Source organism: Pongo pygmaeus, chromosome X (assembly GCF_028885625.2).
Source record: "Pongo pygmaeus isolate AG05252 chromosome X, NHGRI_mPonPyg2-v2.0_pri, whole genome shotgun sequence".
In the NCBI taxonomy this organism is placed as follows: Eukaryota; Metazoa; Chordata; class Mammalia; order Primates; family Hominidae; genus Pongo; species Pongo pygmaeus.
The window spans coordinates 81,553,021-81,697,199 of NC_072396.2; the positions used below are offsets into that span (position 1 = coordinate 81,553,021).

Genomic DNA, 144,179 nt, shown 5'->3' on the forward strand with positions numbered 1-144,179 from the left:
AAGTTGGATTCCTAGGTATTTTATTCTCTTTGAAGCAATTGTGAATGGGAGTTCACTCATGATTTGGCTCTCTGTTTGTCTGTTATTGCTGTATAAGAATGCTTGTGATTTTTGCACATTGATTTTGTATCCTAAGATTTGCTGAAGTTGCCTATCTGCATAGGGCTGAGGTGATGGGGTTTTCTAGATATACAATCATGTCATCTGCAAACAGGGTCAATTTGACTTCCTCTTTTCCTAATTGAATACCCTTTATTTTCTTCTCCTGCCTGATTGCCCTGGCCAGAACTTCCAACACTATGTTGAATAGGAGTGGTGAGAGAGGGCATCCCTGTCCTGTGCCAGTTTTCAAAGGGAATGCTTCCAGTTTTTGCCCATTCAGTATGATATTGGCTGTGGGTTTGTCATAGATAGCTCTTATTATTTTGAGATACCCATCAATACATAATTTATTGAGAGTTTTTAGCATGAAGGGTTGTTGCATTTTGTCAGAGGCCTTTTCTGCATCTATTGAGATAATCATATGGTTTTTATCCTTGGTTCTGTTTATATGCTGGATTACGTTTATTGATTTTCATATGTTGAACCAGCCTTGCATCCCAGGGATGAAGCCCACTTGATCATGGTGGATAAGCTTTTTGATGTGCTGCTGGATTCGGTTTGCCAGTATTTTATTGAGGATTTTTGCATCAATGTTCATCAAGGATATTGGTCTAAAATTCTCTTTTTTTGTTGTGTCTCTGCCAGACTTTGGTATCAGGATGATGCTGGCCTCATAAAAGAGGATTCCCTCTTTTCTATTGATTGGAATAGTTTCAGAAGGAATAGTACCAGCTCCTCCTCGTACCTCAGGTAGAATTCGGCTATGAATCCATCTGGTCCTGGACTTTTTTTGGTTGGTAAGCTATTCATTGTTGCCTCAATTTCAGAGCCTGTTATTGGTCTATTCAGAGATTCAACTTCTTCCTGGTTTAGTCTTGGGAGGGTGTATGTGTCGAGGTATTTATCCATTTCTTCTAGATTTTCTAGTTTATTCGTGTAGAAATGTTTATAGTATTCTATGATGGTAGTTTGTATTTCTTTGGGATTGGTGGTGATATCTCCTTTATCATTTTTTATTGCATCTATTATATTCTTCTCTCTTTTCTTCTTTATTAGTGTTGCTAGCAGTCTGTCAATTTTGTTCGTCTTTTCAGAAAACCAGCTCCTGGATTCATTGATTTTTTGAAGGGCTTTCTGTGTCTCTATTTCTTCAGTTCTGCTCTGATCTTAGGTATGTCTTGCCTTCTGCTAGCTTTTGAATGTGTTTGCTGTTGCTTCTCTAGTTCTTTTAATTGTGATGTTAGGGTGTCGATTTTGGATTTTTCCTGCTTTCTCTTGTGGGCATTTAGTGCTATAAATTTCCCTCTACACACTGTTTTGAATGTGACCCAGAGATTCTGGTATGTTGTGTCTTTGTTCTCGTTGGTTTCAAAGAACATCTTTATTTCTCCCTTGGTAAATTTTTCTTTATCCCCTTATTTTGAGCCTCTGTGTGTCTTTGCATGTAAGATAGGTCTCCTGAAGACACCATATTGATGGATCTTGACTCTGTATACAGCTTACCCTTCTGTGTCTTTTAATTGGGGCATTTAGCCAATTTACATTTAAGGTTAATATGTTATGTGTGAATTTGATTCCATCATAATGGTTCTAGCTGGTTATTTTGCATATATATATATATATTTTTTGAGACACCTTCTTGCTCTGTTGCCCAGGCTGGGGTACAATGGCATGATATGAGATCACTGCAACCTCCGCCTCCCGGGCTCAAGCAATTCTTCTGCCTCAGCTTCCCACGTAACTGGGACTGCAGGCATGCACCACCACACCTGGCTAATTTTTTTGTATTTTTAGTAGAGACGGGTTTTCACCATGTTGGTCAGGCTGGTCTTGAACTCCTGACCTCATGTAATCTGCCCACCTCAGCGTCCCAAAGTGCTGGGATTACCAGTGTGAGCCACCATGCCCAGCCATGCAGACTTGTTGATGTAATTGCTTCATAGTGTCATAGGTCTTTGTACTTCAGTGTGTTCTTGAAGTGGCTCTTAACAATTTTTCCTTTCTCTATTTAATGCTTCCTCCAGGAGTTCTTGCAATGCAGGCTTAGTGGTGACAAACTCCCTTGGCATTTGCTTGTCTGAAAAAAAAAATATTTCTCCTTTGCTTATGAAGCTCAGCTTGGCCAGATGGGAAATTCTGGGTGGGAAATTCTTTTCTTTAAGAATGTTGAATATTTGCCCCCAATCTCTTCTGGCTTGTAGGGTTTCTGCTAAGAGGTCCACTGTTAGTCTGATGGGTTTCTTTTTGTAGGTGACCTAGCCTTTTTCTCTGCCTGCCCTTAGCATTTTTCCTCGTTTTGACCTTGGAGAATCTGACTATTATAAGTCTTTGGATTGATCTTCTCTTAGAGCATCTTACTGGGGTTCTCTGGATTTCCTTGATTTGAATGTTAGCTCTCTAGCTAGGTTGGAGTTCTCCTGGATGATATCCTGAAGTATGTTTTCCAACTTGGTTTTGTTCTTTCTGTCTCTTTTAGGTACCCCAATCAGTCATAGATTCAGTCTTTTTACATAATCCATAGTTCTCAGATGTTTTGTTAATTCTTTTTCATTCTGTTTTTTTTTTTCTATTCTTGTTTGCCTGTCTTATTTCAGCAAGATAGTCTTCAAGCTCTGAAATTCTTTGCTTGGTCTATTTGGCTATTGATACTTGTATTTGCATTGTGAAGTTCTTGTGTTTTGTTTTTCAGCTCCATCAGGTCATTAATGTTCCTTTCTAAACTGGTTATTCTGGTTAACAGCTTGTGTAATATTTTATAATGGTTCTTAGCTTCTTTGCATTGGGTTAGATCATGCTCCTTTACCTCAGGGAAGTTCATTATTAGTGGCCTTCTGAAGCCTACTTATGTCAATTTATCCACCTCAGCCTGTGCCCAGTTCTGTGCCCTTGCTAGGGAGGTGTTGTGATCATTTGGAAGAGAAGATACACTCTGACTTGTTGAGTTTTCAGTGTTTTTGCATTGATTCTTTCTCATTTTCATGAGTTTATCTAGCTTCAATCTTTGAGGCTGCTGACTTTCAGATGGGCTTTTTGTGGGGACTTTTTTGTGGATGCTGTTGTTGTTATTGGTTTCTGTTTGTTTTTCAACAGTCAGGCCCCTTTTCCATAGGGCTTCTATGGTTTGCTAGGGGTCCACTCCAGACCCTATTCACCTGGGTCCCTCCTGCACCTGTAGGTGTCACCACTGGAGGCTGCAGATAGCAAAGATTGCAGCCTGCTCCTTCTTCTGGGAGATCCGTCTTAGAGGGGCACCAACCTGATGCCAGTGGGAACTCTCCTATGTAAGCTGTCTGGCAACCCCTGCTGAGCGGCCTCACCCAGTCAGGAGGCATGTGATCAAGGTCCTGCTTAATGAAGCACTCTGGCTGTCCATTGGGGGAGGGGGTGCACTGTGCTGTAGAAAAATTCCACTCATTCAGACGGCCTGGATTCCTCAGTACCAGCAGGGGAAAGACTAAGTCTGCTGATCTGTGGAGATGGCGGCCACCCTCCCCTTCAGGGGGTCCACTCCAGGGAGATCAGAATTCTGTTCATAATCCCCTGGCTGGAGTTGCTGAAATTTCCACAGGGAGGCCCCACCTGATGAAGAGGGATGGGTCAGGGTCCAGCCTAAAGAGGCAGTTTGGCCACGATCTGCCATAGCTGCGGTGCTACATTGTGGGGAATTCCTCCTGGGTCCAAACTGCCCCATCTCCCTGGCTCTGGCAGGGGAAAAATGGCAGACTGGAGCTTTAGTGATGGCTGCTGCCTCTTCCCCTGGGAGCTCAGTCCTCTCAGGCAACAGGCAGCTGCAGTGATGGCTGCCGCCCCTCCCTTGAGGAGCTCAGTTGTCTTAGGAAGCAGGCAGCCACAGTGATGGTGGCCAACCCTCCCCATGGGAACTCCATAATCTTAGGCAGTCTCCAGCTGAATGGCTGCTGAGAATCTGCACAGTTCTGTGCTTGGAACCCAAGACCCTGGTGGCATGGGCTCATGAGGGGGACCTCCTGATCCACAGGTTGTACAGATACATGGAAAAAAGCCTGGTTTCATGGGTGGGGTAGCACAATCGCTCACTGCCTCCCTTGGCTAGGGGTGGAGCTCCCCTTGCCCCTTGTGGCTCCCAAGTGGACTGTCGCACCACCCTGCTTTTCCTCATTCTCCATGGGTTGTGCCAACTGCCTAGTTAGTCCCAGTGAGAGAACTTGAATATCTCAGTTGCTGGTGCAGGATTCACTTACTGTTTTCATTCTTCTTAGTGGGAGCCTCTGGCCACAGCTGTTTCTAGTTGGCCATCTTGGAAACCCCTGCCCCTTTTAATCCCTGATAATTTCCCTTCCTCTGAAGTCTCCTTTTCAGAATTGATATACGTATGTTCTTTCTTTTGATAAGTGCTATCATGGTATATTTTCTCCATTATTTTAATTTTAATCTATCTCTGTCTTTATATTTAAAGTGAGTATTGTGTAGAAAACATAGAGTTGGTCTTTCAAGAAATTCACTCTTACAGTCTCTGTCTTTTAGTTTGTGTATTTAGACTACTATTCAAATTTAAGGTGATTATCAATATAGTTGGATTAATAACTACCATATTTATAACTGTTGTCTATTCATTGCCCCAATTCCTTCTTTTCTTTTTTTTTTGATCTTTCACCCTTTTTTTCTCCTTTTCTGGTTTTGAGTTCCTGTCATTTTTAAGAATAGGTTAAGTAGCCACTTGGTAGAAAGCTCTAGAGGGTAATCAAACAATGTATGGGAGTCTGAACTACATAATCTTTGGGGTCTCTTTCAATTCCCGGATTGTAAGATTCTTAATTAGTCAAATTATTCAACAGTTATATGGAGACACAGTCAAGGTGATTATAGTATCTACTTTTTTTATAGTATCTACTTTTAAAGTACCATAACCATATTTGCAATATTGAGTAATAGCTTAATAAACAAGAGTTTGAGGTTGCAGTATTTCTCTATCCCAGAGTTGAGGCTTGCAATGCATTCATATTAGAAACTTCTATCTTTTGTCAATTTATTTTTTCAAGGATGGTTTGGAACTGAGAGGAAAGGGTATGGAGGTTGGGCCACAAGGAAACTAGCTCATGTTGCCCAAACTCACCAGAAAAGAATCTGTATCAGAAAACTAGTTGAATAATGTATAGTAAAAAGTGAAACAACCAAGCAGATGATATTCTAGTCAACTAGTCAATATTTTGTCTTTCTGGCAAGTAAGGAAAAAAATGGATATTCTAAAGTTTATTGATAAATAATGCACTTGACAAGAGAGAAGACTGTACAAACTAACCAGATCTCCTGTCATCCATTTGGGCACTCCCTTGAGTGCCCCTGTACATATATTGTCCTAATATCACCTCAACTGCTTCTTTCAAACATTCCATGGTGCTTCCTGGGGTTTTATAATGATATGAACACTCACCTTAAGGGTTCCTAATTATTTTAGCCTTGAGAAAGGCCCAATTTTTCTGTTAATACACTAGCTTCTCACTCCGTTGAATCAAGGAATTTTAGGCTTCTTCCAATACACTGACAATATTAGAATATAGATTGTCAACAGGACCTTCCCAAAACAGGGGAAGAAAGGGTTCATTCAAGATGCCAGTTATGCTGAGTACTAAATGTGGCATAGTGGGAAAAGACACAGAATCAGAAATCAAGCCCTGCAGGACTATAGGATCTGATTTGCAATGCTTTTATAATTAGACTTAAATTCAAAACCTGATATACATGAAGAGTTGTTGGTGCTGTTTTAGTGACAAAAACTCCTGTGGAGTGAATAAACAGCTAAATCTTATGCTGAGCTACTATAACTTTTATCCAGTAAAAGGGAAAACTATTTGGAAGAGTAAAAGGGGATAAACTTTCTTGGTTTCTTGTCAGTTGTTTGAACTTTTTTTTAAAAGGGAAACTAGAATTAGGTAGTAATTTGAATTATTCTTTGCCAAGTTGCAGAAAGAATAATCTGGTTTTTAATGGGATGTAAAACATTATTTTTCATTCTTTAATTTTCATAACTGTCTGGGTCTTCAAGAGATCATTACGCTTTCAAGTTAGGAAGGTGAAAAAACACCAAACCAAAAGCAGTTATGGGTATTCAGAAACAAATATGCTACTTTTTATTTACCCAGAGTGCAATGCAACGAGGCAAGGGCATACTTTTACTTTGTTTTGCCAGTAAATAACTTTACTTTGTTTTGCCAGTAAAACTTTGTTTTGCCAGTAAATAACTTTGTGCACCAAAAGGACAGTTTTCCATAAGGACAATTTAATTGGGTTAAAGTTCTAAGATAGTGCTAGTGACATGCAAAACATTTCTTAGATCAAGTGACTAGCTATCAAGAGACACTGTAAGGGTCAGCTTCTTGGGGATACAAATTTAAATGTCATTTGAGCATGTGTTCCATGTAAATCTGTTTGATAAAGTTTAAGTTATGCCTTTGTAATTTAGAAAAGAAATATATTTTTGGGATTTAGCAGAGTTACCATGGAGGGAATTATGTGAAGGGATTACATATAGTGCAGAGAAAAGGGAACTAATAAGCAGATGAATGAGGAGTTAGAAGTTGTCTTGTGATTTATCTGGAGTAACAGAGCTCTTGGTGGATCAAAGAAAATGTTTTGGATTTGGTTCTCAGAAGCATTTTGCTATTTTAGTATCATGCAAAGCCAATCTAACCTGGGTTGTATACATGAGGTAGAATATGATAAATGAGCTTCTTTTTCTACCTTCTGTGCAGTAGTGCTTACCAAAAAGAGCCCACAAATTTACATTGCTGAGATCTAATCTCACCTTTCAAGCTTCCAAATTTCTGCCTTTGGAGTCACTAAAGTGTTAGTAAGAAGTAGATATTGAAATATATATATATATAAATATTTAATTATCTTAAAAGGACAATTAAAATGCAAAATTATGTCACTAAGGTGAAAGGCTAGGAGGTTTTGACAACCAAGAAAACCAAAGTTTACAGTTAAGATGAGTACACAGAACTATTTATGTTTATTTTGTAGGTGAAAATGCAGAGTATTCTTTCAAGATTTGAAATTTTTTTGATATACATAAACCATATTCGCTGAGCAAAATAAAAAACTAAGTATATAATGAGAGTTTAGATAGCTGATAATATTTAAAAGGACCATTTACAACCAAAAGAATGAGTGTGAAGGCCATTAGGAATCTCAAATGTGAAGCTCCTTCTAATGTCAATGTTTTAGGATATAATTTATATATATATATATATATATATATTTTTTTTTGAGACAGAGCCTTGCTCTGTCACCTAGGCTGGAGTGCAGTGGCACAATCTTGGCTCACTGCAACCTCTACTTCCTGGGTTCAAGTAATTCTCCTGCCTCAGACTCCCTAGTAGCTGGAATTGCAGGTGCGTGCCACCATGCCTAGCTAATTTTTGTATTTTTAGTAGAGATGGGGTTTTCACCATGTTGGCCAGGCTGGTCTCGAACTCCTGACCTCGTGATCCACCTGCCTTGGTCTCCCAAAATGGTGGAATTACAGGCATAAGCCACTGCACCTGGCCAGGATATAATATTCTTAATATGTTCTTCCAACTAAAATAATAGGCTTTAGGTCATGGTTCATGTGTTTATATTATTAACAAATATAAGCATGTAATTTAATTAAACCTAGTTTTTAAAATAAATGAATAAGTCATTGAAACATCATTAAAAAATAAACTTTAATTTTCTATATTTCTCTTTCTCTCTGTATTTGTATACCTTTTACTGTGGTAAGAGCACCTTACATGAAATATATCCTCTTAACAAACTTTTAAATATACAATATTGTATTGTTAACTATAGGTACAATGTTGAAAAACAGATCTGTAGAACCTATTTCTCTCCTACAGCTGAACCTTTTTGCCTGAAAATGGTCCAGCAGGATATTATAGCAAATTAAGAACATGGGTTGTGAAATCAGACTGCCTGGGTTTGAACCTTGGTTCTGGTTCTTACTAGCTGACTGACTGAGCAAGTTCCATGACCTCACCTCAGTTTTTAATTCAGCAAAGCAGGCATAATAATGGTACATACCTTGCAGTGCAGTTGTAAGCATAAAATGCATTGATATGGGTAAAGCACTTAAAATAGAATATAGTATATAGTTAGAGTTTATTAAATGTTAGATACTACCACTTAAATACATAATTTTCAACCTCAAGGAATTTATAACTCCACAAAGTGATAACTCCACTTTGGGAGACAATATTAACACGTGGAAAAATTGGTGAAAACATTAAGTGCTATGCAGTGTGGTAGAGGCTATAAGTACATAAGACATGAAAAAAAGCAAATTTATGATGGGCTTGCAAGTAATTGAAGGTTTTATGGTATGTTGCTGTATGGGAGGAAGTGGGACTATGACTGGAAATGATAACATAGGCAAAAGCCTGGAAGAAATAAATAACCCACAAGATTCTTTGATGTGGAGTAGGATTTAACTGTGGCTATTTTTGTTCAAATACTTTCAAATCTGAGAATCCATGTAGTAAATATGACTCAGTAATTTTAAGTAACAGAACTACCTCTAAATACTTAAACATTATATCTTGTTACATATTTTTAAAAGCTTTAACATTCCTGATCTCATATGAGTTTCACAAATGCCCTATAAAAAATGCAGGTTAAGTATTATTATTACCATTTTACAAATAAGGAAGCTGAGGATTAGAGTTTATGTCATTTGCTTAAAGTTACATAACTAGTAAGCAATAGACACCAGGTTAGCATCCAGGTCTTCTGGATTCCAATCTAGTGCTCTTCTACCATACTATGCTGCTTGCTGAATAGCAGAAGGCCCAGTAAATGAGAAATGAGGATTGAATTTTGTGATAAATATTATGTTTGATCTTTGTCTCCAGCAAGGGAAAAATAGTATAGGGTAAGAGTATAGAAATGGCCAGGTCACAGGTATATTAAAAATAAATGGGCGAGGTGGAGCCAAGATGGCCGAATAGGAACAGCTCCAGTCTACATCTCCCAGGATGAGCGACTCAGAAGATGGGTGATTTCTGCATTTCCATCTGAGGTACCAGGTTCATCTCACTAGGGAGTGCCAGACAGTGGGTGCAGGACAGTGGGTGCAGTGCAATGTGCACGAGCTGAAGCAGGGTGAGGCATTGTCTCACTCGGGAAGTGCAAGGGGCCAGGGAGTTCCCTTTCCTAGTCAAAGAAAGGGGTGACAGATGGCACCTGGAAAATCCGGTCACTCCCACCCGAATACGGTGCTTTTCCAATGAGCTTAAAAAACGGCACACCAGGAGATTATATACCGCACCTGGCTCGGAGGAGCCTAGGCCCACGGAGTCTCCCTGATTCCTAGCACAGCAATCTGAGATCAAACCACAAGGCAGCAGCGAGGCTGGGGGAGGGGCGCCTGCCATTGCCCAGGCTTGACTAGGCAAACAAAGCAGTCGGGAAGCTCCAACTGGGTGGAGCCCACCACAACTCAAGGAGGCCTGCTTGCCTCTGTAGGCTCCACCTCTGGGGGCAGGGCACAGACAAACAAAAAGATAGCAGTAACCTCTGCAGACTTAAATGTCCCTGTCTGACAGCTTTGAAGAGAGTAGTGGTTCTCCCAGCACGCAGCTAGAGATCTGAGAACAGGCAGACTGCCTCCTCAAGCAGATCCTTGACCCCCGAACAGCCTAACTGGGAGGCACCCCCCAGTAGGGGCAGACTGACACCTCACATGGCCGGGTACTCCTCTGAGACAAAACTTCTAGAGGAACGATAAGGCAGCAGCACTTGTGGTTCACCAAGCTCTGGTGTTCTACAGCAACCGCTGTTCTGCAGCCACCGCTGCTGATACCCAGGCAAACAGGGTCTGGAGTGGACCTGTAGCAAACTCCAACAGACCTGCAGCTGAGGGTCCTGTCTGTTGGAAGGAAAACTAACAAACAGAAAGGACACCCACACCAAAAACCCTTCTGTACGTCACCATCATCAAAGACCAAAAGTAGATAAAACCACAAAGATGGGGAAAAAGCAGAGCAGAAAAACAGGAAACTCTAAAAAGCAGAGCGCCTCTCCTCCTCCAAAGGAACCCAGTTCCTCACCAGCAATGGAACAAAGCTGGACGGAGAATGACTTTGACGAGCTGAGAGAAGAAGGCTTCAGACAATCAAACTACTCTGAGCTACAGGAGGAAATTCAAACCAATGGCAAAGAAGTTAAAAACTTTGAAAAAAAATTAGACGAATGGATAACTAGTATAACCAATGCAGAAAAGTCCTTAAAGGACCTGATGGAGCTGAAAGCCAAGGCTCAAGAACTACGTGAAGAATGCAGAAGCCTGAGAAGCCGATGCTATCAACTGGAAGAAAGGGTATCAGTGATGGAAGAAGAAATGAATGAAATGAAGTGAGAAGGGAAGTTTAGAGAAAAAAAATAAAAAGAAACGAACAAAGCCTCCAAGAAATATGGGACTATGTGAAAAGACGAAATCTACATCTGATTGGTGTACCTGAAAGTGACGGGGAGAATGGAACTAAGTTGGAAAACACTCTGCAAGATATTCTCCAGGAGAACTTCCCCAATCTAGCAAGGCAGGCCAACATTCAGATTCAGGAAATACAGAGAATGCCACAAAGATACTCCTCGAGAAGAGCAACCCCAAGACACATAATTGTCAGATTCACCAAAGTTGAAATGAAGGAAAAAATGTTAAGGGCAGCCAGAGAGAAAGGTCGGGTTACCCACAAAGGGAAGCCCATCAGACTAACAGCGGATCTCTTGGCAGAAACTCTGCAAGCCAGAAGAGAGTGGGGGCCAATATTCAACATTCTTAAAGAAAAGAATTTTCAACTCAGAATTTCATAGCCAGCCAAATTAAGCTTCATAAGTGAAGGAGAAATAAAATACTTTACAGACAAGCAAATGCTGAGAGATTTTGTCACCACCAGGCCTGCCCTACAAGAGCTCCTGAAGGAAGCACTAAACATGGAAAGGAACAACCAGTACTAGCCACTGCAAAATCATGCCAAATTGTAAAGACCATCGAGGCTAGGAAGAAATTGCAACAACTAATGAGCAAAATAACCAGCTAACGTCAAAATGACAGGACCAAATACACACATAACAATATTAACCTTAAACGTAAATGAGCTAAATCCTCCAATTAAAAGACACAGACTGGCAAATTGGATAAGAGTCAAGACCCATCAGTGTGCTGTATTCAGGAAACCCATCTCACGTGCACAGACACACATAGGCTCAAAATAAAGGGATGGAGGAAGATCTACCAAGCAAATGGAAAACAAAAAAAAAGGCAGGGGTTGCAATCCTAGTCTCTGATAAAACTGACTTTAAACCAACAAAGATCAAAAGAGACAAAGAAGGCCATTACATAATGGTAAATGGATCAATTCAACAAGAAGAGCTAACTATCCTAAATATATATACACCCAATACAGGAGCACCCAGATTCATAAAGCAAGTCCTGAGTGACCTACAAAGAGACTTAGACTCCCACACAATACTAATGGGAGACTTTAACACCCCACTGTCAACATTAGGCAGATCAATGAGACAGAAAGTTAACAAGGATACCCAGGAATTGAACTCAGCTCTGCACCAAGCAGACCTAATAGACATCTAGAGTACTCTCCACCCCAAATCAACAGAATATACATTTTTTTGAGCACCACACCACACCTATTCCAAAATTGACCACATAGTTGGAAGTAAAGCACTCCTCAGCAAATGTAAAAGAGCAGATATTATAACAAACTGTCTCTCAGACCACAGTGCAATCAAACTAGAGCTCAGGACTAATAAACTCACCCAAAACCACTCAACTACATGGAAACTGAACAACCTGCTCCTGAATGACTACTGGGTACATAATGAAATGAAGGCAGAAATAAAGATGTTCTTTGAAACCAATGAAAACAAAGACACAACATACCAGAATCTCTGGGACACATTCAAAGCAGTGTGTAGAGGGAAATTTATAGCACTAAATGCCCACAAGAGAAAGCAGGAAAGATCCAAAATCGACACCCTAACATCACAATTATAAGAACTAGAGAAGCAAGAGCAAACACATTCAAAAGCTAGGAGAAGGCAAGAAATAACTAAAATCAGAGCAGAACTGAGGGAAATAGAGACACAAAAAACCCTTCAAAAAATTAATGAATCCAGGAGCTGGTTTTTTGAAAAGATCAACAAAATCGATAGACCGCTGGCAAGACTAATAAAGAAGAAAAGAGAGAAGAATCAAAAGATGCAATAAAAAATGGTACAGGGGATATCACCACCAATCCCACAGAAATACAAACTACCATCAGAGAATACTACAAACACCTCTACACAAATAAACTAGAAAATCTAGAAGAAATGGATAAATTCCTCGACACACACACCCTCCCAAGACTAAACCAGGAAGAAGTTGAATCTCTGAATAGACCAATAACAGGCTCTGAAATTGTGGCAATAATCAATAGTTTACCAAACAAAAAAAGTCCAGGACCAGATGGATTCACAGCCGAATTCTACCAGAGGTACAAGGAGGAGCTGGTACCATTTCTTCTGAAACTATTCCAATCAATAGAAAAAGAGGGAATCCTCCCTAACTCATTTTATGAGGCCAGCATCACCCTGATACCATAGCCTGGCAGAGACACAACCAAAAAAGAGAATTTTAGACCAATATCCTTGATGAACATTGATGCAAAAATCCTCAATAAAATACTGGCAAACAGAATCCAGCAGCACATCAAAAAGCTTATCCAACATGATCAAGTGGGCTTCATCCCTGGGATGGAAGGCTGGTTCAACATATGCAAATCAATAAATGTAATCCAGCATATAAACAGAACCAAAGACAAAAACCACATGATTATCTCAATAGATGCAGAAAAGGCCTTTGACAAAATTCAACAACCCTTCATGCTAAAAACTCTCAATAAATTAGGTATTGATGGGACATATCTCAAAATAATGAGAGCTATCTATGACAAACCCACAGCCAATATCATACTGAATGGGCAAAAACTGGAAGCATTCCCTTTGAAAACTGGCACAAGACAGGGATGCCCTCTCTCACCACTCCTATTCAACATAGTGTTGGAAGTTCTGGCCAGGGCAATTAGGCAGGAGAAGGAAATAAAGGGTATTCAATTAGGAAAAGAGGAAGTCAAATTGTCCCTGTTTGCAGATGATATGATTATATATCTAGAAAACCCCGTCGTCTCAGCCCAAAATCTCCTTAAGCTGATAAGCAACTTCAGCAAAGTCTCAGGATACAAAATCAATGTACAAAAATCACAAGCATTCTTATACACCAATAACAGACAGAGAGGCAAATTGTGAGTGAACTCCCATTCACAAATGCTTCAAATAGAATAAGATACCTAGGAATCCAACTTACAAGGGATGTGAAGGACCTCTTCAAGGAGAACTACAAACCACTGCTCAATGAAATCAAAGAGGATACAAACAAATGGATGATCATTCCATGCTCATGGGTAGGAAGAATCAGTATCATGAAAATGGCCATACTGCCCAAGGTAATTTATAGATTCAACAACATCCCCATCAAGCTACCAATGACTTTCTTCACAGAATTGGAAAAGACTACTTTAAAGTTCATATGGAACCAAAAAAGATCCTACATCGCCAAGTCAATACTAAGCCAAAAGAAGAAAGCTGGAGGCATCACACTACCTGACTTCAAACTATACTACAAGGCTACAGTAACCAAAACAGCATGGTACTGGTACCAAAACAGAGATATAGATCAATGGAACAGAATAGAGCCCTCAGAAATAATGCCACATACCTACAACCACCTGATCTTTGACAAACCTGACAAAAACAAGCAATGGGGAAAGGATTCCCTATTTAATAAATGATGCTGGGAAAACTGGCTGGACATATGTAGAAAGCTGAAACTGGATTCCTTCCTTACGCCTTATACAAAAATTAATTTAAGATGGATTAAAGACTTACATGTTAGACCTAAAACCATAAAAGCCCTAGAAGAAAACCTAGGTATTACCATTCAGGACAGTCATGGGCAAGGACTTCATGTCTAAAACACCAAAATCAATGCAACATAAGTCAAAATTGACAAATGGGATCTAATTAAACTAAAGAGCTTCTGCACAGCAAAAGAAACTACCATCAGAGTGAATAGGCAACCTACAAAATAGGAGAAAATTTTTGCAACCTACTCATCTGACAAAGGGCTAATATCCAGAATCTACAATGAACTCAAACAAATTTACAAGAAAAAACAAACAACCCCATCAAAAAGTGGGCAAAGGATATGAACTGACACTTCTCAAAAAAAGACATTTATGCATCCAAAAAGCACGTGAAAAAATGCTCATCATCACTGGCCATCAGAGAAATGCAAATCAAAACCACAGTGAGATACCATCTCACACCAGTTAGAATGGCAATCATTAAAAAGTCAGGAAACAACAGGTGCTGGAGAGGATGTGGAGAAATAGGAACACTTTGACACTGTTGGTGGGACTGTAAACTAGTTCAACCATTGTGGAAGTCAGTGTGGCGATTCCTCAGGGATCTAGAACTAGAAATACCATTTGACCCAGCCATCCCATTACTGGGTATATACCCAAGGGATTATAAATCATGCTGCTATAAAGACACATGCACACGTATGTTTATTGCGGCACTATTCACAATAGCAAAGACTTGGAACCAACCCAAATGTCCAGCAACAATAGACTGCATTAAGAAAATGTGGCACATATACACCATGGAATACTATGCAGCCATAAAAAATGATGAGTTCTTGTGCTTTGTAGGGACACGGATGAAACTGGAAGCCATCATTCTCAGCAAACTATCGCAAGGACAAAAACCAAACACCGCATGTTCTCACTCATAGGTGGGAACTGAACAATGAGAACACATGGACACAGGAAGGGGAACATCACATACCGGGGACTGTTGTGGGGTGGGGGGAGGGGGGAGGGATAGCATTAGGAGATATACCTAATGCTAAATGACGAGTTAATGGGTGCAGCACACCAACATGGCACATGTATATATATGTAACAAACCTGCACATTGTGCACATGTACCCTAAAACTTAAAGTATAATAATAATAAAAAAAAAATGGGCACAAGCTATTACTATGCCTTAGAGGTCCTTTCTGTTTATGATTTGTAATTTTTTCCCCAAAGGACTACAAGATTAGAAATGAAATAGAAATAATGTACACATGGCAGATTCAGATAGAAAATTTTCCCAAAGCTTTCTTTTTTCGTTATAGTTATCATTTATTTCCTCTGAGGTAATGTACCTTTTAAAAAACAAAGTTAAAAGACACACTACACTTCAGCAAAAGCTTGTCCACGAATATTATATTTCAGCCGTAGATGAGTTGTTGTGGCTGTTTTAAGATCAAAGCATCCACTGTAATATAAAAGTCACTGTAAACATATCCATGATATTCCTGTCAACATACCAATAAAAAGTAATAAAACAATAATAAAACTTATAGTGAACATTCACCCATAATGCATATCATACAGCAAAATCTCTTACATATAGTTGTATACATATTCATAAATGTATGCCCTTCTTAAAAGAATTTGTAACATGAACATTCACAATTTTCTTCATAAATCCTTTGTAGTTTATTTTGATCCCAGCAATTGGCATATAGAAAAGTAGATTCCTTTTCCTTTTCTCTTCTTCAGATAAATTTTTAATTACTTCTGTTTATATATAGGAGTGCCAGTTGTCTGGCTTCTTAAGGAAGAATTATATGTCATGGATGGAGAGAAATCTCTACAGGAACCTCACTGAGCAGCTAAAACTCCACTATTCAATTTTGGGAGCCTGAGGCAAAGGCAGAAGAAAATTGGAGACAAACTGGCTTTTGACCAGATTTCTCCTGTTTCCATATTGAACATTGTATGGTGCTTTTAGGACCCTTTAGCTGAATACTAGTCTGTTCTAGCCCTTTTACATTCTCTTTTGGAAGAAATGGCCCTAATTTGCCTAGTGAATCAGTACTACAAAGAAGGGTGACAGTATGTTTTATGTAGCTCCTGAGTCATCTCCTGTTCTCATCTGATGGCATGCATGAAAGGAATATGTTAGAATGATTCAGAACTATCTGCCAATTTTATATCTATTTTTATATTTTATAACTTTTAGCTTACATATATTTTATATTGACTAATTTTATATATTTTATCCTTTGTAAAGCTTTTATTTGAAGAGGAAAACTTTAATATAAGACATATTTTATAGTGCAAAGATACAAATATTCTCCAAATTCTGGTGAGTGGTCAAAATAATTTATAATTGAGTTCATAGTTGTGGACCGAATTTTTAGCACTTAAAATATCTATAAATATCTAATCATGTGGATGCATAAATGAGATCGATTTGTAGGCCCAAATAGTTAAGTATTTGTAAAATATTAATTAAAATTTTTATTTTTTTTGGTAAATGATTTGACAAAATAGTTATTTGGGAAACTATTTTCATTGGTTTGGACTGGAAATGGGTTTAAACTATACTTTAAATATTTCTTCTCCTTTTTCTTGCAAAGAGGCCTTCTTTCTGGGTACATAAGTCATGCTGGACAAAGAATGCTTTCTAAATGTAGACAGCCTTTTCCTAAAGTTACCCCCAGAAAAGAAATATAGGAGAGGGTCAAAGCAACAATTTGATGCAGCCAGAGACAAGGTTATGACCACGGACTTCTGCATTCTAAGGACAGAATCACAGGGTTTAGTTTCATTGTGTAAAAAGTGAAGGTGAATGGTACGTTGAATATGATACGGCATGAAACTGACTAAAAACACAGCAGTCACGACCATGATCATTCCTATTGCCTTTTTATGACTTGACAGATTTTTTTTCATTGATTTTTTTAGTAAGGTCAAAATGATCATTGTGTAACAGACAATTATAATAACAAAAGGGATGATAAAGCCAACAAATAATGACACATAATGCAAGACCAAAACATGATTTTTAGTTTGATTGTCTTGTGGGGGCTCAAAGCACTTGGTATTATTTTTCTCATCTTTTTGTGGTTTTGCCATTAGAAATGGAGAACTGGTCAAAATCACAAAAATCCAAATACCTACACACACAAATCTGGCTTTTTTCTGTGTAACCAAATTAATGTTCTGGACTGGAAAAACAATTGCAATGCACCGGAAAAAGCTCATGGCTGTCATAAAGAAGATGCTACAATAGAGGTTGACATACAAAGCATAGGTGCTGAGGCGGCACAAGAAGTCACCAAAGAGCCAAATGCCTTTGTGAACATAATAGACCACACGGAGAGGCAGTGTGCACACACAAAGTAGATCTGCTACTGCTAAATTAATCATGTATACTTGGAAGGCTGACTTCTCACGATAGGTTTTTATGAGGACATAGAGCACAAAGCCATTGCCAAAGAAGCCTACAACAGAGATCATAGAGTACAAGGTGGAATACACTTGATTGCGGAAGTCATCAATAGTGTCATGGCATGTGGCAGGAGATACTGTCAGATTTCCTGTTTCATCCATGTTTCTCTACGAATGTCTGCTTTGTGCCTATAATAAATAAAAAAAAATTGTCAATTTTAACTAGACCATAAATTACAGGAAGTACTAACGTTTCATTTCATAGTGTCACTATGTATACTTTTTGACCACAGCAGCAAGCAAGAGTAGTGAGGCATTGAGGAGGGATTCAGCTGTACCTTATCCTCTGGAGAAGAGTCTGTATCCTACAGGCATTGAGAAAACTTTTTTTGTCCTTTCCCACCCATGTTTTTCTGATGGACTTCCTCTAAATCTTCAAGACCTAGGTAAAACAGCCCTCCTGTATTTTAAATCATACTACTGTAGTACAATTCAGTAGGTTTTCCTTTCAAATGAACTTGTTTTTCTATTAGAGAAAAGCTTTAAGATAGCAGTTTCACATGTATGAATATATTTATAGCTATACCTATTTCTTGGAAAATCTCTGAATTATTTTAGATAATAAAATCTGGATGAAACTGCTTGGCTCCCAAAAAGAGCCCACATTACCAAATCAATCCTAAGCCAAAAGAACAAAGCTGGAGGCATCACGCTACCTGACTTCAAACTATACTACAAGGCTACAGTAACCAAAACAGCATGGTACTGGTACCAAAACAGAGATATAGACCAATGGAACAGAACAGAGCCCTCAGAAATAATACCACACATCTACAACCATCTGATCTTTGACAAACCTGACAAAAACAAGCAATGGGGAAAGGATTCCCTATTTAATAAATGGTGCTGAGAAAACTGGCTAGCCATATGTAGAAAGCTGAAACTGGATCCCTTCCTTACACCTTATACAAAAATTAATTCAAGATGGATTAAAGACTTAAATGTTAGACCTAAAACCATAAAAATCCTAGAAGAAAACCTAGGCAATACCATTCAGGAAATAGGCATGGGCAAGGACTTCATGTCTAAAACATCAAAAGCAATGGCAACAAAAGCCAAAATTGACAAATGGGATCTAATTAACTAAAGAGCTTCTGCACAGCAAAAGAAACTACCATCAGAGTGAACAGGCAACCTACAGAATGGGAGAAAATTTTTGCAGTCTACTCATCTGACAAAGGGCTAATATCCAGAATCTACAAATAAGTGAAACAAATTTACAAGAAAAAAAACAAACAACCCCATCAAAAAGTGGGCAAAGGATATGAACAGGCACTTCTCGAAAGAAGACATTTATGCAGCCAATAGACACATGAAAAAATGCTCATCATCACTGGCCATCAGAGAAATGCAAATCAAAACCACAGTGAGATACCATCTCACACCAGTTAGAATGGCAATCATTAAAAAGTCAGGAAACAACAGGTGCTGGAGAGGATGTGGAGAAATAGGAACACTTTGACACTGTTGGTGGGACTGTAAACTAGTTCAACCATTGTGGAAGACAGTGTGGCGATTCCTCAGGGATCTAGAACTAGAAATACCATTTGACCCAGCCATCCCATTACTGGGTATATACCCAAGGGATTATAAATCATGCTGCTATAAAGACACATGCACACATATGTTTATTGCGGCACTATTCACAATAGCAAAGACTTGGAACCAAGCCAAATGTCCAACAATGATAGACCAGATTTAGAAAATGTGGCACATATACACCATGGAATACTATGCAGCCATAAAAAATGATGAGTTCATGTCCTTTGTAGGAACATGGATGAAGCTGGAAACCATCATTCTGAACAAACCATCACAAGGACAGAAAACCAAACACTGCATGTTCTCACTCATAGGTGGGAATTGAACAATGAGAACACTTGGACACAGGAAGGGGAACATCACACATCGGGGCCTGTCGTGGGGTGGGGGAAGGGGGGAGGGATAGCATTAGGAGATATACCTAATGTAAATGACGAGTTAATGGGTGCAGCACACCAACATGGCACATGTATACATATGTAACAAACCTGCATGTTGTGCACATGTACCCTAGAACTTAAAGTATAATAATAATAATTAAAAAAGAAAATGTTTTGTTCCCTCAAGAAGAGGGCTTCCTTGGTAATATCTGTTGAGTGCCACCCATACCTATGGAAAATAATCTAATTTGCTGTTAATGAAACTCCCTCCCCTGGGGGAGAGTATTAATCTAGAACATGGTTGACTCTACCTATAACTGCAGAACTCCATGGTAAGAGAAACCTTAGAAGCCATATATTTATTTAATGATGAGAAAAATATTTCAGAGTGATAAAATACATTTCTAAAATCTGCACCATTATTTAAGGCTCTGAAGGAAGATGTAGTACAAATAGTTGGAATATACTTGTTTGGTGAGAAAAATGTTGCAGCCATTCATTCTTGTTCTCTTTCTAGACTTCCTAGACTTTACTGTTTAGCAATATACAGTTATTTCTCTTATAGGAAGGATTTCTCTTATAGTTGATACTTACTCCAGTCTTTTTCAGCTGTCACTGAGGGCAGTCAATAAGTTCTGATCAGAGAAGGCTTTAGATGAGATACTGTAGTGTAGAAGTAGTGATTTCTCTCATGTTTCTCTAGATTATCCTCTTTTATTCTTTACAAAGGTTGAAGGGACTCAATATGTAACATATCAGATAATCTTTGATTAAGTCTGTTGTTGGCCTTTTACACAACTCCTGCTCCCTTGTAAGAGAGGTGTTGGGGTTTGCAAGGTGGGAAGACTGCTTGATTATGCAAAAACTGCCAGCCATGAAGGGGACTGATCTTTACTAGGGATACAGAAACAGATAGCTATGGTAGTTGTTGCAGGTAGGATGTAACTTCCTAGGTTTACTACCGCTAACAATTATATTTGCTATTGAGGATGTAGCGTCCATCCATCTAGCCATCCCAGATAGTTGTTCAATTTTTTCCCTTTCATTAAAAAAGTCATTATTATTATTATTATTACCAAGAACTTTTGGTATAAGATAAAAATTGGATAGATTATCTGAGCCAAGATGGCCAGTTATATGCAGTCAGAAAGAGCTTCTTCCACCAAAAGACCAGACTGTGAAGAAGATTGGCACATTCCAAATTGATCCTTGGAAAAAAGGCATTGAAAGTGGACAGATGGAGGATGGAGACCCTGGGCTGAAAGGGGAGGAAGCTGAGAACACTGCACAGGGGTACCGAGTACTAGGACTCATTCCTGGCCCAGAGCAGCTCCTGGGGAAGAGATGAGTGAAATAGGCATGGAATGCCCCAAGGACATTTGGGCCATGGACATTTGGAATCTTAGCTGCAGGAGACCCCATGATCTCCACAGACATTTGAGCTAGCAGGGAGAACTGCTCAGAGAGTTGGCAGAGACAGAAATCCAGCCTTCACAGAGCCCAGAGTATTTGGCACCAGAATGACTATAGTGGAGCATGGCCATGGTTACACATACCCCAAGGATTGCCATACTCCTCTAAGTAGCTTCATCCTTTGTTGGCTGCCAGACCTGGACAGAGCAGGGCTATCTTGCTCATAGGACAGGGGTAGTCTGATCTGAGGACCCCCTTGTCTGCTGGACTCTCCCAGGGTCCCTGCCTGGCCACACCTGCTTGCAGCACAGCCTCAGCTGCCCAGCCAAAGAACTTGCTAGCAGCCACCACCATAGCTCTTTCACCAGATGACCCTGCATAACAGTCGGAGAGCTTTTGTAGATAGACTGCCACTAGCATGAAATTGCCTGCAGCCTCTCCCCACCACTTCACCAGTACATGTGCAAAGACCCCACTGCCAACTCCCCACCCCCCTGAAGTGCTTTTGCTGGAAGTCCCTGTTGACATGTTGTTGTCAGTAGACTGGGAACACCTTGGTTCCTCCAGCACAGCAGGTCCTTAATCTTGAGGGACCAGTGAAAAAATTGTGCGCCTGGTCCCAGCCCACCAAGGTTAAAACACACAGCTCAGGAGGAGTGGGCTGAACCTCGGACCCCTGAAAGTATCCAGAAACAAAGTCAATTGACTAAACTTAAGTTACACCACAGTCAAACCCTCAAGGGCATCAAATAATATAAAAGCAAAAAGCCATATGCAAAGAACAGCAACATCAAACCTTAAAGGGACATCAGCCCACACAAACAAGAAAGAATCAGTGGGAGAGCTCTGACAACTCTAAAATCCAGAGTATCTTCTTATCTCCAAATGACCACACTAGCTCCCCAGGAATGACTCTTAACCAGATTGAAATAGTTGAAATGACAGACATAGGATTAAAAAATATGTATGGCAACAAAGCTCATTGAAATTCAGGAGCAAGTTGAAACCCAATTCAAAGAAGCTCATGAATCCAATAAAATGATACAAGAGTTAAAGATAAAATAGCCCTTTTAAGAAAGAACCAAACTGATCTTCTAGAGCTGAAAAACTGTCTTCAAGAATTTCATAATACAAATGGAAATATTAATAGCAGAATAGACCAAGGTGAGGAAAGAATCTCAGAGCTCAAAGATCAGTTCTCAGAAATAACTCAGTCAGACAAAAATAAGGAAAAAAATAAAGAAAGAACAAAGCCTCCGAGAAATATGGGATTATGTAAATAGACTGAATCCATGATTCATTGGCATCCCAGAAAGACAGGGAGAGAGAGCAAGCAACATGGAAAACATCAAGAACACAAGCCCATTCACAATAGCCACAAAAAGAGTAAAATTCTTAGGAATACAGCTAGCAAGGGAGGTGGAAGATCTCTACACTGAGAATTACAAAACACTGCTCAAATAAACAAGATATGACATAAACAAATAGAAATACATTTTATGCTCCTGGAGGGGAAGAATCAATATTGTTAAAATGGCCATACTGCCCATTTACAGATTTAATGCTATTCCTATGAAACTACCAACATCACTTTTCACAGAATTAAGAAAATCACTTCTAAAATTCATATGGCACCAGAAAAGAGCCTGAACACCCAAAGCAAACTAAGAAATAAATCTGCCCACCTACAACCATCTGATATTCAACAAAGTCAACAGTAACAAGCCATGGAGAAGGGACTTCCTATGCAAAAAAATGGTGCCGAGATAACTGGCTAACGCCATATGCAGAAGATTGAATCTGGACCCCATCCTTTCACCATATACAAAAATAAACTCAAGATGAATGAAAGACGTAAACATAAGACCTAAAAGTATAAAAACCCTACAAGAAAACTTACGAAATACCATTCTCAACATAGTACCTAGCAAAGATTTCATGACAAAAACATCAAAAGCAATTGCAGCAAAGCAAAAATTAACAATTGGGATCTAATTATACTAAAGAGCTTCCACACAGCAAAAGAAGCTATCAACAGAGTAAACAGACAACCTATAGAATGGGAGAAAATATTTGCAAACTATACATCCAACAATGGTCTAATATCCAGAATCTATAAGAAACTTAAATCAACATGCAAAAAAAACAACCTGTTAAAAAAATGGGCAATGGACATGAACATACACTTCTCAAAACAAGACATAGATGCAGCCAACAAACATACGAAAAAATGCTCAACATCACTAATTAGAGAAATGCAAGTCAAAACTACAGTGACATACCATCTCACACCAGTGAAAATGGCTGTTATTCAAAAGTAACAAAAATAATAGATGTCGGAGTGGTTGCAAAAAGGGAACACTTATACCTTGCTGGTGGGAATGTTAGTTCAGCTACTATGGAAAGCAGTTTGGAAATTTCTGAGAAAACTTAAAACAGAACTACCATTTTACCCAAACAATCCCATTACTGGGTAAATACCCACAGGTGTATAAATTGTTCTTCTATAAAGACACATATACTCATATGTTCATTGCAGCACAATTCACAATAGCAAAAACATGGAATCAACTCAGATGCTCGTCCATGGTGGACTGATAAAGAAAACGTGGTATGTATACACTATTTGATACTAGGCAGCCATAAAAAAGCATTAAATAATGTCCTTGGCTGCAACATGTATGCAGTTGGAGGCCATTATCCTAAGAAAATTAATGCAGGACCAGAAAATTAAATACTGCATGTTCTCACTTGTAAGTGGGAGCTAAACATTGGGTATATATGGACATAAAGATGGGAACAGTATACATTGGAGACTACCATAGGAGGTAGGGTGGAAGGGAGAGGATTGTGGGCTGAAAAACTACCTATTGGGCACTATGCTCACTACCTCAGTGATGGAACCATTTGTACCCTAATCCTCAGCATCACACAATATACCCATGTAACAAACCTGCACATGTAGCCGCTGAATCCTCCCCACCCGCCAAAATTGAAGAAGAATCATTCTGAGGCCATAGAGAAAAATGTAACTCCTATTCCAAACTCCTGCATTATTTCTTAGTTTCCTTTCTAGTTACCTGGCTCATTCACCATTGGTTGTGAACTCAGGTGCAGTTGTGGAAGAAAAAAAACTGCCTAAAGTTAATCTTTTTCTTAGTTCCATGTCAAGTGTTTTTTCTAAACCGGGCAATATTATCTTGTAATGCACTAGATAGTGCTGTTGAAAATTTTGGTAATAGCCCTTTTCAGCTTTATTGAGATAAATTGACAAATAGAAATTGCGTATTCTAAGTTGTACAATGTGATGATTTCATGTGAGTATACACTGTGAAATCATTTCCCTAACAAAGTTAATCAACACATCCATTACCTCATATACCATTTGTGTGTGTGTGTGTGTGTTGGGGGTGGGGGTAAGAACGCTTAAGATCTACTTTCTTCTTTTTCACTTCTATTTTAGGTTCAGGGGTACATGGGTAGGTTTGTTATATAGGTAAACTTGTGTCATATTTTTTTTAATCTATACAATCATTTGTTGTATAGATTATTTCATCACCTAGGTATTAAGCCTAGTACACATTACTTATTTTTTCTTATCCTCTCCTGCCTCACAGCCTCCACCCTCAGGTAGGTCCCAGTGTCTGTTGTTCTCTTCTTTGTGTCCATGTGTTCTCATCATTTAATTCCCACTTATAAGTGAGAACATGCGGTATTTGGTTTTCTGTTTCTTTGTTAGTTTGCTAAGAATAAAGGCCTCCAGCTCCATCCATGTTCCTGCAAAGGACATAATGTCATTCTTTTTTATGGCTGCATAGTATTTCATGGTATATACATACTACATTTTCTTTATCCAGTCTTCTATTCAGGGACATTTAGGTTGATTCCATGTCTTTGCTATTGTGACTAGTGCTGCAATGAACACATGCATGCACATGTCTTTATGGTAGAATGATTTATATTCCTTTGGGTATATACCCAGTAATGGAATTGCTGGGTGGAATGATAGTTCTGTTTTTAGCTCTTTGAGGAATTGCCACACTGCTTTCTACAATGGCTGACCTAATTTACACTCCCACCAACAGTGTATAAGTGTTTTTTATTTATCCACAATCTCACCAGCACCTGCTATGTTTTATTATGGTTTTTTTTTTTTTTTTTAATTGAGACAGGATCTCACTCTGTCACCTGGGCTGGAGTGCAATGGCACAATCTCGGCTCACTGCAACCTCCACCTCCCGGGTTCAAGCTATTCTCCCACCTCAGCCTCCTGAGTAACGGATTACAGTTACAGGCGTGTGCCATCACGCCCGGCTAATTTTTGTATTTTTTTGGTAGAGACTGGATTTCACCATGTTGGCCAGGCTGGTCTTGAACTCCTGACCTCTGGTTATCTGCCTGCCTTGGCCTTCCAAAGTGCTGGGATTACAGGTGTGAGCCACCATGCCTGGTCTGCCTTATGTTTTGATTTTTAAATAATAGCCTTTCCAACTTGTGTGAGATGGTATTTCATTGTGGTTTTGAAATAAGATCTTCCATATCAAATTTCAAGTAAATAATATAATTTCAAGTAAATAATATAATGTTAACTACAGCCACCATACTGTACATTAACTCCTCAGAACTTGTTCATATTATAGATGAGCCACACTTGAAAAGTATTAGATAATTACCATCAGGCCTTCCCACCACTATCAACTCTCAATCTGTCTTGCTACAAACCCCTTCCGGAATAATTTTTTACACATTGTAGTTTTCAATTATGACATGTCTTCCTTAAAATCTTCAGTGATTTAGAATGCCTTCAGAATAACATCTAGACTTCTTGGCCTGATATTTAAGGCTCTCTATAGTCTGGGTGCAATTTACCTTTCCAAGTTTCTCTCTCACTTCTCTCTTTTGTGCACTGTATAGTTAGAAGAAACAACTATTTTAGTATACCAGTGACATGTGCCATAAGCTTTCCCACCTGGCTTTTTTCACTGTCTTTTTTTCTTCTTGAAATGGCCTTTCCTCCTTCCTGAAATGCCCTTTCCTCCTTCTTTGCATATGCAAAAACTACTCATCATTCAGCTCAAATTACACTTTCTTGACTAAGTCTTCCCTCAGCCTCTATCTGAAGTAATTTCTATCTTTGATGAACTTCTAGAGAAACTTAAATCTATCTTGCAAATCAATGATTTGTATAAATATCTTATCTGCCAGACTATCTGGTTGATATATAAAAAAGCATCCCACACAGAGCCTGGCACATGTGTAACTTGCCCATAAGTGCTCAGTAAGTGTTGAGTGAATACTAAATTAATGATAGGACAAGTTTAACATTTGAAGGTATTATTTGTCATTTAAAACTATTTGGAGTTATCTTCTCATTCCAATATAAATTAAAATCTTTCCAATGTCAGAGTCTGAAGTTGCTGTGTAAGTAAAGTTGCTTCCTAATATATCAAGGAAAGTACTAAGTCATAAGGCTAACCATAATGTTAAAAAACACAGATAATGTCAGTTGTGGTGGCACATGCCTGTAATCCTGGCTACTCAAGAGGCTGAGGCAGGAGGATTGCTTGAGCTCAGGAGTTTGAGACTAGCCTGGGCAAAACAGTGAGACCTTGTATCTAAAAAATAAAAAATCCCACCCATATCATTGATATAGACTAATCATTTGTCCATTACATTATAGTTAAATTTGAAATTCTCACATCTTTGAAAGATGCTAAATAAAACTGATAAATAACTATAAAAATATACAAAGAAACAGATGGTCTATAGTCTCATTAATAACTTCCCAGTCCTTGCAGACCAAAATAAACTTTTCTAAAATTTCAATATTTAGGTTCAGTTGTTTATTTATAATGAAGTCAACAATTTGTATTAAGCCATAAAAAGAAGATTGTAAAACTTTTAAGCAAGTAGTGAATCCTAGAGTGGTAGAGATCATTTAGTACAAGCCACTCATTTCACAGATTATGGCTTTACTTGTATGAAACAGCATTTAATTTGTTTTTTAGAATTTACCATGATCCCCCAATAATGTTACCCTCCACTAGATGAATACAGAGAGTTTCTTTGGAAATATAAGATAGTTAAGACCTCATCCCTGCCTTCGAGCAGCTCATTTTCTAGTGGGGGATAGGAATGATAGCTTAGAAGTGTGAAGAGGTTACAATACAGTATTGTAAAAGCCATCTTAGCAGAAAACAAATGGGTTAATAAAAGCTAGCAACAAACATAAATAGAATTGATTTTATTTTCATGAGAATAATGAAGTAAGTTACTTTGTTAAGATAATTGCAAGTTGAAAAAGCAAAGTTCATTTGGAAAATTCAGGTATACCTCTTTCTGGCACTGGAGTACCTTCACAAATGTTCCTTCTTATGGTGATCAATGCCTTTTACAGTGTAGTATCAGAGGAAGCCCACGCTGAAATCATAAGATTGAAAAGGAAGTTAACAACTGTAGAAGCAGTCCAGAAGGGTCATGAGAACTTAGCAGCCTTATGTACAGATCCAGAGTGTGTAATGGGTCATCAAATCTTTACTGACAGATTTAGGGCTAGTCACTGAATTCTGCGTCTCCTTTTTTCTCCATCTGTTTTTACATTCCCAGGGGGAAACTTGGCATACAGACAAGGGCTCATCACAGATGTTTGCTGCTGTGTGCATGTAGCATCTGTATCTAAAAATGAACACACTATTATAAAATATTCGTCTCTCTATGAAACCAGGATATTTCCTCTATCTTCTCTTCTAAACACTTGGTTATGAAGTTAAGAGGGGAAGTAATTTGGAACTTTACATCCAGGGATCTGTATTGCTAGGAATAGGTGTTAGAATATTACAAATATCAAGTATATTGTCTGGGATGGCTTAGAAATAGTTTTCCTTAAAGGACGAATGGCTTAAAGAACCTTGCACTCTTCTCCTTATAAACTATAATAGCATATAATATTTATATCACTAATTTGTCATATATACTTTTGGAGATTAACTGTTTGTAGTTAACTTTTCATAAGCATATATCTCTTCTCTTCAATTAAATTATGTTCAATAATCTAACAAAGTATAATAAATCTCCAAGAGATGAGCAGAGATGGGGTTTCTTGAAGGAGGAGCAACCTGAATGCTTTTCTTCTAAGTTTTTGTTCTCCTATGTCAACTTTAATTCCTGCCTGCAAGGCCTCCAGAGGCTAGCTACTATTCCTTTATCTGTGGTCCAAGCGCTAACAAAATAAACACTTTCCTTCAGTTTATTCTTTTTATTTATTTATTTATTTTATTTATTTTTTTTAGACAGAGTCTCACTCTGCCCAGGCTGGAGTGGCTGGAGTGCAGTGGCGTGATCTCTGCTCACTCCGTCCTCCGCCTCCCGGGTTCAAGCAATTCTCCTGCCTCAGCCTCCTGAGTAGCTGGGATTGCAGGCATACACCACCACACCAAGCTAATTTTTGTATTTTTAGTAGAGATGGGGTTTCACCATGTTGGCCAGGCTGGTCTCGAACTCCCGACCTCAGGTGATCTGCTCGCTTCAGCCTCCCAAAGTGCTGGGACTACAGGCATGAGCCACTACACCTGGCCCCTTCAGTTTATTCTTAACCAGTAGAAACAGGCTGGAACTTTCTAGAACTCAACTAAAAAAAAATTCAAAAGGAAAATAAAAGAAATGCAAAAATAAAAAATGTAGTCTAGTGTTAAAAGTAGAAACCTGAACCTACAGCTGCAATATTGCAGTTCGAACCCCCCTTGTACTCAGATAATCATTTCTTAGATCTCCACTTTCTTCTCCCTCTCCAAATTGTTCCTTTTTCTCTAGGTAAGAAGTTGACATATGTAACCTGCTACAGTCTGGGTAAAGTGTGTGTTGCCGGTGCAAAATTACTCAGAGTTGTCTTTTATATTTTGTCAATCAGGCAATAAACATATTTTTTTTTAAGTTTGTTTAGCTTGTCCTGGGTCTCCGTACATCAATAAAGTTCTAGTGACTGAATGTTGAATTTATAAAAATCCTTTCTGGCTGGGCGCGGTGGCTCACCTTGTAATCCCAGCACTTTGGAAGGCCGAGGCGGATGGATCAGGAGGTCAGGAGATAGGCACCACGGTGAAACCCCGTCTCTACTGAAAATACAAAAAACTAGCCGGTCATGGTGGCAGGCGCCTTTAGTCCCAGCTACTCGGAGGAGAATGGCGTGAAACCGGGAGGCGGAGCTTGCAGTGAGCCGCCACTTCACTCCAGCCTGGGCTACAGAGCGAGACTCCGTCTCAAAAAAAAAAAAAAAAAAAAATTCCTTTCTGATCCTGAAATTATATGATTCTACTCATCTGTGAAGAAAATTAACTTGGCTCTGTCCTGGTTTTGTGTTTAGACAAAGCTTATATTTTTCCCTAGCGTGGGACAAGAAAGAAAGTTTATGAATTTCTAAGACCCACCTATGAGAAGTTTAATATTACCGGCTTAATGCACTATCTAGTTATCCATTTCCATGGTGGCTGTGCAATTACAATTTAGTCCAATCTTTACATACACAAGTGAGTAAATGTCACATTGTCTCGGCAACAATGTAGTATTTTTCAAGTTTGGGATTCTGAAGGGTCTTCTATGGTTCCTTTATGAATTAGCCTTGCACATAGTAGGCACTCAATATTTTCACTCCTTGCTTCTCTTTCCTTTTCAGTTCCTTGAGGACTCTTGTCTCTGACAGGAGCTCTGCCAATACCGGGCTCTACCATTGTTATCTGGGTGATAGGGAGGGTAAAGGTGGGTTAATGAAGTCAAATGTGGTTGTATGATTTTGATTTTAATTGTTTAATTCATGAACTACTCAGATCTTTTATTCGGCTCATGTTAAGTCCAATTCAGTTCAGGTTAACAAATATTTAAGGAGCCCCTATTTTTATAAGGAAGAGGATACTTTTTCTGCATCAGCCCTTAGCATCTGTTGAACCTATAACCTGGTCAAGCTCTAGTGTACAAGGTAAATAAGAGAGCCCAGAGGTTTTCTAAGAATATCAGGCCCCAGATTAGTTGTGTAATCCCAGTGCTTCGGGAGGGTGAGATGGGAGGATTGCTTGAGGTCAGGAATTCGAGACAAGCATGGGCAGCACAGCAAGACCACTCTACAAAAAATAAAAAATTGTTGCTGAATAGGATTTCATTATATAGATATACAAATTGTTTATACATTTACTCATTGATGGACATATGAGTTGCTTTCAAGTTTTGGCTATTACAGATAAAGCTGCCACAAACATTTATGTACAAGTCTCTATATGGGCATGTTTTCACTTTTCTTGGGTAGCCGGATTACAAGGTAGGTGTATGTTACAATTTAAAAAAACTGACAAACTGCTTTTTAAGGTGAGTAATGTGGGTATACTACTTGGTATCCCCTCCATATCTCCATATGCTAACACTTGGTATGGTCAGTCTTTTAAATTATATCCATCTAATATGTGTGTTGTGATATCTCATTTTGATTTTGATTTGCATTTTTCTAATGATGAATGATATTGAGCACCTTTTCATGTGCTTATTTGCCATACGTATATTTCCCTTGGTGAAATGCTTATTCCAATATTTCACACATTTTTCATTAGGTTGTTTATTTTCTTATTATTGTGTATGAAAGTTCTTTATATGTTCTGGACACAATACCTACATCAAATATATGCTTTGCAAATATTTGCTACTATTTTATGGGTTGCATTTTTATTCTCCTAACAGTGTCTTGCAAACAACAGAAGTTTTCATTGTGATAACATCCAATTTATCAACTTTTCTTTTATAGATTGTGATTTTGGTGCCATATCTAAGAAATTTTTGCTTTACTCAAAGTCACGAGGAAGTACTGATACATGCTACAACATGGATCAACTCAAGAACATTTGCTAAATGAAAAAGCTATATGCAAAATACTACATTTTGCTTATTCCATTTATCTGAAATATCCCAAAAAGACAAACTATATGGAGAGGTGATAGTTGCCTGAATCCACACGTGGGAGCAGGGAGTAATTGCAACTGGACACAAAGGATCTTCTGGGGGTGGTGAAAGTGTTCTAAAATTGCATTGTGGTGGTGACTGCACAGTTCTGGAAATTTACTATAAATAATTGAATTGTACACTTACAATGGGTGAATTTTATGATGTATAAATTATACCTTTAAAAAGCTGGAGTTTCCGCTAAAAATGAAGAAATTATTGATACAGTCAACAATGTGGATGAATCTCAAAACAATTATACTGAGTGAAAGAAGCCAGACAAAAAATAATCCATACTGTGTGATTCCATTTATATAAAATACTAGATAAAATAGTGCATAGTGATGAAGAGCAAATCAGCAGATCCCTGGGAATAGGAACAGGGTAGGAAGGGGAGAGCCCATAACTAGACACAGGAGGGAGAAATTACCAAGGGGATACTTTGGGGTGATGGATATATTCACTATCTTGATTATGATGATGGTTTCATAAGTATATACATGTGTGAAAACTCATCAAATTGTGCACTTTAAATGTGTGCAGGTTACTGCATGTCAATTCTACCTCAGTACAGCTGTTTTTAAGGGACATGAATGGTAAGATACTTACAAAAAAAATTAGTTCTTTCAGAAAAAAACAAAGAACAAAAAAACAAATGATAAAATAATTAGCCAGGTATGGCAGCATAGTGCCTGTAGTCCTAGCTACTCAGAAGGCTCAGGGGGGAGAATTACTTGAGCCCGTGAGGTCAAGGCTGCAGTGAGCCATAATTGTACCAGTGCACTCCAGCCTGGTGACAGACCGAGACCCTGTCTCTTGAAAAAAAAAAATAAGGTGCCAACACATATACCATACAACTATATTGTTGCTGCAATAGAAGTGTATGAACAAGAATCAATTATATACTATTGTGCTAAGTGAGGTCCAGGAACAGCTACTGATCCAAAAGTGTCCCCAGGTAGTCCCCAGACTGGTGTCTTCTACTAAATGAAATTGTAATAATACTTCTTTTTTGTTTCTAGTGAAATAGTAAGCCATTCTTGATCCTTTTAACCCAATTTTACATTTCTCTTCTTTGAAATGCTGCAGTATTTTGTCTGTACCTTTCATGATAATTTCCATTTGTTGCTTTGTCATTAGTGTTCTCTGTGGTCATTCAATTTATGTTTTTAAATTTTATTATTTTTCATTTCTGTGGGGACATAATAGCTGTATATATTTATAGGGTACATGAAATGTTTTGATACAGGCATGCAATGCATAATAATCACATCATGAAGAATGGGGTATCTTTCCCCTCAAGCATTTGTCTTTTGTGTTACAAACAATCCAATTTTACTTTTAGTTATTTAAAATGTACAAATTTATTATTCACTGTAGTCACTCCGTTGTTCTGTCAAATACTGGGTCTTATTCATTCTCTCTAACTAATGTTTTTGTGTCCATTAACCATCCCCACCTCCTCCCACTACCCTTCCAAACCTCTGGTAACCACCCTTCAACTGTCTATATCCATGAGTTAAATTGTTTTGATTTTTAGATCCCACAAATAAGTGAGAACGTGCAATGTTTATTTTTTTTAAATTATACTTTAAGTACTAGGGTACATGTGCACAACGTGCAGGTTTGTTACATAGGTACATATGTGCCATGTTGGTTCACTGAACCCATCAACTTGTCATTTACATTAGGTATTTCTCCTAATGCTATCCCCTCCCCCAGCCCTCCACCCGCTGACAGGCCCCGGTGTGTGATGTTCCCTGCCCTGTGTCCAAGTGTTCTCATTGTTCAGTTCCCACCTATGAGTGAGAACATGTGGTGTTTGGTTTTCTGTCCTTGTGATAGTTTGCTCAGAATGATGGTTTCTAGCTTCATCCATGTCCCTGCAAAGGACATGAATTCATCCTTTTTTATGATTGCATAGTATTCCATGATGTGTATTTGCCACATTTTCTTTATCCAGTCTCTCATTGATGGACATATGGGTTGGTTCCAAGTCTTTGCTATTGTGAATATTGCCACAATAAACATATGTGTGCATGTGTCTTTATAGTAGAATGATTTATAATCTTTGGGTATATACCCAGTAATGGGATTGCTGGGTCAAATTGTATTTCTAGTTCTAGATCCTTGAGAAATCACCACACTGTCTTCCACAATGGTTGAACTAATGTACACTCCCACCAACAGTGTAAAAGTATTCCTATTTCTCCACATCCTCTCCAGCATCTGTTGTTTCCTGATTTTTTAATGATTGCCATTCTAACTGGCGTGAGATGGTATCTCATTGTGGTTTTGATCTGCATTTCTCTGACGGCCAATGATGATGAGCATTTTTTCATGTGTTTGTTGGCTGCATAAATGTTTTCTTTTGAGAAGTGTCTGTTCATATCCTTTGCCTACTTTTTGATGGGGTTGTTTGTTTTTTTCTTGTAAATTTGTTTAAGTTATTTGTAGATTCTGGATATTAGCCCTTTGTCAGATGGGTAGATTGCAAAAATTTTCTCCCGTTCTGTAGGTTGCCTGTTCACTCTGATGGTAGTTTCTTCTACTGTGCAGAAGCTCTTTAGTTGAATTAGATCCCATTTGTCAATTTTGGCTTTTGTTGCCATTGCTTTTGGTGTTTTAGTCATGAAGACTTTGCCAATCCCTTGTCCTGAATGGTATTGCCTAGGTTTTCTTCTAGGGTTTTTATGGTTTTAGGTCTTACATTTAAGTCTTTGATCCATCTTGAATTAATTTTTGTATAAGGTGTAAGGAATGGATCCAGTTTCAGCTTTCTACATATGGCTAGCCAGTTTTCCCAACACCATTTATTAAATAGGGAATCCTTTCCCCATTTCTTGTTTTTGTCGGGTTTGTCAAAGATCAGATGGTTGTAGATGTGTGGTGTTATTTCTGAGGCCTCTCTTCTGTTCCATTGGTCTGTATATGTGTTTTGGCACCAGTACCATGCTGTTTTGGTTACTGTAGCCTTATAGTATAGCTTGAAGTCAGGTAGCTTGATGCCTCCAGCTTTGTTCTTTTGGCTTAGGATTGTCTTGGAAATGCTGGCTCTTTTTTGGTTCCATATGAACTTTAAAGTAGTTTTTTTCCAATTCTGTGAAGAAAGTCATTGGTAGCTTGATGATGATGGCATTGAAATTATCTCGGGCAGTATGACCACTTTCACGATATTGATTCTTCCTATCCATGAGCATGGAATGTTCTTCCATTTGTTTGTGTCCTCTTTTATTTCATTGAGCAGTGGTTTGTAGTTCTCCTTGAAGAGGTCCTTCACATCCCTTGTAAGTTGGATTCCTAGGTATTTTATTCTCTTTTTAGCAATTGTGAATAGAAGTTCACTCAAGATTTGGCTCTCTGTTTGTGTGTTATTGTTGTATAGGAATGCTTGTGATTTTTGCACATTGATTTTGTATCCTGAAACTTTGCCGAAGTTGCTTATCAGCTTAAGGATATTTTGGGCTGAGATGATGGGGTTTTCTAGATATACAGTCATGTCATCTGCAAACACGGACAATTTGACTTCCTCTTTTCCTGATTGAGTACCCTTTATTTCTTTCTCTTGCCTGATTGCCCAGGCCAGAACTTCCAAAGCCATGTTGAATAGGAGTGGTGACAGAGGGCATACTTGTCTTCAGCCAGTTTTCAAAGGGAATGCTTGCAGTTTTTGCCCATTCAGTATGATATTGGTTGTCAGTTTGTCATAAATAGCTCTTATTGTTTTGAGATACATCCCATCAATACCTAATTTATTGAGGGTTTTTATCATGAAGGGCTGTTGAATTTTGTTGAAGGCCTTTTCTGCATCTATTGAGAAAATCATGTGGTTTTTATTGTTGGTTCTGTTTATGTGATGGGTTATGTTTATTGATTTGCGTATGTTGAACCAGCCTTGCATCCCAGGGATGAAGCTGACTTGATCATAGTGGATAAGCCTTTTGATGTGCTGCTGGATTTGGTTTGCCAGTATTTTATTGAGAATTTTTGCATCGATGTTTATCAGATATATTGGTCTAAAAACCTCTTTTTTTTTTTTTTTTTTTTTTTTTTGGTCTCTCTGCCAGGCTTTGGTATCAGGATGATGCTGGCCTCATAAAATGAGTTAGGGAGGATTCCCTCTTTTTCCGTTGATTGGAATAGTTTCAGAAGGAATGGTACCAGCTCCTCTTTTTGTCTCTGGTAGAATTCGGTTGTGCATCCATCTGGTCCTGGACTTTTTTTGGTTGGTAGGCTATTAATTATTGCCTCAATTTCTGCACCTGTTATTGGTCTATTTAGAGATTCAACTTCTTCCTGGTTTAGTCTTGGGAGGGTGTATGTGTCCCGGAATTTATTCATTTCTTCTAGATTTTTCAGTTTATTTGCATAGAGATGTTTTTAGTATTGTCTGATGGTAGTTTGTATTGCTGTGGGGTCGGTGGTGATATCCCCTTTATTGCTTTTTTATTGTGTCTATTTGATTCTTCTCTCTTTTCTTCGTTATTAGTCTTGCTAGTGGTCTATCAATTTTGTTGATCTTTTCAAAAAAAAAAAAAAGCTCCTGGATTCATTGATTTTTTGAAGAGTTTTTTTGTGTCTCTATCTCCTTCAGTTCTACTCTGATCTTAGTTATTTCTTGCCTTCTGCTAGCTTTGAATTTGTTTGCTGTTGCTTCTCCAGTTCTTTAAATTGTGATGTTAGGGTGCCGATTTTAGATCTTTCCTGCTTTCCCTTGTGAACATTTAGTGCTATAAATTTCCCTCTACAAACTGCTTTAAGTGTGTCCCAGAGATTCTGGTATGTTGTGTCTTTGTTCTCATTGGTTTCAAAGAACATCTTTATTTCTGCCTTCGTTTCGTTATGTACCCAGTAGTCATTCAGGAGCAGGTTGTTCAGTTTCCATGTAGTTGAGCAGTTTTGAGTGAGTTTCTTAATCCTGAGTTCTAATTTGATTGCACCGTGGTCTGAGAGACAACTTGTGATTTCTGTTCTTTTACATTTGCTAAGGAGTGCTTTACTTCCAATTATGCAGTCAATTTTAGAATAAGTGCAATGTGGTGCTGAGAAGAATGTATATTCTGTGGATTTGGGTGGAGAGTTCTGTAGATGTCTATTAGGTTCGCTTGATGCATAGCTGAGTTCAAGTCCTGGATATCCTTGTTAACATTCTGTCTCATTGATCTGTCTAATATTGACAGAGGGTTGTTAAAGACTCCCATTATTATTGTGTGGGAGTCTAAGTCTCTTTGTAGGTCTCTAAGGACTTGCTTTGTGAATCTGGCTGCTTCTGTATTGGAGGCATATATATTTAGGATAGTTAGCTCTTCTTGTTGAATTGATCTCTTTACCATTATGTAATCACCTTCTTTGTCTCTTTTGATCTTTGTTGGTTTAAAGTCTGTTTTATCATAAACTAGGATTGCAACCCCTGCTTTTTTTTTTTTTGCTTTCCCTTTGCTTGGTAAGTATTCTTCCATCCCTTTATTTTGAGCCTATGTGTGTCTTTGCACATGAGATGGGTCTCCTGAATACAGCACACTGATGGGTCTTGGCTCTTTATCCTATTTGCCAGTCTGTGTCTTTTTATTGAGGGCATTTGGCCCATTTACATTTAAGGTTAATATTGCTATGTGTGAATTTGATCCTGCCATTATGATGTTAGCTGGTTTTTTTGGCCATTACTTGATGCAGTTTCTTTAGAGCATCAATGGTGTTTACAATTTGGCATGTTTTTGCAGTGGCTGGTGCTGGTTGTTCCTTTCCATGTTTAATGCTTCCTTCAGGAGCTCTTTTAGGGCAGGTGTGGTGGTGAGAAAATCTCTCAGCATTTGCCTGTCTGTAAAGTATTTTATTTCTCCTTCACTTATGAAGGTTAGTTTGGCTGGATGTGAAATTCTGGGTTGAAAATTCTTTTCTTTAAGAATGTTGAATATTGGCCCCCACTCTCTTCTGGCTTGTAAAGTTTCTGCTGAGAGATCCGCTGTTAGTCTCATGGGCTACCCTTTTTGGGTCACCCGACCTTTCTCTCTGGCTGCCCTTTACATTTTTTCCTTCATTTCAACTTTGATGAATCTGACAATTATGTATCTTGGAGTTGCTCTTCTTGAGGAGTATCTTTTTGGCATTCTTTGTATTTCCTGAATTTGAATGTTGGCCTGCCTTGCTAAGTTGGAGAAATTCTCCTGGATAATACCCTGCAGAGTGTTTTCCAACTTGGTTCCATTCTCCCCGTCACTTTCAGGTACACCAATCAGACGTAGATTTGGTCTTTTCACATAGTCCCATATTTCTTGGAGGCTTTATTCATTTCTTTTTACTCTTTTTTTCTCTAAACTTCTCTTCTTGCTTCACTTCATTCATTTGATCTTCAATCACTGACAACCTTTCTTCCAGTTGATTGAATCAGCTACTGATTCTTGTGCATGCATCATGTAGTTCATGTGCCATGGTTTTCAGCTCCATCAGGTCATTTAAGGTTTTCTGTATGCTGTTTATTCTAGTTAGCCATTCATCCAATCTTTTTTCAAGGTTTTTAGCTTCTTTGTGATTGGTTCAAACATCCTCCTTTAGCTTGGAGAAGTTTGTTATTATCGATCTTCTGAAGCCTTCTTCTCTCAACTCGTCAAAGTCATTCTCCGTCCAGCTTTGTTCCATTGCTGGTGAGGAGCTGCGTTCCTTTGGAGGAGAGGAGGTGCTCTAATTTTTAGAATTTTCAGATTTTCTGCTCTGGTTTCTCACCATCTTTGTCATTTTATCTAACTTTGGTCTTTGATGATGGTGACGTACAGATGTGGTTTTGGTGTGGATGTCCTTTCTGTTTGTTTTCCTTCTAACAGTCAGGAACCTCAGCTGCAGGTCTGCTGGAGTTTGCTGGATGTCCACTCCAGACTCTGTTTGCCTGGGTATCACCAGTGGAGGCTGCGGAACAGCAAATATTGCAGAACAGCAAATATTGCTGCCTGATCCTTTCTTTGAAAGCTTCACCCCAGAGGGGCACCCACCTGTATGAGGTGTCTGTCGGCCCCTACTGGGAGGCGACTCCCAGTTAGTCTACACAGGGTTCAGGGACCCACTTGAGGAGGCTGTCTGTCCATTCTCAGAGCTCAAACACCATGTTAGGAGAAATCCTGCTTACTTTGGAGCTGTTAGACAGGGACATTTATGTCTGCAGAAGTTGTCTGCTGCCTTTTGTTCAGCTACGCCCTGCCCAGAGAGGTGGAGTCTATAGAGGCAGTAGGCCTTGCTGAGCTGCAGTGGGATCTGCCCAGTTCAAGCTTCCCAGATGCTTTGTTTACCTACTCATGCCTCAGCAATGGTGGATGCCCCTCCACCCACCAGGCTGAAGCCTCACAGGTCAATCTCAGGCTGCATTGCTGGTAGTGAGCAAGGCTCTGTGTGCGTGTGACCTGCCAAGCCAGGCACGTGAGAGAATCTCCTGGTCTGCCAGTTGCTAAGACTATGGGAAAAGCACCGTATTTGGGTGGGAGTGTACTGATTTTCCAGGTACAGTCTGTCACAGCTTCCCTTGGCTAGGAATGGGAAATCCCATGACCCCTTGTGCTTCCCGGGTGAGGTGATGCCCCGCCCCACTTTGGCTTGCCCTCCATGGACTGCACCCACTGTCCAACCAGTCCCAATGAGATGAAACAAGTACTTCAGTTCAAAATGCTGAAATCACCCATCTTCTTCATTGATCATGCTGGGAGCTGCAGACCAGAGCTGTTCCTATTTGGCCATCTTGGAATGGAACCAATGTTTATCTTTTTGTGCCTGGCTTATTTCACTTAAATAATGATCTTCTGTTCCATCCTGTTGTTGCAAATGACAGTATTAAAGTCATTATTTTATGGCTGAATGGTACTCCATTGTGTATATGTACCATCTTTTTCTTTATCCATTCATCTGTTGATGGACCTTTAGTTTGTTCCCAGATATTGGCTATTGTGATAGTGCTGACACAAACAGAAGTGTGGATATCTCTTTGATATACTGATTTCCTTTTTTTTTTTTTTTTGCGGGGGGTGGTGGTATATATCCAGCAATGGGAGTGCTGGCTCATATGGGAGTTCCATTTTTGGTTTTTTGAGGAAACTCCAAACTGTTCTCCATAGTGGTTGTACTAATTTACATTCTCATCAACAGTGTATAAGACATTCCTTTTCTTCACATTCTCACCAGCATTTGTTACTGCCTGTCTTTTATATATAAACAATTTTAACTTGGGAGAGATGATATCTCATTGCAGTTTTGATTTGTATTTCTCTGATGATAAATGATGTTGAACGCCTTTTCATATGCCTATTTAACATTTGTATGTCTTCTTTTGAGAAATGTCTTTTCAAATCTTTTGCCCATTTTTTGGTTAAATTATTAGATTTCTTTTCCTATACAATTGTTTGAACTCCTTATATATTATGGTTATAAATCTCTTGTCAGATGGGTAGTTTGCAAATATTTTCTCCCAATCTGTGGGTTTTCTGTTCACTTTGTTGATTGTTTCCTTTGCCATGTAGAAGATTTTTAACTTGATAGTATCCCATCTGTCCATTTTTTGCTCTGGTTGCCTGTGCTTGTAGGGTATTACTTAATAATTTTTTTTTGCCCAGAACAATGTCCTGGAGCATTTCCCTAATGTTTTCTTGTAGTAGTTTCAAGCTTGAGGTCTTAGATTTAAGTATTTAATCCATTTTGATTTGATTTTTGTATATGGTAAGAGATGGGGGTCACATTTTATTCTTCTGCCTATGGATATTTATTTTTACCAGCACCATTTGTTGAAGAGTGTGTCTTTTCCCCAGTGTATGTTCTTGGCAACTTTGTTGCAAATGAGTTCACTATAGGTGAGTGGTTGTGTTTCTGGGTTCTCTATTCTGTTCCATTAGTCTACCTGTCTATTTTTATGCCAGTACCATGCTGTTTTGTTTACTATGGTTTAATAGTATAATTTCAAGTTAGGTAATGTGATTCCTCCAGTTTTGTTATTTTGCTTAGGACAGCTTTGGCTATTCTGGGTCTGTTGTGCTTCCATATAAATTTTAGCATTGTTTTTTCTATTTCTGTGAAGAATGTCATCGATATTTTGATAGAAATTGCATTGAATCTATAGACTGCTTTGGGTAGTATGGACATTTTAAAAATATTGATTATTCCAAAACATGAAAATGAAATATCTTTCTATTTTTTGGTATCCTTTTCAATTTCTTTCACCTGTATCTTATAGTTTTCTTATAGAAATCTTTCACTTCTTTGGTTAATTCCTAGGTATTTAATTTTATTTGTGGCTCTTGTAATAGGATTACTTTTAAAATTTCTTTTTCACATTGTTCACTATTGGCTTATAGAAATGCTACTGATTTTTGTATGTTGATTTTGTATCCTGCAACTTTATGGAATTTATTTTTCAGTTCTAATGATTTTTTTTGTGGAATCTTTAGGTTTTTCCAAATATAAGATTATATCATCTGCAAACAAGGATAAGTTGACTCATTCCTTTTTAACTTGGATGCTCTTTATTTCTTTTTCTTTTCTGATTGCTCTAGCTAGGATTTCCAGTACTATGTTGAATAATTGTGGTGAAAGTGGGCATCCTTGTTGTGTTCCAGATTTTAGAGGAAAGACTTTTAGTTTTTCCTCATTCAATAAAATTCTAGCTGTGAGTCTGTTGTAATAGGACTTTTATTACTTGAGGCATGTTTCTTTTATACTTAGTTTTTTGAGAGTTTTGATCATGAAGGGATGTTGAATTCTATCAAAAAATTTTTCAGCATAAAATGAAAATGTTTGTATGTTTTCTGTCTTTTATTCTCTTATATGATGTAGCACATTGATTGATTTGTACATGTTGAATCAGGAATTCCAGGGATAAATCCCACTTGGTCAAGATGAATGATCTTTGTAATGTATAGTCAAATTTGGTTTGCTGGTATTTTATTGATAATTTTTGCATCAATATTCATCAGAGATATTGGCTTTTAGTTTTCTTCTTTGATGTGTGTTTGTTTGGTTTTGGTATCAAGGTAATACTGACCTCTTAGGATAAATTTGGGAGTGTTCCCTCCTCCTCTATTTTTTGGAATAGTTTGAAGAAGATTGGTATGAGTTCTTTAAATATTTAGTAGGATTCATCAGTAATGCCATCAGGTCTCAGGCTTTTCTTTACTGGTAAACTTTTTATTATAACTTCAAACTTGTTATTTGTTATTGATCTGTTCAAGTTTTGGGTTTCTTTCTGGTTCAATCTTGGTAGGTTGCGTGTGTCTAGCAATTTGTCCATTACTTCTGGATTTTCCAATTTCATGGCATATACTTGCTCATAGTAGCCACTAATAATCCTTTGAATTTCTGCAGTATCAGTTGTAATGTCTCCTTTTTCATTTGTGATTTTATTTATTTGGATCTCTCTCTTTTCTTAGTCTAGCTCAAGGATTGTTAATTTTGTTTAACTTTTCAAAAAACTGATTTTTTGTATCATTGATCTTTCATACTGTTTTTTCACTTCAATTTCATTTATTTCTTATCTGATCTTTATTATTCTTTTTGTTCCACTAATTTGGGTTTGCTTTGCTCTTGCTTTTCTAATTGTTTAAGATGCATTGTTAGATTGCTCATTTGAAGTTTTCCCTTTTTTATAATGTAGGCACTGGTAGCTATAAACCTCCCTCTTCGTATCACTTTTGCTATATCCCATAGGTTTTGGTATGTTGTGTTTCCATTATCGCTTGTTTCAAAAATTTTTTCAATTTCCTTCTTAATTGTTTTCTTGACAAACTGGTCACTCAGGAGCATATTGTTTAATTTCCATGTATTTGTATAGTTTCCAAAATTCATCCTATTATTAATGTCCAGTTTTATTCCATTGTGGACAGAGAAGATTCTTGATATTATTTCAATTTTTTGAATGTTTTAAGACTTGTTTTGTGACCTAACATATGGTTTATCCTTGAGAATAATCTACGTACTGAGGAAAAGAATGTGTATTCTGCAGCTCTTGGATGAAATATTCTGTGAATATCTGTTAGATTTTTTTAGTGTGTAGTGCAGATTAAGTCTGATTTTCTTTGTTGATCTTCTGTTTGGAACATCTGTCCAATGCTGAAAGTGGGGTGTTGAAGTCTCCAACAATTATTGTACTGGGGCCTATGTCTGTCTTTATCTCTAATGATATTTCCTTTATATATCTGGATGCTCCCTTGTTGGATGCATATATATATTTAAAATTGTTATATCCTCTTGCTGAATTGACCCCTTTAAGATAATATGGTGACTTTGTTTGTCTTTTGTATTTTTGGGTTGAAATCTATTTAGTCTGTTGTAAGTATAGTGACTCCTGCTCTTTTTGGTTTTTTATTGGCATGGAATGTCTTTTTTCCATTCTTTTATTTTCTGTCTATGTGTGCCTTTATAAGTGAAGTGTATTTCTTGTAAGCATCAGGTCAGTGGATTTTGTTTTTTCATCCATTCAGCCAGTCTGTGTCTTTGGATTGGAGACTTTAGTTCATATACATACAATGTCATTATTAATAAATAAGGAGATAATCCTGCCATCTTGTTATTGTTTTCTGGTTGTTTTATATTCTTCTCTTCCTTCTTTTATTCTTCCCATTTTCAGTGCAGGTGATTTTTGCTGGTGATATGATTGTTTCTTGCTTTTTATTTTTTGTATGTCCATTGTACATTGTTTGGTTTGAGGTTACCATGAGGCCTGTAAATACTATCTTATAATTTATTATTTCAACCTGATGAAAACTTAACACTATTTGCATAAACAAACAAACGAAAAAGCAAGAATACTTATAAAAATTCTATGCCTTGACTTTGTCCCCCAACTTTTTAACATTTTGTTGTTTGTATTCATATCTTATTGTACCAAATATGTCTTGAAAAGTTGTTGTAGTTATTATTTTTGATTGGTTCATTGTTTAATCTTTCTATTTAGTATATGAGTAGTTCACACACTGTGTTATAATGTTATAATAATATGTGTTTTTCTGTGTACTTACTATTACGAGTAAGTTTCATACATTCAAGTGATTATTTATTGTTCATTAATGTCCTCTTTTCATAATTGAAGTAATCACTTTAACACTTCTTATAGGACAGGTCTGATAATAATAAAAATTTCTCATTTTTTTTTTGTCTGGGAAAGTCTTTATTTCTCCTTCATGTTTGAAGGATATTTTCACCAGGTACACTATTTTATGGTAGAATTTTTCTCCTTCAGCACTTTAAATATGTAATGCCACTCTCTCCTGCCCTGTAAAATTTTCACTGAAAAGTATGCTGCCAGAGGTATTGGAGCTTCATTGTATGTTATTTTTCTCTTATTGTTTTTCATATCCTTTCTCTATCTTTGACCTTTGAAAATTTTGATTATTAAATGCCATTAGGTAGTCTTCTTTGGGTTAAATCTGCTTGGTGTTCTGTAACTTTCTTGCACTTGGATATTGATATTTTTCTCTAGATATAGTAAGTTCTCTGATACTATCCCTTTGAACATGGTTTCTACCCCTATTTCTTTCTCTACCTCCTCCTTAAAGCTAATCACTCTTAGATTTGCCCTTTTGAGGCTATTTTTTAGATCCTGTAGGCATGCTTCATTGTTTTTCATTATTTTTTCTTTTGTCTCCTCTGGTTATGTATCTTCAAATGGCCTGTCTTGAAGTTTACTAATCCTTTCTTTGGATCAATTCTGCTATTAAAAGACTCTGATACATTCTTCAACATGTCTATTTCATTTTTCAGCTCCAGGATTTCTACTTGATTCTTTTAAATTATTTTAATCTTTGTTAAATTTACCTAATAGAATTCTGAATTTCTTCTCTGTGTTATCTTGAATTTCTTAGAGTTTCCTCAACAAAGCTATTTTGAATTATCTGTGTGAATGGTCACATATCTCTGTTGCTCCAATATTGGTCCTTGGAAACTTACTTAGTTCATTTGGCAATGTCATGATCTCCTGGATGGTCTTGATACCCGTAGATGTTCATCTGTGTTAGGGCATTGAAAAATTAGGTATTTATTTCAGCATTTGCAGTTTGGGCTTGTTTTTACCTGCCCTTCTTGGGAAGGCTTTCCAGATATTTGAGAGCACTTGGGTGTTGAAATCTAAACTGTATCTGCTTTAGGGGGCACCCCAAGCCCAGCAATGTTTTGGTTCTTTCAGACATATAGAGGTTCCTTTTGCAAGATCCAGGAGAATTCTCTAGATTACCAGACAGAGACTTGTTCTCTTCCTTTACTTTCTTCCAAACAAACAGTGATATAGTTTGGCTGTGTCACCAACCAAATCTCATCTTGAATTGTAGCTCCCATAATCCCCATGTGTCATAAAAGGGACCTGGTGAGAGGTAATTGAATCATGGGGGCAGGTCTATCCCATGCTGTTCTCATGATAGTGAATAAGTCTTTTGAAATCTGATGTTTTTCTAAATTGGAGTTCCCCTGTATGAGGCCTCTCTACCAGAGGTTCTTCATGAGGGCCCTGCCCCTGCAGAAAATTTCTGCCTGTACATCCAGGAATTTCCATACATCCTCTGAAATCTAGCTGGAGATTTCCAAACCTCAATTCTTGACTTCTGTCCACCCACAGGCTCAACACCACATGGAAGCTGCCAAGGCTTGGGGCTTGCACTCTGTGAAGCCACAGCCTAAGCTGTACCTTGGCTCCTTTTAGCCATGGCTAGAGTGGCTGGAATGCAGGGCACCAAGTCTCTAGGCTTCACAAAGCAGGGGGTTCCTGGGCCTCGCCCATGAAACCATTTTTTCCTCCTAGGTCTTTGGGCCTGTGATGGGAGGGGCTGCTGCAAAGTTCTCTGACATGCTCTAGAGACATTTTCCCCCATTGTCTTGGTGATTAACATTTGACTTCTCATTACTTATTCAAATTTCTGCAGCCAACTTGAATTTCTTCTCAGAAAATGGGTTTTTCTTTTCTATTGTATTATCAGGCTGCAAATTTTCTGACCCTTTATGCTCTGTTTCCCTTTTAAAACTGAATGCTTTTAACAGCACCCAAGTAACTTCTTGAATGCTTTGCTGCTTAGAAATTTCTTCTGTCAGTTACCCTAAATTATCTCCCTCAAGTTCAGAGTTCCACAAATCTGTATGGCAGGGGCAAAATGCCATGAGTCTTTTTGCTAAAACATAGCAAGAATCACCTTTATTCTGGTTCTCAACAAGTTTCTCATCTCCATCTGAGACCACCTCAGCTTGGATTTGATTGTCCATATTATTATCAGCATTTTGGTCAAAGCCATTCAACAAGTCTCTAGGAAGTTCTACTTTCCGCATCTTCCTTTATTCTTCTGAGCCCTCCAAACTGTTTCAAGCTCTGCCTGTTACCCAGTTCCAAAGTTGCTTCCACATTTTTGGGTATCTTTATAGCAGCACCCCACTCTTCCAGTACCAAGTTTCTGTATTAGTCTGTTTTCATGCTGCTGATAAAGGCATACCTTAGACTGGGTAATCTATAATGAAAAAGAGGTTTAATTGACTCACAGTTCCAAGTGGTTGGAGAGGCCTCACAATTATGGCAGAAGGCAAAAGCCACACCTTACATGGTGGCAGGCAAGAGAGAAAGCTTGTGCAGGGGAACTCCTCTTTATAAAACCATCAGATCTCATGAGACTTATTTACTATCACAAGAACAGCACTGGAAAGACCCAACCCCATGATTCAGTTACCTCCCACCAGGTTCCTCCCACAACACACGGGAATTGTGGGAGTTTCAAATCAAGATGAGATTTGGGTGGGGACACAGCCGAACCATATCATCTCCCCTTTTCAAAGGCAGAGGAGCCTTACCCCATGGTCACTGCCACCTCAAGCCCAAAGGGTGTACTCCCAGACTGCTGTCAATGTTCCCTTAAGGCCTAAAGGCTCTTTACCAGCTTGTGGTGAATGCTGCCTAGCCTTGAACTCACCCTGCATGTCAGTGGGCTCCCCTCTGGCCAGGGAAGGTCCAGAAATGCTATCCAAGAGCCAAGTTTTGTAATCAGGGAACCTTAAAGACCACATTGGGGCCCTATATTTTTTTCTGGCTGAGCTGGTACCTGAGGTGCAAGACAAGGTCATTTTTACTTCTCCCTCTGCTTTTCTCAAGCAGATGGAGTCTTGCCTCATAGCCACCACAGCTGATAATGTGCCAAGTTTCATCTGAAGATAGCAAGTCTCAGAGTGTCACCAGAGGCCCTTGACATAGTAGCTGTGTATTACTGCTGATTCTTCAGGACCTAAGGGCTCTTTAGATATTAGTTGGTACATACTGACAGGATTGGGTCCTTCCATTCAAGGCAACAGACTTCCTCCAGGCCCAGGGTGTATCTAGAAATGTCCAGGAACTAGGATCTGGAAAAGGGCCTCACGACTCTGACTGGTGCCCTATCCTCTGTGGCTGAGGTGGTATTCAAGATGCAAGACAAAGTCCTCCCAACTCTTCTGTCTCCTCTATTCAAGTGGAAGTAAGGGGTCTCTTTTGGAGCCATGAACTGTGTAGCCGGGGGTTAGGAGAGGAATGATGCCAGCATTCTCTTAGCCACCCCAGCTGTTGTCTCAGTATGTCATGAGACCACCCCCCAAGTCCACTGTTTCTGGTCCCAGTTCAGCATTAGGACTCTCCTAGGAGTTGCAGTCCTTGTGGCCTGGAGTGTCTTTCAAAATTACTTCAAGCCCCAGAACACTGTAGGCCAAAGCATCAAGACTTGTGGGAACTCAAGTTCTGACTGCTGCAGTCTGTAATTCCCCTCTGCCTAGGGCTGGTTTAAATGCCCCCTCCATGGGTGGCCATTAGCTGAGTTTGATCCAGTTTTCCTTTCTGTTCTAACAGGACAGCACTGAGTTCAATGCCTCACAATTGCTGCTCTCTCTCTTCCTGAGCACAAAGAAATACTCTCTGCACCATGCTGCCACTGCTAGATGTTGGAGGGATGCATTGGCAATTCAAGACTGTTTTTTCTACCTCTTCAGTGCCTCTTTCAGCATTACAAAGTTAAAATCAGGTACTGTGAGTGCTCACCTGATTTTTGGTTCTTACGAAGGTGGTTTTTTTTTTATGTAGATAGTTGTTAAATTGGTGTCCTTGTGAGGTGTGTGTGGGGGCAATCAGTGGAGCCTTCTATTTTACCATCTTGCTCCACCTCGAGTCCCTGGTCATTCAATTTAAACTTCCCCATTAATCCTACCCCAGTCCCACTAGACTGTCGAGGCAATGAATAAGTCATTCTTTTGGTATATCCTGCTGTATGTAGTACAGTGCCCTTTAAATATTAATTTATTTGAGTTAATCCATTTTCTGTATGATTTAATTGATGTATTGTCAGAATCAGTGAGAATCCTTGCGTGGAGAAAGACAATAAACATAGTGGAAAATTCATAGGACTGTTAGGCCAAAGATTTGGGTTATACCTCAGGCTTCAGTGGATGGTTAATTGAGTGATCTTGGGCAAATCACTTTTTTTATGATCTCTTCACTTATCTGTTATACAATAGGGCTTGAATTATATGATCTCTGAAGTCCCTTCTAGCCTACCATACTATAAATCTGTGAATCAGGGTATTTCTGTTTTTTAAGAACTGTAGGATAAGAGATTTATAGCTTCAATGAAGAGAAACATGGACGTAAGTTGTTTGTGATCTTGACTTAAGACTACTAGATGTTCCCTGAACTTCTTCTAGGTGACATCTGAGGGAAAGACTCAATTCTTCTTTGAGTGTATTAGCTGTGCTCAGAATACAGGCTTGGTCAGGCACTCTAAAGGCAGCACAGTTCTAGATTTGAAAGTGATTTCTAAACAAAGTGCTAAATTTATGATTTAAAGTTGTCTTACTTGTCAAAGCCCACAGGTCTTTCTCCCTGGACTTATCCTTTTTGTTTTACAAGTTATACCATCTCTGGTTCTGACTATAGCACCACCATTCTTCAGGCCTTCTAAGAGAGAAACTCCTGAAATCATATTTGATAGCTCATTTTTATCATTTGTTGTATGAGAAGCCCATCCTGTCTGATCATGTTGTGGCATGCCAGGTTTCACTAACGCAGGCCTCTGTAATAACTGTTTCAATACTGATTGAGTGGTTAAGTTAAATATTAAAAGCCAGTGCCCTTATGTGAAGGCTGGAATTTAACAAAGAGTCCACCAAGAGTTTTGCCTAGGCTTTTCCTGGGCCTTAAAACATGACAAAATAATGAAGGAATTCTTAACAGGACCTATTTAGGATTAAACAAACTTTATTGGGGGTCTGAAGAAACTCCCCAGGCCTCCACAAATAAGTTTATTGGGGTCTAAAGGAACTCCCCAAACCTCCGTGATTTAGCAGGAGATGAGATAAGGGTAATCACCCCAGCACCTAGACCCATTTAGATTAAGTAAATTTACTGAGGCTCCAGAGGAAGATCTTCAAAACTCAGACTTTAGTTATAGATTCAAATAAGTTAATTGCTATGTCTTTAGATGAATGCACACTTACACATAGACATATACCTTAGAAGGTATATAAACTCTGGAAAACTTTGTAATTTTGAGTCGGTCTGGTGATAATTTCTAAGCCTTCTCCCTGTAATCGGTTACAGAAATAAAAGCTCTCTTCCTCCCCAGTGCATCTACATCTTGTTAATGGGCCACGAGAAATATCAGCTCAACCCTCAGTTTGGTCTGGAAACAGTATGGCTTCAGGATTCCAAATCCAATGATCCATTTGTTCATATCTTAGCTGATGCCTGAAATCTACTCTATAGAGTTTCTAACAGGCTTTGATTCCTGGGAAAGTATATCTCTTCCTTAATGTGGACCATTTTGGTTCTTGGGCCCTTAATAACCTAAACGAATGAATCCCCTTTGCCCCAAGTAAAAATGTTTGTAATTTGTTTTGCTCCAACAAAGTGCAATGAATAAAGCCTTTGACTTTAGTAAAACAGCTGCTCTTTTTTGTATATTTTTGGAAATTTTCTCACAGTCTTCTGGGAACCAAATTCCAGAATTAAGGCAATCTCTTGAGATTGTTTTAGAGTCCAAATACCTAAAAGCAAACAAACTTCCACCCTCACCCTGCTGATCAAAGTTGTCCCTGACAGCTCCCCTGATTAGGGTTGTTGGAGACATCAGATATACTTGAGTACCTTCCAAGATATTACTTATAAGGAAAAAAAGTTATTTTTTTCTAGATTGGATAAATAGCAACATCAAAATGGATATTTCATTGCTTAGAAGATGACCCTAAGATTTATTCATCTTGCTTCACTGAAATTTTATGCCCATTCCTCACCTTCCCAGCAGCCCCTGGCAAGTGCCATTCTAGTTTCTGATTCTATAAATTTGACTATTTTAGATATTTCATTTAAGTGGAATAAGTGCAGTATTTATCTTTCTGTGATTGGGTTATTTTGCTTAGCATAACGCCCTCAAGGCTCATCCATGCAGTTGCATATTACAGAATTTCCTTCCTTTTTTTAAGGCTGGATTACATTCAATTTTATGCATATACCACATTTTCTTTGCCCATTCATCTGCCAATGGGCATTTGGCAGAACTATTTACAATAGCTAAGATTTGGAAGCAAACTAAGTGTTCATCAACAGATGAATGGATAAAGGAAATGTGGTACATATACACAGTGGAATACTATTTGGCCATAAAATTAGATCCAGTAATTTGCAACAACATATATAGAACTAGAGATCATTACGTTAAGTGAAAAGTGAAATAAGCCAGGAACAGAAAGACGGACATCACATGTTCTCACTTATTTGTGGGATCTAAAAATCAAAACACTAGAACTTATGGTCGTTGAGGGTTTTTCTTTTTTTTTTTGAGAGGAAGTCTCGCTCTGTCACCCAGGCTGGAGTGTAATGGCATGATCTTGGCTCACTGCAATCTCTGCCTCCCAGGTTTAAGCAATTCTTCTGCCTCAGCCTCCTGAGTAGTTGGGATTACAGGTGCCCGCCACCATGCCCGGCTAATTTTTGTATTTTTAGTGGAGACCGTGTTTCACCATGTTGGCCAGGTTGGTCTCGATCTCCTGACCTCAGGTGATCTGCCTGCCTCAGTTTCCCAAAGTGCTGGGATTACACACATGAGCCACTGTGCCCAGCCTCCATTGAGGGTTTTTAGTTTTATTCCATACCATCTCTTATTTATAGTAAGTGCCCTGTTTTATAAATAAAGACTTCTTTTTAGTTATACTAAATCACTTCTCCTTTAAGAAAGGAGAAAAATTAGCTTAATTTTCTAATGAAGCAAAGAAAATATGGATAAAGTGGCAATAACACAATAGTCTTTGTCCAAGATTGGTCTGAGTTTGAATCATTGTTTCTTCACTTAGCTGTGTGACCTTGGGCAAGTTACTTAACTTCTCTGATACTGTTTCCTCATCTGTAAAATGAAGATAATAAAGGAGAAAAGACAGCAAAAGGGTATCAGAGAGGAAAAAAATGAAAAATGTGTAGTATTGTAGAATCCAAAGGAGTAGTTTTTAAGAAAGAATGTGGTCATTGGTTTGAAATGTTCCAAAAGACCAAAGAGAATGAAGTTTGCAAAATGACAATTGGACTTGGTAATTAGGAGGCCAGTGGTGATCTGGGAGTAAATATTTTCAATGAAGTAATAAATTTTTAACTAAATCACAAGGATTAAAACTTTTAACGTGACTTTTTGACCTCTGTTTGGATTGTCATTGTGAATAAAAAGAGAAAAAGAAAGAAAGAAGATGTGAAGGTGTGTTAGTTTTCTGTAGTGTAACAAATTACCACCAACTAAAAAAAACATCCAATTATTTTCTCATGGTTTCTATGGGTTGGGAGTTTAGTTAAATGTTAACTGGATCTTCTGCTTAGCATCTCATAACACTGCAATCAAATTGTCAGCCAGAACTAGTATCTCCTCCGAGGCTTAAGGTCCTTTTCCAAGATGATTTGTCATTAGCAGAATTCTTTCCTTGCAGTTGTGTGACTGAGGTCCCATTTTATTGCTAGCTGTTGACCAGGGATGACTCTCATCTCCTAAAGGCTACCCTCAGGCCCTTGACACATGGTCTTATTATCTTACAACATTGCTGATTGTTTTCTCCCAGGCCATCAGGAGAGATATCTCTCCTCCAAATCTTTCTGATACTTTCTCTGATGTCTAGACCTCCTATTAAAGGGCTCATCTGAATAGTAGGCCCAGGATAATCCACTATTTGATAAACTGAAAATCAATGAATTAGTAACCTAATCAAGAAATGAATGAAATCCCATTATATCCACAGGTCCCACTCAGACTCAAGGGGAGGAAATTATATAGGACTTGTACATCAGGGGACAAGAATACTTGGGGTCATCTTTGAATTTTGCCTACCAAAGAGTGAATGTCTAGGAGGGATTTTCTAAGGAGGAAAATGTGTTCTAAAGCCAAGCTATAAAAATCCTTAAGAGTGGCAGCTGCAGAAGTGTGGACTTGTAAATAAAAATGTTTGAGTGATTAGTCAAGGTGCTTCAGGTGAATATTTACTTAGACATATTTCTGGCAAGGTGGGAGTGAAACAGTGTAGAGTCTGCATATAAATGCTCCAAACAGAAAGAGTTTACCAGGGATGTTTGGCCTGAGTCCAGGTGAGGTTTCTATGCCAAAGTATAGCAAAATCTGGGGATGCAGTTGAGGTTTCCAAGGTAAAGGCAGGTTTTTGTAGTGCTGAAAGAAGCTCTTGAAAAAAAAAAGCACACGGTACCATTAAGGAAGGACTCAATGGGGAAACAAAACTGTCCAGTTGCCTGATTGGTGTGGAGGAGCAGACTGTACCTTATTTCCCCAAGTGTTGCAGAAAACAGTAATGTAGTTACATTCCTCTTAGAAATACATAGCCATGTATCCATTCTTAGTGAGTAGAATGAAATGGAAGTGGCCTTATAACTGTGTATGTAAATGGTACATGAAAAGTTATTAATTGAATTAAATTGGATTGAATTGAACTGATTTTGATTATATGATTAATGGTTTATAGTTTTGTCATAAATGAAATGTCTGCTGAATCTTGTTTACCTAAGCCTTAATTACCCCAAACTATTAATTTAATTAATTCAGCTAAATTTACTGAGGTTCAAGTGAAAGTTTAAATAATAGGGCTGGAAATGGAGGCTCTAAGTTTATTTTTTATATCTAGAAAGATTTTGGTAAAGATACTGACAAGATCAGCTTATATTAAATACTAAGATGTACTAAGAAGAAATCAAACTGGAATTGTAAAGAGCCCACCAGCCTGATTTGAAACTTTAAATTTTATGAAATATGGTCTAACCATAGAACTTACTACTTTCTGCCTAGTATTATTACATGCATTCATTCAAAAATATTTTTCTAAGCCTCTATTATGTCCATTTATGTACTTGGCTTAGCACTTCTTAACTGAAACTTCTTAGGACAGGGAGCAGGTTTCACTCATCTTTGTGCTCTCTTAGAGCTTAACTCAGGGTTTGGGACATGGTAAGCCCTCACTAGGTGTTACTGCTTGGCATTGAATTGGTGGCAGGGATTATGTGTGAGGATGACACCTGATCTGTGTTTCCCTGGGAGAAAATATAGCTATATTTCACAGGATTGGCCTTTGTCTACCACTGTGTTATTAATATCCTCAATTATAGGCAAGGAAAGAGAGTCATTATTTTATGAAGATGTTGTCAACTGGTGGATGGGAGTTAAAAATCTGAATAACTTTGAAAAATTAAATGAGATAAGAGGTATGGCTAAGGTGAATGCCAAGTAAATTTGTGTAGTTTGTCAAATACCAGTCAAGAAATGTACTGTTTAGTCGCAAGTAGAGCTAGAGAGAGAAGGTGGGAGAGAGAGGAGAAAAATTGGTACAAGTGTGAAAAGTATATCAGCAATGAAGAAGTAGTCCTGATTGAACACCACGTTGATCACACCTTCTCCCTTTTTAGAAGCCCCTTATTGTGGTCAGGGAGTTCCCTTTCCTGGTCAAGGAAAGGGGTGAGAGACGGCACCTGGAAAATTGGGTCACTCCCACCCGAATATTGCACTTTTCCAACAGGCTTAGGAAATGGCGCACCAGGAGATTATATCCCACACCTGTCTCAGAGGGTCCTACAACCACGGAGTCCTGCTGATTGCTAGCACAGCAGACTGAGATCAAACTGCAAGGCGGCAGTGAGGCTGGGGGAGGGGCGCCCGCCATTGCCCAGGCTTGCTTAGGTAAACAAAGCAGGCAGGAAGCTCAAACTGGGTGGAGCCCACCACAGCTCAAGGAGGCCTGCCTGCCTCTGTAGGCTCCACCTCTGGGGGCAGGGCACAGACAAACAAAAAGACAGCAGAAACCTCTGCAGACTTAAATGTCCCTGTCTGACAGCTTTGAAGAGAGCAGTGGTTCTCCCAGCATGCAGCTGGAGATCTGAGAATGGGTACACTGCCTCCTCAAGTGGGTCCTTGACCCCTGACCCCCGAGAAGCCTAACTGGGAGGCACCCCCCAGTAGGGGCAGGCTGACACCTCACATGGCCGGGTACTCCTCTGAGACAAAACTTCCAGAGGAACGAGCAGACAGCAGCATTTGCGGTTCACGAATATCCGCGGTTCTGTAGACACCGCTGCTGATACCCAGGCAAACAGGGTCTGGAGTGGACCTCTAGCAAACTCCAACAGATCTGCAGCTGAGGGTCCTGTCTGTTAGAGGGAAAACTAACAAAAAGAAAGGACACCCACACCAAAAACCCATCTGTACATCACCATCATCAAAGACCAAAACTAGATAAAACCACAAAGATGCGGAAAAAGCAGAGCAGAAAAACTGGAAACTCTAAAAAGCAGAGTGCCTCTCCTCCTCCAAATGAACGCAGTTCCTCACCAGCAACGGAACAAAGCTGAATGGAGAATGACTTCAACGAGTTGAGAGAAGAAGGCTTCAGATGATAAAATACTCTGAGCTACAGGAGGAAATTCAAACCAAAGGCAAAGAAGTTGAAAACTTTGAAAAAAATTTAGATGAATGTATAACTAGAATAACCAATACAGTGAAGTGCTTAAAGGAGCTGATGGAGCTGAAAGCCAATGCTCAAGAACTACGTGAAGAATGTAGAAGCCACAGGAGCTGATGTAATCAACTGAAAGAAAGGGTATCAGTGATGGAAGATGAAATGAATGAAATGAAGTGAGAAGGGAAGTTTAGAGAAAAAAAGAATAAAAAGAAATGAACAAAGCCTCCAAGAAATATGGGACTATGTGAAAAGACCAAATCTGTGTCTGATTGGTGTACCTGAAAGTGATGGGGAGAATGGAACCAAGTTAGAAAACACTCTGCAGGATATTATCCAGGAGAACTTCCCCAATCTAGCAAGGCAGGCCAACATTCAGATTCCGGAAATACAGAGAACGCCACAAAGATATTCCTCGAGAAGAGCAACTCCAAGACACATAATTGTCAGATTCACCAAAGTTGAAATGAAGGAAAATATGTTAAGGGCAGCCAGAGAGAAAGGTCAGGTTACCCACAAAGGGAAGCCCATCAGACTAACAGCGGATCTCTTGGCAGAAACTCTACAAGCCAGAAGAGAATGGGGGCCAATATTCAACATTCTTAAAGAAAAGAATTTTCAACCCAGAATTTCATATCCAGCCAAATTAAGCTTCATAAGTGAAGGAGAAATAAAATACTTTACAGACAAGCAAATGCTGAGAGATTTTGTCACCACCAGGCCTGCCCTACAAGAGCTCCTGAAGGAAGCACTAACATGGAAAGGAACAACTAGTATTAGCCGCTGCAAAATCATGCCAAAATGTAAAGACCATCGAGACTAGGAAGAAATGGCATCAACTAACGAGCAAAATAACCAGCTAACATCATAATGACAGGATCAAAGTCACACATAACAATATGAACTTTAAATGTAAATGGGCTAAATGCTTCAATTAAAAGACACAGACTGGCAAATTGGATAAAGAGTCAAGACCCATCAGTGTGCTGTATTCAGGAAACCCATCTCACATGCAGAGACACACATAGGCTCAAAATAAAAGGATGGAGGAAGATCTACCAAGCAAATGGAAAACAAAAAAAGGCAGGGGTTGCAATCCTAGTCTCTGATAAAACAGACTTTAAACGAAAAAAGATCAAAAGAGACAAAGAAGACCATTACATAATGGTAAAGGGATCAATTCAACAAGAAGAGCTAAATATCCTAAACATATATGCACCCAACACAGGAGCACCCAGATTCATAAAGCAAGTCCTGAGTGACCTACAAAGAGACTTAGACTCCCACACAATAATAATGGGAGACTTTAACACCCCACTGTCAACATTAGACAGACCAACAAGACAGAAAGTTAACAAGCATATCCAGGAATTGAACTCAGCTCTGCACCAAGCAGACCTAATAGATATCTACACAACTCTCCACCCCAAATCAACAGAATATACATTTTTTTCAGCACCACAAAACACCTATTCCAAAATTGACCACATACTTGGAAGTAAAGCTCTCCTCACCAAATGTAAAAGAACAGAAATTATAACAAACTGTCTCTCAAACAGCAGTGCAATCAAACTAGAACTCAGGATTAAGAAACTCACTCAAAACTGCTCAACTACATGGAAACTGAGCAACCTGCTCCTGAATGACTACTGGGTACTTAACGAAATGAAGGCAGAAATAAAGATGTTCTTTGAAACCAACGAGAACAAAGACACAACATACCAGAATCTCTCAGACACATTCAAAGCAGTGTGTAGAGGGAAATTCATAGCACTAAATGCCCACAAGAGAAAGCAGGAAAGATCCAAAATTGACACCCTAACATCACAATTAAAAGAACTAGAAAAGCAAGAGCAAACACATTCAATAGCTAGCAGAAGGCAAGAAATAACTAAAATCAGAGCAGAACTGAAGGAGATAGAGACAAAACCCTTCAAAAAATTAATGAATCCAGGAGCTGGTTTTTTTGAAAGGATCAACAAAATCGATAGACTGCTAGCAAGACTAATAAAGAAAAAAAGAGAGAAGAATCAAATAGATGCAATAAAAGAAGATAAAGGGGATATCACCACTGATCCCACAGAAATACAAACTACCATCAGAGAATACTACAAACACTTCTACACAAATAAACTAGAAAATCTAGAAGAAATGGATAAATTCATCAACACATACACCCTCCCAAGACTAAACCAGGAAGAAGTTGAATCTCTGAATAGACCAATAACAGGCTCTGAAATTGTGGCAATAATCAATTGCTTACCAACCAAAAAGAGTCCAGGACCAGATGGATTCACAGCTGAATTCTACTAGAGGTACAAGGAAGAACTGGTACAATTCCTTCTGAAACTATTCCAATCAATAGAAAAAGAGGGAATCCACCCTAACTCATTTTATGAGGCCAGCATCATCCTGATACCAAAGCCGGGCAGAGACACAACCAAGAAAGAGAATTTTAGACCAATATCCTTGATGAACATTGATGAAAAAATCCTCAGTAAAATACTGGCAAACTGAATCCAGCAGCACATCGAAAAGCTTATCCACGATGATCAAGTGGGCTTCATCCCTGGGATGCAAGGCTGGTTCAGTATACACAAATCAATAATGTAATCCAGCATATAAACAGAACCAAAGACAAAAACCACATGATTATCTGAATAGATGCAGAAAAGGCCTTTGACAAAATTCAACAACACTTCATGCTAAAAACTCTCAATAAATTATGTATTGATGGGACGTATCTCAAAATAATAAGAGCTATTTATAACAAACTGACAGCCAATATCATATTGAATGGGCAGAAACTGGAAGCCTTCCCTTTGAAAACTGGCACAAGACAGGGATGCCCTGTCTCACCACTCCTATTCAACATAGTGTTGGAAGTTCTGGCCAGGGCAATTAGGCAGGAGAAGGAAATAAAGGGTATTCAATTAGGAAAAGAGGAAGTCAAATTGTCCCTGTTTGCTGATGACATGACCGTATATCTAGAAAACACCATTGTCTCAGCCCAAAATCTCCTTAAGCTGATAACCAATTTTGGCAAAGTCTCAGGATACAAAGTCAATATACAAAAATCACAAGCATTCTTATACAGCAATAACAGACAAACAGAGAGCCAAATCATGAGTGAACTCCCATTCACAATTGCTTCAAAGAGAATAAAATACTTAGGAATCCAACTTACAAGGGACGTGAGGCACCTCTTCAAGGAGAAGTACCAACCACTGCTGAATAAAATAAAAGAGGATACAAACAAATGGAAAAATATTCCATGCTCATGGGTAGGAAGAATCAATATCGTGAAAATGGCCATACTGCCCAAGGTCATTTATAGATTCAACACCATCCCCATCAAGCTAGCAATGACTTTCTTCACAGAATTGGAAAAGATTACTTTAAAGTTCATATGGAACCAAAAATGAGCCTACATTGCCAAGTCAATCCTAAGCCAAAAAAACAAAGCTGGAGGAATCACACTACCTGACTTCAAACTATACTAGAAGGCTACAGTAACCAAAACAGCATGGTACTGGTACCAAAACAGAGATATAGATCAATGGAACAGAACAGAGCCCTCAGAAATAATGCCGCATATCTACAACTATCTGATCTTTGACAAACCTGAGAAAAACAAGCAATAGGGAAAGGATTCCCTATTTAATAAATGGTGCTGGGAAAACTGGCTAGCCATATGTAGAAAGCTGAAACTGGATCCCTTCCTTACACCTTATACAAAAATTAATTCAAGATGGATTAAAGACTTAAACATTAGACCTAAAACCATAAAAACCCTAGAAGAAATCATAGGCAATACCATTCAGGACATAGGCATGGGCAAGGACTTCATGTCTAAAACATCAAAAGCAATGGCAACAAAAGCCAAAATTGACAAATGGGATCTAATTAAACTAAAGAGCTTCTGCACAGCAAAAGAAACTACCATCAGAGTGAACAGCAACCTACAGAATGGGAGAAAATTTTTGCAATGCACTCATCTGACAAAGGGCTAATATCCAGAATCTACAATGAACTCAAACAAATTTACAAGAAAAAAACAAACAACCCCATCAAAAAGTGGGCAAAGGATATGAACAGACACTTCTCAAAAGAAGACATTTATGTAGCCAAAAGACACATGAAAAAATGCTCATCATCACTGGCCATCAGAGAAATGCAAATCAAAACCACAATGAGATACCATCTCACACCAGTTAGAATGGTGATCATTAAAAAGTCAGGAAACAACAGGTGCTGGAGAGGATGTGGAGAAATAGGAACACTTTTACACTGTTGGTGGGACTGTAAACTAGTTCAACCCTTGTGGAAGTCAGTGTGGCGATTCCTCAGGGATCTAGAACTAGAAATACCATTTGACCCAGCCATCCCATTACTGGGTATATACCCAAAGGACTATAAATCATGCTGCTATAAAGACACATGCACACGTATGTTTATTGCGGCATTATTCACAATAGCAAAGACTTGGAACCAACCCAAATGTCCAACAATGATAGACTGGATTAAGAAAATGTGGCACATATACACCATGGAATACTATGCAGCCATAAAAAATGATGAGTTCATGTCCTTTGTAGGGACATGGATGAAATTGGAAATCATCATTCTCAGTAAACTATCGCAAGAACAAAAAACCAAACACCGCATATTCTCACTCATAGGTGGGAATTGAACAATGAGAACACATGGACACAGGAAGGGGAACGTCACACTTCGGGGACTGATGTGGGGTGGGGGGAGGGGGGAGGGATAGCATTGGGAGATATACCTAGTGCTAGATGACGAGTTGGTGGGTGCAGCGTACCAGCATGGCACAAGTATACATATGTAACTTACCTGCATGTTGCGCACGTGTACCATAGAGCCTAAAGTATAATAATAATAATAATAATAAAAAAAGAAAAAAAACATAAAAAGAGAAACAACAAAAAAAGTATTTTCCCTATAAATGTCAGTTAAATTTGAAAAACAATAATTCTTGATGGCAACATAATTCAGTAATTAAAATTTAATGTATGCATCAAAAAAAAGTTTTTCTCTTTTTTTTATTATACTTTAAGTTTTAGGTACATGTGCACAACGTGCAGGTTTGTTACATATGTATACATGTGCCATGCTGGTGTGCTGCACCCATTAACTCGCATTTGACATTAGGTATATCTCCTAATGCTATCTCTCCCCCCTCCCCCAACCCCACAATAAGCCCCAGAGTGTGATGTTCCCCTTCCTGTGTCCATGTGTTCTCATTGTTCAATTCCCACCTATGAGTGAGAACATGCAGTGTTTGGTTTTTTGTCCTTGTGATAGTTTACTGAGAATGATGGTTTCCAGCTTCATCCATGTCCCTACAAAAGACATGAACTCATCATTTTTTATGGCTGCATAGTATTCCATGGTGTATATGTGCCACATTTTCTTAATCCAGTCTATCATTGTTGGACATTTGGCTTGGTTCCAAGTCTTTGCTATTGTGAATAGTGCCACAATAAACATACGTGTGCATGTGTCTTTATAGCAGCATAATTTATAGTCCTTTGGGTATATACCCAGTAATGGGATGGCTGAGTCAAATGGTATTTCTAGCTCTATATCCCTGAGGAATGGCCAGACTTCCACAATGGTTGAACTGCTTTACAACCCCACCAACAGTGTAAAAGTGTTCCTATTTCTCCACATCCTCTCCAGCACCTGTTGTTTCCTGACTTTTTAATGATCACCATTCTAACTGGTGTGAGATGGTATCTCATTGTGGTTTTGATTTGCATTTCTCTGATGGCCAGTGATGATGAGCATTTTTTCATGTGTCTTTTGGCTGCATAAATGTCTTCTTTTGAGAAGTGTCTGTTCATATCCTTTGCCCACTTTTTGATGGGGTTGTTTGTTTTTTTCTTGTAAATTTGTTTGAGTTCATTGTAGATTCTGGATATTAGCCCTTTGTCAGATGAGTGCATTGCAAAAATTTTCTCCCATTCTGTAGGTTGCCTGTTCACTCTGATGGTAGTTTCTTTTGCTGTGCAGAAGCTCTTTAGTTTAATTAGATCCCATTTGTCAATTTTGGCTTTTGTTGCCATTGCTTTTGATGTTTTAGACATGAAGTCCTTGCCCATGCCTATGTCCTGAATGGTATTGCCTATGATTTCTTCTAGGGTTTTTATGGTTTTAGGTCTAACGTTTAAGTGTTTAATCCATCTTGAATTAATTTTTGTATAAGATGTAAGGAAGGGATCCAGTTTCAGCTTTCTACATATGGCTAGCCAGTTTTCCCAGCACCATTTATTAAATAGGGAATCCTTTCCCCATTTCTTGTTTTTCTCAGGTTTGTCAAAGATCAGATGGTTGTAGATATGCGGCATTATTTCTGAGGGCTCTGTTCTGTTCCATTGGTCTATATCTCTGCTTTGCTGCCAGTACCATGTTGTTTTGTTTACTATAGCCTTGTAGTATAGTTTGAAGTCGGGTAGCATGATGCCTCCAGCTTTGTCCTTTTGGCTTAGGATTGACTTGGCAATGCAGGCTCTTTTTTGGTTCCATATGAACTTTAAAATAGTTTTTTCCAATTCTGTGAAGAAAGTCATTGGTAGCTTGATGGAGATGGCATTGAATCTATAAATGACCTTGGGCAGTATGGCCATTTTCTCAATATTGATTCTTCCTACCCATGAGCATGGAATGTTCTTCCATTTGTTTGTACCTTCTTTTATTTCATTGAGCCGCGGATTGTAGTTCTCTTTGAAGAGGTCCTTCGCATCCCTTGTAAGTTGGATTCCTAGGTATTTTATTCTCTTTGAAGCAACTGTGAATGGGAGTTCACTCATGATTTGGCTCTCTGTTTTTCTGTTATTGCTGTAATTACTCTTTTTGCTTACATGTCTGTCACACCCATTTAGACAGTAAGCTCATAGCTCATTAGTAGCAGTGAGTTGCTTTATTCATGTTTTGCTCTTTTCCTCTCCTAATTGGGCTACTTTGAAGAGTAACTGTGTGGTTTTAAGAGCTTTTGAGTAGTAGAGTATCTAATTTCCCAGGGTGGATGTCTAGGATCAGAGGAAAGAGCGTGTGTGTGTGTGTTTGTGTGTGTGTGTGTGTGTAAGTGCAGATGCTGTTATGCAATAATCTAAATAATGGTGTAAAGTGATAGTAAAATGTGGATACATCTAGTAGGGTAGAATCTATTTAAAAGAAACCTGAAAATTCACAGAGTGCAGGGGATCATGACTCATGGATGGGCACTTTACAAATCACCAGAGAAGAAATGAAAGGGGGTGAAGCAGATTGAATTTACACATTTGGGCAGAAAGGGAGGCAAAGATCTTAAAACAAAGAAGGTATAGTGGTGGCTTATGCCTGTAATCCCAGCGCTTTAGGAGACCAAGGTGGATGAATCACCTGAGGTCGGGAGTTTGAGACCAGTCTGACCAACATGGAGAAACCCCATCTCTACTAAAAATACAAAATTAGCTGGGTGTGGTGGCAAATGCCTGTAATCCCAGCTGTAATCAGGAGGCTGAGGCAGGAGAATTGCTTGAACCCGGGAGGCAGAGGCTGTGGTGAGCTGAGATTTTGCCTTTCCACTCCAGCTTGGGCAACATGAGTGAAACCCCGTTTCAAAAAAAAAAAAAGGCATATGTAGTCTGGTGGGGCTGGAGGAGAGTTCAAAAGTGCCATATGCCAGAGACTAATGGAAATGCAAAGACTTAAGGATGTGTTTGATTATAGGGTCTGAATGAGACTGATGGGTGTTTTTGGATTGAACCAACAGCAGAGACAAAAAGATTAAATCAGTATCTGGATGTACTTTTATGATTCTATTAAGTTATATGCCTGCCAAGATTTCCTTTACCTTTCTAGTAAATACTAGCATACACTGGATAGTCTGTATGTGTTGGAGGACTGCCAACAGGCGTGGGGTGATGAAGGCAGGGCCAAAGCAGAAGAGGAAGTGGGGAGGCTGGGACTCAGGGCTCCTAAAACCAATACTTCCTCTTCTGCTGCTGAGCAGTGGCAGGATGCAGAAAACATATTTAAAGAGGGTGCAGCTCAGTGGAGACCTGTTTTTAATTGACCAACTCCCAAGTGCCCTCTTTCCTCCTCTCCATGTAGCCTATTACTGTCAAATGAAAAAAAAGTTGGTTGTGCCATCCTGTAATTCTGAGCTCAGGGAGGTTAGGGACAATGCTGTATTAATCTTTTGATACAGTAGGCACTCATTAATGTTTGTTGAATCAATTTCTGAATGAATAGGAGAGTCAACAAATATGAGTGTTTTGTAAATTACAAAGCTCTTTAAAGTGTAAATTTTTATTATTCTCTTTCTTATTCATATAAGGCTCACCTACTTTGACCACACCACCCCACAATCATATCTCTCTTTGCACATAGGAAAATGTGTATTTGATGTTTATTGAGTGATTGTTTATTGATTGACTAGAGTAAAGCTACTCATCCTCTATGGAGATTTAATCTACAAACCATCAGGCTATACTAATGATCCCAATGACTTTCTTTCATCGTAGTAAAAGATTTCAGGGAGGAGGGCAGAATGATCCTTCCATCTGTGATCACTTTAGCCCTATCATTACGATAAGTAGCTTTCTTACTTCGTATTTCCAGGGATGTGCTGCCCACAGGGATATGCTTTTTGGGCGTACATTTCCAAGGATATGTATTCTCATTGGTATTAAAAACTATGGGGGAACTGATACTTCGTTGCTGACAGCTCTCAGGTGTTTCTTCTGTAGTCTCTTATTCTCCTTAAGAGGAGAACATCAAACCTATTAATTCAGGCCATTCTGTTGTCAGACAGTTGGAATCTAAACACATGACACTATCAAACCGAAAAGGACCTTGGACTGTGGCATTCAGAACTAATGACAATGTGTCCCTTTCCATTGTACTGTGCCAAAAATGCTTTATCCTGTGTAATCAGATTAAAAGGATGCATAAGACCAGAACTTAAGGGAAATGAAAGTTAACAAAAGGCAGTAGAGATCTTGAGGAGTGCATGAGTGTGGGTGACAGTGTATAGTGGAGGATATTTTCACCCCTAGTTTGGGTGATAGAAATGTGTTGCAACCTACACACATACTTTTGAACTTTTTGTAAAGCACTAACTAGAGGGCCTTTTTCCAGGAATACCTCTATAACTCTCTACCTAATTACCAGCAGCTTGGAATCGTCTGATGTTCTGAGGTCATTGCTCACAGCTAACTCTGAGGCCTGCTTCTATCATCTGGGCATTTAGATGTCTGGCTCTTGCAAAATAATTGTTCTCTAGGAGATTTCTTTTTATTTAAGGCCCTTTGTCTTAAGTAAGAATTCAAATTCAGATCAAACACAAATGGTAACCAATTTGGAATGAAAAGAAGCTTTATTACCTTCTGAGGCCTGAACATTTCCTAGGAACTTTGGAATAAGTATGTAAGACACATCTGAGATGTTTGAGTGTTGTTATTATTAGCTCAATTCTACTTAGCTTGGTGAATTCATGACAACACAAAGACAACCCTTTGTAGAAACAAACACTGTTAATCTGAAATTTATGGGAAATCTTAACAAGTCTATACTTTAGACATCTTGAAATGCTATTCAAAACTGGATTTTTCTTTCCCTTTTAGGGAAAAGGGATTGATGAAAAATAAAAGAATGCCGAAATGTCTCCTCTTTTTTCTTTAGCTCAAGGACCTTAAGTCTAGATCTGAACTCCTGTTTCTTTTCTATCAGTTACACGTATGTGGGAGCTCAAATGTCTGGGTTGTATTGATTCTGAAAGTACTCTAAACAAGAAAATGACATTTTATTCATCAAAAAGAAAATCAGCTGTGTGTTAAATGTCCAAGGGCTTATGTTTACTCTTCTATCTCTTTTCCTCTATTTCTATAAGGACCTCTTCCTAACTTATCCCCCAAATTTAAAGTATTTTTCTTTCTCTTTTCTTCCATATGTACCCACCCCCCCAATCTGGAAGAAGGACTGTGGGGCACAGAGAAAGGTGAGGTCATGATGAGATGGAGTGGAATGAGACAGAATGAAGCAGCAGAATAGAAGAATTTATGCAGTTGCTTTTTCTACTAATCCATAAAGAATTCTTAATTAAAGGCAAAAGTAATTGCCATCTGAGGGTGTTTTAGCACCTTGATTGTAACATGAATTAATGGACCTAAGATGTCTGTATTTATCTAATCAAATTAGATAAAGGAATGACTTTCTTTATTGCCTTTTCTGTAGGGATGAGGATATATACTTCTTGCTGAGTCTATTAGACTTCTTAGCAGTTTTTTTTTTTTTTTTTGAGACAGAGTCTCGCTCTGTCACCAGGCTCGAGTGCAGTGGTGCGATCTTGGCTCAGCTCACTGCAACCTCCACCACCTGGGTTCAAGTGATTCTCCTGCCTCAGCCTCTTGAGTAGCTGGGACTACAGGCATGCGTCATCACACCCAGCTAATTTTTGTATTTTTAGTAGAGATGGGGTTTCACCATATTGGCCAGGATGGCCTCAATCTCTTGGCCTCATGATCTGCCCACCTCAGCCTCCCAAAGTGTTGGGATTACAGGCATGAGCCACCACACCCAGCCAACAGTTTTATTTCTGCACTGCAAAGCAACAAATTGGCATACTGACTAATCTATCTTTTGTAGGGTTGACTAATATAAATATATCTTTCAACAGTTTGTTCATATCTGATTGAACTGGGAAAGCTTTTCTCACTGACCCTTAAATCATACCACATAGATATTCATGTGGCCTGAAACGCAAATAACACTGGAGTGAGAGATAAAAGTGACTTTAGGTCTTTCTATTTTACACACACACACACACACACACACACACAACTATACATACATATATATTTTAAAAACGTGATTTGTATTATAACCAAATCTGTGATTGAACAAGTGGTTTTATGAAAGAGTAGTGGGATATTGTGTTGCATTCAAAACTTGCTGCAAAAAACTATTTTAATCCTTAGCATATAATCCTAAGAATCAATGGGCTTGGTTAAAGTAGTAACAACAAAATGTGGACAGTGCTTTCACAGAAATACTTCTTAAATACTACTCTTAAATATTTTATTCCTTTTAGAGTTCACATTGAGGTGTGCATAAGTATTGTAGGGCTAGTGACAACTATAATCCAGAGCGTTTGATGCTACTGACAGGTCCTAAGAGTAGGATGAGGTTGCTGAGACTTAGAGTGATGTCCCTGACCTAGCAATATAGTCTAGGGAGTAGAGTGTAGCTAGTCCTACTGTCTCCCCATGCAATCAGTTTTGTTATATGTTTTATCCTCCTGGAATGAATGGAATTTAAAGAAAATCCTTCTGATGGTGGTTTGTATTTTCAAGTTGCTTTCAGATTTTGTATTTATCATTTTAAGAGATTTAGAAAATATTCCTATCAGCTCATTACTGCATTAGATATACAAACGAACCAAGAAATACTAATGGCTGTTAACTTGCCAGAGAACATCCAGTTTTTTACATGTCAAAGCAAGGGTGAACTCCCAGTTATCCCAGTTACCCCATTTCTCTCCCATTGAAATCCATGCAGCAAGATAGTTTAGAGCAGCCACTGTTAGGTGTTAGGAATATGAGAATAACAAAATGGACCAAAGTAGCGGTCCATACAGGGCAATGTTATTTGGGAGATTATAATAGTTACCATTCATAGTATTGAATTCACAAGGTTGGGTATGTACCTTAAGAATCAGCACCTTCCCTTTATTATCCTTTATTATTGGCCAATTATACTGAAAATACAAATTTATAATTTTCTATACTGTGGAAGAATCTTGCTTTCATGACAGATAAGTAGTTTCTAAATGCATCAAAATTTCATTAAGGGGAGGTAGTAGAAAATGAGAATTGATGATTCTGGGTTAGGAATACACTAACATGCTAGATTAAGTCTAAAAGCAAATAGCAAACTTTTCTTAACCTACCATTGTCTGTGTGCTTACTGGCTCCCAAACTGACTTATTTTATTTGGAGGAACCCTGACTGGCTGGTGTAGTCAATACTTAGGGGAACTGGGGAACAATTTTTTATCATGGATGAATGTAAATACAGCATTGAGGTTGTTTATGATGTAAAAACTGATAGCTTTTATTTCTAATTGAGCCATTAATAGTAAAACAACAACAGAAAACATTTCTGAATGATTAAGACTTCTGTAATAAAGTTAAAACTGTCTTGCAACAAATTTTCCTAATGTATTTTAAATGTAATGCAGTCCTTTGTATTTTATAATGCATTGTAAAAAATAAATATTTTTGTTTTTAAAATAGTGTACAATCTAGTTCAGATTTAGTTACAATTTCTTATAAAATAATCATTTGTTAGACATATGGTATCATAGCTTCTCTCTAGGTTTCAAAATAATCAGAATACTGGAAAGCAGAACCACTGAGTTCAGTATGTGGAACTCACCAACCCATTTGTTTCCTCTTGAAAACAGCTTTTTTTTGTTGCTAAGTAGAAAAATGTTCCTGGCTAAAGATTTTATTAAAATGTATGAATTTTTGGCTCTGTGTAAACTTAGTCTACACCAGATGTGTCTGAGTTACTAAATAGATCATGCAATTTTCTTCTATTCATTTATAGTTGAGAGAGCTTTATTTTTACAGTCTCTGGCCAGAACTGGCCACTTTCTAGTTGTACAGTGTGTTGCAAGAAAATTTTTTAGCCTCTCTGAGTCTATTTTCTCATTCATAAACATGGACAGTAACACTTACCTTGTCTAAATTATAGGATGTTGAAAGGTTCAGGTGGGATAACAAATGTGAAATTACCTTGTGAAAATTTTACTCTCCACTGGTTTACCTTCAGTAATCACTACATATTTATTTTCCATATTGAAAGAAAATGCCACTACGTTAGAGAAACTCCACTGAACCCTCAAAATGGGGATTTGAAAATATATCTTACATTTCTGGCTTAATTACAAAGGCACTGGAGGCTTGCAGAGTGTGTCTCCTCTGTATTTTGCCATGTTGAGCCCTAGCAGAAGCACTGAGCAACATTTGTTGACAGACTGATCATATTATCAGATTTCTGGCTAAGAAATAAAGCAGAAAGAATTCATACTAGCACCCAAAGTTAAAGCAGGTAAGGCAGATAACTTATCCCCAAACTCCTGGGAATTTGCTAAAATTTACCGTCAGCAACATTTTACTACATACTGTTCTGGTCTTAGTACTGAATACTGAGTCTCCTTACCTGCTAACTTCAAGGTCCACAGTTTCCTGTCCTTTTGCGTTTGTTCTCAGAAGCAAACTCCAAGTCTTCAGTAAATTCAATCTACCAGTCCTTGCAACTAATCCTTGTTGGTGAGCTGCACAGTATCTTGATACCCTGTAGGGTCATAAAAGCACAGTCCATTCACAGAGTGCCTGCTCTATAGGCAAGCTTCTTTGCAAAGATGGGTTGCTGCTATTTTTAAGAGGGGAGAGAGCAGGGCACATTTGCTAGCCAGTATATACAGATATACAGATTCTTCTTCCTCTTTCAGATTAGCCTTCAAACTGTTAAAGCACTCCCGGAGTCTGACTTCTCTGGTGCAAAGTGGGGGAGGGAAAGGGCCAGAGAGGAAGGAAGAATAGAAACTGGAGACTTGCAGGTTGCGTGTATGTATAAATAAACTTTTCTTCCTAGCTTCAGGAATAGAATTCTCAGGAAATTATTCAGCTGCTCTAAGATGGGAAGCAGGGAGGAGTGTTCTCTCTTCAGCTTCGTTCTCTGTGATTTCTGTGACTGTGAGGTCATTAGGCTATTTGTAGGTGGGGAAAGATAATCCTGCCAGTATATGCTAATATAACTGACATTATGTGAAACTTGATCTTAAGCAACATAAATTTCATCTCTCTGTTTCTCTCTCTCTCTCTCCTTAATGACACTTGTGGCTCTATCCACATTCTAAAAAGCCTTTTCCTTTCTGGTTCCTTTTTGAGCTTTGTTTCCTGAAATCTTCATAACAATAAATTGCCTCCATTGGATTAAAACTGTTTTTTTCTTTTTTTGTCCCACTGAAGATGATCTGGAATGACTGGGCTTGCTGTCAATGGTCCTGTGTTGGAAATTTGGGGGATCAGGCAAGTGTTCTTGGCCTTTGGCTAGGCTCTGAGGTGTTAGAGCTGTGGGGTGCTCAATATGGCTTCTGGAGAATAGGGACATAGCAGTCTGGTATGTGCTGATTGAAGCCTGGGGCAGCACTTTGATATTAAAAACCAAATTGATAAGATCAATTATCTTGAGTTATATTAAGAAGATTCTATATGGAGATGGGCATAAATATGTTGATTTTAACACTTTGTAAACATGCCCCATAACTAACAACTAGTTTTATGTACTTGTAAAATGTGAGCCCAGCAGTAGCCTTCTGGCTTGCTACCTGCTGTAGGAACAAAGTCATTTACTCAAATTTTGTATCTTTAGGTACAAGAATTACCTCACAATCAACCTGGGGCAATCACTCTAAGGCCCCTTGAATCTTTATCGCTTTTCACAGAGTTCTGGATTGTGGTGGTGATGGTGATAGTTGGAGGAAAAGGCTATCCAACCACATTTGAAAGGATGTTAACATTTGGATTCAAGACTAGACTTTCTAATCTTCTCCTAGGGAGTTTTAGTAACTAAACTGACATTCAAACTAGTATTTCTTCAACTGGGTTTGGAACCCCAAATATCTACAGGAAAGTTTATAAGTGAGACAAAGAGTGAATTATCACTTTTCCTCCAGTCTGAAATGTTACAGCCATTTTGAGCTACAGTGGAAGCGCAATTCATACTCAGGAAATGAAGAAAAGAGAAAGGAGCTAGATCCTTTGTGGGGATAAGAAAGGCAGATCAGATTGTTACTGTGTCTGTGTAGAAAAGGAAGACATAAGAAATTCCATTTTGATCTGTACCAAGAAAAATTGTTTCTGCTTTGATACTATCCCCCAGCACGACACCCGTAAAGGGTCTCTGCTGAGGAGGAGTAGTGCCTCTTTGCAGTTGAGATAAGAGGAAGGCTTCTGTCTCCTGCTCCTCCCTGGGAATGGAATGTCTCCTGTAAAGCCAACCATTCCCATTCTTTCTATTCTGAGATAGGAGAAAACTGCCCTGTGGCTAGAGGCGAGATATGCTGGCAGAAATACTGCTCTGTTTCTCTTTGCTACACTGAGGTATTTGTATAAAGTGAAACATAAATCTGGCCTACATTCACATCCAGGCACAGTACCTTTCCTTGAACTTATGCATGATACAGATCCTTTGCTCACATGTTTTTCTGCTGACCTTCTCCCCACCTGTTGCCCTGCTACACTCCCCTTGCCAAGATAGTAAAAATAATGATCAATAAATACTGAGGGTACTCAGAGACCAGCGCTGGTGCAGGTCCTCACATGCTGAGGCTGCCGGTCCCCTGGGCCCACTATTCTTTCTCTATACTTTGTCTCTGTTTCTTATTTCTTTTCTGTCTCTCATACCACCTGATGAGAAATACCCACAGGTGTGGAGGGGCAGGCCCCCTTCAATCCTTGAGCTTCAAGTTGGTACCAAAATAGCTGTGGCAGAGAGGGTGTTTCTTGTGGTTCTTCTTTGTGCTCCCCTACTTGTTTCTTTCATTAGCTAATTTTCTGTTCTTGAGCAATGGGAAAGGCAGTGATTCACCCATTCCCAAATGGGTCTTCGCCTTGTACAGCTGGATCAATTTACACCACATTTGCTATAAATGACATCAGACTCCTTGTCTCCTTTCTTCATCTCTTTATCTTTTCTCTTCCCATCCATCCGTCTTCATTACATATCTACTCTCACATTCTCCTTCACTTTAGGAAAGGTTGAAATGCCCAGAATGATACCTGTCTGCTGCTGTCTCTCTACTCTTGCTCATTTTCCCAGACTCCTTCAGTTCTTACTTTCTTATTGAGGTAGGGAAGACCAAATAGGGAGTGGTGAGGGAGAGGGGGGATAACATGCAGTTGGATGGGAAATCTGTCTCAATGAAGTAAGACTTGGGTAGAAAGATAAAGAAAGAATTTTCAGTCACAACAGCGTTCACACGTAAGTGACAGGATTCATATATTATGTGGACTCAGAGCTGAAAGAGGTAATGAAAAATCATCATCTGGTTCAGACTTTATATTAAATTGAATTCCTGAGGGTATGACATGTCTGATTCATCATTGTGTCCTCAGCTCTTAGCTCATTGCCTTGTTTGGTTTGTTGAATAAATAAATCTAGTCCAACCCTTTCATATTATAGATGAATAAGCAGGCTAGAAAGAGGCTCTCTCAAGATGCCGTTATTTTACCACAAAATCAAAAATAGTAATTTTTCTTTCTCCAGGACTGAAATTTTTTCACAGCCAATACTAATTGCACTTTGGAAGGGTAAAGAGCATGACTATACTCAAAGCCCAGCTCTATATAGACATATATGCTTGTTAAATTAAGTTTAGCCTGAAGCTGTCTCCTGGAAATATTTTAAGTTCGGCCTAAAGGTTTCTCTGTACATAGTGAACTATAACCTAACTAGAAGTATAAACAGACTGTAACCTACTCTTGTACCAGTCATCAAGGTTGACCAAATGAAGGTAACCACCTGTTCCAACTATGTTCAAATAAGGAAAACGCCAAGCTGTAACCAATCCAGCTGTTTCTGTATTTCACTTTGACTTGCTGCACATCACTTTCCTTTTTCTATCTATAAATCTTCAACCATACCTCAGCACTGGAGCCTCTCTGAACTTTTTCTGGTTCAGAGACTGCCTGATTCACAAATTGGATCTTTGCTCAATTAAACTCTGTTAACTTTAATTTATCTAAGGCTTTTCTTTTATCACATTCATTCATAGAGTCTATAATAGACATGATTCACCTTTTAGTTCCAGCTTATAGAAACACAGAGACAATGAAAAAAATCAGGCTGGCTGTGGAAATATGGCTATTACAACTTTCCTTTTTCTTGCCCCAGGGCCTATTCCATGGGTATAAAACAACCCTGGAATGTCATTTTTAGTGAGGCAAGGACCCTCTAACTGAGAGTGCTGGATGAGGTTGAATGAACCCTGTTAACAGAACAGCACAGACCACCTAGGAAAGATGGTACAGATCATCTAAGTAATGTTACATTACTATGTACATTATTCTGTGCTGTCACCACTAGCCATGCAGTAACCACTAGCCACACCTGGTTATTTAGATTTAAATGTAAATTAATAAAATAAATAAATAGTTCTGTATTTTAATTACACTAGCCACATTTCAGGCACTCAATAGTATAGCCACATGTGAATGTGGCTACTGCATTGAACAGCACAAAGTTAGGACAGATGTTAAAATTAATACCTAGCTTGGGGTAAAGAATATCAGTACAAGTTCATATAATTAAGTGCCAAAGCTGGGAAAAAGAACCCAGGTTTTTGGGCATCTAATGAAGAGGAAGCAGATTTGTTTCTACCTCTGCATATTTATTTATATTCAGTGTGGATCTCTGAGCATGATTCAAGCACATTGAGTGTGGGTGACTCTATTTGTGGGCTTTAAAGTGTTTTGGGGGGCATGGGATCTGGTTAGCATGGATGAGAGAGCTCCTTTACATAAAGTTTTGCAGTTCTTGCCTTTCTCTCCTGACAGGACCAAAAGAGAAAATATTCATAAAGGTTCAATGAAAAAAAACAAAAAAACAAAAAAGTTATACAAATGAAAGTTGTCATGATTATGATGAGCTCCAGCTTTATTTCCTGCTGCTTAGTGTTTGCCCCTGAGTTCAGCTGGAGATAAGTATGGATGGGGAAGTGGGCTGGGTTGGAGGAAATTTTGGCAGCTGAGGTGACAGAGAGTCTGCGGGTGTGTGTGGTCAGGAAACCTGCTTCATGGTCTCCAAGCCTAGGAACTGGAGCCAGTTAGACTTGCTCTTACCTCAACTTTTGCTACAAGAGAGGAACAGTAATGGAGGAATTAGACAAAGACCTTCAGTGAGAGCTAGGCCTTTCCTTAATTAGGGAGATTGTCTACAATCACTTAAAAATGTGTTAAGTTTAGAAATAATGCATGTTCTCACTTATAAGTGGGAGCTAAACATTGAACACACATGGACATAAAGATAGGAAAAATAGACACTGGGTACTACTTGAGGGGGGAGTTTGGGAGGGGAAAAGGGTAAAAAAACTACCTATCAGGTGCTATGCTTACTACCTGGGTGACAAAATCATTTGTACACCAAGCCTCAGCAACACATAATTTACCCATGTAACAAACCTGTACATGTACCCCTGAACCTAAATATAAAAGTAAAAATAAAAAAAATTCTGAAAAAATTCAGATTCATTAACGAGATTTGGCCCAAAGACTGACTGTCATAGGAGAGATCATCCACTATCGATGGGGAGAATTGGATGTGAAAAACATACCATGGACTATACAATGAGAAGATGGAGGTAATGGTAACTTTAACGCCCTGGGTTGGTGGACATGGGAAGGATAGAGAGAGGATGTTTAGATTATAGAGTCAACCCCCCCACTCTTACTCACCAGGCAGGTTGGGGAGACAGAGAGCCTGGGCCAAATTTCAGCATGCCCTGCAAATCTGGGTGAGTTCTAGAGTCCTGCAGATTCTATTTCCATAGAATGTTGGCGCTGAAGAGAACCAGGGAGAGCATCCATGTCTTCCTCTTATTCTACACATGAGGAAACTTATGATGCAAATTAGTTGTAGTGTTGTTTTGTTCAATTTGTTGAATAAATAAATCTAGTCCCACCCTTTCATATTATAGATGAGGAAACTGAATCCAGAGAGGATCCCTCAAAAGCCTTGAGGCTCCCTCAAGATGATTTTTTTTCCATCCTTGGATAGATTATTCCATCATTCTGAGTCTTAGTATTCTTATTAGAAAAAATAATCACAATAATCTCGGCTCTGTTTATTTCACAGAATTTAAAAATCAAATAATATGAAAGACATGAAAGGGCTTTATAAACTGTAAGGTATTATGCAGATAAAATTATTTTATTGCCTATGTCTTCATCCTCCTCTCCTACCCAATGCCTTCTCTCACCCAAAATACTGCATGCCTTCTTATAAACATTTTCTTGGAGAGACATATTTGGGTAACTTTGAGATAACTTGGGGTCTTGAAGGGTGTTATCCTCCCAGGGCAGGGAATTATTGCCATTGAGTACCTAGTTGCAAAGGACCACTTTTACATATGGAGCTATGTTTACCACAATGGCAGCATCTGCCAAGCGTTATTTGTATGTATTTCCTGCTTGTTTTTGTGTGTTAGGGAGTGGTGTAAGAACAAGGCTTAGGGACAACTGAAGTACTATTTGTAAAACTGCCTTAGCTGTTGAAGTTCTCTGAAGGTAAATGGAAAACATTCACTTGGCTTGAAATTGGAATCCCAAGACCTAGGTTTATTTTGGCTCCATCACTTTTGGTATGACCTGGGGCACAGCAAGTCACTTACATCTTATGAGTCTCAGTTTTCTCGTTTGTAATTAATAAGACTAAAGGGATAATGCTATCCACCCTGTACTGCACTGGGAACAGTGAGCTAATGCACATGAAAGTGCTTGTGAACTGTAAATAGCTGTAAAAACAACCTCTCGGTTGTTTCCTAGTAACAGGGGATATTCCCCAGAGACATGCTCTGAAGTTGTCTTTGGCATATTTCCTTTACCTCAGCAGGGACCAGCTAACCCTCTAGCCAAGGGAAATTGATTTAAATATTTGATTTTAGGGCCCAGCCCTTAACCTAGCTTCACCTCTCTTGATGAAACATCCTGGCTTTCAAAAAATACCAACAGTACTAGCTTGGGCAAAATTTTTGAAGCAAATCAAATATATTTTCACTACTCCCTCTTTTTCTTTTTTCATTTCAGCATCTGCTCCCCTACAGGAGGTAGAGTGCTGCAGAAGAAACAGCATTCTGAGAGGTAGTATGCCTTAGTTGTTAATAGCTTATGCTTTGGAGGTAAATAGATTTGGGCGGAATCTTTGTTTCACCATTTACTGGTTGTGATTTTGGACAAGTTATCCAACTTCCAGCTCTTGGTTCCCCAGATTCCTTGTCTGTAAAACGGGGCCAATAATTTGACTATGTTATGGGGTGGTTAAAAGCCTTAAATGTAACAGTGCCTGGCACAAATTATGTTTCCAGTAAATGTAGCTTTATTTTTATTTACACTATGGTTTTGCTCTCTCAGAGTTATTTATATTTTAAAGTTGCCAGACTGGAATTAGACACGGTCTGAAAGAATGATTTCTGGTTTGGAGCATTAAGAACTTACATTTTAACTCTGCTGACTTGGTAGTTTGTACAGGTGAGTCTTCAGGGAACATTGGTTACAAATTTGAATACAAAACATAATCTTGATGTTTTGGGGGGGATAATATTTCCACAGGCCTTTCATTTTATCCTTGTTTGGTGATTTTTCTTTTGGTTTTGCTTACAGATGATCAGAAGTGCTTTTCCTGATGTCGATTATTTCCTAATAAATATGTGCATCCCTGTTCTGTCCAGGGGCTCCTCACAACTGGCCAGTTGGAGTCTGTATTGCCTGGTCAAGGCTTTGACCTTGACTGAAACAAACAAAAATGAAGATATTTTTTCCTGGACTTCAGAGAACACATAAAAAATATGTGTCTCATGGGGCTGAGCTGGATCCCTAGAAGTATAATAGCTATGGTTATAGAACAAGGGCTCAGCTTGTTTAGTTTCATCATTTTTGATTTGGGTCATGCATCTGTGGATCAACCTCAGATTCGTTTTGTCAGTTTGTAGATTGCCTTTTGTTCCATGAAGTTGTGCCTAACAATTTATTTCTCACCCATACAGAAAAACTGTGGGCCAAATTGTGTGTTGTGTGCTGGGTCGGGGGGCAAATATGTGGTTACTGGTTGGTTGAACATTTTCCTTTATAGAAATAATAAAACCAGGAGAATAGGAAAACACACTTAATAGGATGAGGAGTGAAAGATTATGGTGTTCAGGCACTCAAACTGATAACTTTTGTCACATCTCTTAACATAGAGCCTCAACTATTGCTTTTATGTTTCTCACTATTGATCAAATGAGGTCTGTGAAAGCACTTTGAAAATGGGAATGCATTATAAAATTCTAAGACTATCATTTATCAGCTTAGTGTCAGTTATGGAATGCTCTTGTTAGGTAACATTGAACTTTTTTTTTGCAGCAAGATATTATTGGCATTCTTTCTCCTCTGAAATGGTTCTAACACTCACTTTGATTTCTAAATGAAGCACATTCTTGAATCTGACAATTATTCAATCTCCAGGCTGTCTTGAGTCCAATATAATTTAAACAAACTAACAAACAAGCTGCAGTCATGAGTAGTCAAAATGGTAGCTGTAAGAGTCTGTCTTTTTGTTCCTGAGATTAAAAGGCCTCATTTTACTCATTTTGGGTTTATAACTGTCAGTTCTTCTCTTCCTGTTTTAAGCAGGAAGTGCTGATAGCATTCTATATAAGTACTCCATGTTGCATAACGGTTGTCTCCTTTCAGACTTTGAAGACTGCCTCAGATAGTCTTGTTGCACATAATAGGTTCTCACAAGAGCCAGTCAGAAGGTTTTTGTAAATGAAGAAAAAGGGCTAGAAATATCTCCTCCATCCTGTGTATGTCTTCTTGAAAGTATGGTTTGTCTGCTAAATGTGTGACATTAACTCTAAACTTGTCAGTCCAACAGAGTCCACCCTGAAGAAAATTAGAAAATAATTGAAATGAGTTCTTCCTGACTTCTCTTTTATTAATAGCTATTTTTTCTCCCTTTTATATCTTCTGCTGCCCAGGCATCCAGTGCCTCTACTCATTTTCTATTTGTCTTTTTGTATTAGTCAGGGTTCTCTAAAGGAACAGAACTAATAGGCTAGATGTGTGTATGAAAGGGAGTTTATTAAGGAGTATTGACTCACAGGATCATATGGTGAAGTCCCACAACAGGCATCTGCAAGCTGAGGAGCAGAGAAACCAGTCTGAGTCCCCAAACCTCAAAAGTAGAGAAGCGGACAGTCTTCAGTCTGTGGCCAAAGGCCCAAGAGCCCCTGGCAAACCATTGGTGTAAGTCCAAGAGTCCAAAAGCTGCAGAACTAGGGCTCTGATGTTAGAGGGCAGGGAGCATCCTGCATGAGAGAATGATTAAGGCCGGAAGACTCAGCAAGTGAAGTCCTTCCACGTTCTTCTGCCTGCTTTACTCTAGCCATGCTGGCAGCTGACTAGATGGTGCCCACCCAAATTGAGGATGGGTTTGCCTTTCCCAGTCCACTGATTTAAATGTTAATTTCCTTTGGCAACACCCTCACAGACACACCTAAGAACACTACTTTGCATCTTTCAATCAAATCGACACTCAACCATCACACTCCCTCAGCATGAGATATTTATGACAACATCACTTTTAGTGCTTGCTTTACACATACTGAGGTAAAAAAATATTTTTCCAATAATTTCAATTGATTAATCACATTATACTTCATTCACATGTATTTTCTACTTTTTAATTGGAAACTTATTTTGGTATACCAACAAAAATACATTCATTAACTTCAATCTGTGAAATTTATTTTCTTTAGAAAATTAATACTGTATCTTATCTCTATGATTATTATTTAAATGTTCATTACAGTTAATGTTTCTAGAATCTATACTACATCCATTTCTTTAAAATATAATCTTATATACAGCTGCATATGAAGTACTGAAAATACCATCTAGAACTACTGGTCATCTGGTGGCTTTACATCCTCCAAATGCAAATCAAAAAGAATATGAGGCAATCACGTAAAGATCATTTTAGTTAAAAGAAAATGTCCAGTCTACAAATTGAAAAGTACAGTTGTTTACTTAATTATGTTTACTATACTTGCACCTGAGAATAATTCTGCCTTATAGTCCTTATTTTAGATTTCATGTCATACTCTTTAAATTATAACTAAAAATATACCCTACATAAATAAAGTATGCTTTGTCTTATCCATTTAAAATATCATCATTGTAAACATTTTTTATGAAATACAATAAAATGAAACTAAGAAAAAATTTTAAGTCCATTTTCCTTTTTTGATTTAAGTTATTGTGCTATTTCTATCCATACTATGTTTCTAAAATAACAGGTCACTATAATTTTTCAAAACCTAGACCAACATTGCTTTTATTTTGTTCTGTGCATGATATGCTGCTTCATAACTGCCATATGTTTAATTTTCAAAAGATGGACTTTATACCTTTCAAAAAACTTGTCCTATTTTTATAACCAGTGCTTCTATTCTTATGCTAACTGAGATTCCAACTGAAGGAAGTGGATTTGAGAAGTCACTAATGATTCAGTGTAAATAAATTAAAATTTTTTCTAAAATGACTTTATTTTAGTTACATGAAATAAATTATCCATGATACCACCCATTCTTAATGTTTATGTGTATAGCTTTTTATGCTTTATTTCTTCACATATATACATAAAATATTCATCAAAATGAGTTATTTTATATATATTGTTTTGCAACCTTTTTTTTTTTTTGAGATGGAGATTCACTCTTGTTGCCCAGGCTGGGGTGCAGTGATCTCGGCTCACCGCAATCTCCGACTCACGGGTTCAAGCAGTTCTCCTGCCTCAGACTCACGAGTAGCTGGGATTACAGGCATGCACCACCATGCTCGGCTAATTTTGTATTTTTAGTAGAGACGGGGTTTCTCCATGTTGGTCAGGCTGGTCTCAAACTCCCGAGCGCAGGTGATACACCTGCCTTGGCCTCCCAAAGTGCTGGGATTACAGGCATGAGCCACCGCGGCCGGCCTGCAACCTATTTTTATTTAACAATACATTATAAATTTATTTCTATAACATTAAATATATTTTCTCTGTCTCAGTTTCTTTTCACTAAAATTTTTAAAATTAAAATGTTATGTTGAGATAATTGAAGATTCTCATGCAGTTTTAAGAAATAATACAGACAGATGCTGTGTGCCCTTTACCAAGTTTCCCTTAATGATAACATCTGGCAAAACTAGAGCACAGTAAGACAACCAGGATATTCACATTGACGCAATCAGATACAGAAGATTTTCATCACTACACAGATCTGTGTTGCCCTGTAAAGCCATATCCACTTGTTTCTCACCCTATCCCTCCTTAATTCCAGGCAACCATTAATCTCTTCTCTGCTTTGATAATTTTATCATTTCAAGAATGTTATATAAATGGAATAATACAGTATATAGCCTTTTGGGATTGTCTTTTTTTTCCCACTCAGCATAATTCCCTGGAACTTCATTCAAGTCACGTGGATCAACAGTTTGAATCTTTTTATTTATGAGTACTACTCCATGATACTGATATGCCACAGTTTGTTTAATTAATCAGCCGTTGAAAGACATTTTAGTTGTCACCAGTTTGGGGTTATTATATACAAGTCTGTATGAACACTTGTGTACAGATTTTTGTGTGGACATAAGTTTTCATTTCTCTGAGATAAATGCCCTAGAGTCTAGTTGTTTGGTTGTATACCAGTTGCATGTTTAGATTTGTAAGAAATTGTCAAAGTGCTTTCCAGGGTGGTTATATCATTTTACATTACCACCAGCAATATTTCTGTGCATGCTAACCAGCATTTGGTGTTGTCACTATTTTTATGTTAGCTATTCTGACAGGTGTTTAGTGACATTTTATTGTTTAAATTTGCATTTTCCTAAAGGCTAATAAAGTTGAACATTTTATGTGCTTACTTGTCATCTGTATGTCTTCTTTAGTGCAATGTCTGTTCATCTCCTTTGCTCATTTTCTTTTTTCTCTTTTTATTTTAAAGTATTTAATTGACAAATAAAGATTATATATATTCAATGTATACAACACGATCATTTAACTTAAATTGTGTATATGCATTACACAATGCATATATATTGTGTAATGATTATTGTAATCAAATTAGTTAACACAGCCATCATCATCCATGCAGTACATTAGGTCCCCAGAACTTGTTCTTCTTATAACTGAAAGTTTGTATCGTTTGATTAACATTTCCCTATTTCCCTAACCCCCCCAGCCCCTGGCAACCACTCTTCTACTCTGTATGAGTTCTACTGTTTTAGATGGCAAATACAAGTGAGATCACACATTATACGCCTTTCTCTGTCTGGATTATTTCAGTAGCATGATGTCCTCCAGGTTCATCCATGTCATTGCAAATGACAGGATATCCTTCTTTTTATGGCTGAATAGTATCCCATTGTGTGTGTGTGTGTGTGTGTGTGTACACTGTATACTATATAGTGTATATAGTATAGTATATAGCATATACTATGTAGTATATGGTATATATACACATACAATATATATGGATAAATATATTGTATATACATATATTGCATTTTCTTTATCCACTGTGGTTAACATTTAGGTTGTTTCCATATTTTGGCTATTGTGAATAGTGCTTCAGTGAAAATGGGGGCAGGCAGGTATCTCTTTGAGATACTGATTTTATTTCCTTTGGATATATCCCCAGAAGTAGAATTGCTGGATTGTATAATAGTTCTATTTTTAATGTTTTGAGGAACACCCATAATGTTTTACATAATGGCTGTACCAATTTACATTCCCAGCAACAGTGTACAAGGGTTTGCTTATTTCTGCATCCTGACCAACACTTATTATCTCTTGTCTTTTCAATAAATAGCCATCCTAATAGTTGTGACATGATATTTCATTATGGTTTTGATTTGTACTTCTCTAATGATTAGTGATGTTCAGTACATTTTCATATACCTGGAGGCCATTTTATGTCTTAGGAAAAATGTTTATTTAGGCTCTCTGCCCATATTTTAGTCAAGTTATTTTTTTTTTGCTATTGAGTTGTATGACTTCATTTTATAATTTTTTATTAATTTTTTATAATTGAAAGAATTAATATTGTGAAAATATCCATAATACCCAAGTGATCTACAGATTCAGTGCAATCCCTATCAAAATCTCAATGGTATATTCACAAAAATATTTTTAAAATTCTAAAATTTGTATGGAACCACAAAAGACCCCTAATAGCCACATCCTGAGAAAGAAGATAGAAAATATGTGCAAACCATATATCCAATAAGGGATTAATCTCCCTTCCAGTGCAGAAATGTTCATTTGGTGTAGTTTCACTCATTTATTTTTGCTTTTGTTGCCTGTGCTTTTGATGTCATATTTAAAAAATAATTATAAGACTAATGTTTTCTTCTAGGATTTTTACAGTTTCAGGGTCTTATATTTAAGTCTGTAGTTCATTTTGAATTAATTTTGGTATATGATGTAAGGCAAGGGTCCAATTTAATTATTTTGCATGTGGGTGTCCAGTTTTTCAAGCCCTATGTATTGAAGAGAATTTGTTTTCCCTTTTGTGTATTCATAGCAACATTGTCAAAAATTAGTTGACTTTATATGCTTGGGTTTATTTCTGGGCACTCTATTTTGTTCCATTGGCCTATGTGTCTGTTTTGGTGCCCATGTTATATTGTTTGGATTACTATAGCTTTGTAATATAGTCTGAAATTAGGAAGTGGAATCCTTCCAGCCTTTTTCTTCTTTCTCAGAATGTGGCTGTTAGGGTCTTTTGTGGTTCCATACAAATTTTAGAATTTTAAAAATATTTTTGTGAATATACCATTGAGATTTTGATAGGGATTGCACTGAATCTGTAGATCACTTGGGTATTATGGATATTTTCACAATATTAATTCTTTCAATCCATGAAAATAGGCTATCTTTCCATTTAATTGTCTTTTTGATTTCTTTCATCAATGTTGTATAGATTGCACTATATAGATCTTTCACCTCCTTTGTTAAATCTATTCCTTAGTATTTTATTTTTTTGATGCTGTCATGAACAGGACAGTTTTCTTAATTTCTTTTTCAGAGGGTTCATTGTTAGTATATAGAAATACAACTGATTTTTGTATGTTGATTTTGTATTCTACAACTTTACTGAATTTGTTTATTAGTTTTAACAGTTTTTTTTTCATGGACTATTTATGGTTTCCTTTTCAGAAATTTTCTTGTATTTTTAACTTTGATTTTTGGTTCAGGAGTACATTTGCAGGTTTGTTATATAGGTAAATTATGTGTCATGGGGATTTGATGTATACATTATTTCATCACTCAGGTGATATTCATGGTACCAGATAGGTTGTTTTATGATCCTCTCCCTCCTCCCACCCTCCACAGTCATGGAGGCCCCAGTGTCTGTTGTTCTCTTCTTTCTGTCCATGTGTACTCAATTTTTAACTCCCACTTACAAGTGAGAATATGCAGTATTTGGTTTTCTGTTTCTACCTTAGTTCGCTTAGGATTATGACCTCCAGGTCCATCCATATTGCTGCAAAGGACATCATCTCATTCTTTTTTACAGCTGCCATGGCATATATGCACCACATTTTTGTTATCCAGTTTACTGTTGATGGGCATTTACATTGATTCCATGACTCTGCTATTGTGACTAGTGCTGTGACGAACATAGGCATTCATATGTGTATGGAAGAATGGTTTATATTCTTTATGGAAGAATGGTTTACATTCCTTTGGGCATATACCCAGTAATGGGATTGCTGGGTCAAATGGTAGTTCTATTTTAAGTTCTTTGGGAAATCTCTACATTGCTTTCCACAATGGCTAAACTAATTTTTATTCCCACCAACAGCATATAAACATTCCCCCTTCCTCACAACCTCACCAACATCTGTTATTTTTTGACTCTTTAATGACAGCCATTCTGACTGGTGTGAGATGGTATCTCATTGTAGTTTTGATTTGCATTTCTCTGATGATTAGTGATGTTGAGCATTTTTTAATATGCTTGTTGGTCATACATATGTCTTCTTTTGAAATGTCTATTCATGTCATTTGTCCACCTTTTAATGAAGTTGTTTGTTTTTTGCTTGTAAATTCGTTTGAGTTTCTCATAGATTCTGGATGTTAGACCTTTGTCAAATGCATATTTTCTCCCATTCTGTAGACTGGCTGTTTACTCTGTTGATAGTTCCTTTTGTTGTGCAGGAGCTCTTTAGTTTAATTAGGTCCCATTTGTCTATTGTTCTTTTTGTTGCAATTACTTTTGGCATCTTCATCATGAAATTTTTCCAGGCCTATGTCCAGAATGGTATTTCCTAGGTATCTTTCAGGGCTTTTATAGTTTTAGGTCTTAGGTTTAAGTCTTTAATCCATATTGAATTGATTTTTGTATATGGATTAAGGAAGGGATCCAGTTTCATTCTTCTGCATATGGGTAGCCAGTTATCCTGGCACAATTTGTTGAATAGGGACTCCTTTTCCCATTGCTTGTTTTTCTCATCTTTGTTGAAGATCAGATAGTTGTAGGTGTGTGGCTTTATTTCTGGGCTTTCTTTTCTGCTCCATTGTTCTATGTGTCTATTTTTGTACCAGTACCATCCTTTTTTGGTCACTGTAGTCTTGAAGTATAGTTTGAAGTTGGTAATCTGATGCCTCCAGCTTTGTTCTTCTTGCCTAGGATTGCCTTGGGTTTTGGGCTCTGTTTCATTTCAATATGAATTAAAAAATTTTTTTTTCTTAATTTTGTGAAGAATGCCACTGGGAATTTGATATGGATAGCATTGAAACTGTTAATTGCTTTGGGCAGTATTGTGATTTTAACAATATTTATTCTTTTTATCCATGAGCTTGAGATGTTTTTCCGTTTGTGTCATCTCTGATTTCTTTCAGCAGTGTTTTGTAATTCTCATTGTAGAGATCCTTCATCTTCCTTGTTAACTTTATTCCTAGGTATTTTATTCTTTTTGTGGCTATTGTAAATGGGATTGCATTCTGATTTGACTCTCAGCTTGGATGTTACTGATTTTTGTACATTGATTTTGTATCCTGAAACTTTCCTGAAGTTTATCAGAGCTAGGAGCTGTGGGGGAGAGACTATAGGGTTTTCTTGGTATAAAATTATATAATCTGCAAAGAGAGCTAGCTTGACTTCCTCTCTTCCTATTTGGTTACCTTTTATTTCTTTCTCTTGCCTGATTGCTCTGTGCAGGACTTCCAGTATTATGTTGAATAGGAGTGGTGACAGTGGGTATCCCTGTCTTGTGCTGGTTCTCAAAGGGAATGCTTCTAGGTTTTGCCCATTCAGTATGATGTTGGCTATGGGTTTGTCATAGTTGGCTCTTATTATTTTGAGGTATGTTTCTTCAATGCCTCCTTTGTAGAGGGTTTTTAACATGAAGGGATGTTGAATTTTATCAAAAGCTTTTTCTGCATCTATTGATATGATAATGCGGCTTTTGTTTTTCATTGTTTATGTGGTGAATCACTTTTTTTGATTTGCGTACATTGAACCAATCTTGAATTCCAGGGATAAAACCTACTTGGTCATGGTAGACTAGCTTTTTGATGTGCTGGTGGATTTGGTTTCCTTGTATTTTTTTTTTTTTTTTTTTAGTATTTTTACATATATGTTCATCAAGAATATTGGCCTGAAGTTTTATTTTGTTGTTGTGTCTCTGCCAGATTTTGGTATCAGGATGAGGCTGGCCTCACAGAATGAATTAAGAAAGGAATCCCTCCTTCTCAACTTTTTAGAATAGTTCCAGTAGGAATGGTACCAACTCTTCTTTATACATCTGGTAGAATTCAGCTGTAAATCCATATGGTCCTGGGCATTTTCTGGTTGGCAGGCTTTTTATTACTGACTCAATTTTAGAACTCTTTTATGGTCTATTCAGGTATATAATTTCCTCCTGGTTCAATCTTGAGATCTTGTATCTTTTGAAGAATTTATCCATTTCTTCTAAGTTTTCTATTTTAGTGCATAGAGGTGTTTGTAGCAGTCTCTGAGGGTTTTCTGTATTATTGTAGGGTTGGTGATAATGTCTCTTTTGTCATTTCTGATTATGTTTATTTAGATCTTCTCTCTTTATGCTTCATTAATCTAGCCAGCATTCTGTAATCTAAAAATCTTATTAATTGTTTCAAGGAAGCAACCCCTGGATTCATTGATCTTTTAAATGGTTTTTTTTTTTTTTTTGCATTTTAATTTCCTTCAGTTCATCTCTAATTTTGGTTATTTCTTGTCTTCTTTTAGCTTTGGGGTTGGTTTGCTCTTGTTTCCCCGGTTCTTCTATGTGTGATGTTAGGTTGTTAATTTGAGATATTTCTAACTTTTTGATGTGAGCATTTAGTGCTATAAAGTTCCCTCTTACTGCTTTGTCTGTGTCCCAGAGATTCTGATGTATTATATCTTTGTTCTCATTAATTTCAAAGAGTGTCTTGATTTCTGTCTTAATTTCAATGTTTACCCAAAAGTCATTCTGGAGTAGGTTGTTTAATTTTTATGTAATTGTATGGTTTTGAACAATTTTCTTAGTATTGATTTCTATTTTTATTGCACTGTGGTATGAGAATGTGTTTGGTATGATTTTGTTTGGTTTTGTTTTTTGAATTTGCTGAGGATTGTTTTATGGCCAATTGTGTGGTCAGTTTTAGAGTAGATGCCCTGTGCAGATGAAGAGAATGTACATTCTGTTGTTTTGAGGTGGAGAGTTCTGTAGATGTCTACTTGGTCTCTTCTGTAGATGTTCATTTGGTCAAATGTTGAGTTCAGATCTTGAATATCTTTGTTAGTTTTCCACCTCAATGATCTAATACCATCAGTGGGGTGTTCAGATCTCCCACAATTATTGTATGGTTATCTGAGTGTCTTTGTTGGTCTCTAAGAACTTGCTTAATGAATCTGGGTGCTCTTGTATTGGGTACATATATATTTAAGATAGTTGGGTGTTCTTATTCAATTGAATCCTTTATCATTATGTAATGCCCTTCTTTGTCTTTTTAGATCATTGTTGGTCTTAAGTCTGACTTTTTTGAAATTAGAATAGGAACTCCAGCTATTTTCTGTTTTCAATTTGCTTGGTAGATTTTTCTCCATCCCTTTACTTTGAGCCTATGGATGTCACTGCACGTGAGACAGGTCTCTTGTAGATAACATACAGTTGGATCCTGCCTCTTTATTCAGCTTGCCACTCTATGCCTTTTAATTGGGATATTTAGCCCATTTAAATTCAAGGTTAATATTTATATGTATAGGCTTGATCCTGTTATTGTATTGTTAGCTGGTTATTATACAGACTTGATTGTGTGGTTCCTTTATAGTGTCCATTGTCTTCATACTTAAGTATATTTTTGTGGTGGCAAGTAGCCGTGTTTCCTTTCCATATTTAGCACTCCCTGAAGGACTTCTTATAAGGCAGGTCTGATGATAATGAATGCATTTAGCATTTGCTTGTCTGAAAAGGATCTTACTTCTCCTTCACTTATGATTCTTAGCTTGGCTTGATAGAAAATTCTTGATTGGAAGTTCTTTTCCAATCAAGAATTTTCTATCAAGCCAAGCTAAGAATCATAAGTGAAGGAGAAGAACCATGAAAACCCTAGAAGAAAACCTAAGCATTACCATTCAGGACATAGGCATGGGCAAGGACTTCATGTCTAAAACACCAAAAGCAATGCAACAAAAGCCAAAATTGACAAATGGGATCTAATTCAACTCTAATTTTGCTGAGCTTCTGCACAGCAAAAGAAACTACCATACTATCATCAGAGTGAACAGGCAACCTACAAAATGGGAGAAAATTTTCGCAACCTACTCATCTGACAAAGGGCTAATATCCAGAATCTACAATGAACTCCAACAAATTTACAAGAAAAAAACAAACAACACCATCAAAAAGCGGGCGAAGGACATGAACAGACACTTCTCAAAACAAGACATTTATGCAGCCAAAAAACATGAAAAAATGCTCACCATCACTGGCCATCAGAGAAATGCAAATCAAAACCACAATGAGATACCATCTCACACCAGTTAGAATGGCAATCATTAAAAAGTCAGGAAACAACAGGTGCTGGAGAGGATGTGGAGAAATAGGAACACTTTTACACTGTTGGTGGGACTGTAAACTAGTTCAACCATTGTGGAAGTCAGTGTGGCGATTCCTCAGGGATCTAGAACTGGAAATTCCATTCAACCCAGACATCCCATTACTGGGTATATACCCAAAGGACTATAAATCATGCTGCTATAAAGACACATGCACACATATGTTTATTGTGGCATTATTCACAATAGCAAAGACTTGGAACCAACCCAAATGTCCAACAATGATAGACTGGATTAAGAAAATGTGGCACATATACACCATGGAATACTATGCAGCCATAAAAAATGATGAGTTCACGTCCTTTGTAGGGACATGGATGAAATTGGAAATCATCATTCTCAGTAAACTATCGCAAGAACAAAAAACCAAACACCGCATATTCTCACTCATAGGTGGGAATTGAACAATGAGAACACATGGACACAGGAAGGGGAACATCACACTTTGGGGACTGTTGTGGGGTGGGGGGAGGGGGAAGGGATAGCATTGGGAGATATACCTAATGCTAGATGACGAGTTAGTGGGTGCAGCACACCAGCATGTCACATGTATACATATGTAACTTACCTGCTCATTGCATACATGTACCATAAAACCTAAAGTATAATAATAATAATAATAATAAAATAAAAAAAATAGAAAATTCTTGATTGGAATTTCTTTTCTTTAAGAATGCTGAATATGGGCCCCAAATCTCTTCTGGCTTATAGAGTTTCTGCTGAGAAGTCCACTGTTAACCTGATAAGGTTCCCTTTGTAGGTAAGCTGCTCCTTCTCTCTAGCTGCTTTTAATATTTTTTCTTTCATATTGACCTTGGAGAATCTGATGACAATGTGTCTTGGGAATGGTTATCTTGTATAGTATCTTGCTGGGGTTCTCTGCATTTCCTAGATTTAAATGTTGGCCTCCCTAGTGAGGTTGGGGAAATTTTTGTCGATAGTATCCTCAAGTATATTTCCCAAGTTGCTTGGTTTTTCTCCCTCTCTTTCAGAGATGCCAGTGAGTCATAGATTTTGTCTCTCTACATAATCCCATGTTTCTTAGAAGTTCTCTTTATTCTTCTTTTTGGTTTTTCTTTATTTTTTTCTGATTGCGTTTATTTGAAAAACTGTTCTCCAAGTTCTGATATTGTTTCCTTGGCTTGATTGATTCTTCTGTTAATACTTGCTAGTATATAATAAAATTATTGAGGTGAATATTTCATCTCTATCATCTGTGTTTTTTTTTCTTAAAATGATCATCTCATCTTTTATTTCCAGTATTTTTTTGTTTTTATTTCTTAGGTTCTTTGGATTGGGTTTCAACTTTCTCCTGAATATCAATTACATTTGTTCCTATCCATATTATGAATTCTGACATTTCAGCCATTTCAGCCTGGATAAGAACCATTGCTGGGAAACTAGTGCAGTTGCTTGGAGGTAAGAAGACACTGTAGCTTCTTGAGTTGCCAAAGTTCTTGCATATTTTGTTTTCCTCACCTGTATGGGCTTATGTTCCTTGTTTTTGAAGTTTCTGTCTTTTGGATTTTTTTCTTTGAAAAAAGAATTTTCTTTTATTGCAGCATTCTTACCTGGTTTGGGTATGAGGGCAATTCTGGCCTTGTAAAATGAGTTTAAAAAGATTTCCTCTTCTTCAATTTTTTTGGAATAACTTGAGAAAGATTGTTAAAAATTAATCTTTAAACGTTTGATAGAATTTACCAGTAAAGCTATTTAGTCCTAAAGTTTTCTTTATTGGGAAGTTTTTGATTAGCAATTCAATTTCATTACTCCATATTGGTATGTTCACATTTTCTATTTCTTTATTATTTAGCCTTCATAGGTTGTATGTTTCTAGGAATTGATCCATTTCTTGTAGGTTATACAATTTGTTGGCATATAATTATTTATAGTAATCTCTTATGGTTCTTTCTGTTTATGTGGTAACAGTTATAATGACTCCTTTTTCATTTATAATTTTATTGTCCATTTTCTAATTGGATTGCTATTATTATTATTGCATTTGGAGGATCCTTTATATATTTTTGACACCTGTCCTTTGTCAGATATGTCTTGGCAAATATTTTCTCTAAATCTGTAGCTTGTCTTTTCTTATTCTCAACAGGCTATTTTGCAGAACAAACATTTTTAATTTAATGAGGTCCAATTTATCAATTTTTTCTCCTATGGCTTATGCTTTTGATGTCAACTTTAAGACATTTTTGCTCAGCCCTGGATCCTGAAGATCCTGAAGATCCTGAAGATCCAGGATCCTGGATCCTGAAGATTTCCTGTGCTTTTTTCTAAAGATTTTATAGTTCTATGTTTTATATTTAACTCTGTGACCCATTTTGAGTTAATATTTGTATAAGGTGGCCGGGCGTGGTGGCTCACACCTGTAATCCCAGCACTTTGGGAGGCCGAGGTGGGTAGATCATGAGGTCAAGAGATTGAGACCATCCTGGCCAACATGGTGAAACCCTGTCTCTACTAAAAATACAACAATTAGCTGGGCGTGGTGGTGTGTGCCTGTAATTCCAGCTACCTGGTAGGCTGAGGCAGTAGAATTGCTTGAACCTGGGAGGCGGAGGTTGCTGTGAGCCGATATCATGTCACTGCACTCCAGCCTGGTGACAGAGCAAGACTCCATCTCAAAAATATATATATATATATATATATATATTTGTATAAGGTATGAGGCACTGATGGAGATTATTATTGTTATTTTGCCTGTGGATTCTAATTGTTTTGGTATCATTTGTTGAAAAGGCTATCTTCCTTCACTGACTGGCTTTTGTACCTTTGTCAAAGATCAGGTGGGTATAAGTGTATGGATCTACTAGAAGTTTCTGTTTATTTTCAGTGATCCACATGTCTATACATATGCCAATAGCACATTGTGATTATTAATCTAGCAATTTATAAATTCATAAAATTGGGTAGAGTGATTGTTCCACTTTATTTTCCTTTTCAATATTGTCTTAGATATTCTAAGTCTCATGTGTTTCCACATAAATTTTAGAATAAACTTTTCTCTGTCTACAAAAACCCTTGCTGAGATTTTGATATTGTGTTATACCTATAGATTAATTTGCAGAAAAATGACATCTTTACTATGTTTAATCATTTACTCCATGAATATAATTTGTCGCTTCATCAATTTCTTTGTTCTTCTTTGGTCAACACTTGTAATTTTTAGCATAATAGTCCTGCATATGTGTTTTTTGATTCATAACTAAGTATTTAATTCTGTTTGGAGTAATTGTAAATGTGATTGTATTTTAAAATTTTGTTTCATGAGTTCATTGTTAGTATAAAAATATGGTTGATTTTTATATGTTGACCTTGTATCCTATGGACTTGATAAGCTCACTTATTAGTTCTAGGACCTTTTAAGATTCCTTGTAATTTCTATATTAATAATGCCCTCTGCAAGTACGCACAGCCTACTTAAGAAGAACAACCCCAAGACACATAATTGTCAGATTCACCAAGGTTGAAATGAAGGAAAAAATGTTAAGGGCAGCCAGAAAGAAAGGCCGGGTTACACACAAAGAAAAGCCCATCATACTAACAGCAGATCTCTCAGCAGAAACCCTACAAGCCAGAAGAGAGTGGGGACCAATATTCAATATTCTTTAAAAAATTTTCTTAACCCAGAATTTCATATCCAGCCAAACTAAGCTTCATAAGTGAAGGAGAAATAAAATCCAGTACAGACAAGCAAATGCTGAGAGATTTTATCACTGCTAGGCCTGCTTTACAAGAGCTCCTGAAGGAAGCACTAAATATGGAAAAGAAAAATGGCACCAGCCACTGTAAAAACCTACCAAATTGTAAAGACCATTGACACTATGAAGAAACTACATCAACTAATGGGCAAAATTACCAGCTAGCATCATAATGACAGGATCAAATTCACACATAACAATATTAACCTTAAATGTAAATGGGCTAAATACTCCAATTAAAAGACACAGACTGGCAAATTGGATAGAGTCAAAACCCATCCGTGTGTTGTCTTCAGGAGATGCATCTCACATGCAAAGACACATATAGGCTCAAAATAAAGGAATCGAGCAATATTTAACAAGCAAATGGAAAGCAAAAAAAAAAAAAAAAAAAAGCAGGGGTTGCAATTCTAGTCTTTAATAAAACAGACTTTAAACCAACAAGGATCAAAAAAGACAAATAAGGGCATTACATAATAGTAAAGGGATCAATGAAACAAGAAGAGCTAATTATCCTAAACATATATACACCCAATACAGGAGCACCCAGATTCATAAAACAAGTTCTTAGAGACCTACAAAGAGACTTAGAATCCCACACAATAATACTGGGAGAGTTTAACACCCCACTGTCAATATTAGACAGATCAATGAGACAAAAAATTAACAAGGATATTCAGAGTTTGAACTCAGGTCTGGATCAAGTGGACCTAACAGACATCTACAGAACTCTCCACCCCAAATCAACAGAATACACATTCTTCTTAGCACCATATCATACTTATTCTAAAATTGACCTCATAATTGGAAGTAAAACACTTCTAAGCAAATGCAAAAGAACGGAAATCATAACAAACAGTCTCTCAGACCACAGTGAAATCAAATTAGAACTTAGGATTAAGAAACTCACCCAAAACCACACAACTACCTGGAAACTGAACAACCTGTGCCTTAATGACTACTGGGTAAATATCTAAATGAAGGCAGAATTAAAGATGTTCTTTGAAACCAATGAGGACAAAGACACAATGTACCAGAATCTCTGGGACACAGCTAAAGCAGTGTTTAGAAGGAAATTTAGAACACTAAATGCCCAAAAGAAATCAGGAAAGATCTAAATTTGACACACTAACATTAGAATTAAAGAAACTAGAGAAGCAAGAGCAAACAAATTCAAAAGCTAGCAGAAGACAAGAAATAACTAAGATCAGAGTTGAATTGAAGGAGATAGAGACATGAAAAACCCTTCAAAAATTAATTAATCCAGGACACCTCCTGGTTTTATGAAAAGATTAACAAAATAGACCACTAGCCAGACTAATAAAGAAGAAAAGAGAGAAGAATCAAATAGACACAATAACAAATGATAAAGGGGATATCACTACTGATCCCACAGAAATACAAACTACCATCAGAGAATACTATAAACACCTCTACACAAATAAACTAAAAAATCTAGAAGAAATGGATAAATTCCTGGACACATAGACCCTCCAAAGACTGAACCAGAAAGAAGTCGAATCCCCGAATAGACCAATAACAAGTTCTGAAATTGAGGCAGTAATTAATAGCCTACGAACGAAAAAAGCCCAGGACCAGACGGATTCACAGCCGAATTGTACGAGAGGTACAAAGACGAGCTGGTACCATTCCTTCTGAAACTATTCCAAAAAATAGACAAACAGGGAGTCCTCCCTACTCATTCTATGAGGCCAGCATTATCCTGATACCAAAACCTGGCAGAAACACAAGAAAATAAAGACCATTTCAGGCCAATATCCCTGATGAACATTGATGCGAAAATCCTTAATAAAATACTGGCAAACCGAACCCAGCAGCATATCAGAAAGCTTATCCACCACGATCAAGCTGGCTTTATCCTTGGGATGCAAGGCTGGCTCAACATATGCAAATCAATAAATGTAATCCATCAAATAAACAGAACCAATCACAAAAACCACATGATTATCTCAATAGATGCAGAAAAACCTTTTGATAAAGGTTAACACCACTTCATGCTAAAAACTCTCAATAAACTAGGTATTGGTGGAACATATCTCAAAATAATAACAGCTATTTATGACAGACCCACAGCCAATATCATACTGATTGGGCAAAAGCTGGAAGCATTCCCTTTGAAAACCGGCACAAGACAAGGATGCCCTCTCTCACCACTCTTATTCAACATAGTATTGGAATTTCTGGCCAGGGCAATCAGGAATAGAATGAAATAGAATGCATTCAAATAGGAAGAGAGGAAGTCAAATTTTCTCTGTTTGCAGATGACATGATTGTATATTTGGAAAACCCCATCATCTCAGCCCCAAATCTAGTTAAGCTGACAAGCAACTTCCGCAAAATCTCAGGATACAAAATCAATTTGCAAAAATCACAAGCATTCCTATGCACAAATAATAGACAATCAGAGAGCCAAATCATGAGTGAACTCCCATTCACAATTGCTACAAAGACAATAAAATAACTAGGAATATAACCTCCAAGGGATGTGAAGGACCTCTTCATGGAGAACTACAAACCACTGCCCAAGGAAATAAGAGAGGAAACAAACAATTGGAAAAACATTTCACGTGCATGGATAGGAAGAATCAATATCGTGAAAATGGTCATACTGTCCAAAGTAATTTATAGATTCAATGCTATCCCCATGAAACTACTATTGACTTTCTTCACAGAATTAAAAAAATTACTTTAAATTTCATATGGAACCAAAAAATATCCCGCATAGCCAAGACAATCCTAAGCAAAAAGAACAAAGCTGAAGGCATCATGCTACCTGACTTCAAACTATGCTACAAGGCTACAGTAACCAAAACAGCATGGTACTTGTACAAAAACTGATACATAGACCAATGGAACAGAAGAGAGGCCTCAGAAATAACACCACACATCTACAACCATCTGATCTTTGACAAGCCTGGCAAAAACAAACAATGGGGAAAGGATTCCCTATTCAATAAAAGTTGTTGGGAAAACTGGCTAGCCATATTCAGAAAACTGAAACTGGACCCCTTCTTACACTATATACAAGAATTAACTTAAGATGATTAAAGACTTAAATGTAGACCTAAAACCATAAGAAAACCTAGGCAATACCATTCAGGATATAGGCATGGGCAAAGACTTCATGACTAAAACACCAAAGGCAATAGCAACAAAAGCCAAAATTGACAAATGGGATCTAATTAAACTAAAGAATTTCTGCAGAGCAAAGGAAACTTTCATCAGAGTGAACAGGCAACCTACAGAATGGGAGAAAATTTTTTCAATCTCCCCATCTGGCAAAGGGCTAATATCCAGAATCTCCAAGGAACTTGTAAACAAGTTTACAAAAAAAAACCCCATCAAAATGTGGGCAAAGGATATGAGCAGACACTTCTCAAAAGAAGACATTTATGCGGCCAACAAACATATGAAAAAAAGCTCATCATCACTGGTCATCAGAGAAATGCAAATCAAAACCACAATGAGATACATCTCATGCCAGTTAGAATGGTGAGCATTAATGCACATTAATTCCTTCCTGAAGCAGGGGACAACAAATGGGTGTTCCTTCTCCTGTGTTCAGGTGTATAATGGCCCCTGCTTTTGCTAGAATGTTTCTCCCTAACAAGGGAGCGGGGTTTTCAGGCATAATTAGAAAAGCATGTGAAAAGAGTGAAGTTCCCCAGTCACAACTTAGTGGTTGTGAGAAGTATCTAGTGACTGGCTGTCCTAGGACCCCTCGGATAGTGACAGACCTGGAGGACAGTTTTCCGGGACAGGAGAGTAAGACTGAGAAGCTCATGCCAGTGTCCAGGAGACAATTAACTTCCTGGCCCTCAATGGTCAAGCATACCCTGGGCTCTATGAGGGTGATGGCATGGGCTGGCACTTGCCCTGGGCACCCTCAGTCCTGCTGCTGGATCATCTTGTTAGTGGCTTCTGACTCAGAGGACCTTCATCCCCTGGGGCTGTGGGCCTTCCAGTGATTCTCTTGACATAAGGGGCATAGACGAGAGGGCAGCTTATTTCTATTTGGACAATCTTTTTAAATGTGTCCTTGTAGACAGCACTGGAAGCAAGCCCTTTTAGGCAATCGATTTGCCCAGGCTTTCTGTGTTCCAGAGCCTCCAAAGTCTGCTGCCTGAGAGCCATGACTAAAGCAGTGGCCTTTTTCTTATATCGTTTGTCCCATTCCGTCTGCTCCTCCTGATCTCTATTATAAAAAACCGAGGTTGTCAAGTTCAATAGGATTTCTAAGTTTTACTCTAGACCTAAGGTGGACTTTTGAAGTTTTTTCTAATGTCCGCAGCTGACTGAGTGATAAACTTATCCTTTAAGATTAGTTGGCCTTCAACAGAGTCAGGTGACAGAGATGTATGCTTCTTCAATGCCTCCCTTAGTCTCTCGAGAAAGGCAGTAGGATTTTTTTCCTTTCCCTGTTATAGTGGACATCACGGAATAATTCATAGTCTTCTTCCCAGTTTTCCTTAGTCCTTCTAGCACACAAGTTAGCAAATGTCTGTGGCACCAATCTGCATGTTCTGATTCTGTGTCCCAGTGAGGGTCTACACTGGGAACTGCCTGCTGGCTTGTGGGGAATTGTTCTCTTTCCTCTGTTGTCATCCTATCATTGACCCGACTGAGATACCAGAGATCGCCAAACTCTCAGGCTGCAGTTATGGCGGCACTTCTCTCATTTGGGGTTAGTGTCTGATTTAGCAATAACATTATATCTCTCCATGTCAGATCAAAGGATTGTCCTAACCCTTGTAAAACATCAATATAGCCATAAGGGTTATCTGAAAATTTACCTAGGTCTATTTTAATTTGCTTCAAGTCTGACAGGGAAAAAGGCACATACACTCTGACTGGGCTGAATGCTCCAGAATACATCTTAGGGGTGTTTTTGCCTTGGGGGAATGTTTCCTATCTGGAAAAAAAAAATAACATAGGGATGCCAGCACCCCTAGTCATTTTCCAATGAGCATTAGTCCTAGAGCATCCTCTATGGTCCTAATGCTTATTCCTTTCCAGGGTGTGTAACCACCCATGGACCTCTGCTTATCAGATTAGTCACGCTCACTGATGTAGCAGTCCTGTGCCTGTTTTCCCGCCTTTCTTCACCACAAAGAAAGGGATCTAGGCTGCTGGATTCTAGTGGTCCTTTACCAGCGTGCCCAACATTGCCTTTGCCTCAGGGTGAGTTATAGAGCTGGGCTGTGTTCCTGAGTATTTCATAATAACCCAGTTGCCCCATCAAGATGCATTCCTACAAACAACAGTTCTTATGCAAATTCATTTCAGAGAGGGTGTAGGTAACCTTTTGAGTCAGGATTGAGATAAAATTTTTTGATACTGTGAGTACTTTGAGGCTCAGCTGTGTGCAAACAGCTCACACGTTTGAGCAGACCAATTTATTAGGCAATTTTCTTAACTGTTTCTACAAGTTTCCCTCAATTATTGAATACCCATTTTGTTTTTCTGTCAATCACCTGGGAGGAGCCATCTATTGTCCTGTCCTGAAGGGAGTTCCTCCTAGGTCTGCTCGGACCTTTGTGAGGTATTTAAGATTTAAATCCCCTGTTAGGAAATCTGCTGGGTTAAGGGAATTTTCAGTGGTTAATGTTAAATTATCCTTTTCTAACAGAATAGCCCCATACTTTAAGATTTTTGAGTTAGTAAGCTACCTTTTTGCTTTTTTGACTTAGGATAATTCTGAACTGGTGAGGTGTGCTTACAAACAGGTTTCCTCTAAAGGCTAATTTTCTAATTTCTTCCATTAGCAAAGCAGTTGCCACTACAGATTTAATGCATTTGGGCCATCTGTGGGTTCCTGGGTTAAGGATTTTTGATAGGAAGGCTACTGGTTGTCAGTGGCCTCAGTGTTTTCGGGCTATGCCCTTATTTACACTGATAACAAAGTGGTATTGGAGTGTTATAGGGTCATGGAGAAAACTTTCAGTTATCAATTATAGGTTTCAAGTTTACCCTGGCTTCTAAATAAATAGGGTACACTGTTTTTTCTTTACCACTTCTATCTTTCTCTTTCTCTCTTTCTTTCTCCTTTCTGTCTTTGTAGATGGATTTTGGAAACACAGTAGAAGGATGTTTGCTCGTTGCCCCCATTTGCCACTATAGGAATATGCACCTCCCTTTTATTTACTCAATTTGCTTTCATCCTGATCTATTATGTTGTTGTAGACCCAGTTCCAGTTGTTAAAGTACTGGGCTATCCGTTCTAAGGCCCAGGCAATGGTGGTGGGGCTTGGGTCCCACATAACTGCCCATTTTGAGAGCTGTATGCCTAAAGTGGGAGGGACACCAGGGACAAGACTCCCTGGGTTCATAGCCTAGGGGCCTAAGGACACAGCATAGAGCTTCCTTAGATCCCTTTGGCGATACAAACTGCTCTAATACTTGGGAGAGGAAGTGAAAGTCTGAAGCATTAGTATCTAGGAGACAGGGATCTCAGGAAGCAGGTTCAGAGGTCAGGAGAATTTTGGGGCTATACTTTCAAGAAGTTCATGGTCAGGACCAAGGAGGTATGGGTCAGAAGGAAAGGTAGGGGCACACACATGGGTGACTGTTGAGTAGAGACTTCTGGCTGTGACATGATCTCAACTGGCTAATGCTGGGAGTTCCGAATGACAGCTTTCTGCCTCTAGTCAGCCCTCAGCTTCCCCAGGAAAACTGAAAGCAGAAGCTGGTTCCAGGCAGACCAATGCTCCCAACCCAGAAGGGTTGGGGATTGTTAGAAAGCCCTTTCCCAGACAGCCTCACACCTGAGTCTTAAGTCCAGTGGCCACGCTAATCATTTTTAACTGGCTGACAGGTGCCTAGTATTTTCCTCCAGTTCTAAGGAAGGATAGGACAGAATAGCAAGCAAAAGTGGTCCAATATTACTCACTGCTTTGGAGGTCCCTTTGTGGTTGCCAAAATGTTACCAGGTGGGGGGTCTTGTTCTTAGGGCTCCCAAGATTGTGGTGGGCCACTTCCAAGATGGCGGCAAGCCTCTTGTTCTCTGACCTGGGGTTCTTGGCCTCACAGATTCCAAGGAATGGAATCTTGGGCCATGTGGTGAGTGTTATAGCTCTCTTAGAAGACATGGGTCACAGAAGACAACTGTGGAACCCAGAGACTAGTGTTCAGCTTGATTAGGATGAACCCAGGCACTTAGCTGTGCAGGAACAATGGCGACCCTTTAGCCTGATCAGAAGTGGCAATGGGCACCTCCCTGGATCAGGAGCACAGCAGACACCCTGCAGGATCCGGAGGGGTGGAAGTCAGCAGCGGGTCTGCAATGGCAGCAAACAGCAGTGGTGGATGGTGAGCTAAAGGTCAGCTCGAGCTGTAACAAACACAGACCAGAACAGTGCGCAGTTGCAAGATTTAACAGAATGAAAACAGAGCTCCCATAAAATGGGAGGGGACCCAAAGGGGGTTGCCCTGTTGCCTGCACTTTTAAGGTTGTATCCATAAACTTTTGCCCAGACCAATGAAGTGAAGCATTTCTCCCATGTTTTCTTTTAGTAGTTTTATACTTTTGGGTCTTATGTTTGAGGTTTTTAATAAATTTTGAGTTTAACATTGGAATGATGAGTAATAAGGGGTATAATTTTATTCTTCTGCATATGGATATCCAGTTTTCTCAGAATCATTCATTGAAGAGACTGTCCTTTTCCAAAATTATGTTCTTGGTGCCTTTGTTGAAAATTAGCTGCTTGTAAACGTATGAATTTATTTCTGGGTTTTCTAATTGGCTGCTATGTGAATGAAATGTCTTTTTTTCCAACCTTTCAATTTCAACCTGTTTGTGTGTTTGGATCTATAAAGTAAATCACATTATTTGTATTTTTTAAATTTAAAAAAATATTTTTAATTTTTTTGAGTACATAGTAGGTGTATATATTTATGGATTAGTAAATCACTTTTAGATAAGATATATTTGGATTATTTCTTTGTATCCATTCTGCCCATCTATACATTTTAATTGGAGAGTGTAATTTACTTCCATTTACTGATAAGAAAAGATTTCTCTCATTTTGCTATTTGTTTTTATGATCTCTCATAATTTTTGGTCATTTTTTATCACTGCCCTTTTTGTATTTAGTTGACTTTTTACTGTACTTTAAAATTTTTCTTCTCACTTTATTATGTAAATATTTTGTCAATATTTTAGTTGTTACATGGGGATTATATTTTACATCCTAAATTTATTACAACCTAGTTTGAATAGACACCAACTTATCATCAATAGAATACAATAACTCTGCACCTATACATCTCCATTATCTCCTTTAAGTTATTGTCGTTATTTGCATCTTTACATACTGTGTGCCCAATAAAATATATTTGTAAATGGTCCTTATGCACTTGTCTTTTAAATTATGTAGGAAATAAAAAGTGATTTTGCCAACCCCAAATATGATAATATAGGCTTTTGTTATTTATTTATGTAGTATCTTTATTAGTGATATTTATACATTTGAATAGCTTTGAGTTAAGTCTAGTGTCCTTTCAGTTCAATCTGTAAGGCTCTGGTTAACCCAAATCTCTCAACTTTTGTTTATCTGAGAAAGTCTTAATTTATCCTTTATTCTTGAAGAATAATTTTTACAGATACAGAATTCTTGGTTGACAGTTTTTTTTTCTTTCAGAATTTTAAAGGTGTCATTTCATTGCCTCTGGCTTCCAGGGTTACTGATGATAAATTAGCAGTTTGCCTCACTGAGGATTCCACGGATGGGACAATTCACTCCTCTCTTGCTGCTTCCAAGGTTTTTTGTCTTTTTTTTTGGCAGTTTGATTATAATGTTTCTTCAGGTTAATCTCTTTGTGTTTATTCTACTTGGAGTTAATCAAGCTTCTTGAATGTGTAGATTCATGTGTTTCATAAATTTAGGAAAGTTTCAGTCTTTTTTTTTTTAACATAATCTCTCTGTTCCTTTCTCTATCTCTTCTCCTTCTGGTGTGTAATGTGTAAGTTATATTCTTTTTTTTTTCTGAGATGGAGTCTTCACTCTGTCACCCAGGCTGGAGTGCAGTGGCATGATCTTGGCTCACTGCAAGCAACGTCTCCCAGGTTCATGCCATTCTCCTGCCTCAGCCTCTCACGTAGCTGGGACTACAGGCACCCACCACCATGCCTGAATAATTTTTTGTATTTTTTAGTAGAGATGGGATTTCACCATGTTAGCCAGGATGGTCTCGATCTCCTAAGCTGCTCTGCTTGATGGTGTGCCACAAGTCTTTTAGTCTCTGTTTATTTTTTAAATTCATTTTTCTTTCTGCTTCTCAGACTGCATAATTTCCATTGTCTTACCAAGTTCCCCGATTCCTCTACTTGGTCAAATCTGCTGTGGAAACCCTCTGTTAAACTTCTGTAGTGAATTTCTTATTTCAAAATTTCAGAATTTTTATTTTATTCAAAAAAGTAATTTATATTCCTTTATTTATATTCTTAATTGTCATACATTGCTTTCCTGGTTTTCTTTTGTTCTTTCTCCACAGTTTGCTTCAATTCTTTGATATATATTGTCTTAAGACAATAGAATTAAGATCTTTGTAGAGTAAGCCAATGTCTGGGCTTCCTTAGTAATAGCTTTCATTAATTTATTTTTTTCTTTGAATAGATTATACTTTCCTTTTTCTTTGTATACTTTGTGATTATTTTTGTTGAGAAGTGGCCATTTCAATATTATAATATGGTGACTCTGGAAATCAGATTATTCTCCCCAAGATTTTCTATTTTAAATTGTTAAAGTCTGCAATCATCCACTTGTTTATGACTTTTTCCAACTCATTTTGTAGAGATTGTCTTCCCTGAGATCATTGAAGTTTCTATTCCTTTAAGTTATGTTAAGTTAGTGTTTTTATAGACATCCTTGAATGACAAAAGCAAAATAAAACACAACAAAAATTTCTCTCTCAGGCTTTCCATGTTGTTCAGACACTTGTTTAACACGTAGCTAAAGTGTTTACAGCTATCCCTTATACTTTACTTTCTGTTTGCAGATGAGTAAAGAAATCAGAAAGCAGTGAAAACTTAGGGTCTTCTTGGGGCTTTTCTGATTATATATTAAACCTTGGGCACATACATGGCTTTCTAAAATCCTTAGTATTCAGGGCACTTTTGAATACTATAATTTCCCAGTGAAGCCCTTTTCAGCTTTTCCTTCTATGTTTTATGTGCTCTATTATATGTCTTTTTTTGTTTTGTTTTTATTTTTTTTTCTTTTATTATTATTATTATTATTATTATTATACTTTAGGTTTTATGGTACATGTGCGCAATGTGCAGGTAAGTTACATATGTATACATGTGACATGCTGGTGCGCTGCACCCACCAACTCGTCATCTAGCATTAGGTATATCTCCCAATGCTATCCCTCCCCCCTCCCCCCACCCCACAACAGTCCCCAGAGTGTGATGTTCCCCTTCCTGTGTCCATGTGTTCTCATTGTTCAATTCCCACCTATGAGTGAGAATATGCAGTGTTTGGTTTTTTGTTCTTGCGATAGTTTACTGAGAATGATGATTTCCAATTTCATCCATGTCCCTACAAAGGACGTGAACTCATCATTTTTTATGGCTGCATAGTATTCCATGGTGTATATGTGCCACATTTTCTTAATCCAGTCTATCATTGTTGGACATTTGGGTTGGTTCCAAGTCTTTGCTATTGTGAATAATGCCGCAATAAACATACGTGTGCATGTGTCTTTATAGCAGCTTGATTTATAGTCCTTTGGGTATATACCCAGTAATGGGATGGCTGGGTCGAATGGAATTTCTAGTTCTAGATCCCTGAGGAATCACCACACTGACTTCCACAAGGGTTGAACAAGTTTACAGTCCCACCAACAGTGTAAAAGTGTTCCTATTTCTCCACATCCTCTCCAGCACCTGTTGTTTCCTGACTTTTTAATGATTGCCATTCTAACTGGTGTGAGATGGTATCTCATTGTGGTTTTGATTTGCATTTCTCTGATGGCCAGTGATGGTGAGCATTTTTTCATGTGTTTTTTGGCTGCATAAATGTCTTCTTTTGAGAAGTGTCTGTTCATGTCCTTCGCCCACTTTTTGATGGGGTTGTTTGTTTTTTTCTTGTAAATTTGTTGGAGTTCATTGTAGATTCTGGATATTAGCCCTTTGTCAGATGAGTAGGTTGCGAAAATTTTCTCCCATTTTGTAGGTTGCCTGTTCACTCTGATGGTAGTTTCTTTTGCTGTGCAGAAGCTCTTTAGTTTAATTAGATCCCATTTGTCAATTTTGGCTTTTGTTGCCATTGCTTTTGGTGTTTTAGACATGAAATTGTCCCTGTTTGCAGATGACATGATAGTATATCTAGAAAACCCCATTGTCTCAGCCCAAAATCTCCTTAAGCTGATAAGCAACTTCAGCAAAGTCTCAGGATACAAAATCAATGTGCAAAAATCACAAGCATTCTTATACATCAATAACAGACAAACAGAGAGCCAAATCATGAGTGAACTCCCATTCACAATTGCTTCAAAGAGAATAAAATACCTAGGAATCCAACTTACAAGGGATGTGAAAGACCTCTTCAAGGAGAACTACAAACCACTGCTCAAGGAAATAAAAGAGGATACAAACAAATGGAAGAATATTCCATGCTCATGGGTAGGAAGAATCAATATCATGAAAATGGCCATCCTTCCCAAGGTAATTTACAGATTCAATGCCATCCCCATCAAGCTACCAATGACTTTCTTCACAGAATTGGAAAAAACTACTTTAAAGTTCATATGGAACCAAAAAAGAGCCTGCATTGCCAAGTCAATCCTAAGCCAAAAGAACAAAGCTGGAGGCATCACACTACCTGACTTCAAACTATACTACAAGGCTACAGTAACCAAAACAGCATGGTACTGGTACCAAAACAGAGATATAGATCAATGGAACAGAACAGAGCTGTCAGAAATAATGCCACATATCTACAAGTATCTGATCTTTGACAAACCTGACAAAAACAAGAAATGGGGAAAGGATTCCCTATTTAATAAATGGTGCTGGGAAAACTGGCTAGCCATATGTAGAAAGCTGAAACTGGATCCCTTCCTTACACCTTATACAAAAATCAATTCAAGATGGATTAAAGACTTAAATGTTAGACCTAAAACCATAAAAACCCTAGAAGAAAACCTAGGCATTACCATTCAGGACATAGGCATGGGCAAGGACTTCATGTCTATTATATGTCTTAATGGCATTATTTTTCACCAGGTAGTTTCAGGTTTTATTTGCCTTTTATTCTATAGATGTATGCTTCTTTTCTGTCCTGAGAAAATTCTGAATTAGGTAAAATAATGATGGCCGAATAGGAACAGTTCCAGTATACAGCACCCCGCATGAGTGATGAAGAAGACAGGTGATTTCTGCAATTCCATCTGAGGTACTGGGTTCATCTCACTGGGGAGTGCCAGACGGTGGGCACAGGACAGTGGGTGCAGTGCACTGTGCGTGAGCTGAAGCAGGGCCAGGCATTGGCTAACTCAGGAAGTGCAAGGGCTCAGGGAGTTCCCTTTCCTAGTCAAAGAAAGGGGTGACAGATGGTACCTGGAAAATCGGGTTACTCCCACCCCAATACTGTGTTATTCCGATGGGCTTAACAAATGGTGCACCAGGATATTATATCCCGCACCTGGCTTGGAGGGTCCTACGCTCACGGAGTCTCACTGATTGCTAGCACGGCAGTCTGAGATCAAACTGTAAGGCGGTAGCGAGGCTTGGGGATGGGTGCCCGCCATTGCCCAGGCTTGCTTAGGTAAACAAAGCAGGCAGGAAGCTTGAACTGGGTGGAGCTCACCACAGCTCAAGGAGGCCTGCCTGCCTCTGTAGGCTCCACCTCTGGGAGCAGGGCACAGACAAACAAAAAGACAGCAGTAACCTCTGCAGACTTAAATGTCCCTGTCTGACAGCTTTGAAGAGAGCAGTGGTTCTCCCAGCACACAGCTGGAGATCTGAGAACGGGCAGACTGCTGCCTCAAGTGGGTCCCTGACCCCTGACCCCCGAGCAGCCTAACTGGGAGGCACCCCCGCGTAGGGGCAGACTGGCACCTCACATGGCCGGGTACTCCTCTGAGACAAAACTTCCAGAGGAACGATCAGACAGCAGCATTTGCGGTTCATGAATATCTGCAGTTCTGTAGACACCACTGCTGATACCAGGCAAACAGGGTCTGGATTGGACCTCTAGCAAACTCCAACAGACCTGCAGCTGAGGGTCCTGTCTGTTAGAAGGAAAACTAACAAAAAGAAAGGACAACCACACCAAAAACCCATCTGTACACCACCATCATCAAAGACCAAAACTAGATAAAATCACAAAGATGGGGAGAAAACAGAGCAGAAAAACTGGAAACTCTAAAAAGCAGAGCACCTCTCCTCCTCCAAAGGAACACAGCTCCTCACCAGCAATGGAACAAAGCTGGATGGAGAATGACTTTGACGAGTTGAGAGAAGAAGGCCTCAGATGACGAAACTACTCCGAACTACAGGAGGAAATTCAAACCAAAGGCAAAGAAGTTGAAAACTTTGAAAAAAATTTAGACGAATGTATAACTAGAACAACCAATACAGAGAAGTGCTTAAAGGAGCTGATGGAGCTGAAAGCCAAGGCTCGAGAACTACATGAAGAATGCAGAAGCCTCAGGAGCCAATGCGATCAACTGGAAGAAAGGGTATCAGTGATGGAAGATGAAATGAATGAAATGAAGTGAGAAGGGAAGTTTAGAGAAAAAAGAATAAAAAGAAATGAACAAAGCCTCCAAGAAATATGGGACTATGTGAAAAGACCAAGTCTACGTCTGATTGGTGTACCTGAAAGTGACGGGGAGAATGGAAACAAGTTGGAAAACACTCCGTAGGATATTATCCAGGACAACTTCCCCAATCTAGCAAGGCAGGCCAACATTCAGATTCAGGAAATACGGAGAAAGTCACAAAGATACTCCTCGAGAAGAGCAACTCCAAGACACATAAATGTCAGATTCACCAAAGTTGAAATGAAGGAAAAAATGTTAAGGGCAGCCAGAGAGAAAGGTCGCATTACCCACAAAAGGAAGCTGATCAGACTAACAGCGGATCTCTTGACAGAAACTCTACAAGCCAGAGGAGAGTGGGGGCCAATATTCAACATTCTTAAAGAAAAGAATTTTCAACCCAGAATTTCATATCCAGCCAAATTAAGCTTCATAAGTGAAGGAGAAATAAAATCCTTTACAGACAAGCAAATGCTGAGAGATTTTGTCACCACCAGGCCTGCCCTACAAGAGCTCCTGAAGGAAGCACTAAACATGGAAAGGAACAACCGGTTCCAACCCCTGCAAAATCATGCCAAATTGTAAAGACCATCAAGGCTAGGAAGAAACTGCATCAACTAAGGAGCAAAATAACCAGCTAACATCTTAATGACAGGATCAAATTCACACTTATTAATATTAACTTTAAATGTAAATGGGCTAAATGCTCCAATTAAAAGACACAGACTGGCAAATTGGATAAAGAGTCAAGACCCATCAGTATGCTGTATTCAGGAAACCCATCTCATGTGCAGAGACACACATAGGCTCAAAATAAAGGGATGGAGGAAGATCTACCAAGCAAATGGAAAACAAAAAAAGGCAGGGGTTGCAATCCTAGTTTCTGATAAAACAGACTTTAAACCAACAAAGATCAAAAGAGACAAACAAGGCCATTATATAATGGTAAAGGGATCAATTCAACAAGAACAGCTAACCATCCTAAACATATATGCATCCAATACAGGATCACCCAGATTCATAAAGCAAGTCCTGAGTGACCTACAAAGAGACTTAGACTCCCACACAATAATAATGGGAGATTTTAACACCCCACTGTCAACATTAGACAGATCAACGAGACAGAAAGTCAACAAGGATATCCAGGAATTGAACTCAGCTCTGCACCAAGTGGATGTAATAGACATCTACAGAACTCTCCACACCAAATCAACAGAATATACATTTTTTCAGCACCACACCACACCTACTCCAATATTGACCACATAGTTGGAAGTAAAGCTCTCCTCAGCAAATGTAAAAGATCAGAAATTATAACAAACTGTCTCTCAGACCACAGTAAAATCAAACTAGAACTCAGGATTAAGAAACTCACTCAAAACCACTCAACAACATAGAAACTGAGCAACCTGCTCCTGAATGACTACTGGGTACAGAACAAAATGAAGGCAGAAATAAAGATGTTCTTTGAAACCAATGAGAACAAAGACACAACATACTAGAATCTCTGGGACACATTCAAAGCAGTGTGTGGAGGGAAATTTATAGCACTAAATGCCCACAACAGAAAGCAGGAAACATCCAAAATTGACACCCTAATATCATAATTAAAAGAACTAGAAAACCAATAGCAAACACATTCAAAAGCTAGCAGAAGACAAGAAATAGCTAAAACCAGAGCAGAACTGAAGGAAATAGAGACACAAAAAACCCTTCAAAAAATTAACGAATCCAGGAGCTGGTTTTTTGAAAGGATCAACAAAATTGATAGACCACTAGCGAGACTAATAAAGAAGAAAAGAGAGAAGACTCAAATAGATGCAATGAAAGATGATAAAGGGGATATCACCACCAATCCCAAAGAAATACAAACTACCATCAGAGAATACTACAAACACCTCCACACAAATAAACTAGAAAATCTAGAAGAAGTAGATAAATTCCTCGACACATACACCCTCACAAGACTAAACCAGCAAGAAGTTGAATCTCTGAATAGACCAATAACAGGAGCTGAAATTGTGGCAATAATCAATAGCTTACTAACCAAAAGGAGTCCAGGACCAGATGGATTCACAGCTGAATTCTACCAGAGGTACAAGGAGGAACTGGTACCATTCCTTCTGAATCTATTCCAAGCAATAGAAAAAGAGGGAATCCTCCCTAACTCATTTTATGAGGCCAGCATCACCCTGATACCAAAGCTGGGCAGAGACACAACCAAAAAAGAGAATTTTAGACCAATATCCTTGATGAACATTGATGCAAAAATCCTCAATAAAATCCTGGCAAAACGAATTTAGCAGCACATCAAAAAGCTTATTCACCATGATCAAGTGGGCTTCATCCCTGGGATGCAAGGCTGGTTCAATATATGCAAATCAATAAATGTAATCCAGCATATAAACAGAACCAAAGACAAAAACCACATGATTATCTCAATAGATGTAGAAGAGGCCTTTGACAAAATTCAAGAACGCTCCATGCTAAAAACTCTCAATAAATTAGGTATTGATGGGACGTATCTCAAAATAATAAGAGCTATCTATGACAAACCCACAGCCAATATCATACTGAATGGGCGAAAACTGGAAGCCTTCCCTTTGAAAACTGGCACAAGACAGGGATGCCCTCTCTCACCACTCCTATTCAACTTAGTGTTGGAAGTTCTGGCCAGGGCAATTAGGCAGGAGAAGGAAATAAAGGGTATTCAATTAGGTAAAGAGGAAGTCAAATTGTCCCTGTTTGCAGATGATATCATTGTATATCTGGAAAACCCCATTGTCTCAGCTCAAAATCTCCTTAAGCTGATAAGCAACTTCAGCAAATCTCAGGATACAAAATCAATGTACAAAAATCACAAGCATTCTTATGCACCAATAACAGACAAACAGAGAGCCAAATCATGAGTGAACTCCCATTCACAATTGCTTCAAAGAGAATAAAATACCTAGGAATCCAACTTACAAGGGAAGTGAAGGACCTCTTCAAGGAGAACTACAAACCACTGCTCAATGAAATAAAAGAGGATACAAAGAAATGAAAGAACATTCCATGCTCATGGGTAGGAAGAATCAATATCGTGAAAATGGCCATATTGCCCAAGGTAATTTATAGATTCAATGCCATCCCCATCAAGCTACCAATGACTTTCTTCACAGAATTGGAAAAAACTACTTTAAAGTTCATATGGAACCAAAAAAGAGCCCGCATCGCCAAGTCAATCCTAAGCCAAAAGAACAAAGCTGGAGGCATCATGCTACCTGACTTCAAACTATACTACAAGGATACAGTCACGAAAACAGCATGGTACTGGTACCAAAACAGAGATATAGATCAATGGAACAGAATAGAGCCCTCAGAAATAACGCCATATATCTGCAACTATCTGATCTTTGACAAACCTGAGAAAAACAAGCAATGGGGATAGGATTCCCTATTTGATAAATGGTGCTGGGAAAACTGGCTAGCCATATGTAAAAAGCTGAAACTGGATCCCTTCCTTACACCTTATACAAAAAATTAATTCAAGATGGATTAAAGACTTAAACGTTAGACCTAAAACCATAAAAACCCTAGAAGAAAACGTAGGCATTACCATTCAGGACATAGGCATGGGCAAGTTCTTCATGTCTAAAACACCAAAAGCAATGGCAACAAAAGCCAAAATTGACAAATGGGATCTAATTAAACCCAAGATCTTCTGCACAGCAAAAGAAACTACCATCAGAGTGAACAGGCAACCTACAAAATGGGAGAAAATATTCGCAACCTACTCATCTGACAAAGGGCTAACATCCAGAATCTACAATGAACTCAAACAAATTTACAAGAAAAAAACAAACAACCCCATCAAAAAGTGGGCAAAGAACATGAACAGACACTTCTCAAAAGAAGACATTTATGCAGCCAGAAGACACATGAAAAAATGCTCACCATCACTGGCCATCAGAGAAATGCAAATGAAAACTACAATGAGATACCATCTCACACCAGTTAGAATGGCAATCATTAAAAAGTCAGGAAACAACAGGTGCTGGAGAGGATGTGGAGAAATAGGAACACTTTTACACTGTTGGTGGGACTGTAAACTAGTTCAACGATTGTGGAAGTCAGTGTGGCGATTCCTCTGGGATCTAGAACTAGAAATACCATTTGACCCAGCCATCCCATTACTGGGTATATACCCAAGGGATTATAAATCATGCTGCTATAAAGACACATGCATATGTTTATTGTGGCACTATTCACAATAGCAAAGACTTGGATCCAAGCCAAATGTCCAACAATGATAGACTGGATTAAGAAAATGTGGCACATATACACCATGGAATACTATGCAGTCATAAAAAATGAAGAGTTCATGTCCTTTGTAGGGACATGGATGAAATTGGAAATCATCATTCTCAGTCAACTATCATAAGAACAAAGAACCAAACACTGTATATTCTCACTTATAGGTGGGAATTGAACAATGAGGACACATGGACACAGTAAGGGGAACATCACACTCTGGGGACTGTTGTGGGGTGGGGGGAGAGGGGAGGGATAGCATTCGGAGATATACCCAATGCTAAATGACGAGTTAATGGGTGCAGCACACCAGCATGGCACATGTATACATATGTAACTAACCTGCTCATTGTGCACATGTACCCTAAAACTTAAAGTATAATAACAATAAAATAAAAAAAGAATATTATACTATCACTTAAGGAATTCCAGCAGTCTCCTAATATAAGCTCCAAAAACCATAGAAGGTAATTAAAGTAATTCAAGAAAATGTTTAAAAAAATAAAGATGAATATCTTTTGTCAGTCTTTAAGATAGTTCACAAGTAGGTTAGAAGAGAGAAATAATTTATGATTAAGGTCTGCTATGTTTCTTCCAGAGTCAGATAACAGGGTCCCATACACAGGATAATACATCCATCTTTAAGACTGTAATTTAGTTGGAGACTGGGTGGAGCAAGGGCAAGTAAAAAATGCAAAGGTTTTTTTCCTACTCTTTTTATCTATTTCTTGCTTTAGCATTCATTTGTTTGCTGTAGTTTTAACTAGTGTCCAGAGGTCTAATGAAGTTGTTTCTGACAGTTTCTGTCTTTTTTTTTTGTTGGGGGGGGGATGTTTTTGTAAAGATACCGTGCATTTGGAGCCGTCTACTTTAACATTTTGCTGATTTCACTCTGAGTCTCTCTTCTTGAACTTTATATTTGTCTTAATTAGTCTACTCTGTACCACCCTCTTTTGATTATCATAACTTGATTCTATGTTATAATATCCAAAGTGCCTTAAACAGTTATGCTCTGTGTCATCATTCTATATTTCCTTCGTAGTACACACCACGGTTTCTAATTATCTTTTAATTTGTTTACTTGCTAGTTATAGCTTTCCTCACATTGGAATATAATCTCCATGAGGGCAGTCTCCATGTCTGTCTTATCATATTCCATGACATAGCACAGGGCTTGTCTTGATGCAGGCATGTAATACATTTTGATTAATATGTAAATAAATGGCAACACAAGTCTCGACTTATTATTATTTATTTTCATAATTTATTGGATATTCTTGTAAAATTTAAAAAATTTTTTAATTCTTGTGGGTACATACTAGATGTATATATTTATAGGGTACATGAGATGTTTTGATACAAGCATGCCATGTGAAATAATCACATCATGGGGAACAGGGTGTTCAGTTCTCAAGCATTTAGTCTTTATGTTACAAACTATCTAATTACACTTTTAGTCACTTAAAAATGTACAATTAAGTTATTATTGACTGTAGTCACTTTATTGTTCTATCAAAGTGTAGGTCTTATTCATTCTTTCTAACTAATATTTTTGGACCCATTAACCATCTACACCTCACCTACATTCCCCCTACTACTCTTTCCAGCCTTGGAAACTATCATTCTACTGTCTAGGTCCGTGAGTTCAATTGTTTTAATTTTTAGATAACACAAGTAAGTGAGCACATAAAATGTTTGTCTTTCTGTGCCTGGCTTATTTCACTTAACATGATGGTCTCCAGTTCCATCCATGTTATTGCAAATGACAGGATTGCATTCTTTTTTATGGCTAAATAGTACTCCATTTTGTGTATAAGTACCATTTTTTTAATCCATTAATCTGTTGATAGACATGAAGGTTGCTTCAAAATCTTGACTATTGTGAGCAGTGCAGCTACTTTCTTTTGTGTATTTACCCCGCAGTGGGATTGCTGGATTATATGGTAGCTTTATTTTTAGTTTTTTGAAAAACCTTCAAACTGTTTTTTATAGTTACACTAGTTCACATTCCCACCAACAGCATATGAGGGTTCCCTCTTCTCCACGTTCTCACCAGAATTTGTTATTGCCTGTCTTTTGGATAAAAGTCATATTAAATTGGTTGAGATGATATCTCATTGTATTTTTGATTTGCATTTCTCTGATGATCAGTGATGTTGAGCACCTTTTCATATGCCTGTTTGCCATTTATATGTCTTCTTTTGAGAATGTTTCAGTATCAATTGAAATGATCATATAATCTTTCATTCTCTTGATATGATGTATCACATTGATTGATTTGAGCACATTGAATCATTTTGCATCTCTGGGGTAAATCCCACTTGGTCATGATAAATGATCTTTCTAATGTACTGTTGAATTTGGATTGCTTTTTTTTTTGTTGTTGTTGAGGATTTTTGTGTCAATATTCAGTAGAGATCTTGACCTGCAGTTTTTTTTTTTTTTATATATCTCTTTGTCTGGTTTTGGTATAAGGGTAATACTGGCCTCATAGAATGAGTGGAAATATTTGTCCCTTTTCTACTTTTTTGAGTAGTTTTGAATAGAATTGGGATTAGTTCTTTTTTAAATGTTTGGTAGAATTCAGCAGTGAAGCCATCAGGTCCTGGGCTTTTGTTTACTGGTAGACTTTTAATTACAGCTTCATTCTCATTACTTGTTATTTGTCTGTTCAGGTTGTGAATTTCTTCCTGGTTCACTCTTGGTAGGTTTTATGTATCTAGGAATTTATCCATTTTTAAAAATATTTTCCAATTTATTGGAAAACAAACAAGCAAGAAAATAAAAACCCTATGCCTTAACTTCATCTCTTCTCCTTTTAATGTTTTTCTGTTTCCATTTATATCTTATCATATTTATTATGTCTTGAAAAGTTGTTGTCATTATTTTGATTGGTTCATCATTTAGTCTTTCTACGTAAGATAACAGTAGTTCACACACAAGACTTACAGTGTTATAATATTCTGTGTTTTTCTGTGTATTTACTATTACTAGTGAGTTTTGTACCTTCAGATGGTTCTTTGTGTATAATTAATGCCCTTTATTTTTGATCAAAGTACTCTCTTTAGCACTTATTGTAGGATAGGTATGGTGTTGAAGAAATTCCTTAGCTTTTGTTTCTCTGGGAAAGCCTTTATTTCTCCTTTATATTTGAAGAATATTTTTACTGGATATACTATTTTAGGGTCAAAGTTTTTTTTTCTTCAGTACTTTAAATATATCATGCCACTCTCTCCTGACCTGTAATGTTTCCATTTAATAGTCTGCTGTCAGACATATTGGAGCACCATTGAATGTTAATTGTTTCTGCTTTTAGAATCCTTTATTTTTCCTTGACCTTGGGAGTTCGATTATTAAATGCCTTGAGGTATTCTTCTTTGGGTTAAATCTGTGTGGTGTTCTATAACCTTCTCATACTCAGATATTAATATCTTTCCCTAGGTTTTTGAAGTTCTCTGTTATTATTCCTTTGAATAAACTTTCTATCCCTACCTATTTCTCTACCTCCTCATAAGGTCATTAACTTTTTTTTTTTTTTTGACGGAGTTTCACTCTTGTTTCCCAGGCTGGAGCGCAATGGCACGATCTCAGCTCACTGCAGCCTCCACCTCCCAGATCCAAGTGATTCTCCTTTCTCAGCCTCCTGAGTAGCTGGGATTACAGGCATGCACCACCACACCTGGCTAATTTTGTATTTTTAGTAGAGACACGGTTTCTCCATGTTGGTCAGTCTGGTCTGGAACTCCTGACCTCAGGTGATCTGCCTGCTTTGGCCTCCCAAAGTGCTGGTATTAAAGCATGAGCCAATGCACCCGGTAACATTAACTCTTAGAGTTGCCCTTTTGAGGCTATTTTCCAGGTCCTGTAGGCGTGCTTCAGTGTTTTTTAATTCTTTTTTAAATATCTCCGCTTATGGTGTATTTTCAAATAACCTTTCATTGAACTCGCCAATTGTTTCTTCTGTTTGATGAATTCTGTTATTAAAAGACTCTGATGCACTCTTCAGTATGCCAATTGCATTTTTCAGCCCCCAAACTTCTGCATGATTTTGTTTTTTTTGAGCCTGAGTCTCACTCTGTCATTCAGGCTAGAGTGCGGTGGTGTGATCTTGGCTTACTGCAACCTTTTCCCCTCTGGGCTCATGCAATCCTCCCAGCTCAACCTCCCAAGTAGCTGGGACCACAGATGCATGCCATCACACATGGCTACATTTTTGTATTTTTGGTAGAGGTAGAGTTTCACCACGTTGTCCAGGGTGGTCTCAAACTCCTGAGCTCTAGCAATCCACCTGCATCAGCCTCCCAAAGTGCTGGGATTATAGGCAAGGAGTGAGCCACTGTGCCTCGCCTTCCATTTGATTTTTTTAAATTATCTCAAAATCTTGTTGAACTTACCTGATGGAATTTTGCATTCCTTCTCTGTGTTAGCTTGAATTTATTTTTGTTTCCTCAACACAGCTGTTTTGAATTCTGTGTCTGAAAGGTCACATATATCTGTTTCTTTACGATTGGTTCCTGGTGCCTTATTTAGGTCATAGAGTGAGGTAATGTTTTCCTGCATGGTCTTGATACTTGTAGATGTTCTCCAGTGTCTGGGCATTGAAGAGTTAGGTTAGTTATTTATCGTAGTCTTCACAGCCTGGGCTTGTCTGTACCTGTCCTTTTCAGCAAGGTTTTCCAGATATTTGAAAGGACTTTGGTGTTACGATCTAAGCTACATTTGCATTAGGGGGCATCCTGTGTCCAGTAATGCTGTGGTTCTTACAGACCATAGAGGTACTGCTTTGATGTTCTTAGACAAGACCTGGGAGAATTTTCTGGATTACCAGGCAGAGACTCTTGTTATTTTGTATTAGCTTTTCCCAAACATACAGAGTCTCTCTCTGTTCTCATTCACCTAAAGATGGAGGTGAAGTGACACAAGCACCCTTATGGCCACTACCATTATGACTGCACTGAGTCAGCTAAACCCAGCACAGCCCTGAGTCTCACCCAAGGCCTGCCATAACTACTACCTGGCTATTGCCCATGTTTGTTCAAGGCCTGGGGCTCTACAATCAGAAAATGGCAAAACCAGTCAGGTTTCTGTCCTTTCCTTCAGGGTTGCCGGTTTCCACAGGCTCTTCATGAATCCAGAGGTGCTGTTTGGGAGTCAGGAACTAGAGTAAAAAACCATAGAGGTCTACCTGGTATGGTACTTGTGTTTGGGTGCTGAACTGCCACCCAAACCACAAGACGTTGTCTTTCTTCCTCTTTCCTCCCATTTCCAAAGGCAGAGGAGCCTCACCTCATAGTCACTGTCATCACAGGCTACAGGGAGTAATGCCAGACTACCACTGATGTTCCCTAATGTCCAAAGGCTCTTATGTCAGCTTGTGGTGAATGCTTCCTGGCCTAGCCTGGGATCCACCCTTCAGGTCAGTGTTCTCCCTTTTAGCCAAGAACATGTCCAGAAATGCCATCCAAGAGTCAAGTCCTGGAATCAGGAATCCCAAGAACCTACTTGGTGCCCTACCCACTGTGGCTGTGCTGGTACCTCATGTGCAGACAAAGTTTCCTTTACTTTTCCCTCTGCTTTTCTCAAACAGAAGAGGTTTTATCCTATTGCCAGCACAGCTGGTAATGTGCTTAGTCTCACCTGAAACTAGGAATTCTCAGAGATTCATCCAAGGCCCTTGATGGAGTACCTGGGTAGTGCTGCTGGTTATTCAGGGCCCAAGGGCTCTTCAATTGGCAGGTGATGACTGCTGCCAGGACTGGGTCCTTTCCTTCAATGCAGTGAATGCTCTTCGGGCCCAGAGTGTGTCTAGAAATTTTGTTTCAGAGGTAGGGCTTGGAAAGGTGCCTCACAACTCTGTTGCCCTATTTTAAAAAGAGATTTAGGTTCCCACATAATAATAGTGGGAATCTTCAACACTGCATTGACAGTATTAGACAGATCATCAAGGCAGAAAATTAGAGATATTCAGAGATATTCAGGACCTTAACTCAACATTAAACCAAATGGGTTTGATACACCTCTACAAAACTCTCCATTCCAAAACAACAGACTATATGTTCCTCTCATCACAACATGGCACATACTCTAAAATTGACCACACAACAACACATAAAACAATCCTCAGCAAATTAAAAAAAAACCAAAATTACAGCAAACACATTTTTGAACTACAGTGAAATAAAAATAGAAGGCAAGGCTAAAAAAATGTGCAAAACCATGCAATTAAATGGAAATTAAACAACATGTTCCTGAATGACTTCTGGGTAAATAATGAAATTAAGGCAGAAATTACAACATACCAGAATCTCTGGGACACAGCTAAGGAAGTGTTAAGAGGGAAAGTTGTAGCACTAAATATCCCCATCAAAAAGTAAGAAAGATGTCAAATTAACAACCTAACAGCACAACTAAAAGAATTACAGAAGCAAGAGCAAACCAATCCCAAAGCTAGCAGAAGACAAGAAATAATCAAAATTAGAGCTGAACTGAAGGAAACTGAGACACAGAAAACCATCCAAAAGATAAATGAGTCCAAGAGTGGTTTTTTGAAAAAAAAAAAAATGCATAAATAGCCTGCTAGCTAGACTATTAAAGAAGAGAGAAGATTCAAATAAAGACAATTAGAAATTACAAGGGGATGTTACCATTGATCCCACAGAAATAATAACAACAATCAGAAACTACTACAAACACCTCTATGCACACAAATAGAAAACCTAGAAGAGATGAATAAATTCCTGGACACATACACACCCCGCAATACTGAACCAGAAATAAATTAATTACCTGAAAAGATAAATAACAATAACAAGCTTCAAAATTGAGTTAGTAACAAATAGCCTACCAGCCAAAAAAAAACAAAAAACAAAAAAGTGTGCAGGACCAGATGAATTCACAGCTGAATTCTACCTGGTGTACAAAGAAGAGTTGGTACAATTCCTACTGAAACTATTCCAAAAAATTCAGGAGGAGGGACTTCTCTCTAACTTATTCTATGAAGCCAGCATCATCCTGCTACCAGAGCCTGGCAAAGACACAGCAGAAAAAGAAAACTTCAGGCCAATATCCTTGATGAACACTGATGTCAAAATTCTCAATAAAATTCTTGCATACTGAATGGAGCAGGACATTAAAAAGCTAATGCACCACAATCAAGTAGGCTTCATCCTTGGGATGCAAGATTGGTTTAACATATGCAAATCAACATGTGATTCATCACATAAGCAGAACTAAAGACAAAACCCACATGATTCTCTCAATAGATGCAGAAACAGCTTTCAATAAAATTCAACATCCCTTTATGTTGAAAACCCTCCATGAACTAGGTATTGAAGGAACATACCTCAAAATAATGAGAACATTCCATGACAAACCCACAGCCAATATCATACTGAATGGGGAAAAGCTAGCAGCATTCCCTTTGAAAACCAGCACAAGACAAGGATGCTCTTTTTCACCCCTTTTATTGGAAGTCTTAGCCAGAGCCATCAGGCAAGAGAAAGAAATAAAGGGCATCCAGGTAGAAAGAGAGGAAGTCAAACTATTCCTGCTTGCAGATGACATGATTCTATATGTAGATAACCCCACAGTATCAGCTCAAAAGCTTCTCTACCTGATAAACAACTTCAGCAAAGTTTCAGGATAAAAAATCAATGTACACAAATCATTCCTGTACACCAACATCAGCCAAGCTGAGAGGCAGATTGGAATACAGTCCTATTACAGTTGCCACAGAGAGAGTAAAATGCCTAGAAATACAGCTACTCAGGGAGGTGAGAGATCTCTAAAATGAGAATCACAAAATACTGCTGAAATAAGTGAGAGATGACACAAACAAATGCAAAAACATTCCATGCTTGTGGATAGCAAGAATCAATATTGGAGGGGGCCAAGATGGTCAATTAGAAGCAGCTGTGGTCCATGGCATTCATAGAAAGGAATGAAATGGGTGAGTGAATATAACATCTTCAACTGAAATATCCATGTACTCACATTGGGACAGATCAGGGAAACAATTCGACCCTCAGAGAATGAAGAAAAGAAGGGTGGGGCGACGGCCCAACTGGGAGTGACGTGGAGCCAAGGAAAGCCCCATCCCCAGCCAAGGGAAGCGGTGAGTGTACAACCCTGCAAAACCATGCTTCTCCCATGGATCTTTGCAACCCATGGATCAGGAGATCCCCTCATGAGCCCACACCACCAGGGCCTTGGGTTTGACACACAGAGTTGTATGGAGTCTCAGCAGAGGAGCTGCTCAGGCATGCACAGAGACCCAGGATCTTTACATACTCTGGCCCCAGGATCCCCAACAAAGATATCTGCAACTCAGGCAAGGCAAGAAGTCCCTACATACCCCAAGGAAGAAGACTGAGTCCAGAGAGCTGAGCAGTGTTGGTCTGCAGGCTCTGCTTCCATGACATCTCACAAGATAAGGCCCACTGGCTTGGAATTCCAGCCAGGCAGCGGCAACAGGGCAGAGCCTGTCTGAGATGTGATGGACACCCTGTGGGAGGGATGGGCTGCCATCTCTGCTGTTCGGTTGAGTCAGCTATTCCAACCTGTGGGCTTTGGGGATTCCAAATCGTCCAGATGAGGAAGGGTCTTCCCAGCACAGCACAGCTGCTTTGCCAGAATGTGGCCTATTTATTTATGCATGACCCTAATCTATTTCTCCTCACTGGGCATGACTTCCCCACTGGGGCCTCCAACAACCTCCCCCTGCCCATATTCTACAGACAGAGCTCTGATCTCTCCCTGGGACAGAGTGCCTGTGGGAGGAACAGGCCACCAACTTGGTTATTTGGACAACTCAGCTGTTCTAGCCTGTGGGCTTTGGAGAGTCCAAATGGTCTGAATAAAGAAGGGTTCCCTCAGTGCAGCACAGCTGCTTTGCCAGAACGTAGCAAGTCTGCTGGTTTAAGTGGAAACCCAATCCATTCCTCCTCACTGGGTGGGACCTCCCAGCCAGGGCCTCCAGGCACCCCTGCTCGTATTCTATGGACGGAGCTCTGGTCTCTCCCTGGGACAGAGTGCCTGTGGGGAGGGGCAGGCTTCCACCTTTGTTGAATGAGTCAGCCACTCCATCCTGCAGGCTTTGGAGAGTCCAAGCCAACAGGGGCAGAGGCAGTTCCCCAGCAAAACCTGGCTGTTTTGTTGAAGTGTGGCAAGACTGCTTCTTTAAGCAGGACCCTAATCCACACCTCTTTTTGGGGTGGATCCTCCCAACCGGGCCCTCTGGTTACCCCCGGTGTTCTACAACTAACAAAATTCTAATTTATTCTTGGAATGGAGTGCCTGGGGGTTGGGGGTGGGGCAGGCCACCACCTTGGCTGTTCAGGTGTGGGGAAAAGCAAGAGAGATCAGATTGTTACTATGTCTGTATAGAAAGAAGTAGACATAAGAGACTCCATTTTGTTCTGTACTAAGAAAAATTCTTCTGCCTCGAGATGCTGTTAATCTGTGACCTTATCCCCAACCCCGTGCTCTCTGAAACATGTGCTGTGTCAAACTCAGGGTTAAATGGATTAAGGGTTGTGCAAGATGTGCTTTGTTAAACAAATGCTTGAAGGCAGCATGCTCCTTAAGAGTCATCACCAATCCCTAATCTCAAGTACCCAGGAACACAAAAACTGCGGAAGGCTGCAGGGACCTCTGCCTAGGAAAGCCAGGCATTGTCCAAGGTGCCTCCCCATGTGATACTCTGAAATATGGCCTCGTGGGAAGGGAAAGACCTGACCGTCCCCCAGCCAGACACCCGTAAAGGGTCTGTGCTGAGGAGGATTAGTATAAGAGGAAGGCATGCCTCTTGCAGTTGAGACAAGAGGAAGGCATCTGTCTCCTGCCTGTCCCTGGGCAATGGAATGTCTCGGTATAAAACCCGATTGTACGTTCCATCTACTGAGATAGGGAAAAACCACCTTAGGGCTGGAGGTGAGACATGCGGGCAGCAATACTGCTTAGCAAAGTGTTGAGATGTTTATGTGTATGCATATCTAAAGCACAGCACTTGATTCTTTACCTTGTCTGTGATGCAAAGACCTTTGTTCACGTGTTTGTCTGCTGACCCTCTCCCCACTATTGTCTTGTGACCATGACACATCCCCCTCTCTGAGAAACACCGACAAATAATCAATAAATACTAAGGGAACTCAGAAGCCAGGGGGATCCTCCATATGCTGAACGCTGGTCCCCTGGGTCCCCTGGGTCCCCTTATTTCTTTCTCTATACTTTGTCTCTGTGTCTTTTTCTTTTCCAAGTCTCTCGTTCCACCTAACAAGAAACACCCACAGATTTGGAGGGGTGACCCACCCCTTCATTCAGGCATCTCAACCTGTCTAGCCTGTGGGCCTTGGAGAACCCAAACTTATCAGGTGCTGAAATAATCCCCAATCCAGCACAACTGCTGTACCAAAAAGCAGCCAGACTGCTTCTTTAAGTGGGTCTCTGATCCAGTTGGGTGGGACCTCCCAACCAGGGTCTCCAGCTACCTACTACATGTGCATTCTGACTGGCAATACGTCAGTTTTCCCCTGGGATGGAGCATCTAGAGGTAGGGGCAGTCTGCCATCTTTGCTGTTTCACAGCCTTCACTGCTGATACCTTCAGGTACAAGAAAAACTGAGGTGACTACAGTCTGGAGTGGTCCCCCAGGAAACTGCAGCAGCCCTAGAGTGTCCAGACAGTTTTAAGAAAAGTAAACAAACAGAAAACAAAAATAGCAACAACAAGAAACCCCACAAAAATGCCATCCAAAGGTCAGCAACCTCAAAGATTTCAAGTAAATAAACCCACAAAGTTGACACAGATCAACACAAAAACCCTGAAAGCTCAAAAAGCCAGAGTGCCTCCTTTCCTCCAAATGACTGCAACACCTCTCCAGCAAGGGCTCAGAACTAGGCTGATGCTGAGACGGTTGAAATGACAACAGTAGGCTTTAGAATGTGGAAAAAAATCTAACTTTGCTGAGCTAAAGTAGCATGTTGTAACCGAATGCAGAGAAGCTAAGAATCATGATAAAACAATGCAGGAGCTGACACCCAAAACAGCCAGTTTAGAGAGGAACATAACCCACATGATACAGCTGAAAAACACATTATAAGAACACAATACACTCACAAGTATTAATAGCAGAATAGATCAAGCAGAGGAAAAAGTCCCAGAGCTTGAAAACTATCTTCCTAAAATAAGACAGGCAGACAAGAATAGAGAAAAAAATAATAATAAAGAATAAAAAATCCCCAGAAATATGGAATTATGTAAAGAGACCAAATCTATGTCTGACTGGAGTACCTGAAAGAGATGGGAAGAATAGAACCAATTTGGAAAACATACTTTGGGATACATGCAGGAGAACATCCCCAACCTAGCAAGACAGACCAACATTCCAATTCAGGAAATGCCGAGAAACCCAGTAAGATACTTCATGAGAAGATCAGACCCAAGATACATAATCATCAGATTCTCTAAGGCTGAAATGAGGGAAAAAATGTTAAGGGCAGCAAGAGAAAGTTCAGATCACCTACAAAGGGAAGCCCATTAAACTAACGGTGGAACTCTCAACAGAAATCCTTTGAGGCAGAAGAGATTGGGGTCAATATTCAACATTCTTATAGAAAAGAAATTCCAGCTTAGAATTTTATATCTGGCCAAACTAAGATACATAAGTGAAGGAGAAAAAAAGTCTTTTTTAGACAAGCAAATGCTGAGGGAATTTGTTACTCCAAGATATACCTTAAAAGAGCTCTTGAAAGAAGCACTGAATATGGAAAGGAAAAATCATTAACAGCCACTACAAAAACACACTGAAGTACACAGATCAGTGACAGCATGAAGCAACCACATAAACAAGTCTGCAAAATAACCACCTAGCATCATGATGACAGGATCAAATCCACACAAAACAATACTAACGTTAAATGAAAATGGGCTAAATGCCCCAATTGAAAGACACAGAGTGGCATACTGGATAAAGAACCAAGATCCAACAGTATTCTGTCTTCAAGAGACCCATGCAAAGACACACAGAGGCTCAAAATAAAGGAACAGAGGAAAATTCACCAAGCAAATGGAAAACAAACAAACAAAAAGCAAGGGTTGCAATCCTAGTTTCTGACAAAACAGACTTTAAACGAACAAAAATAAAAAAACACAAAGAAGAGCATTATATAATGGTAAAGTCTTCAATGCTGCAAGAAGTGTTCAATGCTACAAGAAGAGCTAACTATCCTAAATATATATGTACCCAATACAGAAGCACTCGGATTCATAAAGCAAGTTCTTAGAAACCTTTAGAGAGACTCCCACACAATAATATTGGGAGACTTTTACGCCCCACTGATAATACTAGACAGATCATGGAGACAGAAAATTAGCAAATATATTCAGGACATGAACCAGCTCTGGATCAAGTGGACTTGATAGATATCTACAGAAGTCTGCACCCCAAAACAACAGAATATACATTCTTCTGATTGCCACACAGCACTTACTCTAAAATTGATCATATAATCGGAAGGAAAACATTCCTCAGCAAATGTGAAATAACAGAAATCATAACAAACAGTATCTTGAACCACAGCACAATTAAATCAGTATTCAAGATTAAGATATTCACTCAAAACCATAGAACTACAAGGAAACTAAACAACCTGCTCCTGAATAACATCTGGGTAAATAATGAAATTAAGGCAGAATTCAAGAAGTTATTTGAAACTCATGAGGACAAAGAGACAACATACCAGAATCTCAAGGATGTAGGTATAACAGTGTTAAGAGGGACATTTGTAGCACTAAATGCCCATATCAAAAAGCTAGAAAGATCTCAAGTTAACCACTTAACATCACAACTAAAAGAACAAGAGAACCAAGAGCAAAAGAACACCAAAGCTAGCAGAAGACAAGAAATAGCCAAGATCAGAGTGGAACTGAAGGAAGTAGGGACACAAAAACTCTTAAAAAAGTCAGCAAATCCAGGAACTGGTTTTTTTGTAGAAAATTAATAAAATAGACCACTAGCTAGACTAATAATGAAGAAGAAAGAAGATCCAAAGAAACACGATTAGAAATGACTAGGGGGATGTTACCATTTACCCTACAGAAACACAAAAACCTCCAGAGAGTACTACAAACACCTTTATGCACATAGAGAATATAGAAGAAATGGATAAATTCCTGGACACATACACACTCTCAAGACTGAATCAGCAAAAAATTAAATCCCAGAATAGGTCAATAATGAGTTCTGAAATTGAGGCAGTAATAAATAACCTACCAACCATAAAAAGAGCCCAGGATGAGATGAATTCACAGCTGAATTCTACCAGAGGTACACAGAAGGGCTGGTATCATTTCTACTGAAACTATTCCAAAAAATTCAGGAGGAGGGACTCCTCTCTAACTCACTCTATGAGGCCAGCATTCATCCTGATATAAAAATCTGGCAGAGATACAAAAGAAAAAAACCTTCAGGCCAATATCCTTGATAAACATTAATGCAAAAATCCTCAATGAAATATTGACAAAATGAATCCAGCAGCACAACAAGATTCTCCACCACAATCAAGTAGGCTTCATCCCCAGTATGCAAGGCTGGTTCATCACATGCAAATCAATAAAAGTGATTTATCACATAAATAGAACTAAAGACAAAAACCACATGATTATCTCAGTAGATGCAGACAAACCCTTGATATAATTCAACATCCCTTCATGTTGAAAACTCTCAATAAACTAGGTATTGAAGAAACATACTTCAAAATAATAAGAGCATTTCATGACAAACTCACAGCAAATATCATACTGAATGAGACAAAACTGGAAACATTCCTCTTGAAAACTGGGACAAGACAAGCATGCCCTCTCACACCACTCTTATTCAACATAGTATTAGTAATTTTGGCCAGGGCAATCAGGCAAGAGAAAGAAATAAAGGGTATTCAAATTGGCAGAGAGGAAGTCAAATTCTCTTTGTTTGCAGATCCTATATCTAGAAAACCCCATCATCTCAGCCCAAAAGATTCTTAATCTGATAAGCAACTTTAGCAAAGTCTCTGGATACAAAGTCAATGTGCAAAAATTGCTAGCATTCTTATGCATCAACAACAGGAAAGCCAACAGCCAAATCATGAATGAACTTCCATTCACAATTGCCACAAAAAGAATAAAATACCTAGGAATACAGCTAACAAGGGAAGTGAAGGACCTCTTCAAGAAGTACTACAAACTACTACTCAAAGAAATCAGAGAGGACACAAACAAATGGAAAAACATTCCATGCTTATGGGTAGAAAGAATCAATATCGTGAAAATGGCCATATTACCCACAGCAATTTATAGATTCAATGCTATTCCTATTAAATTACCATTGACATTCATCACAGAACTAGATGAAACTATTTTGAAATTCCTGTGGTACCAAAAAAGAGTCTGAATAGCAAAGGCAGTCCTAAGCAAAAAGAACAAAGCTAGAGACATCATGCTACCCAACTTCAAACTATACTACAGGGCTACAGTAATCAAAACAGCATAGTACTGGTACAAGGACAGACACATAGAGCAATGGAACAGAAAGATTTTCTATTTAATGAATGGTGCTGGGAGAACTGGCTGGCCATATGCAGAAGATTGAAACTGGACTCCTTCCTTATGCCACATACAAAAATCATCTCAAGGTAGATTAAAAACTTAAATGTAAAACCCAAAACTATAAAAATTCTAGAAGAAAACCTGGGCAATGTTCAGGGCATAGGCATGGGCAAAAAATTTATGACTAAAAATGCCAAAAGCAATTTCAAGAAAAGCAAAAATTGACAAATGAAATCTAATTAAAGAGCTTCTGCACATCAAAAGAAACTATCAACAGAGTAAACATATAAGCTACAGAATTGGAGAAAATTTTTGCAATTTATCCATCTGACAAAGGTCTAATATCCACCTCTATAAGAAACTTAAACCATTTTACAACAACAACAAAAAAAACAAACAACTCCATTAAAAAGTGGGCAAAGGATATAAACAGATACTTCTCAAAGAAGACAAGCATGGGGCTAACAAATATGAGAAAAATCTCTTCAGTGATCACTAGAGAAATGCAAATGAAAGCCACAATGAGATACCATCTCATGCAAGTCAGAATGGCTATTATTAAAAAGTCAAAAAAAAAAAAGAAAAACAACTGATGCTGGTGAGTTTGTGGAAAAAAAGGAATGCTTATACACTGTTGATGGAAGGGCAAATGAGTTCAACAGTTGTGGAAGACAGCATGGTGATTCCTCAAAGACCTAAAGACAGAACTACCATTTGACCCAGCAATCTTATTACTGGGTATATACACAAAGGAATAGAAATCATTCCATTATAAAGATACACGCATGCATATGTTAATTGTGGCACTATTCACAATAGCAAAGACATGCAATCAACCTAAATGCCCACCAATGATAAACTGGATAAAGAAAATGTGCTACATATATACCATGTGGCCATAAAAAGGAACAAGATCATGCCCTTTGTAGGGACATGGATGAAGCTGAAGGCTATTATCCTTAGCAAAGTAACGTGGGAACAGGAAAACAAACACTGCGTGTTCTCACTTATAAGTGGGAGCTGAATGATGAGTACACATGGACACATGGCGGGGGCAGCAATACCCACTGGGCCTGGTCATAGGGTGGTGGGCAGAGGAAGAGCATAAGGAAGCATAGCTAATTGATGCTGGGATTAATACCTGAGTGATGAGATGATCTGTGTAGCATATCACCATGGCAAACTTTTACCCATGAAATAAATCTGCACATCCTTCACATGTATCCTTGAACTTAAAATAAATGTAGGAAATAAAAAAAATGGAAAATTTATAGTGCTTTGAAGCCAATAAAGCTGGTATCTAGTATTGTTAAAAAGAATCAATATTATTAAAATGGACATACTGCTCAAAGCAATTTACAGATTCAATTCTATTTTTATCAAGCTACCAATGACCTTCTTCACAGAACTAAAAAAATTTTTTTTTAATTTATATGGAACCAAAAAAAAAAAAAAAAAGAACCCACATAGCCAAGACAGTCCTAGGCAAAAAGAACAAAGCTGGAGGCATCAGATTACCCAACTTCAAACTATACTGCAAGGATACAGTCCCCAAAACAGCATGGTACTTGTACCAATACAGAGATATAGATCAATGGAACAGAATAGAGAGCCCAGAAATAAGGCCACACACCTACAACCATCTGATCTTTGACAAAGCTGACAAAATCAAGCAATGTGGGAAGGATTTCCTATTCAATAAATGGTGCTGGGAGAACTGGCTAGCCATATGCAGAATATTGAAACTGGACCCCTTCCTTACACCACATACAATAATCAACTCAAGACAAATTAAAGACTTAAATGTAAAACCTGAAAATATAAAAACCCTGGAAAGCAACCTAGGCAATACCATTCTTGACATAGGAATGGGTGAGATTTCATGATAAAGATGCCAAAAGCAATGGAAACAAAAGCAAACATTGACCAATGGGATCCAATTAAACTAAATAGTTTCTGCACAAAAAAAGAACCTAACAACAGAGTGAACAGACAGCATACAAAATGGGAGAAAATATTGGCAAACTATGCATCTGACAAAGGTCTAATATCCTGTATCTAGAAGGAACTTAAACAAATCTACAATAAATAAACAAACGCATTAAACACTGGACAAAGGAAATAAATACTTTTCAAAAGAAGGCATACATGTGGTCAAAAAGCATATGAAAAAAAGCTCAATATCACTGATAATTAGAGAAATGCCAATCAAAACCATAACAAGATATCATCTAATGCCAGTCAGAATGGCTATTATTAAAATGTCAAAAAATAACAGATGCAGGAGAAGTTGTGGAGAAGAGGGAACACTTATACAATGTTGGTGGGAGTGTAAATTACTTTAACCATTATGAAAAGCAGTGTGGCAATTCCTCAAAGAGCTAAAAACAGAACTACCATTTGACTCAGCAATCCCGTTACTGGGTATATACTCAAAGGAATAGAAATCATTCTACCATAAAGGAATATGCATATGAATGTTAATTGCAGCACTATTCACAATAGCAAAGGCATGGAATCAACCTAAATGCCTATCAATGACAGATTGGATAAAGAAAATATATGTAGATATACATCATGGAATACTATGCAGCCCAGAAAAAGAATAAGATAATGTCGTTTGCCAGAACTTGCATGGAGCTGGAGGTCATTAACCTTCGCAAACTAATGCAGGAAGAGAAAACCAAATATCACATGTTCTCACTTATAAGTGGTAGCTAAATGCTGAGAACTCATGAGAACTTACTTTGTGTCACAACAACAGACACTGGGGCTTACTTAAGGGTGGAGAGTGGGAGGAGGAAGTGAGTCAGAAAACAAAACTATTGGGCACTATACTTAGTACCTGTGTGACTAAATAATCTGTACAATAAACTCCCATGACACAGGTTTACCTATATAACAAACCTGCATATGTACCCCTGAACCTAAAATAAAAGTAAAAAGAAAAAGAATAGGTTTCAGGTGTCTTTGTATTTCTAGTGCAGTCCCTGGCACATAGTAAGTAATCTAATAATTTGAGTTAAGGTAATGAAGCTCAATTTTAAGTATCAGCCAGCAGGTAGAAGAGAATTTGGGAGGGTTTGGGATCCTGTTTATTAGTCTTACCGATTTTGTTAATAATAATGATTATAAGCTTAAGATAATAATCTTGGCACAAGTTTTCACACATATTATTTATATAGTGACCTAGTAGTCCCATAAAAGCACTAGAAATAATCCTCCTATTTTCCTGGAAAAATGAGGAGCTAGGAAATTTTAGCACACCACTTATAAGTGAGGCTGACTGACAAGGTAAATGGAGAGGAATCTATTTTAGAGAGTCTGAAATCAATTTTATTTCACCAATGTAAACATTATGATCATCTGTCTGGATGCTTATCTTCCTCTCCCTCTCTCTCATCTTCTCCTCAGGTACTTCTCTGACAGTCTTATTGTTTAGTCAATATTCTTTTACTGTTTTTGATGATTCTCTCCCTATTTCCTGGACAGCAGCTGATTTCAACCGTGGCTCTTAGAATAGTATTTTCTCATTAGGCCAAGGTTTTCTTTTTTTTTTTTTCTTTTCTTTTTTATTATTATTATACTTTAAGTTTTAGGATAAATGTGTGCAATGTGCAGGTTAGTTACATATGTATACATGTGCCATGCTGGTGTGCTGCACCCATTAACTCGTCGTTTAGCATTAGGTATATCTCCTAATGCTATCCCTCCCCCCTCCCCTCACCCCACAGCAGTCCCCAGAGTGTGTTGTTCCCCTTCCTGTGTCCATGTGTTCTCATTGTTCAATTCCCATCTAAGAGTGAGAACATGCGGTATTTGGTTTTTTGTCCTTGAGACAGTTTACTGAGAATGATGATTTCCAATTTCATCCATGTCCCTACAAAGGACATGAACTCATCCTTTTTTATGGCTGCATAGTATTCCATGGTGTATATGTGCCACATTTTCGTAATCCAGTCTATCATTGTTGGACATTTGGGTTTGTTCCAAGTCTTTGCTATTGTGAATAGTGCCGCAATAAATATACGTGTGCATGTGTCTTTATAGCAGCATGATTTATAGTCCTTTGGGTATATACCCAGTAATGGGATGGCTGGGTCAAATGGTATTTCTAGTTCTAGATCCTTGAGGAATCGCCACACTGACTTCCACAAGGGTTGAACTAGTTTACAGTCCCACCAACAGTGTAAAAGTGTTCCTATTTCTCCACATCCTCTCCAGCACCTGTTGTTTCCTGACTTTTTAATGATTGCCATTCTAACTGGTGTGAGATGCTATCTCATTGTGGTTTTGATTTGCATTTCTCTGATGGGCAGTGATGATGAGCATTTTTTCACATGCTTTTTGGCTGCATAAATGTCTTCTTTTGAGAAGTGTCTGTTCATATCCTTTGCCCACTTTTTGATGGGTTGTTTGTTTTTTTCTTGTAAATTTGTTTGAGTTCATTGTAGATTCTGGATATTAGCCCTTTGTCAGATGAGTAGGTTGTGAAAATTTTCTCCCATTTTGTAGATTGCCTATTCACTCTGATGGTAGTTTCTTTTGCTGTGCAGAAGCTCTTGAGTTTAATTAGATCCCATTTGTCAATTTTGGCTTTTGTTGCCATTGCTTTTGGTGTTTTAGACATGAAGTCCTTCCCATGCCTATGTCCTGAATGGTAATGCTTATGTTTTCTTCTAGGGTTTTTATGGTTTTAGGTCTAACATATAAGTCTTTAATCCATCTTGAATTAATTTTTGTATAGGGGGTAAGGAAGGGATCTACTTTCAGCTTTCTACATATGGAAATCCAGTTTTCCCAGCACCATTTATTAAATAGGGAATCCTTTCCCCATTTCTTGTTTTTGTCAGGTTTGTCAAAGATCAGATACTTGTAGATATGTGGCATTATTTCTGAGGGCTCTGTTCTGTTCCATTGATCTATATCTCTGTATTGGTACAAGTACCATGCTGTTTTGGTGACTGTAGCCTTGCAGTATAGTCTGAAGTCAGGTAGCATGATGCCTCCAGCTTTGTTCTTTTGGCTTAGGATTGACTTGGTGATGCGGGCTCTTTTTTGATTCCATATGAACTTTAAAGTAGTTTTTTCCAATTGTGTAAAGAAAGTCATTGGTAGCTTGATGGGGATGGCATTGAATCTATCAATTACCTTGGGCAGTATGGCCATTTTCACGATATTGATTCTTCCTACCCATGAGCATGGAATGTTCTTCCATTTGTTTGTATCCTCTTTTATTTCATTGAGCAGTGGTTTGTAGTTCTCCTTGAAGAGGTCCTTCACATCCCTTGTAAGTTGGATTCCCAGGTATTTTATTCTCTTTGAAGCAATTGTGAATGGGAGTTCACTCATGATTTGGCTCTCTGTTTGTCTGTTATTGGTGTATAAGAATGCTTGTGATTTTTGTACATTGATTTTGTATCCTGAGACTTTGCTGAAGTTGCTTATCAGCTTAAGGAGATTTTGGGCTGAGACAATGGAGTTTTCTGGATATACAATCATGTCGTCTGCAAACAGGGACAATTTGTCTTCCTCTTTTCCTAATTGAATACACTTTATTTCCTTTTCCTGCCTAATTGCCCTGGACAGAACTTCCAACACTATGTTGAATAGGAGTGGTGAGAGAGGGCATCCCTGTCCTGTGCCAGTTTTCAAAGGGAATGCTTCCAGTTTTTGCCCATTAAGTATGATATTGGTTGTGGGTTTGTCATAGACAGCTCTTATTATTTAGAGATAGGCCCCATCAATACATAATTTATTGAGAGTTTTTAGCATGAAGGGTTGTTGAATTTTGCCAAAGGCCTTTTCTGCATCTATTGAGATAATCATGTGGTTTTTGTCTTTGGTTCTGTTTATATGCTGGATTACGTTTATTGATTTGCATATATTGAACCAGCCTTGCATCCCAGGGATGAAGCCCACTTGATCATGGTGGATAAGCTTTTGGGTGTGCTGCTGGATTCAGTTTGCCAGTATTTTATTGAGGATTTTTGCATCAACGTTCATCAAGGGTATTGGTCTAAAATTCTCTTTTTTGGTTGTGTCTCTGCCCGGCTTTGGTATCAGGATGATGCTGGCCTCATAAAATGAGTTAGGGTGGATTCCCTCTTTTTCTATTCATTGGAATAGTTTCAGAAGGAACGGTACCAGTTCCTCCTTGTACCTCTGGTAGAATTCGGCTGTGAATCCACCTGGTCCTGGACTCTTTTTCGTTGGTAACCTATTGATTATTGCCACAATTTCAGAGCCTGTTATTGGTCTATTCCGAGATTGAACTTCTTCCTTGTTTAGTCTTGGGAGGGTGTATGTGTCACGGAATTTATCCATTTCTTCTAGATTTTCTAGTTTATTTGTGTAGAAGTGTTTGTAGTGTTCTGTAATGGTAGTTTGTATTTCTGTGGGATCGGTGGTGATATCCCCTTTATCATTTTTTATTGCGTCTTTTTGATTCTTCTCTCTTTTCTTCTTTATTAGTCTTGCTAGCGGTCTATCAATTTTGTTGATCCTTTCAAAAAACCAGCTCCTGGATTCATTAATTTTTTGAAGGGATTTTTTTGTCTCTATTTCCTTCAGTTCTGCTCTGATTTTAGTTATTTCTTGCCTTCTGCTGGCTTTTGAATGTTTTGCTCTTGCTTTTCTAGTTCTTTTAATTGTGATGTTAGGGTGTCAATTTTGGATGTTTCCTGCTTTCTGTTGTGGGCATTTAGTGCTATAAATTTCCCTCTACACACTGCTTTGAATGTGTCCCAGAGATTCTGGTATGTTGTGTCTTTGTTGTCATTGGTTTCAAAGAACATCTTTATTTCTGCCTTCATTTCGTTCTGTACCCAGTAGTCATTCAGGAGCAGGTTGTTCAGTTTCCATGTAGTTGAGTGATTTTGAGTGAGTTTCTTAATCCTGAGTCCTAGTTTGATTTTACTGTGGTCTGAGAGACAGTTTGTTATAATTTCTGTTCTTTTACATTTGCTGAGGAGTGCTGTACTTCCAACTATGTGGTCAGTTTTGGAATAGGTGTAGTGTGCTACTGAAAAAAATGTATATTCTGTTGATTTGGGGTGGAGAGTTCTGTAGATGTCTATCACAACCACTTGCTGCAGAGCTGAGTTCAATTCCTGGATATCCTTGTTAACTTTCTGTCTGATTGATCTATCTAATGTTGACAGTGGGGTGTTAAAGTCTCCCATTATTATTGTGTGGGAGTCTAAGTCTCTTTGTAGGTCACTCAGGACTTGCTTTATGAATCTGGGTGCTCCTGTATTGGGTGCACATATATTTAGGATAGTTAGCTCTTCTTGTTGAATTGATCCCTTTACCATTATATAATGGCCTTCTTTGTCTCTTTTGATCTTTGTTGGTTTAAAGTGTGTTTTATCAGAGAGTAGGATTGCAACCCCTGCCTTTTTTTGTTTTCCATTTGCTTGGTAGATCTTCCTTCATCCTTTTATTTTGAGCCTATGTGTGTCTCTGCACATGAGATCGGTTTCCTGAATACAGCACACTGATGGGTCTTGACTGTTTATCCAATTTGCCAGTCTGTGTCTTTTAATTTTAGCATTTAGTCCATTTACATTTAAAGTTCATATTGCTATGTGTGAATTTGGTCCTGTCATTATGATGTTAGCTAGTTATTTTGCTCCTTAGTTGATGCAGTTTCTTCCTATTCTTGATGGTCTTTACATTTTGGCATGATTTTGCAGTGGCTGGTACCGGTTGTGCCTTTCCATGTTTAGTGCTTCCTTCAGGAGCTCTTGTAGGGCAGGCCTGGTGGTGACAAAATCTCTCAGCATTTGCTTGTCTGTATTTTATTTCTCCTTCACTTATGAAGCTTAGTTTGGCTGGATTTGAAATTCTGGGTTGAAAATTCTTTTCTTTAAGAATGTTGAATATTGGCCCCCAATCTCTTCTGGCTTGTAGAGTTTCTGTCGAGAGATCCACTGTTAATCTGATGGGCTTCCCTTTGTGGGTAACGCAACCTTTCTCTCTGGCTGCCCTTAACATTTTTTCCTTCATTTCAACTTTGGTGAATCTGACAATTATGTGTGTTGGAGTTGCTCTTCTCCAGGAGTATCTTTGTGGCGTTCTCTGTCTTTCCTGAATCTGAATGTTGGCCTGCCTTGCTAGATTGGGGAAGTTCTCCTGGATAATCTCCTGCAGAGTGTTTTCCAAGTTGGTTCCATTCTCCCCGTCACTTTCAGGTACACCAATCAGAGGCAGATTTGGTCTTTTCACATAGTCCCATATTTCTTGGAGGCTTTGTTCATTTCTTTTTATTCTTTTTTTTCTCTAAATTTCCCTTCTTGCTTTATTTCATTCATTTCATCTTCCATCACTGATACCCTTTCTTCCAGGTGATCGCATTGGCTCCTGAGGCTTCTGCATTCTTCTTGTAGTTCTTGAGCCTTGGCTTTCAGCTCCATCAGCTCCTTTAAGCACTTCTCTGTATTGGTTATTCTAGTTATACATTTGTCTAAATTTTTTTCAAAGTTTTCAACTTCTTTGTCTTTGGTTTGAATTTCCTCCTGTAGCTTGGAGTAGTTTGATCATCTGAAGCCTTCTTCTCTCAACTCATCAAAGTCATTCTCCATCAAGCTTTGTTCCATTGCTGGGGAGGAACTGCATTCCTTTGTAGGAGGGGAGGTGCTCTGCTTTTTAGAGTTTCCAGTTTTTCTGCTCTGTTTTCTCCCCATCTTTGTGGTTTTATCTACTTTTGGTCTTTGGTGATGGTGATGTAGAGATAGGTTTTTGGTGTGGATGTCCTTTCTGTTTGTTAGTTTTTCTTCTAAGAGACAGGACCCTCAGCTGCAGGTCTGTTGGAGTTTACTTGAGGTCCACTCCAGACCCTGTTTGCCCGGGTATCAGCAGCGGTGTCTGCAGAACCACGGATTTTCATGATCCGCGAATGCTGCTGTCTGATTGTTCCTCTGGAAGTTTTGTCTCAGAGGAGTACCTGGCCATGTGAGGTGTTAGTCTGCCCCTACTGGTGGGTGCCTCCCAGTTAGGCTGCTCGGGGGTCTGGGGTCAGGGACCCACTTTATGAGGCAGTCTGCCCATTCGCAGATCTCCAGCTGCGTGCTGGGAGAACCACTGCTCTCCTCAAATCTGTCAGACAGGGACATTTAAGTCTGCAGAAGTTACTGCTGTCTTTTTGTTTGTCTGTGCCCTGCCCCCAGAGATTCAGCCTACAGAGGCAGGCAGGCCTCCTTGAGCTGTGGTGAGCTCCACCCAGTTTGAGTTTCCTGCCTGCTTTGTTTACCTAAGCAAGCCTGGGCAATGGCGGGCACCCCTCCCCCAACCTTGCTGCCACCTTGCAGTTTGATCTCAGACTGCTGTGCTAGCAATCAGTGAGACTCTGTGGGCATAGGACCCTCCAAGTCAGGTGCAGGATATAATCTCCTGGTGTGCCGTTTCCTAAACCCATTAGAAAAGTGCAGTATTTGAGTGGAAGTGGCCCAATTTTCCAGGTGCTGTCTGTCACCACTTTCCTTGACCAGGAAAGGGAACTCCCTGATCCCTTATGCTTCCTGAGTGAGGCAATCCCTCACCCTGCTTTGGCTGGTGCACAGTGCACTGCACCCACTGTCCTGTGCCCACTGTCTGGCACTCCCTATTGAGATGAAGCTGGTAACTCAGATGGAAATGCAGAAATCACCCATCTCCTGTGCCACTGATGCTGGGAGCTGTAGACCGGAGCTGTTCCTATTTGGCCATCTTGGCTCCTCCGAACCAGGCCAAGGTTTTCTTGACTATGTCAGTCTGTGGACTTGTTCTGGACTCTAATTGGTCTGGAAGGTTTTTTCCTTGCCCACATTCAGTTATTCACCAGTCTGAGAAAAGCTCCTCTTCCCAATGTTTTTAATTCTTCCTCTCCCATCTTGATTGCTCATTGCTGTGTTCATCTACATTTTATTGGTACACATCTACCCTTCTAAAAAAAAGTTATCAAAAGGCAGTGAGGAAAATCTTGACATCATGACATGTGAAGGAAATCTTTACTCTGTCCATTACAACACTTACCACATTGTATTTTAATGGCTAGTATTCATGTCTTTCTTCCCCATGGGATTGTGAACTTAAGGGAAGGTGCTGTGGTTTTGTCTTGTATCCTTGCTACCTTACTCAGTGGTTGGCACATAGTAGGTTCTCAGTGTGTAACTTAAGTGAACAAAGCAACCAAAATGTTCCATATCAGGGTGGGTATATAAAACTCAAGACAATAGAGTCTCTTATTTTATCAAAGGCTATTTGCCCAACATATGTCTAAACAGACAATGCCTTTTTTGAAAAATCAGGTTATATTTAACAAACTTACTTAGATGCAGAGGACCTTTTTTATTTTTTAAACTTCAACTTCTATTTTAGATATAGTGGGTACATATGCAAATTTGTTACATGGCAATATTGCATGATGCTGAGGTTTGCAGTATGGATCCCTCACCCAGGTAGTGAGCATAGTACCCAATAGATTTTTTTTAAACACACACCTTCTCTCTACCTCCTGATGGTCCACAGTGTCTCCCATTAAGAAGGATTTAAAATAAATCATACTTAATGAGTTTGTCCAAAACTTTGATAAGTTGCATTAAGATGTTTTCTTGTGAAAGTCACTCACAAGGGTAAAGAGTTATGTAATTATTTATTATTGTAAAACACGTGCTTAAGTTAGTGTGGTAAACTTTAAACTTCTAAACAATTCTTCAGTCTTCAAAACAAGAAGTTTATTGGGCACAATTTAGAGATAAAATAGCTTAAGTAGACTTGAATGCAGTTTGGAGATGCAAAGAGTCTCAAGAAATAAAACAGATGCAGCAAGTTACATAAAGTTGTTATATTCATTTTTACTATTCATGATTTAAAAATATTTTTATAATAAAAAGCATTTTTATGACTTTTTAAAATGGCATTGTTTTATTATATAAGACATATGTGTTCATACAGAAAAATCTAAATGTAAAAAGAATAAAAATCACTTGCAGAAATACCACACCAAAATAATTGTGATTAAGAACTTTCTCTAAATAAATCTACACTACTGTTCCATTATATTCTCAACAAATTCTTAGGCTTTTCTTATGTATCCTTGTGTATCCTGGAGGTGAGTGAATGTTGGCAGAGTCAATTTTGGCCACTCCTTGTGCAAGCCTTTCTAGAATACCTAGCACTTCATTGCCCATTACATTGTTTTTGGCCTTGGGCCTTCTATTAAACTGACACAACAGCGAAAGACAGATTTAGCATCCTGTTACATTAGGTATTACTTAGTGGGTCTTACTAAATACCAAGAATTAATATGATTTGCTTTACACATATGAACTCATTCAATCCCCAAAACAATCTAAACAGAGTACAATTTTTACCCTCATTTTACAGTTGAGAAAACTGAAGGAAAGAGTTTAAGTAACTTGCCTAAGTTTGCTCAGTTAGTGATGTAGCTAGGAATTGAATCCAGGGGGTCTGCTTCCAAAGTTTACAACAAATGTGCTGTGTATGCCTACCATAGTATTATATGTTGTTTCTGTTAGGCCAAGAAAAATGGCTTTATGTTGGTTATAAATTATTGGTATTAAAATGCAACCAGACTCTTGAAGCACTGTGGCCATTTTAAAGGCCTCTTTTCATCTTTGTATTCAAGCCGTCCTTTAGAAGTTTCCTGCAAGGTCAAGAAGAATTACTAGTATTTACTGAGTAAATATGGTCACTTGTATTAAAAAATGTATTAATGTATAAAAGTAGTACATGGACATGTTAAGAAATAATTCAAGCTAAATTAAAGATGTTAAAAAGCAAAAGTCTCTTCCCTCCCTAGCCCTATTGTAAAGTTTCTCGTCTTTCCAGAAATAGTCTATGCATTCATAAGCATGTGTAAGAATGTGTGCAAGTATGTGCATGTGTGTGTGTTTAACAAGTGGCACTACACTTCACATTCTGTACCTTGGCTTTTTTTACATATATTTTGACCATCTTTCCATATTTTATGTAAACAACTAAACTCTTCTTTGCATATCTTTATTTTTATTTTATTTCAATAGGTTTTTGGGAAACAGGTAGTGTTTGGTTACATGAATAAGTTCTTCTGTGGTGATTTCTGAGATTTTGGTGTACCCATCATCCAAGCAGATTTGTAGCCTGGGAGCAATAAACTATACCATAGTAGGTGATTCCATCCAAGTTTGCGTAAATATACTTCATAATGTTTGAACAATGATGAATTTCCTAACAATGCATTTTTCAGAATGGTATCCCCATCATTAAGTGATGCATAATTGTATCTTTTAAATGATGAGATAATATGCTCTTTACATTTTTCATGTTTAAATGTCCTATCTTTTATGAAATAATGGTAAATAGTAGAAGTAGTTGACTTTTTGTTGTTCTTATTTGGTGAAATAAAATCTGGCCATCAGTGGCCAATCCCTATCTCCATCCAACTTTTTTTCTGAAAATTTTATTGGTTCATGAAATTCAAAATTTTGGAACCATTTGCCTTGTACAGACATTTTCAGGCCTTGAACTAGTGAGGGATGGCAGATGAGAGGGAGAAGGAGCATTTGTATGGGATGTTTCCACTATTACTCAAGTCACATTGCACAGAGGCACCTATATATGGTATATGTTGTTGACCTTGTTTGGAGGTGACACTGAATTTAAATATTAAAAAATGACATTACTGATACCATAGTAATCTCATTTTGGCTAAACGTGTGTTGCGTTACATTCTTGTGATATAAAAACCAATGGAAGAAAACCAAATGGATTTTAGAGCTGCCAAAAGCCAGTTTGCTAGTTTTGTTTTTCTAAATTAGGGACTGCTGGGTTGTACAAATAAAATGCATACTTTTCAAGGTTTAGTATTTAATACCTTTTTGCAAGTTAAACTTTTATTCATCTAGATATTGCATAGTTTGTCCCAGTCCTCATGGAAATTATATATTCATGACAGAAAAAATTGTTCTTTGTGAGGGAAAGGCTGTACTTGTTCACTAAGTGTATGGTTTCAGAAGACACACTGAGGGAGAGGGAAAGAGACACTCACCAAGCCAGCCAAACTATGGAATTTTAGAGGTGAAAATGACTGTGTATTAAATTCTTTTATTTTTAGATAAAGAGAGAAAAAAGACTAAGAAAAGAATGTGATTTCCACAAAGTAAGTCAGTTTGTCAAGAGTAGAGACAGGACTAGGACCTTATTTCAGGCCCGCCTTCCTTCTATTTTGTGTCCACTTTGACAGATTGATTCAGATAAGCCGTGCAGTGATGTATTGAGGCTGAGTCATCATCAGGTCCTTATAAACCCACAAATGAAAGACAGAGTCAAAAGAGGCCCAGTTTCTACCAGCACTGCAGACATTTTGGCATTTAATATTTATCTTAATCTACTGGTATGTGACTGCTAGGGTGTCTGGGGTCTGACCCTACTAACCCTGATGAAAGCATAGAACTTTCATCACCTCAAACCTAGTTGAAAATTGGTCCCAGAGGTAAAATATTTCATGTCTCAGCATCACCAGTGTAGAACAGAAATTAATACAGGATCCTGACCAGCAGAGGACAAGAGCCAGTATACTTTTGGTAAAATAAAAGTGGTAACTCCTAACTTTTTGTAGAGCAAATTAAAATGAGATGAATATAAATTAAGGAAAGAACTATAGATTGCCTAGAGAAAAAGGTATTTCTAAAGGGTATTCATTTTCTTTCTTTTTCCATTTACACTGATAATTTCAGAGTTTGGTGATGTGAGAAAATATAAAAATATAAGATAATAACTATTATTCTTTTTTTCTTTTTTTAATTACACTTTAAGTTCTGGGATACATATGCAGAATGGGCAGGTTTGTTACATAGGTATACATGTGCCATGGTGGTTTGCTGTACCCATCAACCCGTCATCTATATTAGGCATTTCTACTAATGCTATCCCTCCCCTAACCCCCAACCCCTCGATAGGCCCTCGTATGTGATGTTCCCCTCCCTGTACCCATATGTTGTCATTGTTCAACTCCCACTTATGAGTGAGAACATGCAGTGTTTGGTTTTCTGTTCCTGTGTTAGTTTGCTGAGAATGATGGTTTCCAGCTTCATCCGTCCCATGAACTCACTCTATTTTATGGCTGCATGGTATTCCATGGTGTATATGTGCTACATCTCTTTTTATCCAGTGTATCATTGATGGGCATTTAGGTTGGGTCCAAGTCTTTGCTATGGTAAATAGTGCTGCAGTAAGCATATGTGTGCTTGTCTTTATAGTAGAAAGATTTATAATCCTTTGGATATATATCCAGTAATGGGATTGCTGGGTCAAATGGTATTTCTGGTTCTAGATCTTTGAGGAATCGCCACACTGTCTTCCACGATGGTTGAATTAATTTACACTCCCACCAACAATATAAAAGATTTGCTATTTCTCCACATCCTCTCCAGCAATTGTTGTTGCCTGACATTTTAATGATCGCCATTCTACCTGGCATGAGATGGTATCTCATTGTGGTTTTGATTTGCATTTCTCCGATGACCAGTGATGATGAGCTTTTTTATACATGTTTGTTGGCCACATAAATATCTTCTTTTGAGAAGCGTCTGTTCATATCCTTTGCCCACTTTTTGATGGGATTGCTTGTTTTTTTCTTATAAATTTGTTTATGTTCATTGTAGATTCTGGATATTAGCCCTTTGACAGATGGATAGATTGCAAAAATTTTCTCCAATTCTGTAAGTTGTCTGTTCACTCTGATGATAGCTCCTCTTGCTGTGCAGAAGCTCTTTAGTTTAATTAGATCCCATTTGTCAATTTTGGCTTTTGTTGCAATTGCTTTTTGTGTTTTAGTTATGAACTCTTTGCCCATGCCTATGTCCTGAATGGTATTGTCTAAGTTTTCTTCCAGGGTTTTTATGATTTTACATCTTACATTTAAATCTGTCTTTGATACATCTTGAGTTAATTTTTGTATAAGGTATAAGGAAGGGGTGCTGTTTCATTTTTCTGCATATGGCTGTCAGTTTTCCCAGGACCATTTATTAAATAGGGAATCCTTTTCCCATTGCTTGTTTTTGTCAGGTTTCTCAAAGATCAGATGGTTATAGATGTGTGGTGTTATTTCTGAGGCCTCTCTTCTGTTCCATTGGTCTATATATCTGTTTTGGTACAAGTACCATGCTGTTTTGGTTACTGTAGCCTTGCATTATAGTTTGAGGTCACATAGCGTGATGCCTCCAGCTTTGTTCTTTTTGCTTAGGATTGTCCTGGCTATATGGGCTCTTCGTGGTTTCATATAAAATTTAAAGTAGTTTTTTTCTAATTCTGTGAATAAAGTCAATGGTAGCTTGATGAGAATAGCATTGAATCTACAAATTACTTTGGGCAGTATGTCCATTTGCACAATATTGATTTTTCCTATCCATGAGCATGGAATGTTTTTCCATTTGTTTGTGTCCTCTCTTATTTCCTTGAGCAGTGGTTTGTAGTTCTCCTTGAAGAGGTTCTTCACATCCCTTGTAAGTTGTATTCCTAGGTATTTTATTCTTTTTGTAGCAGTTGTGATTGGGAGTTTGCTCATGATTTGGCTCTCTGATGGTCTATTATTGGTGTATAGAAGTGCTTGTGATATTTGCACATAGATTTTGTATCCTGAGACTTTGCTGAAGTTGGTTATCAGCTTAAGGAGTTTTGGGGCTGAGATGATGGGGTTTTCTAAATATACAATCATGTCATCTGCAAACAGATAATGTGACTTCCTCTCTTCCTATTTGAACACATTTTATTTCATTCTCTTGCCTGATTTCCCTGGCCAGAACTTCCAATACTATGTTGAATAGGAGTGGTAAGAGAAGGCATCCTTGTCTTGTGCCAGTTTTCAAATGACATGCTTCCAGCTTTTGCCCAATCAGTATGATATTGGCTGTCAGTTTGTCATGAATAGCTTTTATTATTTTGAAATGTGTTTCATCAATATCTCATTTATTGTTTTTAGCATGAAGAGGTTTGTCATTGGTTCTGTTTATGTGATGGATTATGTTTACAGATTTGCATATGTTGAACCAGCCTCACATCCCAGTGATGAGTTGGTCGTGGAGGATAAGCTTTTTAATATGCCGCTAGATTCGGTTTGCTAGTATTTTATTGAGGATTTTCACATCGATGTTCATCAGGGATATTGGCCTGAAATTTTCTTTTTTTGTTGTGTCTCTGCCAGATTTTGGTATCAGGATGATGCTGGCCTCATAGAATGAGTTAGGGAGGAGTCTCTCTTTTTCTATTGTTTGGAATAGTTTCAGAAGGAATGGTGCCAGCTCGTCTTTGTACCTCTGTTACAATTTGGCTGTGAATCCGTCTGGTCCTGGGCTTTTCTTGGTTTGTAGGCTATTAATTACTGCCTCAATTTCAGAAATTGTTATTGGTCTATTCAGGGATTTGACGTCTTTCTGATTCAGTCTTGGGAGGGTCTATGTGTCCAAGAATTTATCCATTTCTTCTAGATGTTTTAGTTTATTTGTGTAGAGTTGTTTATAGTATTCTCTAATGATAGGTTGTATTTCTGTGGGATCAGTGGTGGTATCCCCTTTATCATTTGTTATTGTGTCTATTTAATTCTTCTCTCTTTTCTTCATTATTAGTCTGGCTAGTGGTCTATCTATTTTGTTAATCTTTTCAAAAAACCACCTCCTAGATTCATTGATTTTTTGAAGGGTTTTTCATGTCTCTTTCTCCTTCAGTTCTGCTCTGATCTTAGTTATTTCTTGTCTTTTGCTAGCTTTTGAATTTGTTTGCTCTTGCTTCTCTAGTTCTTTTAATTGTGATGTTAGGGTGTCAATTTTGGATCTTTCCTGCTGTCTCTTGTGGGCATTTAGTGGTATAAATTTCCCTCTAAACACTGCTTTAGTTGTGTCCCAGAGATTCTGGTACATGGTGCCTTTGTTTTCATTGGTTTCAAAGAACTTATTTATGTCTGTCTTAATTTTGTTATTTACCCAGTAGCCATTAAGGAGCAGGTGTTTCAGTTTCCGTGCAGTTTTGTAGTTTTGAGTGAGTTTCTTAATCCTGAGTTGTAATTTGACTGCACTGTGGTCTGAGAGACTGTTTGTTATGATTTCCTTTCTTTTTCATTTGCTGAGGCATGTTTTACCTCCAGTTATGTGGTTGATTTCAGAATAAGTGTGATGTGGGGCTGAGAAGAATGTGTATTCTGTTGATTTGGGGTGGAGAGTTCTATAGATGTTTATTAGGTCCACTTCGTCCAGAGCTGAGTTTGAGTCCTGAATAGACTTATTAATTTTCTGTCTCAATCTTTCTAATATTGACAGTGGGGTGTTAATGTCTCCCACTGTTATTGTGTGGGAGTCTAAATCTTTTTGTAGGTCTCTAAGAACTTGCTTTATGAATTTGGGTGCTTCTGTATTAGGTGCATATATGTTTAGGATAGTTAGTTCTTCTTGTTGCATTGCTCCTTTTACCCTTATGTAATGCCCTTCTTTGTCTTTTTTGAACTTTGTTTAAATTCTGTTTTATCAGAGACTAGGGTTGCAACCCCTGCTTTTTCTGCTTTCCATTTGGTTGGTAAATCTTTCTCCCTCCCTTTATTTTGAGCCTATATGTGTCTTTGCATGTGAGATGTGTCTCTTGAAAACAGCACACCAGTGGGTCTTGACTCAATCCAATTTGCCAGTCTGTGTCTTTTAATTGGGGCATTTAGCCCATTTACATTTTAGGTTAATATTGTTATGTCTGAATTTGATTCTGTTATTATAATGCTAGCTGTTTATTTTGTCCATTAGTAGATGCAATTTCTTCATAGTGTCGATAGTCTTTACATTTTGGATTGTTTTTGCAGTGGCTGTTACCGGTTTTTTTTATTTTTTTCCATATTTTGTGCTTCCTTCAGGACCTCTTGTAAGGCAAACCTGGTGGTGACAAAATCCCTCAGCATTTGCTTGTCTGTAGAGGATTTTATTTCTCCTTCACTTATAAATCTTAGTTTGGCTGGATATAAAATTCTGAGTTCAAAATTCTTTTCTTTAAGAATGTTAAATATTGGTCCCCACTCTCTTCTGGCTTGTAGGGTTTCTACAGAGAGATCTGCTGTTAGTCTGATGTGCTTCCTTCTGGGGGTAACCCGACCTTTCTCTCTGGCTGCCCTTAACATTTTTTCCTACATTTCAACCTTGGCAAATCTGATGATTATGTGTCTTTGGGTTGCTCTTCTTGAGGAGTATCTTTGTCATTGTCTCTGTATTTCCTGAATTTGAATGTTTGCCTGTCTTGCTAGTTTGGGGAAGTTCTCCTGGATAATATCCTGATGTGTGTTTTCTAACTGGATTCCATTCTCCTTGTCACTTTCAGGTACACCAATCAAACATAGGTTTTGTGTTTTCATGTAGTCCCATATTTCTTGGAGGCTTTGTCATTCCTTTTCACTCTTTTTTCTCTAACCTTGTCTTCATGCTTTATTTCATTAAGTTGATCTTCAATCTCTGAGATCCTTTCTTCCACTTGATTGATTCGGCTATTAATACTTCTGTATGCTTCATGAACTTCCCATGCTGTGTTTTTCAGCTCCATCAGGTATGCCCACAACTGCAGTCTAGTTCACAAGAAGCTGTAGAGATATAAGGAAACAAACAAAATAAAAACAAACAAACATTGACACTAAACCTTTACCTCATTTGCTGTAGTAGGGGAAATACTTTCTTTTTTCTTTCATATTTTCCTAGGCAATATTCTTATGCAGTTTCCTTGGATATATGCCAATTTGGAATTTAGACATCTTCATGATGGGTAATAAATATTTCAAGCAGAGTAGTAGGGGGTAAGAATACCTCTTAATTTGGAGAGAAAGTAGAGAGAGGCAGTGTGTTTATAAACAAAAATAGGACCAGGAATAGTCAGGATGCATCATACTGTTCTGTAAGCAAAGGATAGAAAGGTTAGTGGGGCCTAGAATCAACCACCAAGAACATTTAATATCTACTGTGAGCAAGATACTCTGCTATGTACTGAATCTGAAGCTCAGGGAGGGTGTGTGTGTGTGTGTGTGTGTGTGTGTGTGTGTGTGTATACCTGCATGTGTATGTGTTTATTTCTGTCTGGGTGGTCATGGAAATTAGAGATAGCTCAATTTGAATGAAGGGAAAGGTAAGGGAGGACTAAACAAAAAATAAATACTTATGTATAAGATTTGGCTTGACTTGAATAATGAAGCAAAGGAGAAAAAACCGACCTCTCTATTTATGATTTACCTTGTCAACTTAGGTGTGGCATTCCATTGTTTTTGTAATATTCAAACTCCAAACATCTAACTTGGCATTTTGGTTACATGTTTTAAGGCTTTTTTACCTAGATGGTGTGTTCCCCATAACGTCAATGGTGGCCTATTGACCAGAGTGTCTTTCTGGATTTCCATGGGTTAAAGTACATTCTCCCCAGTATCTACTAAGGCAGTAGTCTCATTGCCAAAGTTAGCATTTAGTGTAACCAAAATGCCAAAGTCAGATATTTGGATTTTGAATATTTTAAAATTTTAACTTCAATTTAACATTTTAACATCTTAATTTCATTTTAACATTTTAAAATTTTAATTTGAGTCATAATTTACAGGCTATATATTACCAAAAATTTCTGTGAGTGCTATGTGTTTTTAAAATCATATAATTATGTAAATATCACCAAAGTCAACACATGGAATAAACCCATCATCTCCTTCTCCTTGGCTTCCCTTCTGCTGCTCCTAAGTCCCAGCTTCTGGCAGTCACTGATATTTTCTGTCAATACAGTTCTTCCTTTTCCAGAATGACAACAGAATCATAAAGTTTGCAGCCTTTTACTGTAGCTTTTTTACTCAATATAAATATTTTAAGATACATCCATGTTGCTGCATAGTTCAGTAGTGAATTCTATTTATTTTACTTTTTTATTTTATTTTATTTTATTTTATTATTATTATACTTTAACTTTTAGGGTACATGTGCACAACGTGCAGGTTTGTTACATATGTATACATGTGCCATGTTGGTGTACTGCACCCATTAACTCGTCATTTAGCATTAGGTATATCTCCCAATGCTATCCCTCCCCCCTCACCCCACCCCACAACAGTACCCGGTGTGTGATGTTCCCCTTCCTGTGTCCATGTGCTCTCATTGTTCAATTCCCACCTATGAGTGAGAACATGCGGTGTTTGGTTTTTTGTCCTTGCGATAGTTTGCTGAGAATGATGATTTCCAGTTTCATCCATGTCCCTACAAAGGACATGAACTCATCATTTTTTATGGCTGCATAGTATTCCATGCTGTATATGTGCCACATTTTCTTAATCCAGTCTATCATTGTTGGACATTTGGGTTGGTTCCAAGTCTTTGCTATTGTGAATAGTGTCGCAATAAACATACATGTGCATGTGTCTTTATAGCAGCATGATTTACAGTCCTTTGGGTATATATCCAGTAATGGAATGGCTGGGTGAAATGGTATTTCTAATTCTAGATCCCTGAGGAATTGCCATACTGACTTCTATTCTATGGCTGAACTAGTTTATAGTCCCACCAACAGTGTAAAAGTGTTCCTATTCCTCCACATCCTATCCAGCACCTGTTGTTTCCTGACTTTTTAATGATCACCATTCTAACTGGTGTGAGATGGTATCACATTGTTGTTTTGATTTGCATTTCTCTGATGGCCGGTGATGATGAGCCTTTTTTCATGTTTTTTGGCTGCATAAATGTCTTCTTTTGAGAAGTGTCTGTTCATATCCTTTGCCCACTTTTTGATGGGGTTGTTTGTTTGTTTTCTTGTAAATTTGTTTGAGTTCATTGTAGATTCTGAATATTAGCCCTTTGTCAGATGAGTAGGTTGTGAAAATTTTCTCCTATTTTGTAGGTTGCCTGTTCACTCTGATGGTAGTTTCTTTTGCTGTGCAGAAGCTCTTGAGTTTAATTAGATCCCATTTGTCAATTTTGGCTTTTGTTGCCATTGCTTTTGGTGTTTTAGACACGAAGTCCTTGCCCATGCCTGTGTCCTGAATGGTATTGCCTAGGTTTTCTTCTAGGGTTTTTATGGTTTTAGGTCTAAGGTTTAAGTCTTTAGTCCATCTTGAATTAATTTTCATATAAGGTGTAAGGAAGGGATCCAGTTTCAGCTTTCTCCATATGGCTAGCCAGTTTTCCCAGCACCATTTATTAAATAGGGAATCCTTTCCCCATTGCTTGTTTTTCTCAGGTTTGTCAAAAATCAGATAGTTGTAGATATGCGGCATTATTTCTGAGGGCTCTGTTCTGTTCCATTGATCTATATCTCTGTTTTGGTACCAGTACCATGCTGTTTTGGTGACTGCATCCTTGTAGTATAATTTGAAGTCAGGTAGCGTGATGCCTCCAGCTTTGTTCTTTTGGCTTAGGATTGACTTGGCGATGTGGGCTCTTTTTTGGTTCCATATGAACTTTAAGGTAGTTTTTTCCAATTCTGTGAAGAAAGTCATTGGTAGCTTGATGGGGATGGCATTGAATCTATAAATTACCTTGGGTAGTATGGCCATTTTCACAATACTGATTCTTCCTACCCATGAACATGAAATGTTCTTCCATTTCTTTGTATCCTCTTTTATTTCATTGAGCAGTGGTTTGTAGTTCTCATTGAAGAGGTCCTTCACATCCCTTGTAAGTTGGATTCCTAGGTATTTTATTCTCTTTGAAGCAATTGAGAATGGGAGTTCACTCATGATTTGACTCTCTGTTTGTCTGTTATTGGTGTATAAGAATGCTTGTGATTTTTGGACATTGATTTTGCACCCTGAGACTTTGCTGAAGTTGCTTATCAGCTTAAGGAGATTTGGGGCTGAAACAATAGGGTTTTCTAGATATACAATCATGTCATCTGCAAACAGGGAGAATTTGACTTCTTCTTTTCCTAATTGAATACCCCTTATTTCCTTCTCCTGCTTAACTGCCCTGGCCAGAACTTCCAACAATATGTTGAATAGGAGTGGTGAGAAAGGGCATCCCTGTCTTGTGCCAGTTTTCAAAGGGAATGCTTCCAGTTTTTGCCCATTCAGTATGATATTGGCTGTGGGTTTGTCATAGATAGCTCTTATCATTTTGAGATATGTCCCATC

The 144,179-nt window shown here is 38.3% G+C and overlaps 1 protein-coding gene across 1 annotated transcript; it reads right to left on the bottom strand.

The window, feature by feature from the left end:
• Window positions 1–15,268: 15,268 nt before the first annotated feature.
• Window positions 15,269–67,477, bottom strand: CYSLTR1 (cysteinyl leukotriene receptor 1). The gene is made up of 3 exons (XM_054471258.2): window positions 67,004–67,477; window positions 27,195–27,281; window positions 15,269–17,655 (listed from the first exon to the last, which is right to left on the bottom strand). The coding sequence occupies exon 3, from the start codon at window positions 17,626–17,628 to the stop codon at window positions 16,615–16,617; it is 1,014 nt and encodes a 337-aa protein (XP_054327233.1). The 5' UTR covers window positions 17,629–17,655; window positions 27,195–27,281; window positions 67,004–67,477; the 3' UTR covers window positions 15,269–16,614.
• Window positions 67,478–144,179: the final 76,702 nt, after the last annotated feature.

Excerpts from the sequence above, each read along its gene's own strand:
- CYSLTR1 (XM_054471258.2), bottom strand. The coding sequence starts at position 17,628 with ATGGATGAAACAGGAAATCTGACAGTATCTCCTGCCACATGCCATGAC.